Genomic DNA, 127,588 nt, shown 5'->3' with positions numbered 1-127,588 from the left:
ACCCAATAAATTGAAGAATGTAAACTCGCTAATCCCATTCATTCCTATCCCATTTTTACATACCCTTGCAGTACAGATTCATTATAATGCTGATTAGCTTTGAGATGGTCTCCAAAAAGAGTTATATAAATTCTATTAATACCTTCCTCATACTGCAGCCAATGAGATCTGGTCAGATCTTGTGAGCAGGAACTACCAGGTCCTCTCCATTCTTCCTACACTCTCTTGAGGTAGGCCTGGGCTCAGATGTGCAGCTGCTTTGTGGCCTCAGAGCCCCACCACAGCCACCTCCACCAGCTTTGCACCAGAGACCACTGAACCCAGAGCCATGAGCCACTGCAGCTGGTGTCACCTGTGAGGGAAGTTTCTGGGTTCCCCTCCCAGCTGGGCTCAGCTCAGCTCAGCAAAGCAGCCTCAGCTCTGGACTTCATGATGCAGGGTCTGAAAGGGTCCTTAGCAGGAGACTATCAAATGCTGGATGACAACTGGGAAGCTGGAAATTCATGCCAGTGCCACACCCCCCACCCCAGCCTCTGAAATTAAAAATAGAAAGAAAGGAACCCCTTTGGCTCACTTGACCAATCAATTCCTTCCCACAGTTCTACTGTATATGACAAGACATGTGAGGGTGTGGCTAAGCATCTGCTGAAAGCAATTCTCAAATATCCCATTGTGTTTTCAACATTCCTGCCACTATTCTGCAGTGGTTGTTGCTCAACCCAGACACCAATGAGAGTCTCAAGTGCGGGGGAATTGTTGATTCTAAATGAATAGAACTCAGCCCAATGGCAGCTTAGATGCCCTGCTATGATTTTGTCTCAGTAAAAAATAAATAAGTAAACTCTGTAACTTCTGCAAAGTTCTTCATCCTCACCCAACAATTTCTCCGAGAAGCGTTTTCAAAAAGCTATGTTTGCCAACATGCTGTTTTCTCCAGAACCTGGAGAAACCATATTGATGGTGCTGGTACCCAAGTGCCAGGACAAAATGAAAACACACATACAAGTCAAAGGGGCACTGCTGTCACCATGGGACAGAACCAGCTCATAAGCTCAGGCCACTGACCTGAGGTTCAGGTGTTCCTAGCAAATTTGGAGCAAATAAGTAGAGACTAAGCTCGCATTGTTTCCCATCTAAACCCACCTGTTGCAACGACTGAGTGGCCACATATACCACATCTGGCCCTACCGCATGATTCTAAAAGGAAGATCCAAACAGAAAGGGGAAGCATAGTTTCACTTATAATATCCTGAGGCAAACTGCAGACCATACTGCCCCTACTCCAACTCAAGAAGTAGAAGACCTAAATGATTCTGATGGAGAGTTGTAGGAAAGTTAGATTTTTTTCTTCTGAGAAACACGAGAAAATCTTATTCTACACTTGAAATTGGTGACTTCTACTGCATATATTTTATATCTCAATAAAAAATCACTGAGGAAAAATGAGCCCTGCTCTCCCCTGCCTCAGTGACCTTTCCATGCCATTCCCTCCGCCGGCTCTTCACAGTTCAATTAGCCTCTGGAGTCCTCTGCTTTGTTTCAGGAGCATTTGCTCTTTGTAATGGAGGATGGGTGCATCTGTTTCTTTAATGTGTGGCTCTTTCTTTAGACACACGCTCCATGAGGGGCTGTCAGCGCATCACTGGGTGAGGCCTCGTGCTACCACGTACCCCATCTCCAGAGGGTGAGAAGCAGGGGACTGAACAAATCCTTGGCTGGCATCTTGATGGGTCCCCACTGTGGTCTGGATGGTCTTTGAGCCTTGGGGCCTCGAAGCCTGTCTCAGGGACACACAAGTTCTGTTTGCCCTGAAGGACAGGTACATTCACACATTTATCCAAATGTACACAGTGAGGCGGCCACCATCACAATCAAGATAGAGAACATTTCCATCACTTCAGAAAGAGTGTCTTTTTCAACCAGTCCCCTTCCCTTTGGATTCCTTTGGATTCAAGCAACACTGATCTGCTTTTTGACACTATAATTGTGTCTTTTCTAGATATTTATGTAGATGAAGTCATTTGGTCTATAGTCCTTTGTATCTGACTCCTTTCACTGAGCACAGTGCCTCAGAGAGCTCTTCATACTCCTGGGTGTGATTGCAGCTCCCTTGTTGTTTCTGGGTAGCATCGCACCATGTGGAGGCACCGCAACGTGATCATCCATTCACCAATGGATAGACATTTTGGTTGTTTCCAGATCTGGGCTATTACAAGTACAGACACTAGGAATACACATGTCTTTGTGTGGGCTTGTTTGCTCAGGGCTGGGACTAGGGTGAGGCAAGGAGAGCACCAGCTACAAAATTTAAGGAGGCTGCAAGAGCAGTCCAGGGAGTGAATTTCCCTCCCTGGGCACCTGTCTCATCTCACATAGTCTCACCCTTGGTCTTCACTTCTTTGGGAATGGGACTGTGATGTCAACAACCAAAAGTGGGATGCTGGGTCATACAGTCAATGTACATGACAATGTACATTTAAAATTATAAGAAACTTCCAGACCAGTCCCCAGAGTGGACGTGCCACTTCCAGGACCTTCCACAATGGAAGTTGCGTTGCTGCCAAGCTCTCCCACACCTGGGGCTTCCTATCTTCCCCATTCTGGACCTTATAGGTTTGTGCAGTGGTATCTCACTGTGACTTTAATTCACATTTCCTTAACGATTAATGATGTTAAACACTCTTCCATATTTCATGTAATTTGTCTACCTCCTCTGATGAAGTGTTTATTCACATCATTTGCTCATTTTTGAGAGGCTATTCATCCTATGACATCTTATTCTAAAAGTTCTATGTAGGTTCTCAGTAGAAATCATGCATCAGATATATGTTTTGCAAATATTTTATCTGGCTCTGTGTCTTCCCTTATTATAATGTCCTTTATCGGTTTGAGTAAGTTATGTTTTATTCATAGCTTCCTGGGAGTTTATATCATAGTGTCGAATTTTGTCAAATGCTTTTTCTGGGTTTACTGAGATGGTCAAGGGTAACATGGTGAGCTACACTGTACAGTTCAGAGTGTTCAGCCAACTCTGAATTCCTGGCATGAACCCCACTTGGTCAGGTTGCAGTATCCTTTTTATATCTTGAAGGACCCAATTTGCTAATATTTTAATAAGGAAGTTTGTGTCTTTGTTCACGGGGAATACTAGTCAGTTACTTTATTTTCTTGTATTGTCGTTGTTTGGTATCTGATTAATGCAAGCCTTATAAAATTAGTTAGAAAATGTTTCCTCTTCTATTTTCTGAAGGCACTTTTGCAGAATTGGTGGTTACTTCTGCTGTTCATGTTGGGTGGACTTCCCCCAAGGACCATAAGAGCCTAGAATTTTCTTTGTTGAAGATTTTTAACCATATATTTAGTTTCTTTAACAGATATAGGGCTACTCAAATTATCGATTTTTTTCCTCAGTGAGCTTTACTAATTCGTGTCTTTCAAGGAACTTGTCTATATCACCAACATCATCAAATTTATTGATAAAATTGGTTGTGATATTTTCTTATTGTTACTTTGATGTGTGTTGTATCTGTAGTATGCTCTCTCTTTCGATGTAAGTATTTGTGTCCTCTCTCCATTTTTGCTTTATTATTTAGCTGGATGTTGAACAGTTTTTAGTACATTTTTAAAGAATCAGTGTTTGATTTCATGGATTTTTACTCCGCATTCTATTTCATTGACTTCTGGTCTTTTATGTATGGATTTCTGTATTTTGCTTACTTTGGATGGATCCAGTTTGGTCTTGTTTTTCTAACTTATTAAGATGATAGCTTAGATCATTGAGCACTTTCTTACTTTCTTAAATCAGCATGTAATGTCCTATTGTTTTAGCTACATTCCAAAATTTTTAATTTTAAAATTTAATATATTGTGTTTTTATTGTTACTTACTTCAAAAATATTTTCTAACTCTCTTGGTGATTTCTTCTTTTACCCATATGTCATTTTAAAGTGTGTTGTTTAATTTCCAGATATTTAAAAGATGTTTTGTATTCTTTCACTTCTAACTTAATTTTGTTGTAGTCAAAAAACATTTCTGTAATATTTCAATACTTCAAAAACTATTGCAGTTTGTTTTATGGCTGAGAATATAGTCTATCTTGGTGAGCATTTTATATGTGCCCTTGGAAAGCTATGTGCTCTGTTGCAGTTGGATGTCATGTTCCATAAATGTCAGTTAGGTTAAAGAAGTTGGCTTTAAAAAAAAAAAAAAAAAAAGAAAGAAATTGGCTTTGCCAATTAGATCACCTATATTCTTACTGATTTTTTAGTGTCTAATTGTTCTATTTATTTCTGGGAACGATGTATCAGAGTCTCCAAGATAGTGTTATGATTTTTGCTTTAAATAATCATGTCTTTTTTAAAAAATCTAAGAGAAGAAAACCAAAATTATCTATAGTCTTTTGTATTTATTTATATTTTTATCATTTCCAATGTCTTTGGTTCTTCCTGCTGATCTGAGTCATCCTCTTGAGTCATTTCCCCTCAGACTGAAGGAGTCTCTGTAATTACTTGTGAAGATATGCTAGCATAAAATTTCTCTGTTCTTGCTTATCTGAAAATGTCTTTAGCTCTTTGTTTTTGAAGGAGTTCTTTATTAGATAGCAAATTTATCAGATTTCAATTGACTTTTTTTTCCCTACAGTACCTCAAATAATCATTCCAATGTCTTAATGTGTGTATAATTTCTGATGAAAAGTTAGCCATCATCATTGATTCCCTTGGAGGTAAATGCTATTTTCTCATGGCTGCTAGCCACATCTTCTCTTTACCCTAGTTTTCAGCAGTTCAACTCTAATATAACTAGGGGCTATCTTCTTGGAGCTTCCTGGGTTTGAAAATTAATGTTTTCCATCAAATTTCAGACAAGCTTGAGTCTTTCTTTTTATTTTTTCAAATATATTTACTGCCTTTTTGTCCTTCTTTTTCTGGTATTCCAATTACACATATGTTAAATTTATTCATTTGTGCCATAGGTCTTTGAGGCTCTATTCAGCTATTCAATGTTCATTCTCACTTTCATTCAACATGAGCAATCTTTATTGATATATCTTAATGAATTCTCTCTCTTGTGGTACCTAATATAGTTATGAACAAATCAAACAAATAATTTTAATTTCAGTTATTGTACTTCTGAATTCCAGAATGCCACCTTAATTCTTTTATTTTTACAATTTCTCAATTTATCTATTGAGATACTATGTGTGTTCATTCATTAATAGCATATTTGCCTTCTATTCTTCAAATATATTTATATTACCTCATTTAAATTTTTTCTCTGCCTAATCCAACATCTGAGCCCCTTTGAGAGCAGTTTTTATAGATTGCCTTTTTTCCCTGAATATGTATCACACTTTACTGTTTCTTTACATATGTTGTATTTTGGGGGGGAAAAAACCTAATCATTGTAAATAATATGTCATAGCATTTCTGGATGTTGTCATATTCTTCTGAAGATGATTGCTCTTCTAGTAGGCAATAGATATGCTTAAATTGAAACTGGAAATATGATCTCTGCAGTATGTAGCAGTATGTAGCTGCAGAATGTAGCTGCCCAATATCTGCTCTTATGACTTATCATTGCTACTTTTCTAGCCTATAGGACTTACCTGAGTCTGCAAAATTGGCAGCTAGTCAGGATTTGAACAGAGGTGGCCTCATCCTCTCAACTGTTTCCTTGTTTCTAGGTATTCCCCTATCTTTGCCAGTGGCTCTGCCAGATTTGGACTCTTCTTTAACATTTCAAGCCTGTCTGGCTTCAGCATTTTACCATCAAGCTGCACACCATTAGGGAATTAAATTCAGAAAGGAATAAAAGACACCCAGCTCTGGTTCTGCATGGCCCTATCTGTCCATAATAGGTCTCTCTCTATCATGTACCTGTCTTTTCATCAGGTTGCTAGGGTCTCCCTCTCATGTATATACTTTAGCTGCCAGCCAGAGAGGTTAGAGACTTTACTTTCTGAATTCAGATCTCAATCTCTCCAGATTCTTATGGTTCCAGATTTTCCCTTTAAACTTGGAAGCCCTGAACGCTGGTCTCTGGTATCATTAGGGGGCAAGACCATGGTTTCTCCCAATGCTGTGCTCCACAGCCACAGCTAGGGAAGAGGTGGCAAGGGGGAGAGCCTGGTAGTGCCATTGGTGACAGTCTTCCCTTCCAATCATTCACAACTTCTCCACCCACCAACCCAAACCAAGATCCTGGTCTGGGGCTCTGAAGAGGCAGAAACACGGAGAATCCAAGGTAAATCTGCCAACACACAAGAGGAAACTCCAGTGTTCTTCCTGCTGCTGTGCCTGATGCCCCTATCCTCTGGTGAGTGACCTTGTGAAGTGGTGACTTCCTCTTCTTACCCCAGTTTGGAGCCCTTTGTGTGCCCTGTTCTCAAAGCTGAGCTGAGATGGGGACAGGAAAGGAGCTTCTGGTACCTGTGAAATCTGTCTTTTCTCCCAAACTTGAGCCTTCTATAAACTTAAGCAATGGGCTAGGTGGGATCCTTTTTGGATAGACTCAGGTTTAAGTTTAGATCTGTAGAAAACTAGCTGTAGGATCTTGGCATTACTTAACCTTCTGGCTTCCAATTTTCTCATAATATCTTAGAATAGAATCTTCCTACCTAGAACAGTGTTAAAGATTAAATGGAAGAAAAGCAATCAGCATAGAGTCTGGCACACAGAAATGCTCAAAAAATATCATCTATTACTACAATTATTTTGAAGATAAAGTTGAATGGATTAGATTATGAAGCACTGTCTTACATCAAAGCCAGGATCCATCCTGGTTGGCGAGACTAGCTTGGGCAATCTTCATAACTGCCACAACCTCAGTTTTTCCATTTGAAAATAAGAATGTCATGTACCTCATAGAAGGTGCAAGGATAAAATTACATAATACATATAAAACACTTAAAATGGAGCTTGGTACTTAAAGAGACCTAATAAATGTTACCTATTGTTACCTATTGTTATGGTTGGCCCTCCCAAAACTCTGCAAGACTCTTGTCATTCCCACACTGTCATGGATGGAAGGAAGTCTCAGAGGTTGAGTGACCAGTCCCTGGCCCCCCGGGCAGTCACCACCTTGAGTCAGAGCTTCATCTCTTCCATGAAGAGAAAATACAATCAGTCCAGTCTGCCTTCCTGGGGCCCCAGGTGGACACGCAGCAGTCTGATTGCACAGCTCTGTGCTTCCAGGATCTTACCTGGTGCGGTGGGACCTGCCCTGCGGTGACTCCCTCCAGGGCAACTGCCTGTGTCTTACTTACCCGTGGGGGAAGCAGTGCCCGACTTCAACCAGCTTCCAGAAGGTGCTGTCACCTGAAATGAAGGTGCCTGGGGTTGCAGCCCCGGAGCAGGACAGGGCTTCGTGTGAACCTGTATCCCAGTGTCAGAGGAGAGTCAGAGACGACTCCACTCCTGGGACCTGGGTCTGGGCGGGGAGGAGGAGGGCAGGGCTGTTGGCACAGAACAGTAAGGTGGGAGAAGCTGACCGGTTGGGTGGAGAGGAAAGTGGGGGGCGGGGAGACACAAAGGTCAGGTTGAGGCAGGTGGTGATGGAGAGACAAGGGCCATTCACTTAGGATTCTGGGCTGTGAAAACCCGCTGATGGCTCCCTACCCTGAGCCTGAGGACTGGCTGGTGACTTGGCCTCAAGGACCCTGCCCTGGAACTGCCCCTACAGGAGAGGCCTGAGACACACCCAGGAAACCACAGTGCTTAGAACACGTGTACAGTCACCTGTCAACGCCCAGAAAAGGAAAGGGAGTCTGGTCACTGTGAGGATGAGGAGCTCTGGCCGGGAGGTGGGGAGGGTCAGTCTGGGAGTCCTTCCTGGAGAAAGAGGCGCAGGAGGAGGAGGAGGAAGGGGAGGAGGATGCTCAGCTTTGGCCAGGAGGGGACAGTGGGCTGCAAAGGAGGAGGAGGGAATCAGGGGGTGATCATCTTTGAGGAAAGATGAGGCTTCCTGCCTGTGGCTGGGGTGCTGGGCATGATCCCCTAGCCCTACTGCAGGAGTTGGGGGGAAGGGACCATCACAGCTGTCCTGAGGGGGCCCAGAACAAGATCTCCAGGGAAACAGGACGAGAATAACCATTGTAATGCACCCTTCCAGCTCAGCTGCCTTCTCTCCCTGCGGGGGCTTTGCTTTCTGCCTGGAGGACACCCCGCGCTCCCACTGCCTCCATCCTCCCTTCCCCGACTCTCCACCTGGCAGACTGTTGGGGAGGAGGGTTGGTCACCTCCCAGTGGGGGGGGGGGGGCGGGGGGGACGCCAGCTTGCCAGCTGTCTGCGCCTTCCCCTTAGCCCATCACGATCCCTTCCTCCCATCTCTTCCTCTGGGGCAAGCAGCACCATCTCTGGGCTCCCACCCGCCCCAGCTCTGACCCTCTCCCCTGAGCCGACCGAGAGCCATGTCCACCTGGTGTCCGTGAAGTGAAGGCCTGGAGGAGGCCACCTCTCTCCCTCCTGGGCTGCTGGCCCTCGCCTGTCCCCGGGTGTCTCCCAGGGTCCTCTCCAGCCTTGCACCTCCACCTCCCTGGTGCACCTCAGCCCCATCCTCTGCCCCAACCCTTCTGCTCTGCCCTCAGGGGCAGACAGCAGCTCCCTGCCCTGACCAGGTGGCCTGTGAGTCCTGGGGGGCCGGGGCAGTTCTGCTTCTGGGATTTCCCCAGCCCACACCAGCAGGAAGTCTGCATGGACAGGGAAACCTGATTCTTGGCCTCAGGCCGGGGACTCAGCCAGACCAAAGTTCAGGCCAGGACCTGTTTCCCTGGTCAGCAGGGGACTCCCACGGACCTCTACTCTCAGGTCTGGGGGTGAGGCCTCAGAGGCCAGGGAGCAAGGTCGGGTGTAGGGCAGCAGCTAACATGAGGTGCAGGGGCTCTGGTGGGAGAGACCTCATGCTGACCCCGCCCCCCTGACCCTGCCCTCGGCTGAGCAGTAGGGGGTGGGGGCTCTGTGGGCTGCCTCTGCCCTCCCATCAGGCTCCGGGTGCCAGGCGGGTGTGGCCAGGGCCCAGGGAGCTGATAAGGGGTGTGTGGCAGCCCCACCCTCCACCCTCCTGAGAACCCCCATGTGTCCCTAGAGCAGAGCGGGTAGGTGGGCATTCTGCATCGGGTCCCATCCTGAGACACCCCGGGATGAGGGGCAGAAAAGGAGGGTGACTGGTAGCCGGCCTGAGCTCTGCTGCCTCAGTTTCCCCTCCCTGGGCCGTTGCTGTTGGAGAGGGACAAACCCTGGGGGGGGGGGGGGGCATGGTCTCCTTTCCCAGTGGCTCTGGTGGGGGGAGGGCGGCCAGTCACCCCCTCTCCTCCCTGCTTGTGCTCTGCCCTCACCCCACCTCCCTGCCCAGTTCGCGCTTCCAAATGAGCCCCCGGGGACCCGGAGCAGCAAACACAGAGGGACAGGCAGGGGCCAGCCCCAGGGAGGGAGGCAGACACGGTGACTGCACACTGCACCTGCCCAGGCCGCCCTCGGGGCCTTCCTCCCGCCTCCCTGCAGACCCTGCAACCCAGGCTGGCCGCCCTCGGGGCTCTTCCCGGGGCCCAGGCCACAGAGACACCCCGGGACCCGGCAGCGAGGCTGGGAGGGGCCGCGCCCACGGGCGGGGCTGCAGGCAGGGCGCGGGGTCCGGGGCTCCCCGGAGCCACAGCCCCGGGCAGGGGCCAGGCCTGCGGGGGAGGCTGTGCCGGCAGCGCCCCCTGGTGGACGGAGCAGCAGCGGCAGCCGCCCGCAGCCAGGGGTCCCAGCCCCGCCTTCCTGCACCTCAGGGAGCAGGTGTTTCCTGGACACTTGGAGGGAGGACAGCACGGCCCGGCCCCGGGCCCGCCCGGGACAGCTCTATTGCGGCCACAGTCAGGCCTGAGAGAGGCTGTTCAGGATCCTGCTTACGTTCCGAGGTCTCAGGGCATATCACACACACCTGTCCCCTGGTTTTTCTCACCTGTCCAGCAAGTTATGGGACAGAGGCTGAGGTCCTTCTGGCTCTGGCAACCTGGGATCTAGGTCAGGATGGACCTGAACTGGCTCCCTGTTACCTCTCTGACCTCAGTCTCCTACCTGTCTTTCCTGGGCTCACATTTGCACCAGCCACAGGACCCCTTGCTCCTGGAACAAGCCAGGCAGGGTACCACCTGAAGGCCATGACAGGGGTTGTCACCTGTGCCTGGAAAGTGAATACTCCAGATGCCCAGGGCTACTCCTTACCTCTTTCCAGTCCATTCTAGAAGTCTACTTCCTGATGAAGCCTGTCCTGACCTCCAGGTGTAACCTGGAAACACACTCCCAGGTCCTGACCCCCCACCCTCTCATCCAGAGCCCTGCTCACCTCACTTACTGTGGTTACCGTGCACCACCTTTCCCCTCCTAATACAGGGAGAGTTTGCTGGGTGCATTGGTGCATGTATGTAAGCGCCGGGAGCAGGGGCTGGTACAAAGTAGGAGCTCATAGTAGGCCTGCACACAGTAGGGCTGGCACATAGGAGGAGCTCGTGGCCTGTTTGTGGGAGGAATGCATCTACCATCAGGGAGGATCTGGGTTAGAGGCTGAAGGGTCCACCTAAACAGCTCACACTTACTGCATGGATATAGTTGTGCAGCTGTGACCACATAGGGATTCAGGAAAGGAGCCTGTGGCCCATGAACTGCCCTGTGGGGAGAGGGAGAAGGGATCAAGGGCTCCTGGGGAGAACCCAGCCCAGGTCGGCTGCTGTCACTCACCGAGTCCACACTGGCACCTGATTTCCCTGCATCAGTGATTCTCAGTGGGATCCATGGAGCATCTGCTGTGAGAGAAGCTCCTCAATATAGGGGGTGGGGGCAAAGATCAGATAAACATGGAAATGCTACAGAAAAGATCCCTTCTGAGATATTCACAGTCTATACTCTAGGGGGACCATCACTTTAATGCTATACTCTGCTTTTCACAGCTTGTATGACCAGGGGATTCATTTTCCTTCTTTTGTTTTTCAGCGAAAGGCCCTATGGAGCTCCTGCTAACTTAGCATCTGAATCACCCCCCAATCTGGGAAATGCCTACTTAGAAGATGAAGCTGAACTCTGAGCCCGGTTCCCAGGACCGAAGGTCCCTTCCAGCCTGCAGTGGGTCCCAGAACTGGGCATGTTGGGCAGGAGGGAAGCTGGTACTCACTGGGTTAGGGCAGGGGTGGCAGGAGCAGGAGGCCTTCTCTGGCAGGACATCTGGGAGCTGGACACGGGGAGGCCGAGGAGCAGAGCCCAGCAGGCAGGACCCCTGAGCCAGGCCTGGAGTCTAGAACGCCTGACAGAGAAACGACTGGGCAAAGGCCCTTCATCTCTGGTGATGCCTGTGGAGGAATCCCAGGGTGTTCCGGGTGCGGTGAGGTTCCCACATCTAGCTGAGTGTCCAGAGGAGGATTGTCTCAATCCCACCCCAAAGCTTGTGGAAGCAGAATGGGCCTCACGTCCAGCACACGTGTATCTGCACCCCCTGCCTGGAGGCCCATGTGGAGCCTGAAGACACAGGATGGAAAGTCTGTCCTTGGGCTCAGGGGCCTGGATTTCCTGGGGAGGCCCCTGATGTCACCCCCAGGCAGTCAGAGACCCACAGTCTGGGAGGAGGGAGGTCGTGGTCCTGCTGCTGGTGTGTGTGTTCATGATGCCCACGTCCCTCCATTGCCCCCTATTTCTTCTAATGCTCTTGGGCAGCAGGTGCATTCTGATTTCTCCCCCACCCCCACCCATCCTATGGCCTCACAGGGATCATTCACTCCAGGGTTTCATGTCCTTTCTCTCTGGTGGGTGAAGACCCAGGCCCCTGTGGGGAATGATGTTCTGATTCACCCTGACGTCTCCTCCCTGGACGAGGGCTTCAGGCTCCTGTGAGGAAAGGCAGAGGGGAGCTGGCTGAGGGAGGGAGTTTCTACCCTCGGGGCTGCCTGTCCCCAGGTCAGGCCTGTTTCTGAGGGGACAGTAGGAAATGGAGAGGCAGGAGGGGGCTCCTGGGAACCTGGTCTAGTAGCGAAGCCAGCAGGTTCCTGAGGCGGGAGGGCTCTCCTCCAAGGGCACTGTGGGTCAAATAGGAGTCTCCTGGGCCCTGGGATGCGCTGGCCCTGCACATCCGTGACTCCCCCAGCGAGTCCTGAAGCAGCTCCACGTCCCCACTGTGTGGAGAGCTCGGGGGCTCAGGGCCGTGCAGCCATGTGTCCAGGGGACGAGTAGGGAAGGGGTGGGAGGGTGAGACGCAGCCTCACTGTGTCTGGTCCTAGAGCCCGGGCTCCCCTGGGGGCAGACTGTGGCACCTGCTCCTCCAGAGAATTTCTGGTCGTAAACCAGGGTCAGCACAAAAGCCATGCTGCCCAGTGTATGTCTTCTGGATCATGTCCCTCAGCTCTCTGCCACCAGGGAGCTGTATCCAGGCAGGTTAGGAAGCCTCTGGAAGAGCCTAAGTGTGGGAGGAGCAATCCCCACCCTGAGTTGGGGGAAAGTGTGACCCATGTGTGATTCAGCCAGTGCAGGGGACCCCTATGGTCAGCAAAGTGACGCCCTGGACCTCAGAGACTGCAAGATTCACCACAGGCTTGTTTCCTCTGCCTGTGGGTGTGAGAATGAGAGGCTGTCCTGGGTCTGGCCTGGCCTCCTTCCCCTCAGTGTGGCTTCTCAAGGTCTGCAGGGACGTTGGTCAGGAAAGACTAGTTGCCTAAGAGGCCTGACCTGGACCTGGCTCAGGTGTGCCAGCATCCAGAACGTGGGCTCGTCAGATCACCTCAATGGTCCTGACATCCCTCATCTGTGAAAGGAGCCCCGCTGCCCCTCACAGGAAACATGCTTGTGAACCAGAGAGATCTAGACACATGGAGGCCTGGTGACATTAGCCCTCATGCTGCAGGATGGAGGAAGAGACAGGATTAATCCTGTGCTAAGCCAGCATGGAAGGTAGCTGGCTGATTCTCGGGGTCCCTGGCCAGCAGGTCCTCGGGGCTCCCTCAGGGCCCCCCTCCCCACCCCAAGCTGTGGTTTCCACAAGCAAACAGTCCTCACCCAAGAGGGCTTGACCAGGGCTGTGGGGATGGGGACGGGGACGGGGACGGGGACGGGGGCAGAGCCACTTGCTGCCCCTCCCCCTGAAGTGACCAGGGACTGAACTGCCCAAGTCTGGACTCCATCCCAGGGGTTTGTACCCACAAGGCTCAAGAACGCCCTGGGAAGGGATCTCCCAACAGTGGGTGGGAGTGGGGACAGGGCTGAGGGCTCTCTGGTCTGACGGGGCTCAGAGCGGGTCGGGGGAGCCCAGACTGGATGTGGGGACTTCAGGAAGCCACTTGGTGGGACAGGACAGGGGCTGTAAGGCTGAAGTTTTCAGACTTCCTTGTTAGGAGTCCAGACCCTGACTCTGGATCTACTGTGTGACCTCTGGCAGGTGGGACAAACCCTCAGGGCTCAGGGCTCACATCCGTAAAATGGGTGTTAGTCAACACGCTGACACCAAAAGTGCATGGTCCCCCAAAGAGTCCTGGGATCCTCCCTTAGGATGTGAGGGTCTGAGCAGCTAAGGGGAGCCTCGGGGTGGGTTAGTGATGGAGCTGCTCCCCTGAGGTCCACAGAAGACCAGGGTCCTCAGAGGTTGCAGGGAACCCATCTGGGAAGAAGAGGCTGTGCCTGATCCTCAGTAGGCAGCTGGGGTCTGAGGCTGCTGAGCCTGTGACCAGAGGAGCCCATCCCTCTGCACCCCTGCCTGTGGCGGAGTGCGGGCCCATGGCCGGCAGAGCCTCCCAGGGAAGTGCTGGCTGGGGTGCTGCTCCTGGGGGGGCTGTGCCCTGTGCGTGGGGACAGGGCGGGCCCTAGGGTGCAGACAGAAGGAACACGGCCATAGGGGCTGCAGGTGGAGGGTGGTGGACACTTCTCAGGAGAGCTTGGTTCTCGTGCTCACAGCTTCTTCCTTAGACACCCGGCAGTGATGCTCATAGAAACTCAGAAAGGGGGATCCCTGGGTGGCGCAGCGGTTTGGCGCCTGCCTTTGGCCCAGGGCGCGATCCTGGAGACCCGGGATCGAATCCCACGTCGGGCTCCTGGTGCATGGAGCCTGCTTCTCCCTCTGCCTCTGTCTCTGCCTCTTTCTCTCTCTCTCTGTATGACTATCATAAATAAATAAAAAAATTAAAAAATTAAAAAAAAAAAAAAAAGAAACTCAGAAAGGAAATCTGACTGGTTAAATGGTGTAAAGACAGGACAGGCCCAAAGCAGGAGAGGCCCCCTGTCCTTGGCTCTAGGATGTGCCTCTGTGCCTGGCCATCGGCTGGTGCTGGCAAGCAGGGCCCGGGGCTGTTCGGGAGCCCAGGGACACAGGTCAGGGGCCCTAGGGGTGCAGACTGGGGAGGTGAGACCACCAGGCTGCTTGTGAGCACAGAGTTGGGGCCTCCCCTGCACTGGGGCTCCTAGACGGGGCTGTTCCTACATTTGCTCTGCAATGATCTCCTGAGCCCACTGCAGGAGCTGAGATAACAGGAGAGACCTGAATGGGCTAATCTACTGGACAGTGAGGTCCCAGGGCTAACAGTTGGCCCCGCCCTAGGGGTGCGGAAGAGCTTAAGTTTCTTTGAGTGAAGAAGTTTTCATCCTCTCTTCCTCTGTGTTCTAGATGCTTCTCCAGCCTCACTGTAGAACCAGATGGATCCAGCAGGGAGGCAGCCTGCCATGGGCCCCTGCTCAGGGGACCCCCACCTGGGCGGGGCCTCCTGGCTCCTGGGACTCACCAGCCTCATCCTCCGTGAGTGGCCCCGGGCTCCCGGGGAGGGAGGACCGCCGGGGGGCAGGGAGGCAGGAGCTGCGGGGCTGTCTGGTGTCTCTGGGGAGGAGCAGAGGAAGCAGCCCTGTGATATGGAGCACACGCGGTGCGTCTGGTTTCCAGCCCCGGGGGCAGCGGAATGAACACAGGAGCTTCTGGCAGAGGCCAGGCTGGGAGCCCTGACCCTGGCTGCCTGGCTGCAGGACGGAACCCCCAGCAGGGGTGAGGCCAGGAGAGCCCATAGCCCCCTGGGGAGAGGGATGGAGGAGACCAAGCGGGGGCTGCGGGGACCCAGGGTGGGGATGGGCACTGCGATGCTCAGGGGACCGGGCAGCCCCTGCAGCTGCTGTGCCCGGGCAGGGCCGACCCAGAGCCCAGGGCTGAGCTGGAGAAGAAAGCAGGTGTCCTCTGGCTCCTGGGGCGACATGAGGCCTGACTATGTGACATTCTGTTGGAAAAGGAGGGAAAGGCGGCCTCCAGAATTCAAGGGGTCTGTGCCCCTGCTGCATGTGAGACTGTGCCTGGAACAGGAGACTGAGGACAGCTCCGGGTGGGGGTGCCCCGGGGGGTCAGGAGGGAAGCAGAGGGGGCCCCCGAAAGGAGGCTGAAAGAAGGTCTGTGCTAACCAGAGTGGGATTTTCCAGTTCTTACTTCATCTGATCATCTGCTTCTATGTTACAAAGTACGTAAGAGCAAAGGAGAAAACACTAAGTTATGGAGGATTTCTGAAATCACTGGGCCTCTGTCACAGGGCAATGACTCTTTAGAAAATGAGTTTTGCAGCACATTTAGACCCTTTTAATGAGTCAACTTCATGTCAACAATATGTGGATTTTATCCTCTTTTCCATTTTATTGAACTGGAGACATAAGGGAATTACACAGTTACCGCCATAAAGGTCTGGTTTGGAGGATAAAGAAAGTTTAAAAGAAAGAAAGAGAAAGAGAAGAAGGAAGGAAAATGGAAGAAAGGAAGGCGGAAAGGAAGAAGGAGAGAAGGAGAAATGGACTAAATTTTAAGCTGATTGTTCAAAGTTAAATTCCATCTTACTGAAATGAACTCTGCCCCTCGAGCGCACAGCCACCCGCCCCCGGCCTCTGTCCTCTCTGGGATCAGCACCTGTTGCAGGTCTGAGAGCTCTGGAGCCTCCTCCCGTCCTGAGTGGGCTTCCAGCGTCCTCAGGCTGAGGCTCCCCGTCCAGGTTCTGGGCAGCCCCTCCCCTGAGCCTGAGGGCTGACCTCCTCTCTCCCAGGAGACCCCAGAATTGCTCAGATCCTGCTGACCAGACAGCAGAGGTGGGAGAGAGAAGCCCCTGGGCAGGGCAGGGGAGGGTGCAGGGGTGGAGACCGGTGCAAGGCAGCTCCCTGTGGGGAAGAACAGGGCTGGGGATGGGGAATCCAGCTCCAGGTCTGCTCTGCCCTGTGTGACCTGCACAGGTTCACCCCGACGGAGCCCCTCCTCGGGGAAAGGCCCCCTGGAAGCCCCTCCAGCTCTGATGTCCCGGGACTGGGTGTCTCCTCCTGGTTGGGACTGTCCTGGAGCTTCTCCGAGGCCTCTGCTCTGTGTCGTCCTCCTGTCCTGTCCTAGTCCTGGTCCTGACGGGCTGATACCCGGGGATGCTGTTTGGGCCCTTCAGAACCAAGACCCAGGACTTTCTGGGGTCACATCCTCAGTCCTCCAAGGAGGGAGGGGTGATGTCTCCCAGGCCCCCTGACGATCCCCTGGCCCTCTGCTGTCCCTGCCTCTGCTCCTCAGTGGGCTGTGCCGACACCTGCTGAAGGAGTCTGACTGCTCCCCAGTATGGGGACCCAGAGGTACAGGGCATGCTCAAGACGGAGTCACAGGGGAGCCACGATAGGCCCCCAATGAAGATCCTGGCCAGAGCAGGTCAGGCCTTGCCCAGATTCCCTAGTAAACACCAGCTTCTTTCTCCATGCGCCCCTGGACTGACCCCTCTGACCAACACTGGGGGCTCAGAGAGGAACATTCTGTGCTCAGGAGTCCCTGGGAACTGCCCTGGGGCAGGTGCCAACCTGGAGACTGACCTGCTGCCCCTCAGGAGCCCACTGCTCAGGGCTCTGCAGGAGTGTGACCGAGGAAGGACATTCTAGGCCTCCTGGGGTCCGGCTGGGGACACCCTGTGCTGGTGGCAGGCACAGCAGAGCTCACGCAAAGATCACCGGCATCCCCACATTCTCTGGTCCCTGGCAGTTAGCTGGGTCAGGGGACGAGTGCTGGCCAACAAGCAGGAGCAGAGACCCCGCTACTCCTGGACAGATGCAGACACCCCAGGGTGACTCCACTGTCTGCCTTTCCTGCTGGAGCCCCAAGGGTGCAGCTCCCAGGGGTGGAGCCTCCCCCAGGGGGACAGATTCCTCCCTCTGTGGGGTGAAACCCCTGCTCCTTAGACCCTGAGCTCCTGGAGAGTGTGTGACAGCAAGGCAGCCCAGCTCAGCCTGACTGTGGGCGTGCCCGGTGGTGGGGGGTGGGACTGGGACCAGCTTCGTCAGAGTCTCTGCTCCATTTCTTTTCCTGTCCCCTCTTCTGGTGGCTGTCACCTGCTAGGGTGGGACCAGCCCTCCCTTGGCCCCTTGACACAGGGCAGATGCAGGTTCCATCTGGTGCAGGTCATAATCTAGGGGGGCTCGGCTGGTCATCAGGTTCAGGGATAGAAGTTCAGGTCCAGGCTGGAGCTTCAGGGGTCAGGGTCACCGGGAGGGGTGTTTCCAGGCTCCCATGAGCATGAGCTGACTGGGTGCACTTCCTATGGTCTCTGGAGAGAGGCCTCACTCCTGCCTCCTGTTACCAGAGGCGGCCCTCACCCCTCCCCATGTGGGCCTCTCTCCAGGGCAGCCCCTAACATGGCAGAGGCCTTCGTCCCAGCGAGCAGGACACAGGGTGACAGCGAGATGGAATCCACCTCTGTGTGATCCAATATGCCTAAGGGTTGTCCACCCCCTTAGCAGCTCCCAGCTCCCCAGAGGGGGCTCACTGGCTATGGCTCCCACCCCAGGGGAGGGCTCCAGGGCCTGTGGGCAGGAGGGGTCTCTGCAGCCCCGTGAGCAGCTGCCTCCTGCAGAAATGCTCTCAGTAGGGACTGAAAATGTGTCAGAGCTGTTGGTCCGAGTCCCAAGCATTTCACCCTCTCCCTGTGAAGGGTCAGGACCCTGCAGGTGAGCAAGTTCATGTGACCTGGTCAAGGGGACGCTGCCCTGGGACAGGCGTGATTCCGGCATAGCTTCAGACTCATGCACTCTCCTGCCTTCCAGGAGTCACGGAGCACATGGGAGGGATTTAATGGCAAGATGGGTTCTGGGCTTTTCTCCTTTATTCCTCCCGGAAAACCACCCTCACTTCCTGTGCCCTCTGCCCTAGGCGTCTGCAGCACTGGCACCCAGGGTTCTGAAGCCCATGGTTCTGGAGTTGAGGATTCTGGAAACCCCGTTTCCCTGAAGGGGATGCAAGGAGCTTCTGTGTTGTTTCAAGTGCTCAGAAACCCAGACTTGCCTGCAGGAGTCGAGCTGGAGAACATGACCTGGGGGATCTCCTCCGGGGCAAACTACACAATCCTGCTGCACGTCTCCCCTGGGGCACGCGATCCAGAATGGGTCAACTTCCAGGACAAGTTCCAGAAGAGGGTCCATGTGCTCAACATTACGACCCTGAGGATGAACAACCTGACCCTGGAGGACACTGGGCTGTACCGGGCTCGGGGCTTCTACTCCAGAGGAAGACAATACGACCAGGATTTCCACCTGACTGTGTATGGTGTGTAGGCCCCTCCCCCAGCCCCAGAGCTCACCTCCTTCCTCTGTCCCTGGAGGGTCCCCGCGCCCGGCTCACAGGGCTCCCCCCAGACCCCAGCCTTCAGACTCTCTCTTCTCCCCTGGAATCAGATGCAGGGTGTTCGCCACAAATGCAGGCAGAGCTGAGAGTCACCCCAGGGATGGAATCACTTTGGTGCTTCGGGAGGGGAACCCCTGTGGCAGGAAGTGGGGATTTTGCCTTAACACTACAGTCCCCACAGGACTCAGGGTCCTCAGGCTGTCCCTTAGCTGTCTGTGCCGCTGGGACAGGTGAGGACACATCAGGGGCTCACCACACCCCACCTGAGGGTCCTACTGTGCTGTTGGGCAGGAGTCAGACCCCAGAGCCTGTGCCTTGAGGTCCGGGTGTGGGCAGGGCTGTGCTCCTCTCTGGAGGCTCCAGGGAGAATCCATTTCTTTTCCTGTCCCCCCTCCTGGTGGCACCTGCATTCCCTGGGTCGTGGCCCTTTCCTCCACCTGCACAGCCAGCACTGCTGGGATGAGTGCCTCTGGCACTGGGTCCCTCGGACCTCCTCTCCTGCCTCCTTCTACTTGGGAGGACCCTGTGATCACATGGGGCCCATCAAGACATCCAGACCATCTCTGGTTTAGGCTCAGCTGGTTAGCAGCCTCAGACCACCATTGACTTGGAATCTAAGACACCTTCAGGTTCTGAGGGTCAGCACGTCAGCATAGCTGGGGTCACTCGTCATGAAGTAGGATCCAGACTCCCACGTGTGGTTCTCCACCCTTTCCCCCGATCCCCTTTTAGCCTCAGCCCGAGCAGCTCACTCACAGACTCCACTGGTCCAGCTCTAAACCTCCACAGATAAGGAGTGCACATGGCAGTCCTTTCTCAGGATCTCAGGGAGCATCCTGCTCTCTCCCTGCACCCCCCTCTGCCCAGGGAGCTGTCTGCTCCAGAGAGAGTGGGAGCCTCAGGTCCCACAGATTCTAAGGATCTGTGTCAGCCTGTTAGCCTGTCCCTTGGCTTCACGGGTGGAACCAAAGTTCAGTGCATATTCCAACCACACAGAGGGTGGTCTTTCCTAGGGGGCACCAAGGTGCCCCCCATAACAGTCTTTCATGGTGGGAACATGGGACCTTTTTCAGGGCTTGGGCATCATTTATTCTGATAAATCAGGCCCTAGACTTCTCTTTCTTCTAGGGGACACCTCACTTTCTTTAACTAATTAGTTGTGGGTCAGTGGGCTCCAGCATTTATTTTTTCACGTGATAGTTTTAGTCTTTCTCAATCTACAGAAGTCCCATAGAGCTGAACTCACTGGCTCCATCCTTATGCACCTGCTGTATATTTGGTCACTTCTGTGTCATCTATAAAATGCTTTCACCATCCTGAGGGGGAGGAGGCCAGAGCTTCAGGGAGAGTCCACAGGACAAAGCCTGAGGTGTGATATTTTCCACTCTCATGACCCTCTGTCCTCTTGTCCTTCCTGCCGCAGAGCCCCTGCCCCTTCCCCAGATCAGGACCACGAATCTGTCCATCACCCCAGGCTGGTGCAACGTCACTGTGCAGTGTGACGCCCCGGGAACCAGGGAGGACCTGACCATGTCCTGGGAGAGCAGGGGACTCCCCAGGGAGCTGGAACAACGAGAGGCCACAGGACCAGCCCCCAACCCCTGGACCCTGGCTCTGAGCCTGCCCCTGAGCCAGCCCAACGCCAGCCTCACCTGTGTGCTCAGGAACCAGGTGGACCAGAAAACTGCCACCTTGGACCTTGGGGACATCTGTGGCCACGGTGAGTTCATCCTAAAGAGGGGAGGGGCTCATGATGCTCAGGCAGCCCTGGGTGAGGGTTTTCGGGTCTGTCCCCTTGTTTATGGCACCACCTGCCACCTGGTCACCCCATATAGAATCTGGCAGGTACTTCCACCTGCTCTGTCCTTGGGTGTCCCTCTCGGGCTACTCTCCCCCCACCCTCACCCCTGCTGGTCCAGGCAGCACGACCCAGCACGGACCTCTGCCCACCCTCATCCATCATTCCCTGTGTCCAGGGTAGTTTTCAGGAGGGGAGTTGGGGGGTGTCAGGGGTCTGTGCCACCAGACGGGGTATGAGCCAGCGACTCCTTCAGGATTGAGGGCTGGGGGCTCCTCTGCCCGATTGTGGGCTCACGGACACAGGTCACCCTACATGCTGGCCTGGGTCCCGGATGGGCCCTGCTGTCCTCAGCCCCCAGCCTCTGGTCAGGCTCCTCCCTCTGCCCTCAGCCCTTCCAGGTCAGGATCCTCACTCCCCCTACTCTGGTCAAGGGACCCCTTGGCTCCAGCTGGCTCTGGGCCCTGATACCCGAGCAGTCCCCGGGGCCACCACTGGGGGCAGGTCCAGCATGAAGAGTGTTTGACCCGGCGTCTGGGCCTCAGGGGCTCAGGCCTAGGGGTACCTGCTGCCGTCCTGCCCTCACACCTGCCTCCTATCAGGAGCCGCCAGGGGCCCCCACACTGAGAGTGAGGCTCTGGGCCAGGATGAGCATCCTCTGCAGCCCAAAGCCGTGGACGGCAGCAGCCACGTCTGCTTTTCCTGTGAATTCCTGTCCCAGCTCGGCCCCAGGCTGTTTGCTCACAGTCTGTGTTTCACTGAGTGAATGAGAGACCCGGTGCCCCGTGTGCCCCCTCGGCCCTCCCACCTCCTCCGCCAGCAGCTGGAGCCCTGCTGCCTCAGATCCCCGATCCCAGGGGAGCTCATCACTCAGGGACCCAGTGGACCCTCTGGAAAGAGGCCCCTGCCTCCCTCTCACCCTCCTACCTGGCTCCTCCCTGCTTGGTCCCCCTCCCACCTGCCCCAGTGGGTGCTGGAGCTCCAGGGCTGGCAGGTGCCCCCCTCCCTGTTCATGGCCCTCCTTCCTGGAAGGCCACACCCACCCTGCCTGTCTGCTCCCTGCACTCCTCCCTCAGGTCAAGGTTTTCCATCACATCCTCCAGGAGGCCCTCCCTGACCACGTGTGTACAGGCTGGGAGCTCCTGTGCCCTGGGATGGCTCTGGCTGGCTCCTTCTGGCACGTTCTCACCCTCCTCCCACTGAGGTGTCCTCAGAGGTGGGCACCATGTCCTGTTCCTCTCAGCACCCGGGCTTCATCAGGAGCTCGGGAAGTGTTGAGTGAAAGCACCTGCCATGCTATTCCCTCCTCAGCTTCTGAGAAGGTGCCTTCAGACATGTCCACGTGCTGGGCAATGGGTATCTGTCCTCTCGGTGCTTAACCTGCTCCATCTCTCTGTGCAAGGGAAGCAGATCCACAGGGACAGGCTGATGCCTCCCAACTACTCAGCATCCTGGGGACTGTTGTAGTCCTGCTGCTGATCCTGGGAGCTGGACTGTTCCTCCGGAGGACACGAGTGAAGAAGAGCCTGGAGCCTGGGAGAGGCAGGTTGCACTTCTCCTCCCCGGGCCCACACACCTCCCTCCCCTGGACCCTGGGCTCCCTTCCTCCTGCCTTTACTGCTCAGGGGATGTCCCTGCAGGAGGCTGGTGGGGGCGGCCATGGCCTTGGGGTCATAGAGGGGAGGGTACAGGGTCCAGGGCTCAGACTCCAGCTCCATCTGTGTATGACACAGGTGTAGGGTCACTGGAGGAGCACAGGGACCCTGATGGTGGCATCCACTATGCAGAGCTCAGACAGCAGGAGTCTGGATACAGCAGGGACCAGGTGAGGCTGGGAGAGGGGGCAACTGAGTCTTCCCCTTTCCCTCCGTGCCCGGGTGTGTGCTTGTCAATCCCCATCATCCACAGGGTCTGACCACTGTACCCCTGGAACTCTTTCCGGACAACACAGTATTAGCTACGAAATTCAATTCGGGGCCCATGCAGTGCTGAGTGATTAGGGGAGGTCATCTCAGCAGCACTGGGTCTGGGGGGGGTCCCTCTGAGCCTCTCTGTCCCTCTGCTGTTGCAGGAAACACTGTCTGCATTCCAGGGTAGGGTTGCAGCTCGTCTAGAAGGGAAGAAGCCTCTCACTACTGTCTACAGTGAGGTCCGCAGGCCAGGAGTGGCCCTGATGAGGATTTAATTGGAAGAAGCAGGAGAATCCAGCCCCCTGGGGACACTGTCTTGGGACCATGATGCCTGCAGCTCTGGTCTCACCTCTTCCTCCTCTGACTCCTCTGACGAGGGACTGGCTGGTCCAAGCATCAGCTAGTGTCTATGCTAAGTGGTTCTGCACACGTTCACCATGAGACACACACAGTGGTAGAGCAAGAGGGAAACTGAGTCCATGAATTGGTACCAACATGTTCCAGGTCGGCTCAGCCTCAGCCCAGACACCCCTGGATGGACTCTGCTCTCTTCCTCATCTATAGGACATCAACTACCTTCAGACCCTCGCCCCCTGGACGCACCACTGTGACTCACAGCCTCCCACCGGGACAGTCTGAAGAGCAGCCCGCGGTCAGGCTGGGCCGAGAGCTATTCAGGGACGCGATGCCTCCGTGGCGGTCAGCGCCGGCTGCGTGCTGCTCTGTGGCCCGCACTGCTCTGACCTCGTGCAGGCTGGGACCTCCCGGGCCTCGTGCACACGCCGTGACGTGGGGGTCTTGTGCGCAGGGTCGGGTCAGTAGAAGGAGGCCTTGGGGGCTGACTCTGGAGGCCGCGCAGCTGGGAGCGCTGGGCCGGGACCCAGCCCGGGGATCGGGGCTCCAGGGCGCGGCTCCCCAGCCCTCGGCTGTCTGTCCCGAGTCCTGGCAAAGCTCCCTTCTGTCCTGTCCTGCCGCAAATGGCAGAGCCTCCTACTGTTCAGGAAAAAGTGGAAGTTTCTGGGTCCTACCAGTTAGCTTTTAACAGGCTGTGTTGATTGACACCTGCCTCCCTCCTTCTCCTGCCTCCGGGAAGGATGTCCTGGGGTCTCAGTAGGACTTTCCCCTGCACTCTAGAGACCTTCCCTGGGGACGAGCCACCCGTGCACTCTTCCTCAGAGCAGAGTAACTTTTTGGTTTTTTTTAATGCCGTTTGCAATAGTAAAACAGCCAGAGGCGAAAGAGGAAAACGGATGAGAGACAGGGACACACGTGTGCCCTGGAGCCGGGGCCCAGCCACAGCCTGGCTCTTCACTTGCCCCACACCCAGAGGCAGGGGACGGAGGCTTGAGGACACGAGAGGAGCCGAGTCCCCGGGAAGGCCAGAGCCGTGGTCCCCGAGAGCTGCGGCCCTGACCGTCCACCTTAGAGGCTGCAGGAAGGGAACCTCAATGCTCCACGATGCAGACAAACCCAGGGGATGAGACCTGAGGCTCCATAAATCTCTCAGTGGATCAGTCCTTCCACTGCGCCCCCATCCAGGTGCAGTGGGGGGACCCAGGAGCCTCGGGCACCTCCACTCCCTCTGCCACGTGGCTCCCTTCTGAACCTCCACGTTCGAGGGCATCAGTGGGACGGACCGACGCTGGGTCCTGGTCGACTCTCCTCCCGCAGAGACTCTCTGAGCCTGTAAAGTTCCTGCTTCCTGACTTGGTTTGCGAAAGCGAACGGATGGAGCGTGTGTGAGGATGCATCTGTCCTCTGCTGGCTCCCCCTTCTCAGCTGCCGCCCCCCGGTGCTGCTCACCAATGCTGCTCGCTCAGGGCAGCCCTAGTCCCAGGGCTGTTTCTCCCTCAGAGCCTGCGGCAGCCTGAGGGCGGAGGGCGGCCCGGAGCCCCGAGCTGGGGGCGGCACAGGCGTGCCTGGGCCCGCTGGCCCTGGGCTCGATGGCCTTTCTGTCCTTCAACACTGACCACGAGACTCTTTCCGGAACACGACTTGGTGTCAAGCAGAATATGGCAGTGCTGGCTTCATCATGGACTCGTTTTGTAAAGATTTTATTTATTTGAGGGAGAGAGAGAACAAGCATGTGGGGGTGAGGAAGAGGGAGAAGCCGACTTCCCCTGAGGGGAGAGCCCAACACAGGGGGCTGCATCCCAGGACCCTGGGATCACGACCTGAGCTGTAAGCAGATGCTTAACCGACTGAGCCACCCAAGCGCCCCCACGATGACTCACTTTTATAAAAATCAAAGTTGACTGAATTGAGGTACTGTGGTTTATTTCAAAGGATAAATTCTAGGACTTTCAGTTGGCTCAGTTTGTAGAGCACCTCACCCTTGATCTCAGGGTTGGGGTTCAAGTCCATGTTTGGTCTGGAGGCTATCATAATTAATTAAGCAATTAAAGGATTAGGCGCCCAGTGGTTCATTAGGTTAAGCAACTGACATCGTCTCCTGTCATCATCTCAGGAATCTGGAATTGAGCCCCGCACTGGGCTCCCCACTCAGGGAGAGTCTGCTTGTCCCTTCCCTCCCCCCTCCCCCTATTGTGCTCTCTCTCCCACTCTCTATAATAAATAAATAAATATTTTTAAAAATATGAAAAGATGCTTTTTAAAACAATCGAACTTTATGACATTACATCATTGTATTAAAGTGTAGGTCTTGAGGTCTGTGAGGAAGTAGCCCTGGACATATGTGTGCTCCTGTCCTCCAGGCAGGACCCAGGATTGCTGGCAGAAGCCTCCAGAATGCAAGCTCTCCCCCAGCCTTTCATGGGATTGGACTGGGTCCTCCTCCTGTATGTTTCGTGTGTCCAGACGTGCTTGTGGAGCATGAACACCAGGAGCCTGGATCCCACAAGGTCTGTGGCCCCACCTTCCCTCTAGTGGCTGTTCTCAGTTTTCCTGAGAGCTGGAACTCATCCCTGTTCAGAGCAAAGAGTCTCTTCTGTAGTCTGTGTGTCCTCGCCTCATAAATTACTTCATATGAGAGAGACAGACAGACACAGACAGACCCGCAGGTGCACCTGTCACCTGCCTGCTGGGGGAGCTCCTGCCTGCGCCTTCACTACCTTGTTGGTCTCTGGGAATTCCCTCAGTCCCACCTTGTCCTGCCCCCCGGCCACCTGCCTCTTCTTTGATCATGCAGTTCCCTGCTCAGCACCCAACATCGCTGTGGGGATCCTACTGTCTCCTACGTCAGGGGGTTTTGTCTGGAGGATGAAACCCTGCCTCGGTGGCACCTGGGCAAGTGCAGGTTCTGTCTCTGCAATCTTTCATCCCTCAGCCCCGAAATCGTAAGTGCCCGAAAAATGAAATTAAAACTGAGGAAATAACCACAAATACAAAAGAGCAGTAACAACAATGATTTTGCTATACTTTTTACAATATGTGTCCTGCAACCTTGCTATCATCACTCATCAGATCTAGGACTCCTTCTCACACTCTTCTTCCTCCTTTTTCTTTTCCTCCTGGTCCTTCTCCTCCTTCTTCTTCCTCCCTCTTTTTGTCAGTTTCTCATGGATTTTCTAAGTAGAAAACCATGTCACCTGAGCATAAAGATAGATTTAATTAATCCTCCAAATCTGTATGCTTCTAACTGAATTGCCTAGTCTTCCATATTAGCTGAGATTTCCAGTCCAACCCTGAAAAGGATGGTGATAGGGGTCATCGGGCTTCATTTCTCTTCTTTGAAGGAGAGGTTTCCATATCTCACCACTAAGTATGCTGTCCGCAGTGGTATTTCTGGGGATGATCTTTATCAAGGAGCTAAAGTTGATAAACAATTCCTAGTTTAACTTGAGTTTATTATCACGAGTTGGTGTTTGGGCTCAGTCACTTTTGGAGTCAAGGAAACCAATGAAGAGATGAATTTTGTAGAGAACACCAATTAGGCAACTAATACTCATCTACACAGGTGGGCTGGTCTTCCTGGCGTCCTAGAGCACAGAGTAGAGACCACACTCTATCCTACCCACACAAATACCATGTATACCATCCAAGCAACCAAGAACAATTTAAACCAACTAGTTTACAGCCAATGGATTCGTATCTCTTTTCTACACATATGGGAGGCAGAGCAGACCCAGTGTAGTCCACGTCTCATAGTCCAGGCAAAGGAATGGCTCCCAAAAGGACAAGCCACAGAGTTTCAGGAGGAAACCACTAGGCTTTGAATATGGTGCTGCCACCTCCTGGTTCCATGGCTCTGGAGTGTTTAGCAACAAATGCTCCAGCTTCTTCATGGGTAGAATGGAGACACGTGGAAGTGATAGGAAGGGGGACTCCACAAATACTTTGGAGTCAACAGGACACACAGACGGGCAGATGTGGGGTACTCAAGGAGGAAAGGTCTGATGTGGCCCCTCAGGATCGGAGCCTAAACATAGTTTATGCTATGAGGGCATTCTGGGGATCAATAGGAGTCTCCCGAAGCCCTGGGGGTCACTGGCCCCATATTGGCCCCGTGACTCCCCAGCAAGTTCTGAGCAGTTCCACATCCCCACTGTGCTGACAGCTCGAGCTCAGGGCCATCCAGCCCTGTGTCCAGGGGACACACAGGGATGGGTGGGGACAATGACCTTCAGCCTCTGGTCCTCGAGCATCTGGTCCTAGAGCCCACGCTCCCTGGCAGCAGACTGTGGCACCTGCTCCTCCAGGGGGGTTTCCAGCCCGAAGCCAGTCACCACAGAAGTCATGCTGCCCAGTGTGTGTCTTCGGAATCAGGGCCCTGAGTTCTCGGCACACCAGAGACCACACTCCGGGCCAGTCGCGTGGTTCCGGAAGCGTCTGAGTGTGGGAGAAGCAAGCTCCACTGTGAGCTGGCCTGGAGATGCAGGCCTATGTGCGACATAGCCAGTGCAGGGGAGGCTGTGGTCGGCAGACAGCTGCTGTGGACCTCACAGGCTGCACACATGCAACCACAGGCCTTGTATCCTCAGCCTGGGGGTGTGAGAGAGACTGAGCTGGGTCAGGCCTGGCCTCCCTCCCACTCTATGTGGCTTCTCAAGGTCTGGGAGGAACTTGGGTCTAGAAAGAGCAGTGGTCTAGGAGGCCTGAGATGTGAGCCTGGCTGTGCCCCATGCTTGGGCAGTTTAAACTGTGGGCTCTTCAGATAACGTCAATGGTCTTGACTTCCTCATCTGTAAAACAGGTAGTATTTCAGAGCACCGCCGCCCCTCACAGTAAACAGGCTTGTTAACCAGAGGGACCAAGACACATGGAGGCCGGGTGACATTAGCCCTCATACTGCACAGGACATAGGAAGAGACAGGATTAGTATCTGGAGTCATCAGAGTCCCTGTGCTGGGCCAGCATGGAAGGTCGCTGGCTGGCCCTTGGGGTCCAAAGCCAGCGGGTCCTCGGAGCTCCCTCCTGGGCCCCCCACCCGAGCCCAAGCTGTGGTTTCCACAAGCAAATAGTCCTTATCCAGGAAGGCTTGCCCAGGGTTGTGGGGACGGGGAAGTGGGCAGAGCCACTTGCTCCCATCCCCCTGAAGTGACCAGGGGCTGAGATGCCCAGATCTGGACTCCACCCCAGGAGTTCCTTCCCACAAGGCTCAGGCATGTCCTGGGAAGGGATCTCCCATCAGTGGGTGGGAGCAGGCAGGACAGTGCTGAGGGCTCTCTGGTCGAGGGGCACGGAGAGGGTGAGGAGAACCGGGAGTGGATGTGGGGACTTGCAGGAGGCCACACTGTGGGACAGGACAGGGGCTATGAGGCTGGATTTTTCAGATTCCTCGTTAGGAGTCCAGACCCTGGTTCAGGATCTGTTGTGTTTGCACACAAACCCTCAGGGCTCAGGGCTCACACCCATACAATGGATTGAAGAGCCAATAAGCTGACACCAAATGTGCATGGCTCCCAGCCAGGCCTGGGGATCCTGTCTTAGGATGTGAGGGTCTGAGCAGCCAAGGGGAGCCTCCATGGGTGGGTTAGTGATGGAGCTGCTCCCCTGGGGTCCACGTGAGGGCAAGGTCCTCACAGGTTGTGGAGAACACTTCTTCGAAGAATAGGCTGGGCCCGATACTCAGTAGGCGGCTGGGGCCTGAGGCTGCTGAACTGTGGCCAGAGGAGCCCATCCCTCTGACCCCTGCCTGGGTCGGAGCGGGGGCCAATGGCGGGAAGAGCCTCCCAGGGAGGTGCTGGCTGGGGTGCTGCTCCTGGGGAGCTATGCCCTGTGTATGGGGGCAGGGCGGGCCCTAGGGGCAGACAGAGCCCTTGGGTGCCAGCAGGAGGGAGAGGTCCAGAGCCTGAAGGGGAACACGGAGACACAGGTCGGGGCCCTAGGGGTGCAGACTGGGGTGGTGAGACCACCAGGCTGCTTGTGAGCACAGAGTTGGGGCCTCCCCTACACTGGGGCTCCTAGACGGGGCTGTTCCTACATTTGCTCTGCAATGATCTCCTGAGCCCACTGCAGGAGCTGAGGTAACAGGAGAGACCTGAATGGGCTAATCTACTGGACAGTGAGGTCCCAGGGCTAACAGTTGGCCCCGCCCTAGGGGTGCGGAAGAGCTTAAGTTTCTTTGAGTGAAGAAGTTTTCATCCTCTCTTCCTCTGTGTTCTAGATGCTTCTCCAGCCTCACTGTAGAACCAGATGGATCCAGCAGGGAGGCAGCCTGCCATGGGCCCCTGCTCAGGGGACCCCCACCTGGGCGGGACCTCCTGGCTCCTGGGACTCACCCTCCTCCTCCTCAGTGAGTGGCCCGGGCTCCCGGGGAGGGAGGACCGCCGGGGGGCAGGGAGGCAGGAGCTGCGGGGCTGTCTGGTGTCTCTGGGGAGGAGCAGAGGAAGCAGCCCTGTGATATGGAGCACACGCGGTGCGTCTGGTTTCCAGCCCCGGGGGCAGCGGAATGAACACAGGAGCTTCTGGCAGAGGCCAGGCTGGGAGCCCTGACCCTGGCTGCCTGGCTGCAGGACGGAACCCCCAGCAGGGGTGAGGCCAGGAGAGCCCATAGCCCCCTGGGGAGAGGGATGGAGGAGACCAAGCGGGGGCTGCGGGGACCCAGGGTGGGGATGGGCACTGCGATGCTCAGGGGACCGGGCAGCCCCTGCAGCTGCTGTGCCCGGGCAGGGCCGACCCAGAGCCCAGGGCTGAGCTGGAGAAGAAAGCAGGTGTCCTCTGGCTCCTGGGGCGACATGAGGCCTGACTATGTGACATTCTGTTGGAAAAGGAGGGAAAGGCGGCCTCCAGAATTCAAGGGGTCTGTGCCCCTGCTGCATGTGAGACTGTGCCTGGAACAGGAGACTGAGGACAGCTCCAAGTGGGGGAGCCCTGGGGAGTCAGGAGGGAAGCAGAGGGGGCCCCCGAAAGGAGACTGAAAGAAGGTCTGTGCTAACCAGAGTGGGATTTTCCAGTTCTTACTTCATCTGATCATCTGCTTCTATGTTACAAAGTACGTAAGAGCAAAGGAGAAAACACTAAGTTATGGAGGATTTCTGAAATCACTGGGCCTCTGTCACAGGGCAATGATTCTTTAGAAAATGAGTTTTGCAGCACATTTAGACCCTTTTAATGAGTCAACTTCATGTCAACAATATGTGGATTTTATCCTCTTTTCCATTTTATTGAACTGGAGACATAAGGGAATTACATAGTTTCCTCCATAAAGGTCTGGTTTGGAGGATAAAGAAAGTTTAAAAGAAAGAAAGAGAAAGAGAAGAAGGAAGGAAAATGGAAGAAAGGAAGGCGGAAAGGAAGAAGGAGAGAAGGAGAAATGGACTAAATTTTAAGCTGATTGTTCAAAGTTAAATTCCATCTTACTGAAATGAACTCTGCCCCTCGAGGGCACAGCCACCCGCCCCCGGCCTCTGTCCTCTCTGGGATCAGCACCTGTTGCAGGTCTGAGAGCTCTGGAGCCTCCTCCCGTCCTGAGTGGGCTTCCAGCGTCCTCAGGCTGAGGCTCCCCGTCCAGGTTCTGGGCAGCCCCTCCCCTGAGCCTGAGGGCTGACCTCCTCTCTCCCGGGAGACCCCAGAATTGCTCAGATCCTGCTGACCAGACAGCAGAGGTGGGAGAGAGAAGCCCCTGGGCAGGGCAGGGGAGGGTGCAGGGGAGGAGACCGGTGCAAGGCAGCTCCCTGTGGGGAAGAACAGGGCTGGGGATGGGGAATTTGCTCCAGGTCTGCTCTGCCCTGTGTGACCTGCACAGGTTCACCCCGACGGAGCCCCTCCTCGGGGAAAGGCCCCCTGGAAGCCCCTCCAGCTCTGATGTCCCGGGACTGGGTGTCTCCTCCTGGTTGGGACTGTCCTGGAGCTTCTCCGAGGCCTCTGCTCTGTGTCGTCCTCCTGTCCTGTCCTAGTCCTGGTCCTGACAGGGGCTGATACCCGGGGATGCTGTTTGGGCCCTTCAGAACCAAGACCCAGGACTTTCTGGGGTCACATCCTCAGTCCTCCAAGGAGGGAGGGGTGATGTCTCCCAGGCCCCCTGACGATCCCCTGGCCCTCTGCTGTCCCTGCCTCTGCTCCTCAGTGGGCTGTGCCGACACCTGCTGAAGGAGTCTGACTGCTCCCCAGTATGGGGACCCAGAGGTACAGGGCATGCTCAAGACGGAGTCACAGGGGAGCCACGATAGGCCCCCAATGAAGATCCTGGCCAGAGCAGGTCAGGCCTTGCCCAGATTCCCTAGTAAACACCAACTTCTTTCTCCATGCGCCCCTGGACTGACCCCTCTGACCAACACTGGGGGCTCAGAGAGGAACATTCTGTGCTCAGGAGTCCCTGGGAACTGCCCTGGGGCAGGTGCCAACCTGGAGACTGACCTGCTGCCCCTCAGGAGCCCACTGCTCAGGGCTCTGCAGGAGTGTGACCGAGGAAGGACATTCTAGGCCTCCTGGGGTCCGGCTGGGGACACCCTGTGCTGGTGGCAGGCACAGCAGAGCTCACGCAAAGATCACCGGCATCCCCACATTCTCTGGTCCCTGGCAGTTAGCTGGGTCAGGGGACGAGTGCTGGCCAACAAGCAGGAGCAGAGACCCCGCTACTCCTGGACAGATGCAGACACCCCAGGGTGACTCCACTGTCTGCCTTTCCTGCTGGAGCCCCAAGGGTGCAGCTCCCAGGGGTGGAGCCTCCCCCAGGGGGACAGATTCCTCCCTCTGTGGGGTGAAACCCCTGCTCCTTAGACCCTGAGCTCCTGGAGTGTGTGTGACAGCAAGGCAGCCCAGCTCAGCCTGACTGTGGGCGTGCCCGGTGGTGGGGGGTGGGACTGGGACCAGCTTCGTCAGAGTCTCTGCTCCATTTCTTTTCCTGTCCCCTCTTCTGGTGGCTGTCACCTGCTAGGGTGGGACCAGCCCTCCCTTGGCCCCTTGACACAGGGCAGATGCAGGTTCCATCTGGTGCAGGTCATAATCTAGGGGGGCTCGGCTGGTCATCAGGTTCAGGGATAGAAGTTCAGGTCCAGGCTGGAGCTTCAGGGGTCAGGGTCACCGGGAGGGGTGTTTCCAGGCTCCCATGAGCATGAGCTGACTGGGTGCACTTCCTATGGTCTCTGGAGAGAGGCCTCACTCCTGCCTCCTGTTACCAGAGGCGGCCCTCACCCCTCCCCATGTGGGCCTCTCTCCAGGGCAGCCCCTAACATGGCAGAGGCCTTCGTCCCAGCGAGCAGGACACAGGGTGACAGCGAGATGGAGTCCACCTCTGTGTGATCCAATATGCCTAAGGGTTGTCCACCCCCTTAGCAGCTCCCAGCTCCCCAGAGGGGGCTCACTGGCTATGGCTCCCACCCCAGGGGAGGGCTCCAGGGCCTGTGGGCAGGAGGGGTCTCTGCAGCCCGGTGAGCAGCTGCCTCCTGCAGAAATGCTCTCAGTAGGGACTGAAAATGTGTCAGAGCTGTTGGTCCGAGTCCCAAGCATTTCACCCTCTCCCTGTGAGGGGTCAGGACCCTGCAGGTGAGCAAGTTCATGTGACCTGGTCAAGGGGACGCTGCCCTGGGACAGGAATGATTCCAGCATCGCTTCACACTCATGCACTCTCCTGCCTTCCAGGAGTCACGGAGCACATGGGAGGGATTTAATGGCAAGATGGGTTCTGGGCTTTTCTCCTTTATTCCTCCCGGAAAACCACCCTCATTTCCTGTGCCCTCTGCCCTAGGCGTCTGCAGCACTGGCACCCAGCGTTCTGCAGCCCATGGTTCTGGAGTTGAGGATTCTGGAAACCCCGTTTCTCTGAAGGGGATGCAAGGAGCTTCTGTGTTGTTTCAAGTGCTCAGAAACCCAGACTTGCCTGCAGGAGTCGAGCTGGAGAACATGACCTGGGGGATCTCCTCCGGGGCAAACTACACAATCCTGCTGCAGGTCTCCCCTGGGGCTCGCGATCCAGAATGGGTCAACTTCCAGGACAAGTTCCAGAAGAGGGTCCGTGTGCTCAACATTACGACCCTGAGGATGAACAACCTGACCCCGGAGGACACTGGGCTGTACCGGGCTCAGGGCTTCTACTCCAGAGGAAGACAATACAACCAGGATTTCCACCTGACTGTGTATGGTGTGTAGGCCCCTCCCCCAGCCCCAGAGCTCACCTCCTTCCTCTGTCCCTGGAGGGTCCCCGCGCCGGCTCACAGGGCTCCCCCCAGACCCCAGCCTTCAGACTCTCTCTTCTCCCCTGGAATCAGATGCAGGGTGTTCGCCACAAATGCAGGCAGAGCTGAGAGTCACCCCAGGGATGGAATCACTTTGGTGCTTCAGGAGGGGAACCCCTGTGGGGGGAAGTGGGGATTTTGCCTTAACACTACTGTCCCCACAGGACTCAGGGTTCTCAGGCTGTCCCTTAGCTGTCTGTGCCGCTGGGACAGGTGAGGACACCTCAGGGGCTCACCACACCCCACCTGAGGGTCCTACTGTGCTGTTGGGCAGGAGTCAGACCCCAGAGCCTGTGCCTTGAGGTCCGGGTGTGGGCAGGGCTGTGCTCCTCTCTGGAGGCTCCAGGGAGAATCCATTTCTTTTCCTGTCCCCCCTCCTGGTGGCACCTGCATTCCCTGGGTCGTGGCCCTTTCCTCCACCTGCACAGCCAGCACTGCTGGGATGAGTGCCTCTGGCACTGGGTCCCTCGGACCTCCTCTCCTGCCTCCTTCTACTTGGGAGGACCCTGTGATCACATGGGGCCCATCAAGACATCCAGACCATCTCTGGTTTAGGCTCAGCTGGTTAGCAGCCTCAGACCACCATTGACTTGGAATCTAAGACACCTTCAGGTTCTGAGGGTCAGCACGTCAGCATAGCTGGGGTCACTCGTCATGAAGTAGGATCCAGACTCCCACGTGTGGTTCTCCACCCTTTCCCCCGATCCCCTTTTAGCCTCAGCCCGAGCAGCTCACTCACAGACTCCACTGGTCCAGCTCTAAACCTCCACAGATAAGGAGTGCACATGGCAGTCCTTTCTCAGGATCTCAGGGAGCATCCTGCTCTCTCCCTGCACCCCCCTCTGCCCAGGGAGCTGTCTGCTCCAGAGAGAGTGGGAGCCTCAGGTCCCACAGATTCTAAGGATCTGTGTCAGCCTGTTAGCCTGTCCCTTGGCTTCACGGGTGGAACCAAAGTTCAGTGCATATTCCAACCACACAGAGGGTGGTCTTTCCTAGGGGGCACCAAGGTGCCCCCCATAACAGTCTTTCATGGTGGGAACATGGGACCTTTTTCAGGGCTTGGGCATCATTTATTCTGATAAATCAGGCCCTAGACTTCTCTTTCTTCTAGGGGACACCTCACTTTCTTTAACTAATTAGTTGTGGGTCAGTGGGCTCCAGCATTTATTTTTTCACGTGATAGTTTTAGTCTTTCTCAATCTACAGAAGTCCCATAGAGCTGAACTCACTGGCTCCATCCTTATGCACCTGCTGTATATTTGGTCACTTCTGTGCCATCTATAAAATGCTTTCACCATCCTGAGGGGGAGGAGGCCAGAGCTTCAGGGAGAGTCCACAGGACAAAGCCTGAGGTGTGATATTTTCCACTCTCATGACCCTCTGTCCTCTTGTCCTTCCTGCCGCAGAGCCCCTGCCCCTTCCCCAGATCAGGACCACGAATCTGTCCATCACCCCAGGCTGGTGCAACGTCACTGTGCAGTGTGACGCCCCGGGAACCAGGGAGGACCTGACCATGTCCTGGGAGAGCAGGGGACTCCCCAGGGAGCTGGAACAACGAGAGGCCACAGGACCAGCCCCCAACCCCTGGACCCTGGCTCTGAGCCTGCCCCTGAGCCAGCCCAACGCCAGCCTCACCTGTGTGCTCAGGAACCAGGTGGACCAGAAAACTGCCACCTTGGACCTTGGGGACATCTGTGGCCACGGTGAGTTCATCCTAAAGAGGGGAGGGGCTCATGATGCTCAGGCAGCCCTGGGTGAGGGTTTTCGGGTCTGTCCCCTTGTTTATGGACCCCATGCCACCTGGTCACCCCATATAGAATCTGGCAGGTACTTCCACCTGCTCTGTCCTTGGGTGTCCCTCTCGGGCTACTCTCCCCCCACCCTCACCCCTGCTGGTCCAGGCAGCACGACCCAGCACGGACCTCTGCCCACCCTCATCCATCATTCCCTGTGTCCAGGGTAGTTTTCAGGAGGGGAGTTGGGGGGTGTCAGGGGTCTGTGCCACCAGACGGGGTATGAGCCAGCGACTCCTTCAGGATTGAGGGCTGGGGGCTCCTCTGCCCGATTGTGGGCTCACGGACACAGGTCACCCTACATGCTGGCCTGGGTCCCGGATGGGCCCTGCTGTCCTCAGCCCCCAGCCTCTGGTCAGGCTCCTCCCTCTGCCCTCAGCCCTTCCAGGTCAGGATCCTCACTCCCCCTACTCTGGTCAAGGGACCCCTTGGCTCCAGCTGGCTCTGGGCCCTGACCCCCGAGCAATCCCCAGGGGCCACCGCTGGGGGCAGGTCCAGCATGAAGAGTGCTTGACCCGGGGTTTGGGCCTCAGGTGCTCAGGCCCCACAAGAGCTGCTGCCGTCCTGCCCTCACACCTGCCTCCTCTCAGGAGCCACCAGGGGCCCCCACAGTGTTTGGTCCCCCTCCCACCAGCACCAGTGGGTGCTGGAGCTCTGGGGCTGGGGGGTCCCTATTCATGGTCCTCCTTACTGGAAGGTGGCACCCACCCTGCCTGTCTGCTCCCTGCACTCCTCCCTCAGGATGAGGTTTCCCATCACCTCCTCCAGGAGGCCCTCCCTGACCACGTGTGTACAGGCTGGGAGCTCCTGTGCCCTGGGATGGCTCTGGCTGGCTCCTTCTGGCACATTCTCACCCTCCTCCCACTGAGGTGTCCTCAGAGGTGGGCACCGTGTCCTGTTCCTCTCAGCACCCGGGCCTCAAGCAGGAGCTCGGGAAGTGTTGAGTGAAAGCACCTGCCATGCTGCTCCCTCCTCAGCCTCTGAGCAGGTGCCTTCAGACGTGTGCACGTACGTGCTGGGCAATGGGCGTCTGTCCTTCTCTTGGTCCTTAACCTTCTCCATCTCTCTGTGGAGGGAAGCAGATCCACAGGGACAGAGTTATGCCCCCCAACTACCCACCATCCTACGGGTTGTTGTGGTCCTGCTGCTGATCCTGGGAGCTGGACTGTTCCTCTGGAGGACACGAGTGAAGAAGAGCCTGGAGCCTGGGAGAGGCAGGTTGCACTTCTCCTCCCCGGGCCCACACACCTCCCTCCCCTGGACCCTGGGCTCCCTTCCTCCTGCCTTTACTGCTCAGGGGATGTCCCTGCAAGAGGCTGGTGGGGGCGGCCATGGCCTTGGGGTCATGGAGGGGAAGGTACAGGTCCAGGGCTCAGACTCCAGCTGCTTCTGTGTATGACCTGGTGCAGGGTCGCAGGAGCGTCACAGGGAACTGATAGTGGCATCCACTCTGGAGAGCTAGCCACCAGGGGTCTGGAGACCGCAGGAACCAGGTGAGGCTGGGAGAGGACGCAGCCTGAGTCCTTCCACATCCCTCCTTGCCGGGTGTATGCTTGTCAATCCCCGTCATCCACAGGGACTCACCTCGATGCCCCTGGAACCCTTTGCAGGCAACATAGTATTAGCTATGAAATTCACCTCGGAGCCCATGCAGTGCTGAGTGATTAGGGGAGGTCATGTCAGCAGCACTGGGTCTGGGGAGGGTCCCTCTGATCCTCTCTGTCCCTCTGCTGTTGCAGGAAACACTGTCTGCATTCCAGGGTAGGGGTGCAGCTCGTCTAGAAGGGAAGAAGCCTCTCACTACTGTCTACAGTGAGGTCCGCAGGCCAGGAGTGGCCCTGATGAGGATTTAATATCGAAGAAGCAGGAGAATCCGGCCCCCCGGGGACACCTGTCTTGGGACCATGATGCCTGCAGCCTTGGTCTCACCTCTTCCTCCTCTGACTCCTCTGACGAGGGACTGGCTGGTCCAAGCATCAGCTAGTGTCTATGCTAAGTGGTTCTGCACACGTTCACCATGAGACACACACAGTGGTAGAGCAAGAGGGAAACTGAGTCCATGAATTGGTACCAACATGTTCCAGGTCGGCTCAGCCTCAGCCCAGACACCCCTGGATGGACTCTGCTCTCTTCCTCATCTATAGGACATCAACTACCTTCAGACCCTCGCCCCCTGGACGCACCACTGTGACTCACAGCCTCCCACCGGGACAGTCTGAAGAGCAGCCCGCGGTCAGGCTGGGCCGAGAGCTATTCAGGGACGCGATGCCTCCGTGGCGGTCAGCGCCGGCTGCGTGCTGCTCTGTGGCCCGCACTGCTCTGACCTCGTGCAGGCTGGGACCTCCCGGGCCTCGTGCACACGCCGTGACGTGGGGGTCTTGTGCGCAGGGTCGGGTCAGTAGAAGGAGGCCTTGGGGGCTGACTCTGGAGGCCGCGCAGCTGGGAGCGCTGGGCCGGGACCCAGCCCGGGGATCGGGGCTCCAGGGCGCGGCTCCCCAGCCCTCGGCTGTCTGTCCCGAGTCCTGGCAAAGCTCCCTTCTGTCCTGTCCTGCCGCAAATGGCAGAGCCTCCTACTGTTCAGGAAGAAATGGAAGTTTCTGGGTCCTACCAGTTAGCTTTTAACAGGCTGTGTTGATTGACACCTGCCTCCCTCCTTCTCCTGCCTCCGGGAAGGATGTCCTGGGGTCTCAGTAGGACTTTCCCCTGCACTCTAGAGACCTTCCCTGGGGACGAGCCACCCGTGCACTCTTCCTCAGAGCAGAGTAACTTTTTGGTTTTTTTTAATGCCGTTTGCAATAGTAAAACAGCCAGAGGCGAAAGAGGAAAACGGATGAGAGACAGGGACACACGTGTGCCCTGGAGCCGGGGCCCAGCCACAGCCTGGCTCTTCACTTGCCCCACACCCAGAGGCAGGGGACGGAGGCTTGAGGACACGAGAGGAGCCGAGTCCCCGGGAAGGCCAGAGCCGTGGTCCCCGAGAGCTGCGGCCCTGACCGTCCACCTTAGAGGCTGCAGGAAGGGAACCTCAATGCTCCACGATGCAGACAAACCCAGGGGATGAGACCTGAGGCTCCATAAATCTCTCAGTGGATCAGTCCTTCCACTGCGCCCCCATCCAGGTGCAGTGGGGGGACCCAGGAGCCTCGGGCACCTCCACTCCCTCTGCCACGTGGCTCCCTTCTGAACCTCCACGTTCGAGGGCATCAGTGGGACGGACCGACGCTGGGTCCTGGTCGACTCTCCTCCCGCAGAGACTCTCTGAGCCTGTAAAGTTCCTGCTTCCTGACTTGGTTTGCGAAAGCGAACGGATGGAGCGTGTGTGAGGATGCATCTGTCCTCTGCTGGCTCCCCCTTCTCAGCTGCCGCCCCCCGGTGCTGCTCACCAATGCTGCTCGCTCAGGGCGGCCCTAGTCCCAGGGCTGTTTCTCCCTCAGAGCCTGCGGCAGCCTGAGGGCGGAGGGCGGCCCGGAGCCCCGAGCTGGGGGCGGCACAGGCGTGCCTGGGCCCGCTGGCCCTGGGCTCGATGGCCTTTCTGTCCTTCAACACTGACCACGAGACTCTTTCCGGAACACGACTTGGTGTCAAGCAGAATATGGCAGTGCTGGCTTCATCATGGACTCGTTTTGTAAAGATTTTATTTATTTGAGGGAGAGAGAGAACAAGCATGTGGGGGTGAGGAAGAGGGAGAAGCCGACTTCCCCTGAGGGGAGAGCCCAACACAGGGGGCTGCATCCCAGGACCCTGGGATCACGACCTGAGCTGTAAGCAGATGCTTAACCGACTGAGCCACCCAAGCGCCCCCACGATGACTCACTTTTATAAAAATCAAAGTTGACTGAATTGAGGTACTGTGGTTTATTTCAAAGGATAAATTCTAGGACTTTCAGTTGGCTCAGTTTGTAGAGCACCTCACCCTTGATCTCAGGGTTGGGGTTCAAGTCCATGTTTGGTCTGGAGGCTATCATAATTAATTAAGCAATTAAAGGATTAGGCGCCCAGTGGTTCATTAGGTTAAGCAACTGACATCGTCTCCTGTCATCATCTCAGGAATCTGGAATTGAGCCCCGCACTGGGCTCCCCACTCAGGGAGAGTCTGCTTGTCCCTTCCCTCCCCCCTCCCCCTATTGTGCTCTCTCTCCCACTCCCTATAATAATTAAATAAATATTTTTAAAAATATGAAAAGATGCTTTTTAAAACAATTGAACTTTATTACATCACATCATTGTATTAAAGTGTAGGTCCTTGAGGTCTGTGAGGAAGTAGCCCTGGACATATGTGTGCTCCTGTCCGCCAGGCAGGACCCAGGATTGCTGGCAGAAGCCTCCAGAATGCAAGCTCTCCCCCAGCCTTTCATGGGATTGGACTGGGTCCTCCTCCTGTGTGTTTCGTGTGTCCAGACGTGCTTGTGGAGCATGAACACTAGGAGCCTGGATCCCACAAGGACTGTGACCCCACCTTCCCTCTAGTGGCTGTTCTCAGTTTTCCTGAGAGCTGGAACTCATCCCTGTTCAGAGTAAAGAGTCTCTTCTGTAGTCTGTGTGTCCTCGCCTCATAAATTACTTCATATGAGAGAGACAGACAGACACAGACAGACCCACAGGTGCACCTGTCACCTGCCTGCTGGGGGAGCTCCTGCCTGCGCCTTCACTACCTTGTTGGTATCTGGGAATTCCCTCAGTCCCACCTTTTCCTGCCCCCCGGCCCCCTGCCTCTTCTTTGATCATGCAGGTGCCTGCTCAGCACCCAACATCGCTGTGGGGGACCCTACTGTCTCCTGCGTCAGGGGGTTTTGCCTCGAGGATGAAACCCTGCCTCGGTGGCACCTGGGCAAGTACAGGTTCTGTCTCTGCATCTTTCATCCCTCAGCCCCGAAATCGTAAGTGCCCGAAAAATGAAATTAAATCTGAGGAAATAACCACAAATCAAAAGAGCAGAAACACAAATGATTTTGCTATACTTTTTACAACCTATTGAAAATTCAGATAAAATGGGTAAATATCAAGGAAGTGTGATTTAGCGATAGGACTGCAGAGGAGGAAGAGCGTCAGGGCAGGTAAGGTGCCTACTGGGTGAACAAGCACTGTCGCATTTCCCCGTCGCCCGCAGACCCCCCACCACACCTCAGCTGACCCTAGATGGGGTTGTTCCCCCACACTGAGCCCCTTGGTGATTTTTGGGTCCCCAGCTGGGCGTCCTAGGATCTGAGGCAGTCCTGACACTCTCTACCTGCAGGTCAGGTCAGACCCCACAGGGGAGGGTTCAGGCTACCGCACCTGTGCCTCCACTCGGACCCAGGCAGCTCTGGTCTGTGCCTCTGAGCACCCGGCTGTGCCTCGCAGGTTCCCATGAGCGGCCTGTCAGGCTGCTGATTTCCTGGGGCAGCTCACCCGGCAATGGGACCCCGAGTCCTTCCTAGCTTACGGGTCGGTTATACAGGGTATAAGTCACGAGCAGCCGGGGGCAGAGGGGCCGGGGACAAGGCATGTGGGGAGGGGTGTGGAGCTGCCATCCCTCTAGGTGAGCCCTCCCCAACACCTGTGGGTGCTCCCACCCCGAAGCCCTCCTAACCCTGTCCTTTTGGGGTTTAGAGTTCTCATTACATGAACACCCTGATAAACCCATAACCACTGGGGTCGGGGGATCTCACGCTCCAAGCCTTCTCCCTCCTTGTCTGATGTGCGTGTTAAAGCTGAAATATACACTCATGACCTGAGAGACCTTCTGCCTTTTTCTACACTGGAACACTGTCTGTAACACAGGAATGTTATTTTCCTTGGCCAGTTGGCAGTGCTCACCCCACAACTGTGTGCCCCTCACGCCCTTAATGACGACAGATCTTTGGCCACCTCCCTGATTTCTTCCAAGTATATCCATGTTTCCTACCTCTTTTATGAGAAGCTTGATCATTTTCCAGAAGGGCATTGTTTCGCCGACATTTTGTAAATGTATTAATGTGTATTCATATGTACTATTTTCTTATAATTTGTCCTCACATTAATTTTTTAAATTTAAATTTGATTTAAAAACACCTTATATACTATTGGTTTCAGAGGTAGAGGTCAGTGATCCGTCTTATAGAACACCCAGTGCTCATCACTCACGTGCTCTCTTTAAGGTCCATCACCCAGTGACCCCATCCCCCCACTACCCTCCCCTCTGGAAACCTACAGTTTGTTCCTTTAATTAAAGGTCTCTTATGCTATGTCTCCTTCTTTGATTTAACTTCTTTTCTTTTTTTCTCTCTTCCTCTGTGATTTTCTGTTTTGTTTCTTAACTTCCACATAAGAGTGAGATCACATGACAATTGTCGTTCTCTGATGGACTTATTTCACTGAGTAATACCCTCTAGTTCCATCCTCGTAATTGCAAATGACAAGTATTAATTTTTATGCCAGAGTCATATTCATATATATGTGTATATCTATATCTATATCTATATCTATATATCCACCTCTTCTTTATCCATTCACCCTCCCATGGACATCTGGGCTCTTTCCATCATTTGACTACTGTGGACATTGCTGCTATAAACACTGGGGTGTAGATGCCCTTTCAGGTCAATATCTTTGTTTCCTTGGAGTAAATAAATACCTAGTAGTGCAATTTCTGGGTCATAGGGAGAGGTTGATGTGTCTGTTGCCAATTTGTATGTCTTCTTTGGAGAAATGGCTGTTCACATGTTCTGCCCTTTTCTTGATTAGATTTTTTAGCTTTGTGTGTTGAGCTTGATAACTTCTTTATAGATGTTTGATACTAGCCTTATATCATATATCATTTGCATATATCTTCTACTTTCTGTCAGTTGTCTTTTGGTTCTGCAGACTCTTTCCTCTGCTGTTCAAAAGCAGTTTATCTTGATGAAGTCGCAATAGTTCATTTTTGCCTTTGTTTCCTTCTCATTCAAGACGCGTCTAGCAAGAAGTTGCTGCGGCCAGTTTGCAGAGGTGCTGCCTGTGTTCTTCTCTAGGATTCTGACGGATTCCGTTCTGACATTTAGGTCTTTCATCCATCTGATCTATTTTTGTGTATGGTGTGAAGAAATGGTCCAGTGTCATTCTTCTGCATGTGGCTGTCCAATTTTCAGCACTGTTGTTGAAGAGACTGTCTTTTATCCATTGTGTGGTCCTTCTTGCTTTGTTGAGGATTTAGTTGATCATAGAGTTGGGAGTCCATTTCTGGGTTCTCTATTCTGTTCCATTGATGTGCACGTCTGTTTTTGTGCCAGCGCCATACTCTCTTGGTGATTACAACTTTGTCATAGAGCTTGAAGTCTGGAATTGAGATGCCACCAGATTTGGCTTACTTTTTCAACACTCCTTTGGCTATTCTGGACCTTTTTTGGTTCCACACAAATTTTAGGATTATTTGTTCCAAGTCTGTGAAATAAGTTAATGGTATTTTGATCGAGATTGCATTAAATGTGTAGATTGCTTTGGGTAGCATGGACATTTCAACAATGTTTGTTCTTCCGATCCATGAGCATGGAATGCTTTTCCATTTCTTTGTGGCTTCCTCAATTCTTCTCATGAGTGTTCTGTAGTTTTCTTGAGTACAGAAAAGTTTGCCTCTTTGGTTCATTTATTCCTAGGTATCTTATGGTTTGGGGTACAACTGTAAATGGGAAAGACTCTTTCATTTCTTTTTCTCCTGTCTCATTGTTAATGTATAGAAATGCAATGCATTTCTTGCGTTGATTATATATCCTGCAAATTTGCTGAATTCTTGTATGAGTTCTAGCAATGTGAGGTGGAGTCTTTTGGCTTTTCCATATAAAGTATCATGTCATCTACAAAGCTGGAGAATATGACTTCTTTGCCAATTCAAATGCCTTTTATTTCTTTGTGTTGTTTGATTGCTGAGGTTAGGACTTCTAGTACTGGTCAAACAGCAGTGATGACAGTGGACATACCACAGTGCTCAGGGCCACAGGAGGAAAGATTTCTGTTTCTTTCAGTGGAGAATGATGTTCACTATGTCCTTTTCATATACGGCTTTTATGAAATTGAGGTATGTTCCCTCTCCCCCTGCACTGTGAAAAGGTTTAATCAAAAAAGGATGCTGTACTTTGTCAAATGCTTTTTCCGCATCTATGGAGAGCATCATATGGTTCTTGTCCTTTCTTCTATTAATGTAGTGTATCCTATTGATTGCTTCACAGCTGATGAACCACCCTTGCAGCCCAGGAATAAATCCCACTTAGCTGTGGTGAATAAATCTTTTAATGTATTGTGGGATCCTATTGAGTAATATTTTGGGGAGAATTTTGGCATCCGTTTTCATCATGAATATTGGTCTGTATTTCTCGTTTTTGGTGGGGTCATTGTCTGATTTGGGGATCAAGGTGAAGCTGGCCTCATGAAAGGTTTTGGAAATTTTCCTTCCATTTCTGTTCTTTGAAACAGCTTCAGAAGAATAAATATTAATTCTTCTTCCAACATTTGGTAGAATTCTCCTGGGAAGCCATCCATCCCTGGACTCTTGTTTGTTGGGAGATTTTTGATGACTGCTTCAATTTCCTTGCTGGCGATAGGTCTGTTCAGGTTCTCTCTTTCTTCCTGTTACAGTTTTGGTATTTTATACATCTCTAGGAGTGCATCCATTTCTTCCAGGTTGCCTAATGTGTTGGCACATAGTTGCTCATAATATATTCTTAAACTTGTTTCTATTGCTTTGGTGTTGGTGGTGATCTCTCCTCTTTCATTCATGATTGTATTTATGTGAGTCTTTCCCTATTCTTTTAGAGAAGCCTGCCAAGGGGTTTACCAATCTTACTAATACTTTCAAAGAACCAGCTCCTAGTACATTGATCTATTTTGCTGTTTGTTTGTTTGTTTGTCTCTATTTCATTGATTTCTGCTCTAATATATACCATTTCTCTTCTCCTGCTGGTTTAGGCTTCATTTAGGGTTCTTTCTGCAGCATCTTTAGATGCAAGGTTAGGTTGTGTATTTGAGACTTTCTTGTTTTTGAGAAGGGTTTGTAGTACTACCCACTGCCCTCTTAGGACTGCCTTTGCTGCATCTCACAGGTTTTTTAACAGTTGTGTTTTCATCTTCATTTGTAGATACGAATTTTGTAATTCTTTCCTAATTCTGTGGTGACCCATTCATTCTTTAGAAGGTTGCTCTTTAGTCTCCATATATTTGAATTCTTCCAAATGTCCTCTTGTGGTTGAGTTCCAGTTTCAAAGCATTGTGGTCTGAAAATTTGCTGGGAAAGATCCCAAACTTTTGGTTCTGATTGAGACCTAATTTGTCATCTATTCTGGAGAATGTTCCATGTGCATCAGAGAAGAATGTGTACTCTGTTGCTTTAGGGTGAAATGTTCTGAATATGTCTTTGAAGTCCATGTGGCCCAGTGTGTCATCAGAGCCCTTATCTCCTTGTTGATCTTCTGCTTAGATACTCTATCCATTGCAGTGAGTGGGGCTCACTTATTGTATTATTATGGATTTATTTCTTTAATTTTGGTTTTAATTGGTTGCTCCCATGTGAGAGGTAAAAACATTTACAAAGTTTAGATCCTCTTGTAGGGTATCCTTTAATTATGATATAGTCCTTCCTCATCTCTTATTACAGTCTTCAGTTTAAAATATAATTTATCTGGTATGAGGATCTCCACCCCTGCTTTCTTCTGACATCCATTAGCATGATAAATGGTTTTCCACCCCTCACTATCAATCTGGAGGTGTCCTTGGGTCTAAAATGAGTCTCTTGCAGACAGCATATGGATGGGTCTTGCTTTTTGTTAATGCAGTCTGATACCCAGTGTCTTTTGGGGGGGCATTTAAAACATTTATATTCAGAAGAACTATGGAAAGACAGGAATTTAGTGCCATTGTATCACCTGTAAAGTCACTGTTTCTGTATATCATCTCTATTCCTTTCTGGTCTATGTTACTTCTGGACTCTCTTTTTGCTTAAAGGATTCATTTGCATATTCCTTGTAGGGCTGGTTTGGTGATCATAAATTCTTATAATTTGTTTGTCCTGGAAACTCTTTGTCTCTCCTTCAATTTTGAATCACATGCTAGCTTCATAAAGGATTCTTGGCTGCATGCTTTTCTGGTTTAGCACCCAGAATATATCAGGTGGCTTTTGTTCTCTGAAAGTTTTCCAGGTCCCTTTGAGGATGAGAGTGAAAATGGTGGCCTCCCTGTCCTCAGGCCCAGAGCCTAAAGCTCAGATACCCGCTCCTCAGTGCGTCCTCAGGGAAAAGCAGTCCATCACTCCTGTCTGCCTGGTCCCTCTCTGCACCACATGCTCCTCCAGCATTTCTATGTCATGAATGTGACCCCATTTGGAGCCCCAAACCCTGCAGAACCCTGAGGTGGGTGCCTGTGCTGTTCTTCCAGAGGGGGGAAGGAGGCTCTCGCAGGTTTGCTGCATGCTGGGCCCCTGCTCAGAGCAAGGTCATGCTGACTGTGCCCCAGTTCAGGGTTCATGACCACCCCAAGCTGAGAGCCCAGTCCTGGGCTCAGTGATTGCAGCCGGCTTCCTGGCTCCAATGCCTGGGAACTCTGCTGTACTCAGGCACCTCTGTCTTCCTGTGACCCTGGGGATCCTGAGACCACATGTCCCACCCAGGATTCACCCACCCGCATCCCACTTTGCCACCTGAGCACCTTTCAGGCAGGGACGTCCCTCACCTGAGCGGAATTCTAAATGTTCCGATGTTCCCTCTGCTGCTCCATCACTCCTGGGGCCCCTGCAGGAGGCTCCCTCCCCTCACATCTAGCTTCCCATGTAGCACCTCGGATTCCCTTCCCTGAGCCTCCTACCTTGCAGAACGCGGTCACTTTTCTATTTGTAGAGTTGCAGCTATTCTCTTCTTGGATCTCCATTTGAGTTTGCAAGTGTACAGAATGATTTCATGGCGATCTCGCTGGATTCCTGGGACCAGAGGAAACTAAGGTCTCCTACTTCTCCAATGTCTCAGACTTCCCCATAATTTTTCATGTTCTTTCTTATCTGTATTATGCCTGGCTCCACATTCCTTTTCTTTTTTTTAAGATATTATTTATTTAGTCATGAGCAACACAGAGAAAGAGATCAAAGCCAGGCAGAGAGAGAAGCAGGCTCCATTCAGGAAGCCTGATGTGGGACTCCATCCCAGGACCCCGGGATCACGTCCTGGGCCAAAGGCAGATGCTCGATCGCTGAGCCACCTAAGCACCCCTTGCTCCTCATTCCTAATGACAATTATGGAAAAGGTCAACTTTGGTCAGATATCAGAATTTTGCGTTGGATCGGTGTCTTCTTTAAACCAGCGTTTGATTTTATGAATAAATCTTCTTTCTTGTTGTCTGAGTATAGAAGTTAGGAGGAGGTCTGAGGGCAGCAAGGCTACAGCTTGGCTCTGGAGGCCGAAGCAGGTGGGTTTCTCCTCTAAAAGGAAGTCAGGCAATGGCGGTGGCTGGGCTGCACAGAGGGCTCAGCATGGTCCCGGGGCTCCCAGGCTCTCCACGTTTCTGCTCCACCATCCTGGGCACAGGGGCTTGTCCTGTTGCTTGTTCCTCATGGTCCAAGTCGGCAGCGGCTGCAGACACCGGGTGGCTAAAACCATCACCAAAGAGAATGCTGAACAGCAAACTCTTGTCTCGACACTCTGTCGTTCCAGGCCTGAGGACACTTCCTCTCGTCCAGCACAGGTCGCCAAGCTCAGGGGTTAGCACCAGGGCAGCTGGAAGGAAGACTGGACCTATCCCTGAGCTCTGTAAGTGGCCTTGTGCAAAACTGTGTGGACAGCGCCTCCTGGTGGACGGAGCAGCAGCGGCAGCCGCCCGCAGCCAGGGGTCCCAGCCCCGCCTTCCTGCACCTCAGGGAGCAGGTGTTTCCTGGACACTTGGAGGGAGGACAGCACGGCCCGGCCCCGGGCCCGCCCGGGACAGCTCTGCTGCGGCCACAGTCAGGCCTGAGAGAGGCTGTTCAGGATCCTGCTTACGTTCCGAGGTCTCAGGGCATATCACACACACCTGTCCCCTGATTTTTCTCACCTGTCCAGCAAGTTATGGGGCAGAGGCTGAGGCCCTTCTGGCTCTGGCAACCTGGGATCTAGGTCAGGATGGACCTGAACTGACTTCCTGTTACCTCTCTGACCTCAGTCTCCTACCTGTATCTCCTGGGCTCACATGTGCATCAGCCACAGGACCTCTTGCTCCTGGACAGGCCAGGCAGGGTCCCACCTGAGGGCCATGACAGGAGCTGTCACCTGTGCCAGTTAAGCCATTACCCCAAATGCCCGGAGCTACTCCTCATCTCCTTCGGGTAATTTTTCAGGAGTCAGCTTCCTGATGAAGCCTGTCCTGACTTCCCGTTGTAACCTGGGAACCACACTCCCAGGTCCTGAGCCCCCCAACCTGCTCTCTCATCCAGAGCCCTACTCACCTCACTTCCTGTGGTTACCGAGCACTGCCCTTCCCCTCCTAATACCGTGGGGAAGGCAGAGAGTTTGCTGGGTGCATGGGGGCATGTATGTAAGCACCAGGAACAGGGGCTAGTACACAGTAGGAGCTCAAAGTAGGGCTGACACACAATAGGAGCCTAAGAATTGTTTGTGGGTTGGTTGACTCTACCATAGGGAAGGGTCTAGGTTGGGGGTTGATGGGTTCACAGCTCACACTCAGTGACTGGGTGTGGTTGTGCTATTGTGACCAGGTAGGGTTTTAGGAAAGGAGCCCATGGCCCATGAGCTGCCCTGTGGGGAGAGGGAGAAGGGGTCAAGAGCTTATTGGGAGAACCCAGCACAGCTCAACTGCTGTCCCTCACCGAAACCACACACTGGCCCCTCCATCAGTGACCCTCAATGGGATCTATGGAGCATTATCTGTGAGAGATCCTCCTCAATATAGGGGGTGGATGCAAAGTTCAGATAAATATGGAAATGCTACAGACCAGATCCCTTCTGAGATAGTCTCAGTCCCTGCTCCATGGGGATTAGCAGTTCATGCGACAATCTGTGTTCACCACATGTATGACAATAGGATTCACATTCCTTCTTTTGCTTTTCAGCCAAAGGCCCTATGGAGCTCCTGATAACTTAGCATCTGAATCACCCCCCAATCTGGGAAATGCCCACTTAGAAGATGAAGCTGAACTCTGAGCCCCACACCCAGGATTGGAGGTCCCTTCCAGCCTGCAGTGGGTCCTGGGTCTGGGCCAATTGGGCAGGAGGGAAACTGGTGCTCACTGGGTCAAGCAGGGGTAGCAAGAGCAGGAGGCCTTCTCTGGCAGGACATCTGGGAGCTGGGCAGGGGAAGGCCGAGGAGCAGAGCCCAGCTGGCAGGGCCCCTGAGCCAGGCCTGGAGTCTAGAACACCTGACAGGGTAAGTCTGGGCAGAGCCTGAGGCCCTTCATCTCTGGTGATGCCTGTGGAGGAATCCCAGGGTGTTCCGGGTGCAGTGAGGTTCCCACATCTAGCTGAGTGTCCAGAGGAGGATTGTCCCAATTCCACCCCAAAGCTTTTGGAAGCAGAATCGGCCTCACATCAGCACATGTGCATCAGCACCCACTGCCTGGAGGCCCATGTGGAGCCTGAGGACACAGGATGGAAAGTCTGTCCTTGGGCTCAGGGGCCTGGATTTCCTGGGGAGGCCCCTGACGTCACCCCCAGGAGGTTAGAGACCCACAGTCTGGGAGGAGGGAGGTCGTGGTCCTGCTGCTGGTGTGCGTGTTCATGATGCTCACGGGGCCTCTGACCTGGATCTGCCCACATTCCTGGCACTCGGGGGCCAGACTCTCCTGGCCTGAACCTGGGTCAGCATGGCCTGGCTCTGTCTCCCTCCTGTGGGCTTTCCTGGGGCTCTCCTCTACCCTCTGGGCTTGTTCTCAGGATGACAGACCAGGACTTGGCAGCTGATGAGTCATGCTGTCACCCAGGTGTTCAGACACCTGTCCTCAGAGTCCATCCTCTTGGGGCTGGGCCCTGTGACCCACCATCCCCACGCTCAGGGGGGGCCACACTCTGGCCCTGGATCAGGGAGCTGGATGGGGACCTCGAAGGACTGGGCTGTCTCTCCTCTGTCCTGCTGGCTCCCCTCCCCCATGTGAGGTTCCCCCCTCCCTGACCCCCTGGAGGCCTGTGAGGAGAGGCCTGGACCCAGCAAGGAGTCCTCGGGCTCCCTCCTTCCCCCTTGCCTCCTACCAGGCTGTCACTCCTGGGGAACATTCATGCATAAGGAGCCTGTTTTCTCATTTGCAGTGAACTCAGGGCCCTTGCAGGGCAGCTGCTGACACCCCTGGAGGTGCTCATGCAGACTCCGGAGCAGGAATCCCCCCACCCCTGGAGCAGCCTCCTCTGGTCACAGCTGCCTGGGCCTCAGTCAGGAGCAGAGACAGGGCCACAGGCCTACTTGGCAGGACCTCTCCACGGCAGTTGGGTCGGCGGCTGCCAGGTGGCGCTGGTGCCCGGTGCTCAAGGCAGCCGTGGGGTGGGGTGGGGTGGGGTGGCAGGGAGGTGCTCAGGGAGGCCTGGGGTGCAGGTGCTGCCCGGGGAGCGGAGCCACGGAGACTCTCCCTTTCCTCCCACACCACCAGGGGGGCCGGTCGGGTGGGGAGCACCAGGGTAACTGGGAGGGGTGCAAGGTGGCCAGGGGGCGGCAGGACAGACATAAAGGTGCAGCCAGGAGCCCGGGATGAGGAGCCCACTTGGAAAGCAACACTCTGGACTAGAAGGAGACAACCAGGTAGAGACACTCTTAGAGGAGGCACCAAGATCTAGGGACCCTGAGGGCACCGCCCACCTGGTCCCCACCTGAGCGCTCAGAGCTGTGACCCCTCCTGACCTCCCCTGAGGGCTCTGTGACCCTGTGCAAGTCACCCAGCCTCTCCGTGCCTCCTTCTGCTGAGTCCAGTGTGGTCACTGACAAGACTGACCTCATCAAGCTGCTCACAGGGTTAAATGCAAATCCAGAGGAATCGGTGCCTGCTTTATGTCCTCACAAGTCATACCTAATTTATAGAGGGAGTCCAGGGGCCTGGCTGGCTCCGTCAGTGTTTCATGCGATTCTTGCTCTGGGGTGGTGTGCATGAGCCCCACACTGGATGTAGGGTCTACCTCAAAAAAAGGAGTCTGAGGTTGGCTAACCTAAATTTTAAAAATTATTGTCACTGAGAAAATAACGTGCTCTGTGTTCCCTCTCGCAGGAGCTCCCAACAATGAAGCTCGTGTTACACATGATTGAAAGTGGGGGCAAGTGTTTCAGGTTGCACGGCCTGAGCAACAAGTGACCTCGGTGGCTCCTGCTGCCTGCTTAGGGTCTTGACACCTTACATGGGGGCTTGGACCCTCCAGAGGATCTAAGGAGAGCTCAAGAACACCTTCCTAGAGAAACGCTCTCATTTGCCAAACAATGCAGGAAAGAGACCCATGAGAACGAGACCTTTCCCTTAGAAATGGGGGTAAGGACTCAAAGCAGTAATGACACACTGATGGGCAACAGGCAGCGCCGGGGGCAGATGGTCAAGGGTAAGGTCCATGGTGACAGGTGGTTCTTCCCCAGGTAAGAGTTGGGTTCCTTTGAAGAGGCTCCTGACATTGGCTGCCATACGCTGCTTCATGTCAGAGTTCCTTGACCTTTTTCTGGAATCTGGGTTGGGGTGCAGTGCAGGGGTACCGTTCAGCATCTTCTCCAGAACCTGGGGAAGTTATCCTTGAAACAGCCCTCCCGGGATGCTCCCGCACTCTCCTGATGTCGATGGGGCCTCCAAGACCGTGGAGATGGAATTCCCAAAGTTTTCCAGATTTACCCAGTCTCCGCAGGCTGCTGACATGTTCCAAGTCATGAGAGTCAAGCCCCTTCCTTAGGCCTGAGGCCAGCAGAGAGCTGCTGGGGGAGATGCCAGGACTGCAGAGCGTCCCTGGAAGCCCCAGGGCACAACTCTTCCAACTCCCTAAGGGTCACCTGGAGGGACCGCCTTCTAGAAACTAAGCAGACCAGAGCCACAGCTGGAGCTGGAATCCCAGGGTCCCCAGAGTGCCAAGGCAGGAGCTGAACTGCAGCTGGGGGTGCTTCTTGGGGAGCACAGCTCATAGGCCGAGGCATCTTTATTTGAGGGGAAGAAGCCACACAGGCCGAGCCACCTCTCTGCCTGGGAGAGGTTCCCATCCTCCAATCCGGTGTCCGGGGTTCAGAAGGACTCGCCACAGTTTCTTTAGACTGTGGGGTCACTGGGGCCCGGCCTCCTCCTGCCTGCCGTGTCCCCGTGTTCCCCCAGTCCGGTGTTCGGGACAACTCCCAGTTCTCCATAAAGTTCCGGCTTCCTCCCAAGAGCGCGTCCTCCCGTCCAGGCCATCGCACCCTTCGGGCGGCAGGCTGGGATGTCTGGGCCTGGCCTGGGTGGCGACTGCACTCAGGGGCGCCAGCGTGCGGGGCAGGCCCGACTCTAGCGTCCGCTGCGCAGCCTCTGAGGCCCCCAGGAGCTGTGTGGTCAGAGCCTCATATTCCAGGCTACAGAGCACCTCTTCTGGAAGCTGCCACGCACCCCTCTCCCTGTGGACCTGCAAACCCCCTGCCTCACCTGCACACACGCCCTCACCACCTTCCCTCAGAGCGGGGCGTTGCGCACAATCACGGCTTCCCTCCCGCTCTTCCTCCTGCACAGCTGAGCACCACCGGTGACCTGGGCCAGGGAGGCTTCAGCCTGAGACGCCCTCCTCCCGGACGGACGTCCTTCCCGCAATCCTTACCCCGGATCCTGCCCTGAACTCCCAGGCTTGTGAGCCCTGCGAGGCCGGGATGGGGGACTGGCGAGGGGACACAGGAAAGGGACATGTTGCAGCACCGGATTCGTGCACATAGAGGAGGCCGAGAGCTCACGGCCACCCAGCAGCGGGAGCTCCGACAAACGTGAGCAAAAGACCAACAACCCAATGGATACGTCTGGGGAGACCAGGAAGCGGCAGAGAAGAGACACCTGTGGCCACATCACCCGTCAGAGAATTTTTCAATTTGCTAATAAGGAAGGCAGGGAAATGAGGACCACTAATGAGTGTCACATAGACTGGTCAAGGTTAAATAGTCAGTCATAGGGAGGGTTGTGAAGGGTCAGGGGCGGGCGCTCTCTCACACTGCTGGGGAGCTTCAGGTCATTCGAGTTGGGGAAAACGGGACAGTACCCCTGAAAATTCGTCATGGACATACCCTGTGCCCCTGCAATTCATCCTTCTGGAAAACTCCAAAGCAAACAGTCATACACACACACCTAAGTTCGGTGCAGCATGTTTTGAGGTGAGAAACAGTCCAAGTGACCATTGGCAGAAACTGGTTAAAGAAGGAAGGGAGATCAGTGTTAAGAGCGAGGAGGAAACCTGGATCTGTCCCCAGATGAGCACGTGCGACATCCGCTGATCCCGGGGAGAACCTGCAAACCTATGTGCTCTCTGAGCTCAGTTTTGCAAAATCATTAGATGGACAGGCGTGTTCACAGGAACAATCTAGACTCTACTACGGAGGAACCAGGGTTTGCTGTGTGCAGAGTCGATCAGGGTGTGCTTTCGTCACTGTCCACAATGTCCCCTTCTCTGCTGCATAGATCTGTCCCAGTGCTCAGTGCCTCCCTTTAAGTAGCAGACTTTACTTTCTAGGAGCAGTTGTGGCTTCTCAGCAGCACCAGCAGAAGGCACAGGATCTCCCACATGCCTTGTGCCCGCACACATGCGCAGCCTTCCCCCTTCTGAACATCCGCCAGCAGAGGGGGGCATTTGTCCCAGCTAATGACCCTCCATCCACGTCACCACACTCAGAGCCCATAGTTTACTGTGGCATCACTCGTGGGGTGTTTTATCTATGAGCTTGGACAAACATACAAGGACATGCATCTACCCTGCTAGAACCATACAGAATATTTTCTCGGCCCTCACATCCTGCGGTCCACCTGTTCGTGATCCCTCCCCCAAGCCCTGGCAAACACAGAGGATTTCACTATCTCCATAATGTTACCTTTTCCAGAAGGTCGTGTTAGTTCGCATCATACTGTATGTATTCTTTTCAGATCGGCTCCTTCATGTAGTAATATGCATTTCGGTTTCCTGCCTGTCTTTTCGTGGCTTGATAGCTCGTTTCCTTCTAGTGCTGAGTGATAGTCCACCGTCTGGATGGACCCATTTATTGATTTATTCATCTCGTGCAGGACTTCTTGGTTACGTCTAGACTTTGGCCATTTTGGATGAACTTGCTAAAAACATCTGCATGTAGGTTTTAGTACGAACGAGGTGTCAGTCCTTTGCTTTATTACCAAGGAGTGAGGTTGCTGGATCGAATGGCAGCAATATGTTTAATTTTGCAAGAAATCATGAAACTCTTCGTAAGTGAGCACTCCATTTTGCATTCCCAGCAGCTGGGACAGAGAACTTCTGTTGTAGCATTTCCTTGCCAGTGTCGGGTGTTGTCAGTGGTCCAGATGTTGGTCAGTCTAACAGTTGTGCGATGGTTTCTCATTGCTTTAATTCGCTTTTCCCTGAAGACATGTTTGAGAGCATCTTTGCACATACTTAGGTCCCATCTGAGTTTCCTCTTTGGTGAGGTGTCCGTGAATGCCTTTGGCCTATTTTTTAATTGGGTTTTTCTTTTCTTCTTCTTGAGTCTTCAGAATTCTTTATGTATGATAAATAACAGTTCTTCAGCAGATATTTCTTTTGCAGATATTTTCTCTCAGAATGTGGCATGTCTTTTCTTCTTGTGATGTTGTCCTTTGTACAGCATGTGTTTCATTTTACTGAAGTCCAGATCATCTCATCTTTCTCTCATGAATTGTGCCTTTGGCGCCTTTTCTGAAATATCATCACCGAACCCAAGGAAATCTGGATTTCTCCTCTGTTGTCTTGTGGAGCTTCATAATTCTTCATTTTATATGGATGGTATTCATTCACTGACTTAATTTTTGTGAAGGGTGTAAGGTCTCTGTCTAGGTTCTTTTTATTTTTTTTCCACATAGATGTCAAGCTGTTCCATCACCATTTGTTGGAGAGACAGTCTTTCTTCCATGGTGTTGCCTTGGCTCCTTTGTCAAAGATCAGTTGACTGTCTCCATGTGGGTCTATGTCTGGACTCCCATTCTGTGCATCCCTCTATTGGCTCTTCTTTCACTGAGTCCATACTGTCTGGATTACTGTAGGTTTTTCATAGGTCTTGCCCTCAGTGGTGTCAGTGGTCCACCTTCTTTCTTCTGCAGTATGGTGTGGGCCATGCTGGGCCTTTTTCTCATCATACAAATTTTAGAATCACTTTCTCCATTATCTGCCAAATAATTTGCTGGGATTCAGATGGCAATTGCCCTGAATCTGTGGATCAAGTTGAGAAGAACTTATAGCTGGACAATATTGAGTCTCATTTCCATTAACAAGGATTATCTCTGCATATATTTAGTTCTCCTCTGGTTATATAGTTTCCTCATAAAGTCCTGTGCATATTTTGATAGATTTCTACTGATTTAGGTCATTTTGGGGATGTCAGTACAAATAGTACTGTGTGTTAAGATTTGAATTCCTTTTCTTCATTGCTGGTGTGTGAACAGATGAGTTCGTGCGGTGACCTCATGTGTCCTACAACCTTGCTATCATCACTCATCAGATCTAGGACTCCTTCTCACACTCTTCTTCCTCCTCTTTCTTTTCCTCCTGATCCTTCTCCTCCTGTTCTTCTTCCTCCCTCTTTTTGTCAGTTTCTCATGGATTTTCTAAGTAGAAAACCATGTCACCTGAGAATAAAGATAGATTTAATTAATCCTCCAAATCTGAATGCTTCTAACTGAATTGCCTAGTCTTCCATATTAGCTGAGATTTCCAGTCCAACCCTGAAAAGGATGGTGATAGGGGTCATCGGGCTTCATTTCTCTTCTTTGAAGGAGAGGTTTCCATTATCTCACCACTAAGTATGCTGTCCGCAGTGGTATTTCTGGGGATGATCTTTATCAAGGAGCTAAAGTTTATAAACAATTCCTAGTTTAACTTGAGTTTATTATCACGAGTTGGTGTTTGGGCTCAGTCACTTTTGGAGTCAAGGAAACCAATGAAGAGATGAATTTTGTAGAGAACACTAATTAGGCAACTAATACTCATCTACACAGGTGGGCTGGTCTTCCTGGCGTCCTAGAGCACAGAGTAGAGACCACACTCTATCCTACCCACACAAATACCATGTATACCATCCAAGCAACCAAGAACAATTTAAACCAACTAGTTTACAGCCAATGGATTCGTATCTCTTTTCTACACATATGGGAGGCAGAGCAGACCCAGTGTAGTCCACGTCTCATAGTCCAGGCAAAGGAATGGCTCCCAAAAGGACAAGCCACAGAGTTTCAGGAGGAAACCACTAGGCTTCGAATATGGTGCTGCCACCTCCTGGTTCCATGGCTCTGGAGTGTTTAGCAACAAATGCTCCAGCTTCTTCATGGGTAGAATGGAGACACGTGGAAGTGATAGGAAGGGGGACTCCACAAATACTTTGGAGTCAACAGGACACACAGACGGGCAGATGTGGGGTACTCAAGGAGGAAAGGTCTGATGTGGCCCCTCAGGATCGGAGCCTAAACATAGTTTATGCTATGAGGGCATTCTGGGGATCAATAGGAGTCTCCCGAAGCCCTGGGGGTCACTGGCCCCATATTGGCCCCGTGACTCCCCAGCAAGTTCTGAGCAGTTCCCACTGTGCTGACAGCTCGAGCGCAGGGCCATCCAGCCCTGTGTCCAGGGGACACACAGGGATGGGTGGGGACAATGACCTTCAGTCTCTGGTCCTCGAGCATCTGGTCCTAGAGCCCACGCTCCCTGGCAGCAGACTGTGGCACCTGCTCCTCCAGGGGGGTTTCCAGCCCGAAGCCAGTCAGCACAGAAGTCATGCTGCCCAGTGTGTGTCTTCGGAATCAGGGCCCTGAGTTCTCGGCACACCAGAGACCACACTCCGGGCCAGTCTCGTGGTTCCGGAAGCGTCTGAGTGTGGGAGAAGCAAGCTCCACTGTGAGCTGGCCTGGAGATGCAGGCCTATGTGCGACATAGCCAGTGCAGGGGAGGCTGTGGTCGGCAGACAGCTGCTGTGGACCTCACAGGCTGCACACATGCAACCACAGGCCTTGTATCCTCAGCCTGGGGGTGTGAGAGAGACTGAGCTGGGTCAGGCCTGGCCTCCCTCCCACTCTATGTGGCTTCTCAAGGTCTGGGAGGAACTTGGGTCTAGAAAGAGCAGTGGTCTAGGAGGCCTGAGATGTGAGCCTGGCTGTGCCCCATGCTGGGGCAGTTCAAACTGTGGGCTCTTCAGATAACGTCAATGGTCTTGACTTCTTCATCTGTAAAACAGGTAGTATTTCAGAGCACCGCCGCCCCTCACAGTAAACAGGCTTGTTAACCAGAGGGACCAAGACACATGGAGGCCGGGTGACATTAGCCCTCATACTGCACAGGACATAGGAAGAGACAGGATTAGTATCTGGAGTCATCAGAGTCCCTGTGCTGGGCCAGCATGGAAGGTCACTGGCTGGCCCTTGGGGTCCAAAGCCAGCGGGTCCTCGGAGCTCCCTCCTGGGCCCCCCACCCGAGCCCAAGCTGTGGTTTCCACAAGCAAATAGTCCTTATCCAGGAGGGCTTGCCCAGGGTTGTGGGGACGGGGAAGTGGGCAGAGCCACTTGCTCCCATCCCCCTGAAGTGACCAGGGGCTGAGATGCCCAGATCTGGACTCCACCCCAGGAGTTCCTTCCCACAAGGCTCAGGCATGTCCTGGGAAGGGATCTCCCATCAGTGGGTGGGAGCAGGCAGGACAGTGCTGAGGGCTCTCTGGTCGAGGGGCACGGAGAGGATGAGGAGAACCGAGAATGGATGTGGGGACTTGCAGGAGGCCACACTGTGGGACAGGACAGGGGCTATGAGGCTGGATTTTTCAGATTCCTCGTTAGGAGTCCAGACCCTGGTTCAGGATCTGTTGTGTTTGCACACAAACCCTCAGGGCTCAGGGGCTCAGGGCTCACACCCATACAATGGATTGAAGAGCCAATAAGCTGACACCAAATGTGCATGGCTCCCAGCCAGGCCTGGGGATCCTGTCTTAGGATGTGAGGGTCTGAGCAGCCAAGGGGAGCCTCCATGGGTGGGTTAGTGATGGAGCTGCTCCCCTGGGGTCCACGTGAGGGCAAGGTCCTCACAAATTGTGGAGAACCCTTCTTCGAAGAATAGGCTGGGCCCGATACTCAGTAGGCGGCTGGGGCCTGAGGCTGCTGAACAGTGGCCAGAGGAGCCCATCCCTCTGCACCCCTGCCTGGGTCGGAGCGGGGGCCCATGTCGGGAAGAGAGGGAGGTGCTGGCTGGGGTGCTGCTCCTGGGGAGCTATGCCCTGTGTATGGGGGCAGGGAGGGCCCTAGGTGCAGACAGAGCCCTTGGGTGCCAGCAGGAGGGACAGCAGGTCCAGAGCCTGAGTGGGAACACGAAGACACAGGTCAGGGGCCCTAGGGGTGCAGACTGGGGAGGTGAGACCACCAGGCTGCTTGTGAGCACAGAGTTGGGGCCTCCCCTGCAGTGGGGCTCCTAGACGGGGCTGTTCCTACATTTGCTCTGCAATGATCTCCTGAGCCCACTGCAGGAGCTGAGATAACAGGAGAGACCTGAATGGGCTAATCTACTGGACAGTGAGGTCCCAGGGCTAACAGTTAGCCCCGCCCTAGGGGTACAGAGTAGCTGAAGGACTCTTCTGAGACCAGCTTTTCAACTACTCTTGCATTTGAGTGCTGATGATTCCTCTGCAACCTCATAGACCCTGGTGGAGTCAGCGGGAGGCAGACTGCCATGGGCTCCTGCTCAGGGGACCCCCACCTGGGCGGGGCCTCCTGGCTCCTGGGACTCACCCTCCTCCTCCTCAGTGAGTGGCCCGGGCTCCCGGGGAGGGAGGACCCCCGGGAGGGCAGGGAGGCAGGAGCTGCGGGGCTGTCTGGTGTCTCTGGGGAGGAGCAGAGGAAGCAGCCCTGTGATATGGAGCACACGCGGTGCGTCTGGTTTCCAGCCCCGGGGGCAGCGGAATGAACACAGGAGCTTCTGGCGGAGGCCAGGCTGGGAGCCCTGACCCTGGCTGCCTGGCTGCAGGATGGAACCCCCAGCAGGGGTGAGGCCAGGAGAGCCAATAGCCCCCTGGGGAGTGGGATGGAGGAGATCAAGCAGGGGCTGCGGGGACCCAGAGTAGGGACAGGCACCCCCTGGCCTGCGATGCTCAGGGGACCGGGCAGCCCCTGCAGCTGCTGTGCCCGGGCAGGGCCAACCCAGAGCCCAGGGCTGAGCTGGAGAAGAAAGCAGGTGTCCTCTGGCTCCTGGGGCGACATGAGGCCTGACTATGGTGACATTCTCTTGGAAAAGGAAGGAAAGGCGGCCTCCAGAATTCAAGGGGTCTGTGCCCCTGCTGCATGTGAGACTGTGCCTGGAACAGGAGACTGAGGACAGGGGCTCCCGGTGGGGGTGCCCTGGGGGGTCAGGAGGGAAGCAGAGGGGGCCCTGAACTGGTCTGACGGAACACTAGTGCTAACCAGAGTGGGATTTTCCAGTTCTTACGTCATCAGACCACCTGCTTCTACGCAACAAAGGAAATAAGAACAAACGACAAAAAACTAAGATCTGGAGAATTGTGAATTCTCAGACAGTTTGGATGATTTTATTGCCTGTAATGTTTGTTTGAGTGTACGAGCCCCTCTGTGAGCTGCTCAGGTTCTTGGGAAATTCTGGAATCCCGGGGCATCTGTAAACAGGGTGTTTACTCATTACAAACTTAGCTTTGCAGGACATTGAGATTCTTTACGGAAATAACTTTCTGTCAGTAACATGTGGGCTTTCTCTCTTTTCTGTTTTATTTAACTGGAGACATATGAGAAATGATATTAAATTCTGTTTTAATTCCTCTGGGTTGTAAATTTGGTAAAGAGACAAAGAAAGAAAGAAAGAAAGAAAGAAAGAAAGAAAGAAAGAAAGAAAGAAAGAAAGAGAAAGAAAGAAAAAAAGAAAGAAAGAAAGAAAGAAAGAAAGAAAGAAAGAAAGAGAAAGAAAGAGAGAGAGAGAGAAAGAAAGAAAGAAAGAAAGAAAGAAAGAAAGAAAGAAAGAAAGAAAGAAAGAGAGAGAGAGAAAGAGAAGGGAAGAAAGAAGGAAGGAGGATGGAAGCAAGGAAGAAGGGAAGAAAATGGACACATTTTTATTTTGAGGCTGAAAATTAAATTCCGTCTTACTGAAATGAACTCTGCCCCGCGAGCGCACAGCCACCCGCCCCCGGCCTCTGTCCTCTCTGGGATCAGCACCTGTTGCAGGTCTGAGAGCTCTGGAGCCTCCTCCCGTCCTGAGTGGGCTTCCAGCATCCTCAAGCTGAGGCTCCCCGGCCAGGTTCTGGGCAGCCCCTCCCCTGAGCCTGAGGGCTGACCTCCTCTCTCCCGGGTTCCCCCCTTTCTAGCAGGTGCCAGATAACCCGAAACTCCCCAACGCGCTTACCCTGAGAAAGTCCCCCAGGTATTGGAGGCTCTTCTCCCAGGACAATAGCTGGGGCATGAAACCCAGAACTGCTCAGACCTGCTGACCAGACAGCAGTGCTGGGAGGGAGGAGCTCCAGGGCAGGGCAGGGGAGGGGGAGGGTGCAGGGCAAGACAGGAGGAAACATGGGTGTGGGGATAGGGAATCCAGCTCCAGGTCTGGCTCTGCCCTGTGTGACCTGCACAGGTTCACCCCGAGGGAGCCTCTCCTCTGAGAAAGGTCCCCTGGAAGCCCCTCCAGCTGTGATGTCCTGGGACTAGGGGTCTCCCCCTGGTCGGGACTGTCCTGGGGGTTCCCCGAGCCTCTGCTCCCTGTTGTCCTCCTGTCCTGTCCTAGTCCCAGGCCTGACAGGGGCTGACACCCAGGGAACCTTTTTGGGACCCTTAGAACCCAGAGCCCAGGCCTCTTTGGGTCACATCCTCAGCCCTCCAAGGAGAGAGGGGTGATGTCTCCAAGGCTCCCTGACGATCCCCTGGCCCTCTGCTGTCCCTGCCTCTGCTCCTGAGTGGGCTGTGCCGACACCTTGAAGGAGCCAGACTGCTCCCAGTGTGGGGACCTAGGGGTGCTCTCACACCTGGTGACAGGGACGTGACAGCGGCCATCGAAGCCAGCAGCTGTGTATACAGGTACAACTTTACTCTCAGTCAGGAAGGCCCTGGCCTGACTGTGACTCCCCGACGCCTCCTGTGGGATTGTTCCATGGATGTCTAGACCCGAGGGCCCATCCCTGATCTCAGGAGGACCCCACACAGGGGCCACTAGGGGGACACCTCGACTCCAGTCTGGGACCTGGGAAGTCCAGGCAGATCCATGGTTGCTTGGTCGAGAGTCACCATCATGGTCATGAAAACAGCCCACAGGGGTGGGAAAGCTTCCTCCCCTGAAATCCTAGCACTCCTCCTGTGAGGGCAGCACTGCGATGATGTCCTCGTCCCAGAGGGAAGGCTAAGGGTAGGGAGGTCACAGGACCGTGCACGTCCACAGGCTCAAGGGAACAGAGGACATGGTCTCCCTCCTCCTGGATCCTCCCGTCCAGGCTGCTGACCGCCCTGCTGCACTAGACCTCCCGGTCAGAGACCCAGACACACTCCCCGTGAGTCAGGTTCACACACCAACAGTGATATGGAGAAGGTTCTAGAAGGAAACAAGAGGGAATTAGGAACACCCATGTGATGGGGGGTGATCTTTTTATACAAGATTAAACCAGGAAACTTAAAATGGTTCATACGTTTAGCTTCAAGGGACACTTGCAGGCCCAATAGTTCAGAGAGAAAGTTGAAAAGCAAACTGGAAAATTTTTCTATACCTTGTGATGGGAAACAGGCTAATCTTCTTAAAATAAGTCTTAGTCATAGAAACTATTAGGAAAAATCCAAGCAGAGGCCAAGGATATGAGCGGAAAGCTGACAGGGGCCAGAAAAGATCAGCAGTCGGAGGGCATGGTGACCAGGCTCAGGTTCAGGAGAAATGCTCGGTACAATATCAGGTGCTAGACTTTTCTCTCATCCATTTGGCAAAGGGTGAGAAGTTAGATCCCGGGTGTTGGGGTGGGGGGAGCTAAGGATTATGGGGAGGAGTGCAGCTGGGGCCACTCTCAGGTGCCTGGAGCAGGAGCCCTCAGGGGCTGAGATGCTGGGACCGGGGATCCCGGGCTCGGGGAACCTCTGGTCTCAGGCCCAGCCCGCGGCAGGTGGACCAGCTGCCTGTACAATCCGCAGCAGCCGGGCCCTGGGACAGTGACGACGACCACCAGGAAACACTCACTGCGGGTGCTTTGGACCTGTGGTCACAGGGAACCCAAGCAGGAGCCTCATGGACCCACAGCTCTGTCCCCGAGGTTCCCTGGTGGGTCCTCAAGACTGAGACAGTTGAGGACGTCGCCCAAGGTGCTCAGCCAGTAAGGGGCGGGCCTGCACTGGAGCCCAGGCCTGTCTCACCCCTGAGCTTGCGCCTGCAGGTCCTGCTGCCCAAGAGCCCAGGCTGGATCCCCAGACATTGCGCCGGGTCCACGTGGGGTGGGGGCCGCGCTGCCCAGGCTCTTGCCTCAGTTTCCTGGGGCTGCCGAAACAAGAACCTGTGGATTAGGAGGCTTAAAGGCCAGACTCCTCCTGTCTCCCGGTTCTGGAGGCTGAGAGTCCAGATCAAGGTTTGGCCAACTCAGGTTCAGGTGAGACGGATGGAGCGCCGTGCTCTGGGGACCCATGGCTTGGGGTCCTGACCTGCTAAGAAGGACCTGGTAGCAGTATCACCTTCCTGTTCCAGTGGCCGTGTGTGGCCGTGTCGGAGTTCCTCCTGCACCCCAGGGCATGGCCTCTACAGGACTGCATGTCAGCACCAGACCTCTTCCTGCACAGGGTGTCAGAGGGCAGTGAGTGTGGATGGAGAGAACACATGGGGAGCCCCAGGAGGCTGAGGCGGAATCACCTGTCAGCGTCAGGGCTGGCCTGAGCCAGGAACAGAGCAGACACCTGTCCTGGGACCTAAGGCCTGGTGCATAAGGGGTGCTGGGCCCCAAGTGGGATCCCCAGGCCTGGAGGGAAGCCACAGGGACTGGGTCAAGGCCAGGAAGGGAATCCTCAGCCCCGTGAGCGACTCCTTACTACAGAAATGCTCTTGGTAGGGACTGAAAATATGCCAGACCTATTGTCAGAGTCCCCTGCACTTCTTCCTTCTGCCTTTGGGGATCAGGACCCTGCAGGTGAGCGAGGTCACATGACCTGGTCAAGGGGACGCTGCCCTGGGACAGGCGTGATTCCAGCATCGCTTCACACTCACGCACTCTCCTGCCTTCCAGGAGTCACGGAGCACATGGGAGGGATTTAATGGCAAGATGGGTTCTGGGCTTTTCTCCTTCATTCCTCCTGGAAACCACCCTCACTTCCTGTGCCCTCTGCCCTAGGCGTCTGCAGCACTGGCACACAGGGTTCTGCAGCCCATGGTTCTGGAGTTGAGGATTCTGGAAACCCCGTTTCCCTGAAGGGGATGCAAGGAGCTTCTGTGTTGTTTCAAGTGCTCAGAAACCCAGACTTGCCTGCAGGAGTCGAGCTGGAGAAGATGACCTGGGGGATCTCCTCCGGGGCAAACTACACAATCCTGCTGCAGGTCTCCCCTGGGGCACGCGATCCAGAATGGGTCAACTTCCAGGACAAGTTCCAGAAGAGGGTCCGTGTGCTCAACATTACGACCCTGAGGATGAACAACCTGACCCTGGAGGACACTGGGCTGTACCGGGCTCGGGGCTTCTACTCCAGAGGAAGACAATACGACCAGGATTTCCACCTGACTGTGTATGGTGTGTAGGCCCCTCCCCCAGCCCCAGAGCTCACCTCCTTCCTCTGTCCCTGGAGGGTCCCTGCGCCCCGCCCATAGGGCTCCCCCCAGGCCCCAGCCTTCAGACTCTCTCTTCTCCCCTGGAATCAGATGCAGGGTGTTCGCCACAAATGCAGGCAGAGCTGAGAGTCACCCCAGGGATGGAATCACTTTGGTGCTTCAGGAGGGGAACCCCTGTGGGGGGAAGTGGGGATTTTGCCTTAACACTACAGTCCCCACAGGACTCAGGGTTCTCAGGCTGTCCCTTAGCTGTCTGTGCCGCTGGGACAGGTGAGGACACCTCAGGGGCTCACCACACCCCACCTGAGGGTCCTACTGTGAGGTCGGGCAGGAGTCAGACCCCAGAGGCTATGCCCTGAGGTCCGGGTATGGGCAGGGCTGTGCTCCTCTCTAGAGGCTCCGGAAGAATCCATTTCTCTTACTGACCCCCTTCTGGTGACACCTGCACCCCCTGAGTCGTGGCCCCTTTCTCCACCTGCACAGCCAGCACTGCTGGGATGAGTCCTGCTGCAGAGGGAGCATTGCAGCCTCAGGCAGAGATTTGCAAGCCCTATTAAGAGTCCGTCCCTTATCCTCTGCTGAACCAAAAGTTCAGTGTATGTTACCACCATACTCGGGGAGGCCATTCCTAGGGACCACACTGTGTCCCCACCATGGTCTCTCCCTCTGGGAGCCTAGGCTGATCTCTGGGCTCCCAGATATGGCCAATGGCCTTCTGCACCATGGGCTGTGGGGTCCCGGGAAACACCCAAGTGGGAGAAGCAGGGGAGCGTCTAGACCAGGACAAACCCTTCTATTCAAAATCTCCTTCTAGGGAATCCCTGGGTGGTTCAGCGGTTTGGCGCCTGCCTTTGGCCCAGGGCACGATCCTGGAGTCCCGGGATCGAGTCCCGCATCAGGCTCCCGGCATGGAGCCTGCTTCTCCCTCTGCCTGTGTCTCTGCGCCTCTCTCTCTGTCTACCATAAATAAATAAATAAATCTTTTAAAAAAAACATCTCCTTCTAGAGGACACACCACTTTCTTAGAATTAATGGGGATGGGTAGGTGGGCCCACCAATTATTTACTTGTGGGAGATTTTTAAGACTTGATCAATCAGTAAAATAACAAAAGGTAGAACTCACTAGCTCCAACCTTATGGCATCTGTTGTATATTTGGGTCACTTCTGGGTCATCTGTAAAATACATTCACCATCCTGAGGGGGAGGAAGCCAGAGCTTCAGGGAGATTCCGCAGGACAAAGCCTGAGCTGCGATGTACTCTAACCACCTGCCACTCTGTCCTCTTGTCCCTCCTGCCCCAGAGCCCCTGCCCCTTCCCCAGATCCGGACCACGAATCTGTCCATCACCCCAGGCTGGTGCAACATCACCGTGCAGTGTGACACCCCGGGAACCAGGGAGGACCTGACCATGTCCTGGAGGAGCAGGGGACTCCCCAGGGAGCTGGAACAGGGAGGGGCCCCAGGACCAGCCCCCAACCCCTGGACCCTGGCTCTGAGCCTGCCCCTGACCCAGCCCAGCGCCAGCCTCACCTGTGTGCTCAGCAACCAGGGGGACCAGAAAACTGCCACCTTGGACCTTGGGGACATCTGTGGCCACGGTGAGTGCATCCTGCAGAAGGGAGGGGCTCCCGGGGCTCAGGCAGCCCTGGGTGAGGGTTTTCGGGTCTGTCCCCTTGTTTATGGCACCACCTGCCACCTGGTCACCCCATCCAGAGTCTGGCAGGCACATCCACTTGCTTCTGCCCTTGCGTGTTGCTCCCGGGCTCCTCTACCCCCACCCTCACCCTTGCTGGTCCAGGCAGCACCCAGCAGGGACCTCTGCCCACCCTCATCCATCATTCCCTGTGTCCAGGGTGGTTTTCATGAGGGGAGTCGAGGGGTGTCAGGGGTCTGTGCCACCAGCAGGGGTGTGAATCAGCGACTCCCTCAGGATTCAGGGCCGGGGGCTCCTCTGCTCGATCCTGGGCTCACGGACAACATCACCCTACCTGCTGGCCTGCGTCCCAGATGTCACCTGCTGTCCTCAGCCCCCAGCCTCTGGTCAGCTCCTCCCTCTGCCCTCAGCCCTTCCAGGTCAGGATCCTCACTCCCCCTACTCCCATCCAGGGACCCCTTGGCTCCAGCTGGCTCTGGGCCCTGACACCCGAGCATTCCCCGAGGCCTCCGCTGGGGGCAGGTCCAGCATGAAGAGAGTTTGACCCCGGGGTCTGGGCCTCAGGGGCTCAGGCCCCGCAGGAGCTGCTGCCGTCCTGCCCTCACACCTGCGTCCTCTCAGGAGCCGCCAGGGGCCCCCACACTGAGAGTGAGGCTCTGCACCAGGATGAGCCTCCTCTGCAGCCCCAAGCCCTGGACGGCAGCGGCCACGTCTGCTTCTCCTTGAATTCCTGTCCCTGCTCGGCCCCGGGCTGTTTGCTCACAGTCTGTGTTTCCCTGAGTGAATGAGAGACCCGGTGTCCCATGTGCCCCCTCGGCCCTCCCACCTCCTCCACCAGCTGCTGGGGCCCTGCTGCCTCAGTATCCCTGATCCCAGGGGAACTAATCGCTCAGGGACACACTGGACCCTCTGGAAAGAGGCCTCTGCCTCCCTCTCACCCTCCTACCTGGCTCCTCCCTGCTTGGTCCCCCTCCCACCTGCCCCAGTGGGTGTTGGAGCTCCAGGGCTGGCAGGTGCCCCCCTCCCTGTTCATGGCCCTCCTTCCTGGACGGTGGCACCCACCCTGCCTGTCTGCTCCCTGCACTCCTCCCTCAGGATGAGGTTTCTCATCACCTCCTCCAGGAGGCCCTCCCTGACCACGTGTGTACAGGCTGGGAGCTCCTGTGCCCTGGGATGGCTCTGGCTGGCTCCCTCTGGCACCTTCTCACCCTCCTCCCACTGAGGTGTCCTCAGAGGTAGGCACCGTGTCCTGTTCCTCTCAGCCCCCGGGCCTCAAGCAGGAGCTCGGGAAGTGTTGAGTGAAAGCACCTGCTTTGCTGCTCCCTCCTCAGCTTCTGAGCAGGTGCCTTCAGACGTGTCCACGTACGTGCTGGGCAATGGGCGTCTGTCCTTCTCTCTGTCCTTAACCTTCTCCATCTCTCTGTGCGGGGGAAGCAGATCCACAGGGACAGGCTGATGCCTCCCAACTACCCACCATCCTGCGGGTTGTTGTGGTCCTGCTGCTGATCCTGGGAGCTGGACTGTTCCTCTGGAGGACACGAGTGAAGAAGAGCCTGGAGCCTGGGAGAGGCAGGTTGCACTTCTCCTCCCCGGGCCCACACACCTCCCTCCCCTGGACCCTGGGCTCCCTTCCTCCTGCCTTTACTGCTCAGGGGATGTCCCTGCAGGAGGCTGGTGGGGGAGGCCATAACCTTGGGGTCATGGAGGGGAGGGGATAGGGTTCCAGGGCTCAGAGTTCAGTTCCCTGTGTTTATGACCCAGGTGCAGGGTCCCAGGAGGAGCACAGGGACCCAATGGGTGGCATCCACTATGCAGAGCTGAGCCAGCAGGGTACTGGAGACAGCAGGGACCAGGTGAGGCTGGGAGAGGGGGCAGCCTGAGTCCTCCCACATCCCTGTGTGCCTGGGTATATGCTTGTCAATCCCCATCATCCACAGGGTCTGACCTCGACGCCCCTGGAACTCTTTCCAGACAACACAGTATTAGTTACAAAATACACCTCAGGGCCCATGCAGTGCTGAGTGATTAGGGGAGGTCATGTCAGCAGCACTGGGTCTGGGGGGGGGGTCCCTCTGAGCCTCTCTGTCCCTCTGCTGTTACAGGACCCTTTGTCTGCATTCCAGGGTAGGGGTGCAGCTCGTCTAGAAGGGGAGACGCCCCTCACTACTGTCTACAGTGAGGTCCGCAGGCCAGGCGTGGCCCTGATGAGGATTTAATTGGAAGAAGCAGGAGAATCCGGCCCCCTGGGGACACCTGTCTTGGGACCATGATGCCTGCAGCCTTGGTCTCACCTCTTCCTCCTCTGACTCCTCTGGTGAGGGACTGGCTGGTCCAAGCATCAGCTAGTGTCTATGCTAAGTGGTTCTGCACACGTTCACCATGAGACACACACAGTGGTAGAGCAAGAGGGAAACTGAGTCAATGTATTGGTACCAACATGTTCCAGGTCGGCTCAGCCTCAGCCCGGACACCCCTGGATGGACTCTGCTCTCCTCCTCATCTATAGGACAGCAAACTACCTTCGGACCCTCCCCCCCTGGACGCACCACTGTGACTCACAGCCTCCCACCGGGACAGTCTAAAGAGCAGCCTGCGGTCAGGCTGAGCCGAGAGCTATTCAGGGACGCGATGCGTCCGTGGCGGTCAGCGCCGGCTGCGTGCTGCTCTGTGGCCCGCACTGCTCTGACCTCGTGCAGGCTGGGACCTCCCGGGCCTCGTGCACACGCCATGACGTGGGGGTCTTGTGCGCAGGGTCGGGTCAGTAGAAGGAGGCCTTGGGGGCTGACTCTGGAGGCCGCACAGCTGGGAGCGCTGGGCCGGGACCCAGCCCGGGGATCGGGGCGCCAGGGCGCGGCTCCCCAGCCCTCGGCTGTCTGTCCCGAGTCCTGGCAAAGCTCCCTTCTGTCCTGTCCTGCCGCAAATGGCAGAGCCTCCTACTGTTCAGGAAGAAATGGAAGTTTCTGGGTCCTACCAGTTAGCTTTTAACAGGCTGTGTTGATTGACACCTGCCTCCCTCCTTCTCCTGCCTCCGGGAAGGATGTCCTGGGGTCTCAGTAGGACTTTCCCCTGCACTCTAGAGACCTTCCCTGGGGACGAGCCACCCGTGCACTCTTCCTCAGAGCAGAGTAACTTTTTGTTTTTTTTTAATGCCGTTTGCAATAGTAAAACAGCCAGAGGCGAAAGAGGAAAACGGATGAGAGACAGGGACACACGTGTGCCCTGGAGCCGGGGCCCAGCCACAGCCTGGCTCTTCACTTGCCCCACACCCAGAGGCAGGGGACGGAGGCTTGAGGACACGAGAGGAGCCGAGTCCCCGGGAAGGCCAGAGCCGTGGTCCCCGAGAGCTGCGGCCCTGACCGTCCACCTTAGAGGCTGCAGGAAGGGAACCTCAATGCTCCACGATGCAGACAAACCCAGGGGATGAGACCTGAGGCTCCATAAATCTCTCAGTGGATCAGTCCTTCCACTGCGCCCCCATCCAGGTGCAGTGGGGGGACCCAGGAGCCTCGGGCACCTCCACTCCCTCTGCCACGTGGCTCCCTTCTGAACCTCCACGTTCGAGGGCATCAGTGGGACGGACCGACGCTGGGTCCTGGTCGACTCTCCTCCCGCAGAGACTCTCTGAGCCTGTAAAGTTCCTGCTTCCTGACTTGGTTTGCGAAAGCGAACGGATGGAGCGTGTGTGAGGATGCATCTGTCCTCTGCTGGCTCCCCCTTCTCAGCTGCCGCCCCCCGGTGCTGCTCACCAATGCTGCTCGCTCAGGGCGGCCCTAGTCCCAGGGCTGTTTCTCCCTCAGAGCCTGCGGCAGCCTGAGGGCGGAGGGCGGCCCGGAGCCCCGAGCTGGGGGCGGCACAGGCGTGCCTGGGCCCGCTGGCCCTGGGCTCGATGGCCTTTCTGTCCTTCAACACTGACCACGAGACTCTTTCCGGAACACGACTTGGTGTCAAGCAGAATATGGCAGTGCTGGCTTCATCATGGACTCGTTTTGTAAAGATTTTATTTATTTGAGGGAGAGAGAGAACAAGCATGTGGGGGTGAGGAAGAGGGAGAAGCCGACTTCCCCTGAGGGGAGAGCCCAACACAGGGGGCTGCATCCCAGGACCCTGGGATCACGACCTGAGCTGTAAGCAGATGCTTAACCGACTGAGCCACCCAAGCGCCCCCACGATGACTCACTTTTATAAAAATCAAAGTTGACTGAATTGAGGTACTGTGGTTTATTTCAAAGGATAAATTCTAGGACTTTCAGTTGGCTCAGTTTGTAGAGCACCTCACCCTTGATCTCAGGGTTGGGGTTCAAGTCCATGTTTGGTCTGGAGGCTATCATAATTAATTAAGCAATTAAAGGATTAGGCGCCCAGTGGTTCATTAGGTTAAGCAACTGACATCGTCTCCTGTCATCATCTCAGGAATCTGGAATTGAGCCCCGCACTGGGCTCCCCACTCAGGGAGAGTCTGCTTGTCCCTTCCCTCCCCCCTCCCCCTATTGTGCTCTCTCTCCCACTCCCTGAAATAAATAAATAAATATTTTTAAAAATATGAAAAGATGCTTTTTAAAACAATCGAACTTTATGACATCACATCATTGTATTAAAGTGTAGGTCCTTGAGGTCTGTGAGGAAGTAGCCCTGGACATATGTGTGCTCCTGTCCGCCAGGCAGGACCCAGGATTGTGGCAAAAGCCTCCAGAATGCAAGCTCTCCCCCAGCCTTTCATGGGATTGGACTGGGTCCTCCTCCTGTATGTTTCGTGTGTCCAGACGTTCACGTGGAGCATGAACACCAGGAGCCTGGATCCCACAAGGACTGTGGCCCCACCTTCCCTCTAGTGGCTGTTCTCAGTTTTCCTGAGAGCTGGAACTCATCCCTGTTCAGAGCAAAGAATCTCTTCTGTAGTCTGTGTGTCCTCGCCTCATAAATTACTTCATATGAGAGAGACAGACAGACACAGACAGACCCGTAGGTGCACCTGTCACCTGCCTGCTGGGGGAGCTCCTGCCTGCGCCTTCACTACCTTGTTGGTCTCTAGATATTCCGTCAGTCCCACCTTGTCCTGCCCCCGGGCCACCTGCCTCTTCTTTGATCATGCAGGTGCCTGCTCAGCACCCAACATTGCTGTGGGAGACCCTACTGTCTCCTACGTCAGGGGGTTTTGTCTGGAGGATGAAATCCTGCCTCAGTGGCACCTCATCCTCTGCTGGTTAGCACCAAGTCCACAGTTCCCCCCTCCCCACAGTCCCTTCCTGGGTGACCTGCACGAATCCCAGGGCTCAGGGAACCCGGCTGTGCTGAGACCACATCTCCAGCCCTGACTTGATCCCCACACACATCTGCCTCATGAACTTCTGCTCCTCAAAACCAAAGTGACCACGTGGCACACCCCCTTCCTGACCTCCATCTCCTCAACCCAAACCTGTTCCTCCCCAGGCTTTACTGGTATTTACTGCTCAGTCCACCCACAGTATCCTCCCAGATGCCTCAGCGAAACACCTGGACGTCACCCTGGATTCATCTTTTCCTCCACCCTGGGTCTGAACGTCCAGCAAACCCTGGTTCCCTTGTCCACACTGCTGTCTGGTCACTGAGCCTCTATCACTGCACCTGTCCCAGGACATAATCCCTGAGCTCCCCCCTCCCACTCCGGTCTGTTTTACTTCTCGTGTTGGGCAGGAGGGAAGCTGGTGCTCACTGGGTTAGGACACGGGTGGCAGGAGCATGAGGCCTTCTCTGGCAGGACATCTGGGAGCTGGGCCGAGGGAATGTGAGGAGCAGAGTTCAGCAGGCAGGGCCCCGAGCCAGGCCTGGAGTCTAGAACATCTGACAGGGTAAGTCTGGGCAGAACCTGAGGCCCTTCATCTCTGGTGATGCCTGTGGAGGAATCCCAGGGTGTTCCGGGTGCGGTGAGTTTCTTACATCTAGCTGAGTGTCCAGAGGAGGATTGTCCCAATTCCACCCCAAAGCTTTTGGAAGCAGAATCGGCCTCACATCAGCACATGGGCATCAGCACCCACTGCCTGGAGGCCCGTGTGGAGCCTGAGGACACAGGATGGAAAGTCTGTCCTTGGGCTCAGGAGCCTGGATTTCCTGGGGAGGCCCCTGACGTCACCTCCAGGCAGTCAGAGACCCACAGTCTGGGAGGAGGGAGGTCGTGGTCCTGCTGCTGGTGTGCGTGTTCATGATGCTCATGGGGCCTCTGACCCGGATCTGCCCACATTCCTGGCACCCGGGGGCCAGTTTTCCTGGCCTGAACCTGGGTCAGCATGGCCTGGCTCTGTCTCCCTCCTGTGGGCTTTCCTGGGGCTCCCCTCTACCCTCTGGACTTGTTCTCAGGATGAGAGACCAGGACCTGGCAGCTGATGAGTCATGCTGTCACCCGGGTGTTCAGACACCTGTCCTCAGAGCCCTGTGACCCACCATCCCCACACTCAGGGAGGCCACACTCTGGCTCTGGATTAGGGAGCTGGATGGACCTCGAGGGACTGGGCTGTCTCTCCTCTGTCCTGCTGGCTCCCCTCCCCCATGTGAGGGTCCCACCTCCCTGACCCCCTGGAGGCCTGTGAGGAGAGGCCTGGACCCAGCAAGGAGTCCTCGGGCTCCCTCCCTCCCCCATGCCTCCTACCAGGCTGTCACTCCTGGGGATCAATCATGCATAAGGAGCCTGTTTTCTCATTTGCAGTGAACTCAGGGCCCTTGCAGGGCATCTGCTGACACCCTTGGAGGTGCTCATGCAGACTCCGGAGCAGGAATCCCCCCGCCCCTGGAGCAGCCTCCTCTGGTCACAGCTGCCTGGGCCTCAGTCAGGAGCAGAGACCCAGCCACAGGGCCTGAGCCACATGTCCTCCCATGCCTGCAGCTCCGTCCCTCCTGGTGTCCCTGTGCATCCAGCCCCTCACCCCTGGAGCCACCTTCCTGCTGAGATCTAGTCCACCTGTGCTGCTCTTCCCTGGATGAAAGCAAATGCCCAGGAGCCTCTGGATGGAGGCTCTACGCCCTCCCCTGAAGGGATGTGCGAGCCTGTGGGTCCCTCCAGGACAAAGACTTTGCTTCCTGCCTGTGCTCCCCCCGCCCCGCGTGCACACAGTAGGCGCTCCTGCCCTGTGCCTGCAGGTGAGCTGACTGAGCTGGGAGGTTTCTTGGCAGGACGTCTCCATGGCAGTTGGGTCGGCGGCCGCCAGGTGGCGGTGGTGCCCGGTGCTCAGGGCGGGAGTGGGGTGGGGTCCGGTGGCTGGGAGGTGCTCAGGGAGGCCTGGGGGGCTCAGGTGCTGCCCGGAGGGCGGAGCCACGGAGCCTCTCCCTTGGCTCCTACACCACCAGGGGGGTCCCGGGTGGGGAGCGCCAGGGTGACTGGGAGGGGTCACAGGTGGACAAGGGGGCAGCGGTACAGACATAAAGGTGCAGTCAGGAGCTCAGGATGAGGAGCCCACCTGGAGGGTAGGAGCCCAGGGGAGCCATCCAGGTGGAGGTTCTGATGTAGGAGGGGTGCTGGCTCACAGTTAGGGCGGGGTCTGGCAGCCTCACCTGAAATGGGCTGGGTCCCGGATGTTTGGGGCTGGGAGTGGGCTGGGGTACCATTGGGAATGGGGGAACCTTTGAGATTCCTAAGTCTGCGACCAAGCTCTGGATGCAGGTGTCTGGGTTGAAACATCCTCAGGAGGACAGAGGAGCCCCCTCAGTCCTTGACACCGACCTAGAGACCAGTGGACAGAGCACCTGGGGAGTGGGGTGGGACAGGCTTTCCTGGGGTGGCAGGCATTCGGGGACACATGTGGCCCTGAGCGAATTCTGGACCCTGGGCCTTGAGCAGTCCTTGAGGTACCGAGAACACTGCCCAAGTCAGCAGCACAGCGCAGTCCCCAGTGAGCTGCCTGTCACCCTGTCCCTCCCTGCAGATTCAGCTCTCTGGGCTGCTTTCTGTTCTGAGGAGTGGGCGGTCACCAGGTCAGGCAGGTGGAGACACTCTGGGAGGAGGGACCACGACCTGGGGACCCTGAAGAATCCCCCCCTGCCTGGTCCCCACATGAGCGCTCACAGCTGTGACCCCTCCTGACCTCCCCTCAGGGCTCTGTGACCCCGGGCAAGTCACCCAGCCTCTCTGTGCCTCCTTCTGCTGAGTCCAGTGTGGTCGCTGACGGGACTGACCTCATCAAGCTGCTCACAGAGTTAAATGCAAATCCAGAGGAATCGGTGCCTGCTTTATGTCCTCACAAGCCATACCTAATTTATAGAGGGGGTCCAGGGGCCTGGCTGGCTCCGTCAGAAGAGGGGGTGATTCTAGATCTGGGTGGTGGGTTCGAGCCCACACTGGACGTAGGGCCTACTTCAAAAAAAGGAGTCTGAAGCTGGCAAACTTAATTTTAAAAAATCATTGTCACTGAGAAAATAACGTGCCCTGTTCCCTCTGGCAGGAGCTCCTGACGATGAAGCTCATGTTACATGATTGAAAGTGGGGGCAAGTGTTTCCAGCACAGAGCCTCCTTCCCCCCGTGTCCGCAGCCCCCTGCTCCAGGGGAGCCCGTCCCATGTGCTCCCAGTTCCCAGGGGCCGCTGTGTTTTATCACAGCTACACCGCGCGGATGACCTGCTGCCTCAGGACTGTCTGTACCACTAGGTAACATCAATGCAAACGAGGGTCCTGATCTCAGAGATGTGGGCAGGGGGGGGACCTGTGCCCGAGGGTTCCCGTGGAGCGGGAGCCTGCACGCCTCCCTGAGGACAATCACTTGCAATATTAACTATTTCTTAGGGCATTTACCTCTATGTTTCTAAAAAAATTGATTTCAAAAAATAATGTTCTCACATTAGTATTTTCAGATTAGTATTTTCAAATACTGAATTTCACATTCAGTATTTTCACCATGTACTTTCCATCAGAGAGATGAGGATTTTCCTCTCTTCCATGCCTCTCTCTCACCCTCTTCCCGCCAACTAACAGATATACAGCCTATTTGTTGATCAAGGATAGCATCTTAATCTATAATTTTAGAAGAGTTAAACTCTATAGCATTTATTACAGGCTCGACACTCTTCTGAGATCTGCAAGATCCCGAAGCCTGTAAGGGCAGAGCTGGGACTTGAGGCCAGATAGGTGGTCTCCCTCTGGAATCCCGGCTTTCCCCTCTGGCGATCCCACCTCCACAGCCTGTTTGTGGAGTGCTCACTATGGTACTCAGTGCTGGGCCCACAGGTGAACAAAATTAATTCCCAGCCCCGGGTACTTGTATTTAGGGGGAGACACTGGAAATAAACTAGGGACCAAGTAGATGTATAAGGTCAGGTGGTGCCAGTGGGTGACCCAAGAGAAGCAGCGTCAGGCAGGGGAGCTGCTGTTCTAGGTGGGTCTCCCTGGGCAGGGGGCCAGTGGCAGAGGCTGAGCAGGTGTGAGCGGGAACCGTGTAGGTCCAGGAAGGACGCTGCAGGCAGAGGTGCCGGGAGCCACGGTGCGGAGCTGGGAGCCTGGCTGCTGGATGAGCGGCCGCAGGCTGGGCTGGAGCGGGTGATGGGGGAGCGGGGAGAGGGGTGGGGGAGGGCCCGAGCCCCGAGGGTGCTGGGTCCTATCTAGGTGGGATGGGGGTGAGCAGAGCATCTGAGGGGCGCAGGGGCGGGGCGTGAGGCCGGCGGGGAGGCCACGGGGCTGTGTGCGGAGGACACCCTGCAGGGCCGCGCAGCCAGGGTGGGCCTGGGAGAGGACCCGGCACAGGGCTGCGGGGGGCTTGGCCTAGACTTAGAAGCGGTGGTTCTGGAGCCGAACCACTGGGCTGGAGGCGGCTCTGGCAGACACCCAGGCATCTTGACTTGCCGCAGGGAGCAGCTTGTTCTTTTTTTCAGGACAATTTGATCTGTGCACATCCCCATCTTGTCCTACCCGTGTCCCCTGAAGGACAGAGACTGTGAGATCCCTGGGTCTGTGAGGGATGGGGCAGATGGGGCTCTGGAGGGGGGCCTGAGGGGTTTGTGTCCCCTGCTCAGTGCTCTGCAGCAGTGTGATCGAGGAAGGACATTCCAGGCCTCCTGGGGTCCGGCTGGGGACACCCTGTCCTGGAGGCAGGCACAGCAGAGCTCACCCAACGATCACTGGCAACCCCACATTCTCTGGTCCCTGGAAGTTAGCCGGTCAGGGGAACGAGTGCTGGCCAACAAGCAGGAGCAGAGACTCCTGGACAGATGCAGACATCCCAGGGCTGACTCCACTGTCTGCCTTCCCTGCTGGAGCCCCAAGGGTGCAGCTCCCAGGGGGTAGAGCCTCCTTTAGGGGGACAGGTCCCTCCCTCTATGGGGTGAAACCCCTGGTCCTTAGACCCTGATCTCCTGGACTGTGTGTGTGTGACAACAAGGCAGCCTAGCACAGCCTGACTGTGGGCGTGCCCGGGGAGGGGTGGGGACAGGGACCAGCTTCATCAGCTACTCAGCTCTCACCTTCTAGGGTGGGACCAGCCCTCCCTTGGCCCCTTGACACAGGGCAGATGCAGGTTCCCAGCTGGCACAGGTCATAATCTAGGGGGGGACTCAGCTGGTCATCAGGTTCAGGGCCTCTGGGACAGAAGTTCAGTTCCCAGGGGCTGGAGCTTCAGGGGACAGGGTCACCAGGAGGGTGTATCCAGTGTCCCTCGGGCACGGACTGATAGTGTGCACTTCCTATGACTGCTGAACAGAAGCCTCACCCCTGCCTACTGTTACCAGAGGCGAACCTCACACCTCCCCATGTGGGCCTCTCCCCAGGGCAGCCCCCAACACGGCAGAGGGTTTAAGCCCAGCAAGGACACAGGGTGACAGCAAGACAGAAGTCCCCTCTGTGTGACCCGCTGTTCCTGAGGGCCGTCCACCACCTGAGCTGCTCCCTGCTTCCCAGACGGACTCCGTGATGCAGCCCCCACCCCACGGGAGGGCTCCAGGGCCTGTGGGCAGGAGGGGTCTCTGCAGCACCTTGAGCAGCTGCCTCCTACAGAAATGCTCTCAGTACGGACCGAAAATGTACCATATCTGTTGGTCTGATCCCATGTACTTCATCCTCTCCCTGTTGGGGGTCAGGACCCTGCAGGTGATCGAGGTCACACGACCTGGTCAAGGGGACGCTGCCCTGGGACAGGAATGATTCCAGCATCGCTTCACACTCACGCACTCTCCTGCCTTCCAGGAGTCACGGAGCACATGGGAGGGATTTAATGGCAAGATGGGTTCTGGGCTTTTCTCCTTCATTCCTCCTGGAAACCACCCTCACTTCCTGTGCCCTCTGCCCTAGGCGTCTGCAGCACTGGCACCCAGGGTTCTGAAGCCCACGGTTCTGGAGTTGAGGATTCTGGAAACCCTGTTTCTCTGAAGGGGATGCAAGGAGCTTCTGTGTTGTTTCAAGTGCTCAGAAACCCAGACTTGCCTGCAGGAGTCGAGCTGGAGAAGGTGACTTGGGGGATCCTCTCCGGGGCAAAGTACACAACCCTGCTGCAGGTCTCCCCTGGAGCACGCGATCCAGAATGGGTCAACTTCCAGGACAAGTTCCAGAAGAGGGTCCGTGTGCTCAACATTACGACCCTGAGGATGAACAACCTGACCCCGGAGGACACTGGGCTGTACCGGGCTCGGGGCTTCTACTCCAGAGGAAGACAATACGACCAGGATTTCCACCTGACTGTGTATGGTGTGTAGGCCCCTCCCCCAGCCCCAGAGCTCACCTCCTTCCTCTGTCCCTGGAGGGTCCCCACGCCCGGCTCACAGGGCTCCCCCCAGACCCCAGCCTTCAGACTCTCTCTTCTCCCCTGGAATCAGATGCAGGGTGTTCGCCACAAATGCAGGCAGAGCTGAGAGTCACCCCAGGGATGGAATCACTTTGGTGCTTTGGGAGGGGAACTCCCGTGGGGGGAAGTGGGGATTTTGCCTTAACACTACAGTCCCCACAGGACTCAGGGTCCTCAGTCTGTCCCTTAGCTGTCTGTGCCGCTGGGACGGGTGAGGACACCTCAGGGGCTCACCACACACCTGAGGGTCCTACTGTGCTGTTGGGCAGGAGTCAGACCCCAGAGCCTGTGCCTTGAGGTCCGGGTGTGGGCAGGGCTGTGCTCCTCTCTGGAGGCTCCGGGGAAAATCCATTTCTTTTTTTTTTTTAATTTGTATTTATTTATGATAGTCACACAGAGAGAGAGAGAGAGGCAGAGACACAGGCAGAGGGAGAAGCAGGCTCCATGCACCAGGAGCCTGACGTGGGATTCGATCCCGGGTCTCCAGGATCGCGCCCTGGGCCAAAGGCAGGCACTAAACCGCTGCGCCACCCAGGATTCCTGAGAATACATTTCTTTTCCTGTCCTCCCTCCTGGTGGCACCTGCATCACTTGGGTCGAGGCCCCTTCCTCCACCTTCACAGACAGCACTGCTGGGATGAATAGCTCTGGCACTGGGTACCTCGGACCTCCTCTTCTGCCTCCTTTCACTTGGGAGGACCCTATGATCACATGGGGCCCGTTGAAGCATCCAAACCATCTCCGGTTTAGTTTTTAGCTGGTTAGCAGCCTCAGACCTCATTCACGAAATCTAAGACACCTGCAGGTTCTGAGGGTTAGCACAGGGCCATGGTTGGGAACATTCATCACCTACCAGGATCCGGAAACCCACAGGAGAACCACACATATGGTTCTCCCGCCCCTTCCCCCAGTCCTTCTCAGCACCAGCCAGAGGCAGCACACTCGAACTCCAGTGGTCCAGCTCTAAACCTCCACAGATGTAGAAGTTCACACAACATTTCCTGCAAGGAGGGGCCCTAGGAGCAGCCCCCAACCCCTGGACCCTGGCTCTGAGCCTGCCCCTGAGCCTGCCCAGCACCAGCCTCACCTATGTGCTCAGCAACCAGGGGGACCAGGAAACTGCCACCTTGGACCTTGGGGACATCTGTGGCCACGGTGAGTGCATCCTGCAGAGGGGAGGGGCTCCCGGGGCTCAGGCAGCCCTGGGTGAGGATTCTCCTGTCTCTCCCCATGTTTATGGCACCACCCGCCACCTGGTCACCCCATCCAGTGTCTGGCAGGCACATCCACCTGCTTCTGCCCTTGGGTGCCATTCCCAGGCTCCTCTCCCCCCACCCTCACCCCTGCTGGTCCAGGCAGCACCCAGCAGGGACCTCTGCCCACCCTCACCCATCATTCCCTGTGTGTCCACGGTGGTTTTCAGGAGGGGAGTTGGGGGGTGTCAGGGGTCTGTGCCAGCTGAGGGGATGTGAGCCAGTGACTCTCTCAGGATTCAGGGCCGGGGGCTCCTCTGCTTGATTCTGGGCTCACAGGCACAGGTCACCCCACCTGCTGGCCTGGGTCCCGGATGTGTCCTGCTGTCCTCAGCCCCCAGCCTCTGGTCAGGCTCCTCCCTCTGCCCTCAGCCCTTCCAGGTCAGGATCCTCACTCCCCCTACTCCCATCCAGGGACCCCTTGGCTCCAGCTGGCTTTGGGCCCTGACACCCGAGCATTCCCCGAGGCCGCCGCTGGGGGCAGGTCAAGCATGAAGAGAGTTTGACCCCGGGGTCTGGGCCTCAGGGGCTCAGGCCCCGCAGGAGCTGCTGCCGTCCTGCCCTCACACCTGCGTCCTCTCAGGAGCCGCCAGGGGCCCCCACACTGAGAGTGAGGCTCTGCGCCAGGATGAGCCTCCTCTGCATCCCCAAGCCCTGGACGGCAGCGGCCACGTCTGCTTCTCCTTGAATTCCTGTCCCAGCTCGGCCCCGGGCTGTTTGCTCACAGTCTGTGTTTCCCCGAGTGAATGAGAGACCCGGTGCCCCGTGTGCCCCCTCGGCCCTCCCACCTCCTCCACCAGCTGCTGGGGGCCCATTGCCTCAGTATCCCCGATCCCAGGGAAACTAATCGCTCAGGGACACAGTGGACCCTCTGGAAAGAGGCCCCTGCCTCCCTCGCATCCTCCTACCTGGCTCCTCCCTCTTGGTCCCCCTCCCACCTGCCCCAGTGGGTTCTGGAGCTCCAGGGCTGGCAGGTGCCCCCCTCCCTGTTCATGGCCCTCCTTCCTGGAAGGCGGCACCCACCCTGCCTGTCTGCTCCCTGCACTCCTCCCTCAGGATGAGGTTTCTCATCACCTCCTCCAGGAGGCCCTCCCTGACCACGTGTGTACAGGCTGGGAGCTCCTGTGCCCTGGGATGGCTCTGGCTGGCTCCTTCTGGCACCTTCTCACCCTCCTCCCACTGAGGTGTCCTCAGGGGTGGGCACCGTGTCCTGTTCCTCTCAGCACCCGGGCTTCAAGCAGGAGCTCGGGAAGTGTTGAGTGAAAGCACCTGCCATGCTGCTCCCTCCTCAGCTTCTGAGCAGGTGCCTTCAGACGTGTCCACGTGCTGGGCAATGGGTATCTGTCCTCTCTGTCCTTAACCTTCTCCATCTCTCTGTGCAAGGGAAGCAGATCCACAGGGACAGGCTGATGCCTCCCAACTACCCACCATCCTGCGGGTTGTTGTGGTCCTGCTGCTGATCCTGGGAGCTGGACTGTTCCTCTGGAGGACACGAGTGAAGAAGAGCCTGGAGCCTGGGAGAGGCAGGTTGCACTTCTCCTCCCCGGGCCCACACACCTCCCTCCCCTGGACCCTGGGCTCCCTTCCTCCTGCCTTTACTGCTCAGGGGATGTCCCTGCAGGAGGCTGGTGGGGGCGGCCACGGCCTTGGGGTCATGGAGGGGAGGGTACAGGTTTCCAGGGCTCAGACTCCAGCACCCTGTGTATGACCCAGGTGCAGGGTCCCAGGAGGAGCATAGGGACCCAATGGGTGTCATCCACTCTGCAGAGCTGAGCCAGCAGGGGTCTGGAGACAGCAGGGACCAGGTGAGGCTACAAGCGGGGGCAGCCTGGGTCATCCCTCGTCCCTCTGTGCCCGGGTGTGTGCTTGTCAATCCCTGTCTTCGGCAGGGTGTGACTGCAGTGCCCGGGGAAACCTTTCCTGGATATGCATTATTAGGTATGATCTTATTCTTCCGTATACTTTTCTATGCTTTCTAAATTTTATCTAATTTACATGGATTAATCTCATCAGAAACCCCCTTAGTTTTCAAATTGTGTGCCTGTTGCTGACAAGACCAGAGCGGGCTGAGAATAAAAGGGGATATAAAGCCTGAGCTTTGGGGCGGAGAGAGGGAGGGACCAAGCTCTTATGGGCAGGGGCGGAAGGAGGGCTAGGAGGCAGGGCGGGGCAAAAGGGAGAAGAGGGTGTTCTCTGCTTTCTACAGTTATGGAGTCCCTGTGGGGCCGCTGTTTCCCTTCCCAGGCTCTAATGCTCATGATCCCCCTGCTCCTGGGTAAGTGACAGTTCAGAGAGGCAGCTCTGGGGAGGGTGTGGGCTGCGGGGCCAAGAGGCAGGGGTGGGGGAGGAGGGTGAGCAGGGGAGGCTTGCTGCTGCCAACATCCTGATTTCTCCAGGGCCTGGAAGTGTTGAGGGAGAAGAGGGGGACTAGAGCCTTTTGGAGATGCCCTCAGATTCCCCAGGCTGGGGAATCCACTGTCAACCCTCTGTTAGGACAGCAGTTATTTGGCCTCCTCTGGAGGGGCGGGGAGCATCTTAGATCATCAGTCTCACTGTCCAGAATCCTGTTCTATCCTCGGGGCTGTGTCTACACACTCAGGCCCTGTGTGCACTCCCCCCCCCCCCACGTCCCCAGCCTGCTTGTGTCCCAGCTCCCAGGCTGAGGGCACGCGTGTGAGTGACGGACCAGGACAGCCTCCTGTTGCCCTGGCATCAGGGACAGCTGAGCTGTCATCTTCTGCAAATGTGGGGTGGGGCAGGGAAAGGGAAGTTCCTTTCTTAACTGCCTGTGAACTTTTCCTGGGTTACAAGCCATTTCCAGGCTCTTGTGGGGGTAGGGGGTGCCCTGCAGGCAGCCTCATGTGAACCAGGCTCCAACTATGTGGCCTGGACCCACCCTTGTCCCCACGGCACCCCAATGGCCCACAGGGGGCTGAGTCTGTGGTCGGACCCACTGGGTCACTCGGTCTGGTTCTGCCCCATATTGGCCAGAAGATTTTTGTTGTGGTAGCAAAGTTCCCAGGCTCTCCGTGCTCCCTACCCCTCTGCCCTCCACACAGAGGTAACACTGTGGGTACTTTTAAAAAAGCTCAGGTCCCCTTGCACATCAGTGAGAGAAGAGGCACCTCCATCGTCACTACAGGAGTAGAGGGCACAAGCACAGGGGGCAGAGAAAAGAGACAGATCAGGGGCAGGAGCACGACAGACAGTCGTCCTCACAGGAAAACACACAGATGCAAATTAAAATTTCTGGTCACCCTTCTTGCCTGTGAGATGAACATGCTTGTGTCTCTCATGTTGAGATCCCGAGTGCAGTGACAGGGGTAGGACAGGCACTCTCATGTCTCCCCATCACCTGTGTCATGCCGAAGAGCTACTGGCGGTCCCTGTGATGTGCCAGAGACTGGGGACCATTTCCCACGTTGACTCCGTGTCCTTGGTCATTCCCCGTCTGGGCTGGAAGCCCAGGGAAGACCCCATCATGCAGAAGTTCCTGCGCAGACATTCCTTTTGTTCCACTTGCAGCCGTGAGACCATGGAAGCGTCCAGAGGGCAGGTTCCCACAGACGTGGGTCAGCATGAAAGTGGGGACGATGCCGCGCTGGTGGGGAGGTGGGCTGGTGACAGGGAACAAGGACGTGCTCAGAAGGCCGGGAAGGAAGCAGGTGGGAATCACCCTCCAGAGCTCAGGTGCAGCAGGGCTGGAGGAGCCGAGGTCTGGTCCCCCCGCCCCACTGGTGTCTGCTGTTGGCAAGAGTGAACTGTGCTCTGTCACTGTCCCTCCGCTCCACCCCAGCCTCTGGGAACGTGATGACATTTGTGTTTCTCTGCCGGGAACAGCTGCCCTCACCCCAGTTTCCTTGCCCATCTGAGTCTACTTCCTCCTCTGCCCACAGATGCTGGGGTTTCCTGATCCGGGTCAGGGAGCCTGTGGTGAGCCGTCAGGGAGCCCTGCTGGGGCTCTCTGGGAGATGCAGGTACATCCAGGCTCTCCCCCCGTGTCCCCAGAGCGCTGCCCGTGTTGTGCCGGCACAGCATCTGTCCCCAGTGTCAGAGAGCCGGGAGCGGGCCAGCGAGAGGAGGGCCCCGGGAGCCCCCTGTCCTCCAGCAGCCCCACATGTGTGCTCTGGGCTGCCCTCCATCCCGGGGGCTGGCCGTGACGGACCAGGAGGGCCCAGTGTCCCTGCCTCAGCCACGGGGACGGCACCTCTCCTGCCGCCACAGCCAGGCTGCCGGGAGTCCCCTGAGCTGGGAGAGGACAGAGGCGCAGCTGGGGCCAGGTGGGTGTCCCAGGGATGTCCTTGCTGTCCTTCAACACTGACAGATACAAGACTCTTTGCTGGGAACAAATCTTGTTGTCAAGCAGATTTGCGCAGTGCTGCTTTCATGATGAACTCATTTTTATCAAGAATTGAAGTTGATTGAACAAATTTACCCTTGTTCTTTCTCTCAAAGAATAATTTTTAGGGCTTCTGGGTGCTGTAGTGGGTAGAGCATCTGACTCTTGATCTCAGGTTTGTGAGTTACAGCCCCACGTTGTGTAGCGAGCCTATTTAAAACATAGGCTCTGCTCATTCTGCTCCAGCCTTGGCTCTTCATCTGTCCCCATGACGACCATGATCATTGCTGCATTGGGACCTTAGCACACGTTCTTCCTATGCCTGGAGTAATTAATTCTGTCCTGTCAGCATCCGGGACTCACCTTAATTGTCACCACTCTTAAAGGCCTTTCTTTATGACACCCACACCCCACACCTCTAACCAAACCACCTGCATGGTGTCACATTATCCCAAGTGTCACTTTGGTTCCTGGTTACCAGCACAGAGATGAACTGATTGAATGTAATATTAGTAGAGTGCAGGTGGCCCTAGATGGCTCCAGGTGACCACCACCTGCCCCTCCACCATCCACACCGGAAGTGGCACCACCAGAGCTGGTCCAGTCACTGGAGGTCTGTGACTCCTGACAGAGACATCACAGCTCTCATCCCAGCATCACTGAGTCTGGACACCTGCCTGGCTGCAGGACTGCTGCCACCACTGCCTCAGGTGACAGTCATTGTCAGCGGCACTGACCCTGTGATCCTGGCTCCCATGGCACTAGCTCCAGGTAGAAAGTCTGGAGTGGGGGCATCTGACCCCAGAGCCCAGGTCCTGTGTCATCTCAGCTGCAAAGGATGCCGGGCAGTAGGTACCCGGCATTTCCAGCTTCTCTGGGGGGATGTCGGCTCTGGCTCATGAGGAGACAATTCCCCAAATGTGAGAAGTAAGTTCACTGGCCAAGCAACAGGTAAGGAATCTGTGCCAGTCCCTTTCTGTGTTTTTATGGATCTGAAATCATGTGGTGTTGGTGCTTCCCTGCCCTGGCTCCCTGACTAGGATGGGAGCTCCGTGAGAGCAGGCACTGGTCCCCACTGTGTCCTCGGTCACCACTGTATCCCCAGCACCCTCAGCCATGCCAAGCTGGCCCAGCATGGATTACCCAAGGCAGGCTAAGGGTCCAACGGAGTACAGATCTGTACCAGACAAGGAGCATGCAGGAAAAAGACGATGGTCACATGTCACCTGACTGGTACGTGAGACCAGCACTGACAGTAACCACTGGGTTGCCTAATGGTAGAGGGTCATGAGTGACCTAAGGAGGAACAGTGTCACAGGACTGGTGGGCCTGAGACCCTGCTGCCATGTGCTGAGGAACACAGGGCAATAGCAGACATGCTGAAATGGTTTTCTTGTGTCATAGACAACCAAAGGGAAAGTTGGGTCATAATTTATCAGCTTCCATATTGCCCAGTGTTTCCCCAGGTTAAAGCAAAGAGCACGTTGGGTGTCAGGTGCAGGAAAGAGTGTGCCCGAGCTGGGAGGGTGACACACATGTGCCTGACCCAACGCTGTGTGCCCTAGGCAAGGCCCGTGCTGAGCAAGCACCTCTGTAGCTTTGCTTCCTCGGCTCTGAAACAGGAGAGGCTCCTCCTCTTTAAGCATGCCAGTGATGTGATGGGACAGCAGGTGCTACAGCAGCGTCACTCCTGTCCACTTCTTTCTTCCCCATCCTAGCTATTCCCTCACCAAGCTTCCAGACTGCGGCTGACCCCAGCTCCTCCCACACCCTGGAAAGGACCGTTGGGGACTCTGTCCAGCTGCACCTGATCTCCTCCTTGCCCTCTAATGTCCGAGAGGTTGAGTGGAGTTGGCAATCTGAGCCCGAGAAACAACAGTTCCTGGTGTCCTGGAAGCCTGATGACTCTGGTCCTGACTGGTATGAGCTTGAAGGAAAATTCAGGAGCAGTCTCTCCCTGACAGAGATGGCAGTTTTGAGCATCAGGAATCTCAGTACGGAAATGAGTGGATGGTATACAGCAAATGTCAAATTCCACACAGGAAAATCCCAGAAGGAAGTCTTTAGACTCTGTGTATATGGTAAGGTGAAGCCCACTCAGGAATTCCAATAATCACTTGATTTAAAGTATGTTGGCCTAAACAGGTTTAATAAAATCAAAACTTCCTTAGGAATATTTGCATCTCTTTTGATGCCTTAACCATAAAGGCTAAATTTTAAAGATTTCCTCTTAGGGAAAAGTAGCTAAAATGTCTTGAAAAGTATAGGCAGCACATGAAATGGAGCAGGGGAAAGAAGCCATCCAAAAGGATTAAAAAAAAAAAACACTATTTTCCATTGCAAAGTACTGCAAAATAGTTTATTAGCAATACAAAATTGTGTCAGAATCTTCTTAACAGGTTGGTCAAAAACTAATTAAAAATTCTGAAGTGACCCAAAAGCTGGGCAGAAAGAAAAAAGGAAACCTGGACATCAGAACAGTGAGGAACAACCCTAGGAGGGAGATTGAGTGTTAGAGCTCGACACTAGGGGCAGCCCAGGTGGCTCAGTGGTTTAGCACCGCCTTCAGCCCAGGGTGTGATCCTGGAGTCCTGGGATCGAGTCCCACATCGGGCTCCCTGCATGGAGCCTGCTTCTCCCTCTGCCTGCGTCTCTGCCTCTCTCTCTCTCTCTCATGAATAAATAAATAAAACCTTAAAAAAAAAAAAAACTCGACATTGGTAAAACACTTTCCACCACTTGCCCTGCACCCACTTCCCCAGGAGGACTGTGGGACAGAGCCTGTCCTAGAGCAAGTGGAGGACACAAGGGGACCCAGGCCTGGCCCCTGGAGCCCCAGGACCAGTGAGTACCCCACCCCCAGGAGGGGAGACCCATCACTGCCCTCCCCGTGCCCCCCTCCACCTGTGCTTCCCTTCACCACACCTGGCTGGCCCTCTCTTCCTCCTTCATGGATACTGGGGGCTCTTGGGGGGCTGCCCATCCCTCACCCCTCCCTGCATGTGGATAGATGTTCTTGTCTCCGGTCCTTTCCTGGACCATCTTTCTCCCCCTCTCACTGGAATTACTTGGATGTGGTGGCCTCTCCACCTGGCAGCCCCGTGGCCTGCCCTGCCCTCTGTGGCACCTGCCTGAGGCTTTCCACAGCTCCCAGCAGGCACTCAGCAGGTGTCTCTTCTCTAGGGAGATGTCAGCAATGTGTAAAGGAGACCTACAGAAATGCTCCTCAAGTTTCTCAGAGTTTTGATTCTTCAAGCCTGATTCACATTCCCTCATCTGTTGAAAAGAGCGTGTAACATTCATATAATCCAACTGCTGAGAAAATTCATACCTAAAAGCATAAGCTTCTATATGTCTGTGTGTGCCCCCAGCACTTGGTAACAGACATTCTGTTTGTTTGTTTGTTTGTTTGTTTGTTTTTAGATTTTATTTTTTTCATGAGAGACACAGAGAGAGAGGCAGAGACATAGGCAGAGGGAGAAGCAGGCTCCCTTCAAAGAGCGCAACATGGGACACGATCCTGGACCCAGGATCACACCCTGAGCTGAAGGCAGACGCCCAACCACTGAGTCATCCAGGAGTCCCCATTTGATTTTATATTTAAATTATTACCTGTTAATTCAGCTATTTTTAGAAACTACTTTAAAGGATTAAGTAGCTTTTTGTTGTTGTTTGTTTGTTTGTTTGTTTGTTTGTTTGTTTTTGCATTTGGTCCTTTACCCCGGGGTTTCCAGCAGAGTCTGGTTGGATTTTCTGGTTCACTTTCTAACATCTCTCCATCTCCAGGCGCTGTTGTTAGGTCCACAGGAAGAAACTCTCTCCGTGTGGCCTGCTTCGTGTCAGCTACCTGAATCTGTATTCTGTCCACGGTGACCACTGTCACACCTGCCAGCATGTTGTTGACCTGCCCTTGTGGACGGATTTCCATCTCTGTCTCTTCAATCTCTCTGTGTCATTAGGTGATGCGCCGAGCACATGGCTGCAGGATCGAGGCGGGGTCTGTGTGTAATCGGGGGGCGTCCTGCCCTCAGACACAGTTCAGGCTTACACGGTGGACCTGCTCCTGACCTTTCATGGCCTCTGTTCACCATTGGTCAGCATCCTTGGCTTGCCCTTACTCGGGTGGATAGCGTTCTCGTCAATCTAATCGTCTCTGGTGTGCTGGAAGTTATACCACCTTGCACTTTAATCCTAGTGGACACGAATCTTAAATTTATACTGCAACATTTAAAGATAATCAGTATTTCTTCTTTCTCTAAATAAAACAAGAACTTCAGCGTGTTTTTCCCCTGTATCCCCAACTCCTCTCATGTGGTGCTTATTGCACATATGAGAATAGACACAATTCTTATCACCTGTATAATCACCATGTATATATATTATCATAGAATTTGGGGGGCACCTGGGTGGCTCAGTGGGTTAAGCCTCCGACTCTTGATTTCTGCTCAGGTCATGATCTCAGGTGATGAGATCGAGCCCCACGTCGGTCTCTGCTCTCAGCGCATAGTCTGCTTGAGATCCTCTCCTTCGGCCTTCTCCCTGCTTGCCTAGCTCTCTCTCCCCTTCTCCCTCCAATACATAAATACAAGAAACCTGTTTAAAAAAGAACTATCACACTCATCATGATCACTGAATTCTGTTGACACAACTGAGCATGGAAGGGCCTCAGCCCTCTGCCCTGGGCTGGGAGTCAGAGCCCCTGGGCAGTAGGTCCCTTCCCCAGGGCCATAGTCAGGAACCTCCCACCGCTGAGTCACTTGGTGGACCTGCGGGTCTCCTGCCATGTCCTCCAATGCTGAACCTCGCTTTCTCTTTTGTCTCCTTCTGCCCCAGAGCCCATCCCCCACCCCCAGATTGTGATTCATTCACCAATCAACCCAGCGGGCTGGTGCCAGGTCAGCCTGGAGTGTGAGACCCCAGGATCTACAGAGAACTGGACAGTGACCTGGCTGACTGAGGGCCTCCCCAGGGAGCTGGAGCAGAGCAGGGCTCTGAGGCCAGCCCCCAGCTCCAGGAATGTAAACCTGAGCCTGCCCCTGAGCCAGGTGAATGGCTACCTCACCTGTTTGGTCAGCAACCCGGTGGAGGAGAAGAATGCCACCTTGCCCCTGCAGAGCATCTGTCTGGTCAGGGGTGAGTGGGACCTGCTGGGAAGGGCTGGCAGGGGCGGGGCGTGACCAGGGGGGCTCAGGGAATCAGTGGGACAGAACAGCCGTGGGAGGGGCTCTCTGTGGAGAACCCCAGAGACATGTGCATGGCCACAGGGTCTTCGTGGAACCTGGACCAGTGCCTGGAGATGCTGTGTCCCCAGGACCTGCCTGTGGGACTGGCCCATGGGCACTCCCTTTTCAGCTTCAGGAAGGGTGACCCTGTCAGAAGATGCAGTCAGGGGATGGGAAGACTTGGAGGGCTTCTGCCCCCAGCCCTGGGATCTCAAGTCCCCAGATCCAGATGGTCTGGATGCTAAGGTCCTTTCAGGCTAATAAATGCTGGTTTTTTACTCATTTTAGACATGACCTTTCTGAGGGTGCTTACCACCTCTGAGTGCATAAACCACAGTTCAACGCTCCTCGGAGCAGTGTGAGCACCTGCAGTCACCGCAGCCAGCTACCACACTTCCACGTCTGCTTCAGGGGTCCCCTTGGCCATATAGGAAGGGAGTATACACAGTAGTACATGATAGATAAGGGAGGAGCCCTGACTGATTTCTTAAAATGCCAAGAACCACAGAACAGGAACAGTGTACTTAAAGAAGGAGGTTAATAATCAATGTGGCTGCCCTGTCCCACCAGGGTCCTCCTGAGCTCTGACACCCCACCTCTGTGCAAGCTCCTCCTTGCCCTGTCCTTACTCAGCCCCCTAGCATGGATCCTCACACCAGGCCAAGAGGCACTATGTACTAGGTGGAGGGAAGCCTCAGTCCGCATGAGCCTGCACTAAAGGAACTTGCAGGGCAGTGGAGGCATCACCACATCCTGGCTGTGTAACTTGGACAAGTTACTGAATTTCTGGAGCCTTTGTTTGAGATGGGTGTTAATTATATCTACTTCTTCGGGTTGTTTAAGTTATCAGTACAGTATGTGACACACAGCATGTCAATAAACATCAGGTAATAGTTCGTGGACAAGGAGGAGTACGTGTATAAACATGAAGCTGCATGACAGCTGCTGAATTTGAGGCAAATACAAACTATATGGTTCAAATACAAAAGGCAGAAAACTGAGTACTTGCTGCAGGACTTGGGAAAGCATCGCAGAGAAGGGAACACCTGAGCTGGGCTCTCCAGTATGAGCAGTTTTCTTGTGGCAGTGTGGGAAAGACATCCCAAACCGTGAGCAGAACATGCGCTGGCAGCCCCAGAGCCTTGCATCCTCTCCCCTTCCTAGACTGGTTCTCTCCCGGGAGTCTGCCAGGGGAGAACAGGGGCAGGCTGTGGGGATGAGGGGCACATATGGCTGCTGGGAACCTCTGAGGTCTCTGGGAAGAAGCGGCACAGAAAGCCTGGCAGAAGGACCAGTGGAGTGACCTGGTAGCGTGCAGGAACTTGCCAGGGCTGCAGCAAGGATATGCATGTGGGACACAGGCTCAGAGCCAGGGGGTCCCCCCTTCTCCCTCACATGCCCAACAGGCCTGATAGGGGCACATTTGACACCAGCCTTTTTATTTTTATTTTTTAAGATTTTATTTATTTATTCATGAGAGACACAGAGAGAGAGGCAGAGACATAGGCAGAGGGAGAAGCAGACTCCCTGCGGGGAGCCCGATGTGAACTCGATCCCAGGCCCCTGGGATCATGACCTGAGCCAAAGGCAGATGCTCAACCACTAAACCACCCAGGTGCCCCTTGACACCAGCCTTTGATGGCAGGTTCTCCTGACCACAAATGGCTTTGGAGAGGTGTCCTGCCCACGCTTCTAATGATGAGCCTGGCTGGTGGAGTGTACGTCTGCATGAGGAAGAAGATGCAGTCCAGGAGGGGTAGGTGATAGGGAGAGCCTGAGGGGGAGGGCAGTGGGGGAGGGCAGTGGTTGGAGGGCCTCCCCGCTCCCTGGGAGGGGGCCAGGCTGGTAGATGGGGCTTATTGACCTCTCCTGTGAACTATCCGGGTGCTGAACCAAGGCTGGGACCCAGCAGTACCGAGGGTAAGGACTGTGTGCATGCCCAGAAAGATGGTGGAGGCGGGGGGGGCAGAGGCCTGGGACCTGACCTTTCAGCCCATGGAGCAATGGCTGCCCTACTCTGGGGCTGATGAGCGGTCATCTCAATCCCATGTGCTCTCGCTGTGCATGTGCTGTGTGCAGGCCGGCCCACTCTGCTGCCCACAGAGCCAGGCTCAGCCGGTGTTCCCCAGGCCCTTCCCACAGAGGAACCTGCTGGCCTGCAGACTGGTGGGGCCAACAGCCACTGCCATCCCGACGTGGAGATGAGCCTCCTGAGACACCACAAGGTGGGTCCAAAGGAATCAAAGCACATCAGCCAACTTGTGCTCCATGGGTGTGAGTGCCAGCCAGTCCAGGGCACTCTGCTTCTCATCGGGCTCTGGTCCAACCCTTGCTTTGGACAATATGGGTGTTGTGTCTGGAACTGAGAGTAAAGGGTGGAAGCCAGTGACAAGGATGATTCCTCACTCATACGTGCACAATCTCATCAAGTCCTCACCACCACCCAGGGAGGAAGGATGGTGGAGCAGGAGAAGGAAGGAGACAGGCTCAGTGAGGTGAGTGACTGACCCCAGGGCATATGACTTGGCAGGGGAAGGAGCAGGAGAGAGCCCAGGCTGCCCTGGAGGGATTCACCACCACCCACAAACTCAAACTCAAGCCCTAGGGGGAGGCAGGAATGTAAGGGACTGGCTGTCAGGTGCAACTGTCATCCATGGAAGACCCAAGGCAAGTAGGAATGGGGGACTCTGGCAGGGCCTGGGGACCAGGCAGACCCAAGGTCCCAGAGAGCATCAGTGAAGCCCGTCCCCCACCTCCCCACAGCACCCACCCCTGACCTGCCTCAGATTCTGTATTAAGGCTTCCTTTTTAGGTCCTTGAAGGACATCTCAGTGCTACTGGCCCTCAGTTGGAAATGGTCACAGATAGCATGATTCATCGAGGGGAAGGCCTGGAGGCAGTAGTAGCTGGAGGAGCAGGGGCCACGCACCAGTTCTCAGACAGAGCTCACATCAGAAATACCTGGGGGGATTGCTTCCTGCCCCCCACCCCACCCCCTTGAGCTTGTTTCAGCAGCTCTAGGGCAGACCTGGGACCTTGAGTTTCTAACACATTCCCAAGTGATGGCTCCAGCTTTTGGGAACCACTGGACTAAAATCGAGCAGAGGGAAAGCCAATAGAGCCACTGTCTGGACTCCCAGGACAGCCGTGGCTGGGTCATCTCCTCTCCCATCCTTTGACTTTGCCAAAGGGAGACAGGTCTGCATCATTGACCCACAGACCACCAGGACCTTAGAAATCCCCTGGACAGATCCCAGCAGTTTATGGTAGGGGAAAGTGGGATCCAGAAGGAATGCTAAGGAGGGCAGGAGGGAAATCATGGTGGCACCAGGTAGAGCCGGCTCTCCTTGCTCCCAGGTGAGTGCGCTGTGCACGGTCCCCCAACTGTCTCAGCACCTGTCACTCTGTGACTTTCCATCTCAGCCCCTCTGGGTTATGTTCCCATCTGACCCATGCCACAGGGAGCTCAGGAAGTAGACCCTAATCCCAATACCCACACGGGAGGAGCACGGGAGGGAACAATATGGGGCTTCAGGTGACCTCTCACCCAGACCTTCAGCCCTGCCCCCTCCATCTCTCTGCCCCTGGGGAGCTTCCCAGCCTGATGAAGACAATTATTTCCCTCCCAGGACACAGGGAGACAAGCACAGAAGAGAGATGGGGGTGGCGTGAGGAGCGGAGTTGGGAGAAGTGGGTGTGAGGCTCTCATGCCGACTTCGCCTTTGACCTGACAAAACTAGTGTCTGGGGTTCAGTTTCTTCTTTTACAAAATGCAGATTACAGGAATAATACCTTGATCTGCCACTTTGTGGTCTTTCAAAGCACTCTCGCAATGAGAGTGGCCAAGGTGGGTTACGGATTTGTCCAACTAACATTTAATGAGTGTCTACTCTATCCCAGCACTGTTCTGATCTGGGACACAGAGGCCAACAAAACAACAAAAAATCCTTGGCCTCTGAGAATATACATTCTAGGTAGGGTGAGGGGAGAATAGCAAATAAAATAAAAGAGCAAAATGTGAAGCGTAAGGTGGTGATACGTGCTCAGGGGAAAATATGGCAGGAAGGGGTGGGGGTGTGACGTCAGCTAGGGGAAGGGAGACACCAAGGGAGTAAGGTGGGGGCCTGGGGGGAGGGGGAGGAGAGGGGTAGCACCCAGGGGAAAGGACAGAGACTGCCATGTTCAAGAGGAAGGTCTGCGCTGAGCTATGTTTTGGGGTTACCACAGTTGAGACAGGAAGTACCTGAAGAGTAATAGCTTGAGTGACCTCTGTGCTTGATTCTTTGAAGCTGACCACAAGCACCTCTGCTTGAGTCACAGAATGACATGGAGAGGAGTGGCGGCCATCCCCTCAGCTCTGAGTGCACCCCAACAGTCTATACTATCTACGAGAAGGTCCGGCTGAGCCGAGAGCCCCAGGAAGACACCTAGGTCAACGGAGATGTCAGAGCATGAGGGGCCTTGGCAAGATCTGCCCCACCCTACACTCCACCTAAGGCCCCCCAAATCCCTCCTTAGGTGGAGCAAGGACAAGCCCCCAGGTCTTCCTGCTGTACCCCCCAAGACAGTAGAGCAGCACCACATGTCCCTGGGCTCCTCACAAAGTTCTCACTTCACAGGTCGTGAACATTGACCATGCTGCCTGAGCGTCCAGCACGAGAGACTGGTCCTCGGGCGGGCAGTTGGATTTCCGACCTTGACCCACTTATTCCGGTGAGGGAACACCCATAGTCAGGCAAGACCTGTGGAGGCATTTCTGGGAACAGAGATGTTTTCCTGGAATTGGGCGGGCCTTGGATGGAGGACCGCCAGATGTCACTGCCCAGCCCACCCCCATGAACAGAGGAGGGATGGCCCTGGGAAGGTCAAGTCCAGGGTCAGCTTCAGCTCTGCCAGAGGAAGGAAACAGCTTCTGAGCTCCATCACCTGCAGGCTTACTGTAAACACCAGAAACGCACTATCCCAAGGTCTCTTCAAAGTTCAAGCAATTTCTCAACCCTTTTTTTATTACTTAATATATGTAAATTGCAAGAAAGTCAAAGGCATGTCTCCTTGAAATTATATTTCATCAGTTTTGTTGCAAATAGGATCCTGTTCCTGTTGTATCTTCTAATTAGTTGTTAAAATAACACATATTAAACACATATTGTCACATCGCTGTTTCTCTACTGCTTGAAACAGTTTTTCATTTGATCCCTTTGAATTTCTGGGCAAAGAACCATATTATCGACAAATAATTATAATTTTTTCTTCCTTCTTTCCAATTTTTATGCTTCATTACTCTCCTCTTGTCTCAGGACAACAGGCAAATACCTCCCAGACCATGTTTAAGAGGAGTGATTCTGAAGCACATCCTTGTTTTGTTCCTAATTTATTGTAAGTGCTCCGAGGGCATCCTTGTTATTAGTAGATTTCCTCCTATTGAATTATTCTTGTGGTATTGGAATAAATCCCAGTTGATGTATTATTCTCTTAATGTGCTACTGTTTGATAATATTTTTATTTGGGATTTTGCATCATTCATAAAAAAAATTCTCCTGTACTTTTTAATGCTTTACTTTGTTTGGTATTTGAATTATGCTTACTAAAGATTCCTTTTATCTCCACTTCTTGTAATAATTCAATAAAAATTTGCTTTCTAATCTAAAAAAAAAAAATTCCTTATTTTAAAAAAAAAAAGAAAAGAAAAGAAAAAAGGAATTCCCAGAGCAGCTGGCTAGCTCAGTTGGCTGGCTGAGTGTCTGCTTTCTGTTCAGGTCACAATTTCAGGGTCTTGGGATGGAGCCCTGCATCAGGCTCCCTGCTCAGTGGAGAGTCTGCTTCTCCTTCTCCCTCTGCCCCTCCCCCTGCTCATGCTCTCTCTCTCTCTCAAATAAATAAATAAAATCTGTTTAAAAATAAAAAAAAAGAATTCCCATCACCCAGTGTTCATTTAAATTATTTTATTGTAAATTCTTAAAGATATAGAAACCTGCAACCATGTAAAAATGTCTTGTGCTTATTGCTTTTGTACTATAAATTAAATATATATAAAGTAGATAAAAAGAAAGCAACAAAACAACAAGCAATAGTTATTCAAACTAGTATTCAAACCGCAACTTTAACATAAGGCAATGGGGGGCAGCCCTGGGTGGCTCAGCGGTTTAGCGTTGCCTTCACCCCGGGGTAGGATCCTGGAGGCCCCAGCATCGAGTCCCCGCATGGAGCCTGCTTCTCCCTCTGCCTCTGCCTCTGTCTCTGTCTCTCTCTTTCTCTCTCTATGTCTCTTATGAATGAATAAATAAAATCTTGAAAAAAAAAAAAACATAAGGCAATGTGTGTTTTTGTTTCGCTAAAATGAAATCATTAATGTCGGGATGATAGGAAAACACTGTAGCTTCACCGCTCTTTCTATATTTAATTTTTTTTAAAGATTTTATTTATTTATTCATGATAGACATAGAGAGAGTGAGAGGCAGAGACACAGGCAGAGGGAGAAACAGGCTCCATGCTGGGAGCCCGACGCGGGACTCGATCCTGGGACTCCAGGATGGCGCCCTGGGCCAAAGGCAGGCGCTAAACCTCTGAGCCACCCAGGGACCCCCTATATTTAATTTTTAAAGCCTTAATGCAAACAATGCTAGTTCATATACATTTGCTATATATCAGCTATACCACTTGATTAAAGTCTTTGTTTACCATCCTTAACCATAACTCTGCCAGGTGACAATCGGTAGATCTGTAAAATTGTTTCACTTATCTTAAAAAAAATTAGCACCACAGCATTGTTAAAATCCCCACTCCATACACACCTATCTACTTACTGCTGGAATCATAGAATAAAAATTTCTTCACTGGGTATTTGTTGCCATGGTGGGTATTTATTATATTCCTGCTAATGAATGTTTGTAAGATGGTGCCACAAAGATAGATTCCCATCGGTCCACTGGCACATCAGATGAGCAAACCCCATCCGATGGGCTGCCCCTGATGGCCACAGAGCAGGAACTTTTGAACTTGACACACCTTTTTGAGAGGTGTGGGGGGCAGAAGTGGGTCAATTCTTCAGGTGCCTATTCAGTAAATGATCAAGTTGCCAAAATGATCAAATCTATCTTTTGACCAGAAACCATATCTTTTAGCTATGTATGAAGCTTAACGCAATTTGTAGTGGATAGAACAGTTTGAACAGCTTTCGAAGATTTCTGTAGTTCTAATTGACATGTTTGCATTATTTCTCCCTAACAACAGCCTAGGCAAAGGTGGATATTTCCTTACCTGGCTTCCTGTGGGGTGCTCAAGACGGCCTGGATTGATGTTCCTTGAACTGGGGGATTCCGGGGATAACAGGAGGACACTGAGGGCCAGAGCCCTGGAGTCTGGCCCTCGAAGTTCTCACTGCCTCTGTTAATCCATTGGTTCAAATTGTCATAGACTTTATCAGTAATTGATGGAAATAGATTTTTTTTTATTTTTATTTATTTATGATAGTCACACAGAGAGAGAGAGAGAGAGGCAGAGACATAGGCAGAGGGAGAAGCAGGCTCCATGCACCAGGAGCCCGACGTGGGATTCGATCCCGGGTCTCCAGGATCACGCCCGGGGCCAAAGGCAGGAGCCAAACCACTGCGCCACCCAGGGATCCTGGAAATAGATATTTTGTAAGTTTAGCAAATTCAGCGACTAGCTTGTCGAGTGATTTGCTCAATTTAAGAGATGGGTTCTTCTGTCAATTGTCTTTTAGCAAACTGGTTTGAACCAGTAAGTTAAAGATGAAGTAAGCTTTGGGCAGTTGATGTAAACCTTATAACTTAATGGGGAAGACGTGGTTTGGGGCCGAGCTGCCTGTGTGAAGCCCTCATGCACTTCCTGGCTGTCTACTCTTAAGTAGGCACTTGGCTTCGGTGTGCCTCAGTCTTCTCATGCATAAAAGTGGAGTCATCATAGGCCTTTCCGCATAGACTTGGGGCAAGAGTCACTTGTTAACACCCTCAAGGTGCTCAGAGAGCACTGGCATCACAATCATTGCCCCCCCGCCCTGCCCCCACTCACCTGTCTAAGTGAACCAGCCAGTTCCCTTCAGGACCACACTCTACATCCTCATCTGGTCCTCCAGTGGGACCTTCACATTAAAGCAAACTGGGCCCTGAGAGCACACCTTTGTTGTAAGGTAGCTGCCTGCAGGATCCAGAATATGCACATATTCATGTGCAGATTATTATCTGAGTGAAAGCATGAAATACAAATGTTCTAACAGCACTTTTGAGCCCCTGACACTACAAAACAAACCAGTTTGAGATATATCCTCCTAAGAACAACAGACCCAGACAGGTAAGGCAGCAGGACAACAGACCAAGGGGTAGGGGAAGGGAAAGCCCATCATGCCACGTGAGTGGCCCAGGCTGATAGGGAGGAGGGAGAAGGATCAGAAGCCCAAGGAGCCCTCCTCCTGGGACCTCAGGGGCGGGAATGCCCTGCTCAGTGGAGACTGCTTCTCTGTGGCTTTCTGGAGAGCTGAAGCACCAGGTTCTCTAACTGCTGCTGGCCAGCACAGGCTCCCCTCCTACCCTACCGGGCAGCAGTGAGCTAAACACAAACCACAGACCATCCTATCTGGTTCTCCACACTAAGAGCTCCGTGTCTAGAAGGCAACATCACAAGGAATCCCAAACACACATGTGTGCTAAGCAAAGCAAACAGAAAGTTCCCCAAAGACAGGAAAGCAAAAAAAAAAAGGAAATAATCTAACAGGAGACCAACACACATACAGGGGTCTTCCCAAATACAGACACAACCGTGTGCAAAAGATTAAATGAGTAGAGATAAAGGATGAACTAGGTCATCAGAATGTGATGGGGAGGGGGGTGCTAAAAAAATAACTGGGGAGAAAAGTGATTCTCTGGCAGACTTTAAGAATGCGAAGACCAGGGATCCCTGGGTGGCGCAGCGGTTTGGCGCCTGCCTTTGGCCCAGGGCGCGATCCTGGAGACCCGGGATCGAATCCCACGTCGGGCTCCCGGTGTATGGAGCCTGCTTCTCCCTCTGTCTGTGTCTCTGCCTCTCTCTCTCTCTCACTGTGTGCTTATCATAAATAAAATTAAATTTAAAAAAAAAAAAAAAAAGAATGCGAAGACCAGAATCCGCGAGACAGGGAAGCATATGGTGACGTTGAAGTCGGTTGAGAGAAAAGCACTTAAGAGAAAGAGCAATAGGGGTTTGAAGTGGAGATGAAACAGAAACTTGGTCCCAGAAAAGAGAGAAGGCATGACCTTGACACCGCCGTCTCCTCCTCCAGAGCCACCGTTGTCACTAACAGAGCCTTCCTGGTGCAGCGGCTCAGTGGTCACGGTCAAGGAGAGACAGGCAGCTTGACTCCAAGGTGGGCGTGTGACACCCCTCCTGGCCAGAAATACTAAGAGAAGCTCACTGGGGGTTTCGGAGAATGACTTCCACCCCAACAGGAGGAAGGAGAGAGGGGAGAGAGGGAGAAGCCCCTGCTCCTGCTGCCCACCGGCTCTCACCTCCAAAGGGCTGTATGGCCATGTGAGGCTGGAAACCCACAGAGGCCTGTCCCAGCGAAGGGGAGGCCAGGAGGGGCCCAACACTGAGGCCGGGCACCGCTGAGTGCCGATCCAAATCCAGGGCGGTTGATCTCCCGGCTTAGAAATTACCAGGGAGCAGCAAGGGCGGTGTTAGAGCCCTGGGAAGGAGCAGTGTGTCCGCAGGCGAAGCCATAGGGAGCGGTTGCAGAGTTGGTTCCCTGGCTTGTTTCTTTTTGCTGAATGACAGTGTGTGAAGCGTAGTTGGAAAGTAAGTCGCACGTGTGCAATGAGATTAGGGTTGAGACTTTTTGTTCAAGATGTTCATAAACCATGTAAATGCAGGCATCTCCTCCCCTTGCCCAGAACCTTAAAACTACAGTAAGTTTAAGCATCTAAATCATGACATCAAAGAGACAGAGTGGCAAGTGCCCAGCAGACCAGAGGTGCCTGGAATCTCAGAGAGAGGGGAGATGGCTACCTAGGTGGGCAGAGCCCGAGCCCAGACCAGTTACACCAAAATCTCTGGGGTCATGCCCAGGGAACAGTTAATGGCCCATCCTGGGGAGTCCATCATGCAACCGAGTCCGAGAATAGCCACCAGGAATACACACGTGGGCGCAGCAGAGGTCGGAGCTGTCTACCCACAGGAACAACAGGGACCCCGAGCTCAGAGGGGCCATAGAGGAGTAGGAGGGGCTCTTGGGGCTAACACAGAGGCAATGCTAGGAGATCTGTGCATGAAACAGCTCCCAACCCACAGCTCAGCTCTAGGCATGGAGCATCCTGGAGCTGGGCATTGGCTTCTCAGACATCAACAAAGGAGCACTCTTCTAAAAAAAAAAACAAAAAAAACAAAAAATAGCACTACAGAGAACTCAGGGCAGCTCGTGTGCACACTGGAACCTTGGGCAAGCCTCTTCATTCTGACACGAAGGGGTTCATGGCATAGTAGCCAGCTCCCACCCCACCCTAAGAAGGAGGCTGGTTGCCCACAGGGCGGCTGGGTTCTTTTTAAAATATAAGCGGAAAATCAAGGATCACCACACACGCAAGAAAAGCCAGCAGCATGAAGATCCATTGCAACCATGGGTGGTGGCCAAGGGGGAAGCATCAAGGCGTTAAAACCCCTTAGCCTAGCAGGGAGTCATTCGGTTATGTCTCAGCTCGAATATGCCAGAAATCACCTTAGAAGCATTACCTAGATACAAAGAAGTAACCATAAGACAACTGAGACGGGAACCAGTAAATGTGGTTGCCTCTGGGAAGAGGAATTGGGGCCTGCAGGAGACTGAGGGCTCTTAGCACCTGTGTACTGGCATGTGCACCTGTGATTTGACGCGCCGTGTATCTGTGCTATCATATAACATGCATATTTGGTTGTGCACATACTAAAAAGAAAAAAAATCGAGCATAAAGCATTACTGATGCACCTTGACTGTGCACGCAACTCACTCGGTAATCCGATTCAGAAGCAGATTCTGGTTCGGGAGTTCTGGGCGTCCCGGATCAGCAGACATGGGATAGAGAGACGTGGCTACAGCAGGATTCCGGGCAGAGGACGGGATGTAAGGCCTGACGGCCAGGACTCAGGCTGTGCATTGGAGAGAGGCTGGCTTTTGGAGATCTGGGCAGGACGGGGAACCCTAGCCTGGGCCTGAGTGTGACAGCCTGTGGCTGGTAATTGCAAGAACATATTTGTATCAGTCTCTGCCTCAGCCTCTCAAGACAGAGCTCCTAAGTCTCTTGGAATTTCCTGGGTGACAGGAGCGTCTTTTGTTCTAATGAGGTGACTCCGAGTGGCCTCTTGGGTGGGGGCTGGTCACCAGAAAGGCAGAGCCCTGATGAGAAGCTCAGAATTTTCAGCCCTCCCCTCCTTATTTCTCCAGAGAGGGGAGGGGTCTGGAAATGGAGTTAATGAGCCATCACGCTTATCCAAGGAGGCCTCCATAAAATCCCAAAAGTACGGGGTTCCAGAGCTGCCAGGCTGGTGGACAGGTGGAGGCAGAGGAGAGAAGGGCACCCGCCCAGGGCACGGAAGCTCAGCGCCCCTTCCCACACACCTCCCCCTACTCATCTCTTCCAGCTGGATGCTCCTCCGTACACTTTACCATTTCTTTTAATGAGCTGGTGAATAGTAACTGGTTTCTCGGTCTTGTGAGCTGTTCTAGCAAATTAACTGAACCCAAGGAAGGGGTCCTGGGAACCTCTGATTTGCAGGTGATCGGACTTCTGCACAGGAAAAGCCCTAGACTCTGGGTGGCCTGTGGAATGTGGAAGCAGTCTGGTGGGATCAAGCCCCTACCCTGCAGGATCTGCCACCGTGTCCAGGTAGATAGCATCAAAACTGGCATGAATGGGGGGACACCCAGCTGGCATCACAGAGAGTGCTTGGTTCGGGAGAGAACACCCCATACCTGGTGTCGGAGCACCGAGGGGGGCAGCAGGGAGGTGAAGATAAGGTAGGACAGCAGGCCAGCGGGTCTGAGATGCAGAAGAAACAAGGAAGTGACTCAAAGCCGTGAACCATCCTCCCCTGATGAGCAGCACAGGATGTCCTGTGCAGGGGCGCGGCCCAGGCCTGCATCTGATCCAGTCCCCCTGCTGGAATCACAATGAAGCTACCGGGGCCGCCTCTGTCCTCTGTCCCTCTGCATCCTCTGCCTCCATTCTGCGGTCCCAGCTGCACACATGAGAGCCCAGAGACTGAGGCCGAGCATGACTCTGGCCTCTCCAGAAAGGCCCCGGGACCCCTGGACACTCCTCATTCTCAGGAGATGTGCGCTCCATTGGAGCTCAGAGCTGCCTTCCTGAGGGGCCGGACTCAGGTGAGGTAGCCCAGCAGGGGGATGAGCACAGACCCTGGCACCTTCCATCCCCTGCTCCCCATACCTGGTTACTGAGCACACAGAAAATGCTGAATTCGAGCACAGTCCCAGGATAGTCACTGAGGAGCCGTTCATACATGCATTTTTGTGTGACTTTTTACATCTCTTCTTTATAGGGAACTTTTGAAAAAATCTGTAATATAATTTGCTGTGGGTTCACAAGGAAAATAAAACAGCTGCACATCTCTGTGTGAGACTATTGAGAACTGTGTCCACTCCGAGATGCTGAGCAGCCTGGGAAAAAAATATTCTGGTAGCTAAGGGCTCTGGGCAAGGGGAGGCCCCCACCCAAGGCAGGACACTGACTTCTAGAAATTACTGGAAGAAGGTGAAGAGTAACGGTGAACATCTGGGGAAATCACTTTCCTGGCACAGGTGACAGCCCCTGTCATGGCCCTCAGGTGAGACCCTGCCTGGCCTGTTCCAGGAGTCACAGGTCATGTAGCCAGAGCATCGGTGAGCCCAGGAAAGGCAGGTAGGAGACTGAGGTCAGAGAATTAACAGAGCCAGGTCAGGTCCATCCTGACCTAGATCCCAGGATGCCAGAGCCAGAAGGGCCTCAGCCTCTGTCCCATAACTTGCTGGACAGGTGAGAAAAACCAGGGGACAGGTGTGTGTGATATGCCCTGAGACCTCGGAACGTAAGCAGGATCCTGAACAGCCTCTCTCAGGCCTGACTGTGGCCGCAGCAGAGCTGTCCCGGGCGGGCCCGGGGCCGGGCCGTGCTGTCCTCCCTCCAAGTGTCCAGGAAACACCTGCTCCCTGAGGTGCAGGAAGGCGGGGCTGGGACCCCTGGCTGCGGGCGGCTGCCGCTGCTGCTCCGTCCACCAGGAGGCGCTGCCGGCACAGCCTCCCCCGCAGGCCCGGCCCCTGCCCGGGGCTGTGGCTCCGGGGAGCCCCGGACCCCGCGCCCTGCCTGCAGCCCCGCCCGTGGGCGCGGCCTCTCCCAGCCTCGCTGCCGGGTCCCGGGGTGTCTCTGTGGCCTGGGCCCCGGGAAGAGCCCCGAGGGCGGCCAGCCTGGGTTGCAGGGTCTGCAGGGAGGCGGGAGGAAGGCCCCGAGGGCGGCCTGGGCAGGTGCAGTGCGCAGTCACCGTGTCTGCCTCCCTCCCTGGGGCTGGCCCCTGCCTGTCCCTCTGTGTTTGCTGCTCCGGGTCCCCGGGGGCTCATTTGGAAGCGCGAACTGGGCAGGGAGGTGGGGTGAGGGCAGAGCACAAGCAGGGAGGAGAGGGGGTGACTGGGTGCCCTCCCCCCACCAGAGCCACTGGGAAAGGAGACCATGCCCCACCCCCCCCCCAGGGTTTGTCCCTCTCCAACAGCAACGGCCCAGGGAGGGGAAACTGAGGCAGCAGAGCTCAGGCCGGCTACCAGTCACCCTCCTTTTCTGCCCCTCATCCCGGGGTGTCTCAGGATGGGACCCGATGCAGAATGCCCACCTACCCGCTCTGCTCTAGGGACACATGGGGGTTCTCAGGAGGGTGGAGGGTGGGGCTGCCACACACCCCTTATCAGCTCCCTGGGCCCTGGCCACACCCGCCTGATGGGAGGGCAGAGGCAGCCCACAGAGCCCCCACCCCCTACTGCTCAGCCGAGGGCAGGGTCAGGGGGGCGGGGTCAGCATGAGGTCTCTCCCGCCAGAGCCCCTGCACCTCATGTTAGCTGCTGCCCTACACCCGACCTTGCTCCCTGGCCTCTGAGGCCTCACCCCCAGACCTGAGAGTAGAGGTCCATGGGAGTCCCCTGCTGACCAGGGAAACAGGTCCTGGCCTGAACTTTGGTCTGAGTCCCTGGCCTGAGGCCAAGAATAAGGCATTTATCAGCCTCCATGTGTTCTGTATGCAGACCATTCAGGTCTGGGGACTTGAGATCCCAGGGCTGGGGGCAGGTGCCCTCCAGGTCCTCCCATCCCCTGCCTGCATCCTCTGTCAGAGTCAGCCTCCCAGCCTCCCTGAAGCTGAAAAGGGAGTGCCCATGTGCCAGCCCCACAAGCGGGTCCTGGGGACACAGCATCTCCAGGCACTGGTCCAGGTTCCACGAAGACCCTGTGGCCATGCACATGTCTCTGGGGTTCTCCACAGAGAGCCCCTCCCACGGCTGTTCTGTCCCACTGATTCCCTGAGCCCCCCTGGTCACGCCCCGCCCCTGCCAGCCCTTCCCAGCAGGTCCCACTCACCCCTGACCAGACAGATGCTCTGCAGGGGCAAGGTGGCATTCTTCTCCTCCACCGGGTTGCTGACCAAACAGGTGAGGTAGCCATTCACCTGGCTCAGGGGCAGGCTCAGGTTTACATTCCTGGAGCTGGGGGCTGGCCTCAGAGCCCTGCTCTGCTCCAGCTCCCTGGGGAGGCCCTCAGTCAGCCAGGTCACTGTCCAGTTCTCTGTAGATCCTGGGGTCTCACACTCCAGGCTGACCTGGCACCAGCCCGCTGGGTTGATTGGTGAATGAATCACAATCTGGGGGTGGGGGATGGGCTCTGGGGCAGAAGGAGACAAAAGAGAAAGCGAGGTTCAGCATTGGAGGACATGGCAGGAGACCCGCAGGTCCACCAAGTGACTCAGCGGTGGGAGGTTCCTGACTATGGCCCTGGGGAAGGGACCTACTGCCCAGGGGCTCTGACTCCCAGCCCAGGGCAGAGGGCTGAGGCCCTTCCATGCTCAGTTGTGTCAACAGAATTCAGTGATCATGATGAGTGTGATAGTTCTTTTTTAAACAGGTTTCTTGTATTTATGTATTGGAGGGAGAAGGGGAGAGAGAGCTAGGCAAGCAGGGAGAAGGCCGAAGGAGAGGATCTCAAGCAGACTATGCGCTGAGAGCAGAGACCGACGTGGGGCTCGATCTCATCACCTGAGATCATGACCTGAGCAGAAATCAAGAGTCGGAGGCTTAACCCACTGAGCCACCCAGGTGCCCCCCAAATTCTATGATAATATATATACATGGTGATTATACAGGTGATAAGAATTGTGTCTATTCTCATATGTGCAATAAGCACCACATGAGAGGAGTTGGGGATACAGGGGAAAAACACGCTGAAGTTCTTGTTTTATTTAGAGAAAGAAGAAATACTGATTATCTTTAAATGTTGCAGTATAAATTTAAGATTCGTGTCCACTAGGATTAAAGTGCAAGGTGGTATAACTTCCAGCACACCAGAGACGATTAGATTGACGAGAACGCTATCCACCCGAGTAAGGGCAAGCCAAGGATGCTGACCAATGGTGAACAGAGGCCATGAAAGGTCAGGAGCAGGTCCACCGTGTAAGCCTGAACTGTGTCTGAGGGCAGGACGCCCCCCGATTACACACAGACCCCGCCTCGATCCTGCAGCCATGTGCTCGGCGCATCACCTAATGACACAGAGAGATTGAAGAGACAGAGACGGAAATCCGTCCACAAGGGCAGGTCAACAACATGCTGGCAGGTGTGACAGTGGTCACCGTGGACAGAATACAGATTCAGGTAGCTGACACGAAGCAGGCCACACGGAGAGAGTTTCTTCCTGTGGACCTAACAACAGCGCCTGGAGATGGAGAGATGTTAGAAAGTGAACCAGAAAATCCAACCAGACTCTGCTGGAAACCCCGGGGTAAAGGACCTAATACACGCTTCCAGCACAGGAATCGTTCTCTCTGGGGGACAAGGCCACACAGAGGAGAGGGGAGGAAGGAGCACGGGGACAGCCACTGACCAGCCTGGCAGGCGGCTCCCTGCACCCTCAGCCCCATGGCCCTCTGTCCTGGCCTTACCTGCTCAGAGAGCTGGGGGGGAGGGGGGGCAGTCTTCCTTCCAGCTGCCTGGGGCTGACCCCTGAGCTGGGGGACATTGGCCCATTAGACATGAGAGTGCCTGTCCCACCCCTGTCATGCACTCAGGACTCTCAATACAAGAGATACAAGTGTGTTAATTTGACAGGCAAATAGGGTGACCAGAATTTTCCATTTGCATCTGTGTGTTTTCCTGTGAGGACAACCATCTGTCGTGCTCATGCACCTTATCTGTCTCTTCTCTGCCACCTGTGCCTACGCCCTCTGTTCATGTAGCAAGGATGGAGGCAGAGGGGTGGGGGGCAGAGGAGAGGGTGCCATCTGTCTCCCACTAGGACCCCCTCTGGCCCCAAAGGAAATCCTGTTCTAATTTTAAACCATTGGATCGTGGGCAAACTGTCAATGATGAAACAAGGAAACCATCCCAGTTTCCTTCTTTTCCTGTGACTACGGGCAGGTTTTTCCTCAGTGAGACGTGTCACATCACACCCATGAGTGATCTGTGTCCCCGTGTCAGGCTCTGGCTAGAGGGGCACTCTTTCCTTCAATCTGCAAATAACACCTTGAGTTTCAGATTATTCTACCCATTTCACAAGTGATGGAAACAAAGCCGAGAAAGGTAAAGCCAGTTTTCCAGGACATGTACAATTTGCCCAAAATCTTCTGGCCAATATGGGACAGAACCAGAACTAGTGACCCAGTGGGTCCGACCGCAGACTCAGCTCCCTCACCCTCCCCTCCCCCCACCATGTGCCAGTAAGCTGCTGTGGGGACAAGGGCGGGTCCAGGCCACCAAGTTGGAGCCTGGTTCACATGAGGCTGCCTGCAGGACACGCCCTCCACCCACAAGAGCCTAGAAACAGCTTGTAACCCAAGGAAAAGTCGATAAGAAGGGAACTTCCCTTTCCCTGCCCCACCCCACATTTGCAGAGGGTGACACAGCTCAACTGTCCCTGATGCCAGGGCAACGGAAGGCTGTCCTGGTCTGTCACTCACACGCGTGCCCTCAGCCTGGGAGCCGGGATACAAGCAGGCTGGGGACGTGTAGGGGGTGCACACAGGGCCTGAGTGTGTAGACACAGCTCTGAGGACAGAACAGGACTCTGGGCAGTGAGACTGTGAGCGACTGATGACTCAGCCTGGGCCCCCAGAACACATAAATAACTGCCTTTCCTGAGGGGGTTGACGGTGGTTTCCCCAGCCTGGGGAATTTGAAGGCATCCCAGAAAGGCTCTGGCCCCCCTTCCTTTCCTCAACCCTTGAAGGATCTGGAGAAATCAGGATGTTGACACCAGCAAGCCCCCGGCTACCCACCCTCCTCCTTCATACCTGCCTCCTGAGCACCCCCGCTCTGGTCACATCTACCCCAGAGCCACCCCTCTGATCTGCCCCCAACGAAGGGGGAGGCTGTCCTGGAGCATCTGGGTCTGGAAAGGAAACACTTTGCTCCACAAGGAGTCCACAGTGTGGGACCTTGAGTTTCTCTTCCCCGTTTCATCCGTGTCGTGGGCTGGGACAGGTCTCCACCTCTGCCTCGCCTCACCCTGCACCCCCCACAAGCCCTCCCTCCACCCTGCACATCCCCCTCCCTCAACAAGTGGAGGTTTTGATTTACATTTCCGTGATCATCAGTGAAATTGAGCATCTTTCATGCACCTATCGGCCATCTGCGTGTCTTTAGAAAAATGTCTATTCAGGTCCCCCGCCCATGCTTTAGGCACTCACAAGCGTTCACATATGGTTCCTCTGTGTATGTTTTTCTGTACATTTTAAAATAAAATGAAAACGTTATCTTTATCTTTATCTTTGTGGATAAAGTACTGGTCTCCAAAGTGTGTCAATGTGAGATGATCCACTGCGGTATACAAAGAAAATATGAATATACATCTATTTATACTTTTATTTTGATCAGGAAAAAAGCCCTCTTTGAACATGTAATAGAATTTGCCTGGCACCCTAGTTTGATCTGTTGGTCAGAGTCATGTGTGAGTGAACTACCCCTTGAGTGGCCCTGCTTTCACTGAGTCAATTCCAGATTCCTGCCGTCTAGGGAGTGTGGATGTTTCTTAACTGACCAGGTTGATTTGTTTCTCAACAAATAGTCCCAAACATTCATAGATTGAAGATAACACACATGAGACAAGAACCAAAAAAAAGATGGAGCAGGCCCTTCTTTGGCGCCTGACGGAGTTCTTTGTCTGCTAATTATGAGGCAGAACAGATGACCTAATTAAATTAGACAAGAAGCTCACCACAGATTCCCATCTGTTGAAGTCACCAGGATGAGATCTCTCTGACTAGCCCCCACATGTATTTCTAACAGACATGGATGTTTGTGTAACATGGCTTTATATAGAGGAATGATGTAAACATTCTAAATTCCCCTAGCTTTTAGATGTCCCTGCCCTGGATTTTTTTTAAGATTTTATTTATTTATTCATGAGAGACGCAGAGAGAGAGGCAGAGAGATACAGGCAGAGGAAGAAGCAGGCTCCATGCAGGGAGTCTGATGTGGGACTCGATCCCAGGTCTCCAGGATCAGGCCCTGGGCTGAAGGCAGGCACTAAAACGCTAAGCCACCCAGGGATCCCCCTGCCCTGGATTTTTTTATTCAAAAATTCAAACTTGTCAACTAGTCAAAAAGACTATATGAAATACAGCTTTGCCTCTACTGCTGTGATAGAGCTCTTACTCAAAACACATTCTGAGCCTTGGAGGATGAGCTAATGTTGTATGAAGCCATCACAAACTGCCAGATATTAAAATATTGTTTGTTTCTTGGATATGGATATCTCCTATTTTTACCAGGTTTAATTTGTGGCATCTGCTTTAAAATGTGCAATTCACAAATTAATAAATATGTTATTATGTGTGAGATTGCCCACTTAAAAGTATTTTAACTTATCTTTTGCCATTTTGCCATACAATTGATGGACCACTTACACAGACTTTCTTTGCCTCTCTGCCTCCCAATGATTCTGAAGGTAAACATCCTTTTTCAATTTTACTAGCAGTTTCCTGTAAACAATGAGTTTAAGCCTACTTTGTCCCTACTCAATGCTAGGACCAGATGGCTATTTCTGCTCCTAGTTCAGTGAGAATGGAGCATGTTTGCTCTCTCTGACTTCTCAATTTTTGTTTATATAATTTTGGGTTTTATACACAGCCTATAATTCTTGATTCTGGTTGACTCTATGTCTTCTTTACCAAGAATTTAGAAATATTTGAATTACACATCTGATTTTCTGGCACTGTGGGAGGAATGTGTGCAAGCAGAGCCAAGCTCAAGTTTCGTTATGAGAAAGAGGTTGAGTGTCAGGGTGTTGCCTACTGAGACCAGAGCTGGGAAACCTCAAGAAAGGGGAAGCCAGGGATATTTAGACTGCTTATATTATTCTTCTATTTTAAAGCAATGTTCCAACCAGCATTGTTAAGAATTCAGTAAGGGTCCCTTCCCTGGGAGATACATTCTTAGACCCCCGATGATGCCTGAAAGCACAGAGTACTGAACCCTATATATACTGTTTTTTCCTATACACACATATATCTGTGATAAATTTTAATCTACAAATTAAGCACAGTTAGGGATTAACAGTGGTAACTAATAAAAACAGAACAATCATAACAATATGCTGTAATAAAAGCAATGTGAATGTGGTCTCTCAAAATTTTGTACTGTCCTACACTCACCCTTCTTCATATGATGTTGTGAGATGATAAAATGCCCATGTGATGAGAGGAAGAGAGGGGAATGACATAGGCACTGTGACACAGCATGGGGCCACCTCCTACTGAGCTTCTGAGCATGCATCAGGAGGGTCATCTACTTCCTGACTGTGGTTGGCTGCCGACTGTGAAACCTTGAAGAAGAGGGGGCTCCTGCACACTTGGCTGCCCTTGAAAGAGATCTAATCATGCTGACCTAAACAAACCATGGGCTTGTTTTTCTCTGGTGTTCAGGAAAAAATCTCTAGGCAAGCAGTTCAGGGCAGGAATGAGGTATCGAGGTCCTACACTTCTTGTATTTTTCTGTTCCTTAGTGTGTGGCTTCCTGCCTCAAGGTCACAAAATGGCTGCTATGGCTCTAGCCATCATGCACAAGGTCAGGACACCACAAAAAGAAAAGAGGGGAAGGGTGAGAGGGCTTTTCCTCAAGTTCCACACAATGAATTCTTCCTTGCATTTTGTTAGCCCTCTGTCTTGCAAAGGTCTGGGAAATGTCTGTTTCATAACTGACCTAATTACCACCAAATATACAGTTAGAAATGGAAAGAATAGACACTGGGTAGGCAACTAGTGGTTCCACCAATAGCATCCTTAAACATGTTTCTTTGAGCATTGATAAGGCTTTGCTCCTGTTGCAATGTGTTCCTGTAAGTAGAATTTCAAGGTCAAAATGGTGGCACCTGGGTGGCTCAGTTGGTGAAGCATTTGTCTTCAGCTCAGGTCATGATTTCAGGGTCCTGGGATTGAGTCCCACATCGGGCTCCCAGCTCAGTGGGGAGCCTGCTTCTCCCTCTGCTCCTTACCTTGCTCATGCTCTTTCACTTCCTCTCTCTCAAATAAATAAATAAATAAAATCTTTTTTTAAAAAATGTCAAGGTCAAAGTGCATCCTACATTTACAACATACTGTCAGCTCACTCCCCAGAAAGGCTGTGAGTGTTTATATTCCCACCACCATGTACGCAAGTTCCCATTCTCCCAGAGCCTCGCCAATGCTGGACATTATTCTCCTGATTGTCAGTTTGATATATGAAGATGGCATCCTGTTTCATTTACTGCCCTGATGACTAGTGCATTCGAGTCCACTTGTTGGCTTTGACGAAAAGGAATTTGTCCAGGGGAAAGACTTTCCCTCTCTCCCGTCCCAATCATCCACCCTAGACTTGGCTTGTAGAGAATATTCAGAAGCAGAGATGTGTGAAACATGGCGCAAGCGGTTGCAGACAGCTTCTGTGACACAGCATCGAGGGAGAGACTGAGTTTTCTTCTGGACAGAGTACAAGTCAAACTAAAAAGAAAAGTCCAAGGGAAATGCTCGCTAGTCACGTGGCCTGGGCGAGGTGAGAGAGAGAGAAGTGGTTGTTCAGAATATTCTGGGAAGTTGTTGATTCATTTCCTTTGTAGGGTTCACAGTGAAGGGCTCTGTCTGGGGTCACGGCCGTGGCAGGGGATGGGGGGGTGGCCCTGGCTCAGAGGAGAAGGAACACCAGCTCAGTTCCTGCAAGAGGCATGACCCATTCGTGTTGCTGCAGGCCCCCTGAGAACCCAATGGCCAGGAGTTCATCTGCTCCTGCAGCTCTTGGAATGTCATCTTTATGTAACTCAGATGGGAACTTCATTAAACTTAGCCTGAACCTCACTTTTGCAGCCCATGATGAACAACCTGACCTCAGGCTTCGGTAATGTTTGAGATCTGCAGCCTCGTGGCCCCCTTTCTGCTTTCTCCATTAGGAACCCAGACGGGCTTCAGATCTGCCCCTTTTGCATCCCGCCTAAATGCTCCACTTGAGCGAATTGCCTGGCCAGCTTTGGTGACTCCATCTGGCATACGAGGTGGCCCTAAGGGGGCTGATGCATGGCCTGACTGCCTTGCCGGCACCCCTCACCATGCACCTCCTCACCAAAGGGGAGTACAGTCTCTCTGCTCTGAATACTCGTCCTGTGTCCTCCTTGGACTGGTCTGCCTCTCGAACCTCTGGAATCTTGGTGAATAAAGCTTTCTGTGTCTTATCACATCTTCTTGGAGGAGTAATTGTAGCTCCCTGCACATTCTGTCCCCCAGGGTGGGAAATGAGGACACAAACCACAATAGTTAGCTGTGACACAGGGCTGTCCTGTCCTGTGGGATCTCACACATTGTCCTTTTCCTAACAGGGTGGGGGAAATAGGTAGAACTTGGGCACTGGCTCACCAAACATGGTTTCACCTGTCCAACCCAGTCAAGCAGGGTCCCCCCTGTACCAAGAGGAGGTGCTGGGATTTCCAGCGGGACATGTGCCACCGTTATTGGATCAAAACCAGCCACATTTGGGCTTTAGAGCAGGTCTGCTCATCCAGCCTGCTCGCTGCAGGTCAGGGCCGACGCTGGAAGACTGCATCCTTTGCTAGATGCCCTTCTGCCAAGGGGAGCAGAAAAGTTTATCTACTCAGGTCTTTTACCTCTCCGTCTCAAACTTCCTATCACCCTGACACCTCTTCATTACCTCGCTTTAATTCCTGGACTCCCAGGGTGGGATTTGCTTCTGGTGCTCGTGCTGATACTATACTTTCTTGCCTCAACTTGAAACAAGCCACTAGGACTTTCTGCCTTCCAGGATCCAGGCAGCACTTTGATTTGCCTGAATCTACACGACATGCATGAGGACTGCTAGGTACTAAGGGCAGGTGCTCATACCTGTGGCAACTCCTTGCTCCATCCCACGTGCACAAAGATTAATTCGCGGCCTTTGCATCTGACAGTGCTCCCTACATATCTGGGCTGAGGCTGCTTCTGAGGCTAGAGGTGGACACTCCTTGTCTCCTCACCAGAAGGCTGATTTGCACAAATCTAACTTTAGGGGCTTAGCATACCTGCATTCGCCTCCCAATCCCTGATCCTGACTGATGTGTCCCACCCAACAAGTTGCTGGTGAACTGCCAGCATCTCTACTTCATCCTCAAATCTACTGTACTGTAATTTGCAGGCTGGACTACTGAAGCCCAGGCCTCACCTGTAAGACTTGCTTAAAGATTCTCCCACAATGCTCTGCAGCTTTTTGTCACTCTCTACTAAATACATCTCTCCAATCCCCATAGATCTGCAGAGGCCTCTCCTTCCCTGTGGTTGATATGTACTCACAAGCCTCACGTGCTTGAGACGTGGAAAAGTCTCACTTTTCCAAACGCTCGTGGGAATCCCACCAGGCATTGACTTCACAGAGAAAGAGCACTTGTAGCTTTAAACTCATACATGGTCTCTGATAGCAGACCTTGCAGACTTTCTCTACCTGTCACTTCCCCACCTGCTAACCACACTGTGGCCTGTCTTTCATTGTTGGCACTGTGCTTCTGCAAATGTCTGCTGCTCCTGGGACCAGGTGTCCTCCAGGAGCAGAGCCAGAGCAGCCTGGCGGAAGTTCCTCTGTCAGCACCAGGCAGGCTTCAGGAGACTCTGGGCAGCAAGTGGAGCAGGGAGGAGGCCCCCATCAGCCCAGGGTTGGCCACAGGCCTCCTTCCCCACCCAGCAAAGTTTCTGAATTCTTAAGGACAAGTGGCTCCATTGGCTGAACACCAATGTCTAGCTCATAGCTTCATGAGTGACTTTTTGGAATGTACTCACTCAGTATGCTACCAGGACAAGATTTCAAGTTAGGACAATTGAATATGTTTTACTTAGGATTTAACCACGTGCAGATATAGGCTCTGTGGATCTCCATATGTCCTCTCACCCTGTCTCCACCAGCATTAGAGATGGTCTTGGCAGCAAGAGCAGATGCTTCGGGATTGTAAGGGGCCCATTTGTGCAACTTCGTAGTGTCACCAGGTCCTGCTGGGGCCTAGGCTTGTATGTAACTTCCATGTGATAATGGAAGGGAACAAGACATGATTGATTGTATGATTTCGTGGATCAGGAAATGTGCAGCTGAGGACAATTGTCAAGGGAACACAGTCATTTGGTGTGTCCCAAGGTGCACGGCTGAGTGTCTCCTAGAGCCCAACATCAAGCCTAAAACTATATGAGATAAAAATTACTTTCCAAAGAAGATGTGGTTCTGCTTAATATCAGAGGCTTCTATCAGGCCCCAAGGAGCAATTAAATAGCTAAATATCACTTCAAACACCTGTGGGGCTCCAGGACCATAAGAGTCAAAAGCAGAGCTACTTACCTTGTAGCCCGCACCAGGTAGCAATCTTCTCTTGCTCTTCCAAGTTGGCTGTTGTGTTGATTACTGGTAAATACAGTGACATAGCACACCCAGTTGTGATAAATGTGACTCCAGATACACAAACATGCTTAGAAAACACCATATCTCTTTCCTCATGACAGAGCATATGTGGAAGACAAATTTGCTTTTCAATTTGGAGGGATATCCTGCTATTCCCTCAAATGCTTGGACCCCTAAAAACTTCACTATGATGTCAAGACCCTTGATTTTCATGGGATTTATAATCCATTTCTGGTACCTTTCTTGGTGCCAGGACAACTAGTGTGCTGCCTATTTCTTTCTCACTTGGTCAGATTGATATGATGGAGTCCCTTTGGAATAGCAGCATGAGGGCAGATGGAGTGAAACATGATCCTAGCAGCATATAGTGAGTCACACACTGCTGGGTTCCCCTGGCTGGATGCACACTGCGCAGATCCGTTCATGGGAGACCCTGGAACTTCTCCGGGCAGAAACAGGTGGGCACCTCTGAGTAGGGGGTCAGCAGGGACAGTGACACTCAACTTTGTGGATCTGATATGCAGGCTTGGTTGGTCTCCCCTAGCAGTCCAGAGAGGGACAATTTATGTCTGAGCAAATGTTTCACATCTTCCAAACCACAATTGTTAACAGCTACCAGGATGCAACTCTGTAGAAGTCATAGGTAATATGACAGAGAACAAGATGAGGCTTCTAACCTCAGGCTGCCCGCAGGCTCCTGAGAGAGAAACACCACTGAGACTAAGGACGCCCCTGAGCACGAGCAGCATTGGTGAGCAGCACCGGCAGCAGCTGAGAAAGGGAAGCAAGCAGAGGACAGATGCATCCTCACACACGCTCCATCTGTTCACTTTTGCAAACCAAGTCAGGAAGCAGGAACTTTACAGGCTGGAAGACAGTCGATCAACGAGGACCCAGCGTCTGGTCCATCCCACTGATGCCCACGAACGTGGAGGTTCAGAAGGGAGCGACAAGGCAGAGGGACTAGAGGTGCCCAAGGCTCCTGGGTCCCCCCACTGCACCTGGATGGGGGCGCAGTGGAAGGACTGATCCACTGAGAGATTTATGAAGCCTCAGGTCTCATCCCCTGGGTTTGTCTGCATCGTGAAGCCATTGAGGTTCCCTTCCTGCAGCCCTCTAAGGTGGATGGTCAGGGCCGCAGCCCTCGGGGACCAAGGGTCCTGGACTATCCGGGGACTCGGCTCCTCTCGTGTCCTCAAGCCTCTTTCCCCTCCCCTCGGGTGTGGGGCAAGTGAAGAGCCAGGCTGTGGCTGGACTCTGGCTACAGGGCACAATTTTGTCCATGTTTGTCATCCTTTCTCTCCTTCTAGCTGGTCCTTTACTGTTGTAAACAGAATTTACTCAAACTCTTAAAGAAAGAAACTCTGCCTTTAACTGGGTGTTATACTATATATTGCCAAATTGAATTTGAATAAAATATAAAAAAAGAAAGAAATTCTGCTCTGATGAACAGCACTGATAACATGTGTTACCTTCTTCTTGTCCCAAGAACCTCAGGAGCTGGAAGGACAAGCATGTCCAGGCATCTCTGCCCAGTTCCTCCTTCTCACCTGTTCTTCCTCTGCATCCAGTTCTGGGGAGTGATGTTCATGCCCTGGCTGTGGTCTCACTGGGCAGAAGGTCTCCTGGGATCCCCATCAGGCTGGCCAGTCCCCTGTGACCACAAGGGAGCAGGACACTCACTGGGACAGTCAGTGAGAGTGGGAGAGAAGGTAGGATGAGAAGAGGGTGAGAGAGAATCTCGGGAAAATCACCCGAGGGAAAACCACTGCCCTGCATGGAGAGCAGGGTGATGCGGTTTTTGTGGGGCCATTCATTGTGGGCACTGGGATGGGGCAGGAGCAGGACCAGGAGAGGATGGCCAGGCAGCAGCACCTCAGGTGGAGGAGCACCCAGACAACAGGATACAGAAGGGCCCATGTCACCCTGTAACCACAGCTCCCAGTGTGGCCTGATAGCACTGGGTTAGCAGAGAAACGATGGGAAAGCCGGGCTGTGGATAGGAGTCAGGATTCTTCAGGGAAACAGAGTCATAGGATCTTGATAAGCATGAAGACATTTACTGTCAGGAGGGTCTCACATGACTAGAGAGGCCGACAGGTCTAGAGCCTGCACCAGGTGAGCCAGGCTGAGACCCAGGGAAGATCTGCTGCTGGGGTTCAAGTCCAAGTTGGTCAGGCTGGAGACAGAAGGACGAGCCTGTGCTGCAGTGCCTGTCCCATGGCCATCTGCTGTCGAATTCTTTCTTGTTCAGGGGGGTCAGTCTTTCCTCCTGCTCAGGCCTTCCACTGATTGGATGAGGCCCACCCACACTGTGGAGGGCAGTCTGCTTTACTCAACGTTCATCCCTGTAAGTGTATTTCATCCAAAATCTCTTCATATAAACATCCAGAATAATGCTTGGCCATGACTCTTAGCACTGCAATCTAGCCAAGTTGATACACATAATAAATTATCACACTACAAAATCACTAATCCAAATAAATCTAGAAGGGCCAATTAACATTAGAGAGAGAAGACTTCAGAGCAAGGAACATTTCTGGGGATGAAGAAGAAAAGTACATAATAAGGAAAGGTCAAGTATGCAACAAGGGAGAAGAACCCGACGTGTGTGAGCGCCTAACAGCAAAGCACCGAACACATGAAGCAAAGCTGACAGATCTGAAGGAGAAGCACATGGATCCACTGTCACAGAGAGCAGAGCATCCTCCCCCGAGAGTGGCCCGAGGGAATGGAAAATCACCAAGAACACACACGATAAATACGACCATGACTCAATTCAAACTCAGTGATATTTAGAGAGTATTCAACTCTAACACCAGACAACACATTCCTTTCAAGTGCACCTGGAGAACTCCCCAAAGTATTGTCTTATCCTGGGTACTAACACAAACCGTGAGTATTTTTAAATATTTGAAATAACATATTTCTCTGACCATAATAGAAATAGAGTAGAAATTTTTGTAAATATTTTATTCATTAGAGAAAGAGAGCATGAGCAAGGGGAAGGGAGAAGCAGACACCTGTCGAGCAGGGATTCTGACGCAAGGCTTAATTCCAGGACCCTAGGATCATGACCTTGGTCAAGGGCAGGCATTGAACCCACTAAGCTATGCAGGTGCCTCTTGAGTAGAATTTAATAACAGGAAAATTTGCAAACATGCAGAAATTAAACAAATCACTTCTTAATAACTCATGACTCAAAGAGGAAGTCTCGAGGGAAATTTTAAATATTTGGAGTGAATGGATATAAAAATACAAGTATTCAAAATGAGTGAAAACAAGCTAACCCAGTGCTTTAGGGAAATATATATGATGACAGGTGGATGTTGCAAAAGAAGAAATGCTTGAAGTTAATAATTTAAGCATTTACCTTATGAATCTACAAAAAAGAGCAAATTAAGCCCAGAGCAAGTGGAAGAAAGGAAATAAGAAAGAAAAGAGCAGAGAGAGTGAAACTGATAAATCTAATAAAGCATATTGACAAAAATCCCTGAAGTTAATATCGCTAATAGTGGTGAAAAACTGAAAGCTTTCCCCTTAAGATTAGGAAGGAGGCAAGGCTGTTTGCTCTCCCCACTGCTTTTCACCATTCACTTGCAAGTCTGAGCAGTGCAATAACAAGAAAAAGAAATAAAATAAAATATAGATTAAAATGGTAAAGAGAAAACTTGTGTTTATCATAGACACTATTTATATGTTTGTCTGCACAGAAAGTCCCGTGGACTCTACAGAAAAATCCCTGGACTAATATGTGAGTTCAGCAAGGCAGCAGGACAGAAGGCCCACAGGGAGGGAAGGGACCCACCCTCACACTAGTCAGGAATGGAACACAGATTTAGAAGTGTGTACTCCCAGTTGAGGGGAGTGCACCGGGGTCTTGAGTGTTCTGCAGAGATGGGGAGTCATCTAGTGGAGCTCAACAGAATGGGTGACAGGGGCAGGGCCCGGGTGCTGGGGGGGCCCCTGCGGCTCTGTGGGAGGTGCTGTGGCTTCGAGCCCTCACCTCCATCCTCACACCCTTACTGTCTGGTCTAAACTGAACACAGGAACCATGCAAACATGAAGTTGGGGCACTTCTGTCACAGACTGTGTGCGGTGTGGCTACTGAGGCAGTGAGCACCCGCTGTGGTTACTACTCCCACGGACCAGAAATGGAGTTTACTGCTCCCCGCCAGCACCAAGGGGGAGCCCTAGGGATCCTGCAGGGAAGGGAGCTGAGCTCAGAAATGTATGCAGATTCAGACACCGACCTGCTCTGCCACCTTCCAGATGTTGACAATGTCCTCAGATACTCAGAGTCCTGCTGACACTGTGATCTAGGTGTCTGTGGGACAGCCCTCGTCCTGAGGTACATGCAGCTGTGTGGCTGGAAGGTGGTGTATGTGTGTGTGTGTGTGTCTGTGTGTGTCTGTGTGTGCATGCCTGCGGGCTCCTGTGCGGAAGAAGAGGTTTGGGGATGACAAGCCTCTCTGCTTTCCTCTGTTCTCAGGGGATCTACCTGCTTCCAGTGCAATCTGAGGCTCAGCTGGGAGACGGAGAGGAAGGGACATTTGAGACTCAGTTTGTCCTGCTTGAATTACTAATTCAGGTGAATAGCAGGGAGCTGTGTCACCTGGGGGAATGGTGGAAGAGCACATAAGGAGAGAAAAGTCGTCCCATACCAAGAGGTGACCTTACCATATTTTTCTTGGGTTCAGGTGAACTGCTCCCACCTCTCCCATGAACAAAACAGGCACATTTACTGTGTGATTGTAATTACTTCTGCATTCCTTCCTGTGGGAGGGGAGCTCCTGCTCTTTCTCACCAGATCCCAGGTGTTACAGAAAGGGCAGCTGGGCTGTGACCCTGGGAGGAGAGGATGGGGGAGGACACAGGGGCAGGGATGAGGACAAGGGGCTGCAGTGCAGGGCCTGGGACTTAGCAGACAGCATCAGGTGGGGAGGCAGGGCTAGGCATCTCTGCTGGGATGGGACACTGAGCCCTGGGAGCAGGGGTCCCAGAAGTAAAGGACACAGGAGATGGGAAGGAGGCTGTCTCAAATCCTGAGGAGCACCACCAGTGAGGGAAGAGGGGCCCTGGAGGGGCAGCTGAGGAGCCTGGGAGGGTGGCAGGTGGGGGGGGGGGGGTCAAGGAGGGTGGCCAGTAGGGACCCGAGGGCACAGGGTGTGGAACATGAAAGAGTATCACCAGGGTCACCTCCTGGTGATCTAGGGGCCCTGTGAGGTGAGGCCTAGGAGCGGGCTCAGGTGTTGAGCAGGGAGATGGGGTGAGGGCTGCAGGGAATGGGCACAGGTCAGAGAGACAACCAGGGCGAGTAATGCACACAGGACACGTCCCCAGAGAAGGTCCTACAGTGGGGGGGAAATCCTCACTGAGAACCCAGGACCTCAGCATCCTCCGCAGGGAGAGGAGAAGGAGGGAGGCAGGTGTCAATCAACACAGCCTGTTAAAAGCTAACTGGTAGGACCCAGAAACTTCCATTTCTTCCTGAACAGTAGGAGGCTCTGCCATTTGCAGCAGGACAGGACAGAAGGGAGCTTTGCCAGGACTCGGGACAGACAGCCGAGGGCTGGGGAGCCGCGCCCTGGAGCCCCGATCCCCGGGCTGGGTCCCGGCCCAGCGCTCCCAGCTGCGCGGCCTCCAGAGTCAGCCCCCAAGGCCTCCTTCTACTGACCCGACCCTGTGCACAAGACCCCCACGTCACGGCATGTGCACGAGGCCCGGGAGGTCCCAGCCTGCACGAGGTCAGAGCAGTGCGGGCCACAGAGCAGCACGCAGCCGGCGCTGACCGCCACGGAGGCATCGCGTCTCTGAATAGCTCTCGGCCCAGCCTGACCGCGGGCTGCTCTTCAGACTGTCCCGGTGGGAGGCTGTGAGTCACAGTGGTGCGTCCAGGGGGCGAGGGTCCGAAGGTAGTTTGCTGTCCTATAGATGAGGAGGAGAGCAGAGTCCATCCAGGGGTGTCTGGGCTGAGGCTGAGCCGACCTGGAACATGTTGGTACCAATTCATGGACTCAGTTTCCCGCTTGCTCTACCACTGTGTGTGTCTCATGGTGAACGTGTGCAGAACCACTTAGCATAGACACTAGCTGATGCTTGGACCAGCCAGTCCCTCACCAGAGGAGTCAGAGGAGGAAGAGGTGAGACCAGAGCTGCAGGCATCATGGTCCCAAGACAGGTGTCCCCAGGGGGCCGGATTCTCCTGCTTCTTCCAATTAAATCCTCATCAGGGCCCTGCCTGGCCTGCGGACCTCACAGTAAACAGTAGTGAGAAGCATCTCCCCTTCTAGACGTGCTGCACCCCTACCCTGGAATACAGACAGAGGGTCCCACAGCAGCAGATGGACAGAGAGGCCCCAGAGGGACCCCCACAGACCCAGTGCTGCTGACATGACCTCCACTAATCACTCAGCACTACATGGGCCCCGAAGTGAATTTTGTAGCTAATACTATGTGTCTGGAAAGGATTCCAGGGGCATCAGGGTCAGATCCTGTGGATGATGGGGATTGACAAGCACATACCCAGGCACACAGGGATGTGGGAGGACCCAGGATGCCCCCTCTCCCAGGCTCACCTGGTCCCTGCTGAGTCCAGACCCCTGCTGGCTCAGCTCTGCAGAGTGGATGCCATCATTGGGTCCCTATGCTCCTCCTGGGACCCTGCACCTGAAACATAAACAGAAGGAGCTGAAGTCTGAGCCCTGGAAACCTGTAACCTCCCCTCTATGACCCCAAGGCCATGGCTGCCCCCACCAGCCTCCTGCAGGGACATCCCCTGAGCAGTAAAGGCAGGAGGAAGGGAGCCCAGGGTCCAGGGCCCGGGGAGGAGAAGTGCAACCTGCCTCTCCCAGGCTCCAGGCTCTTCTTCACCCCTCTCCTCCACAGAAACAGTCCAGCTCCCAGGATCAGCAGCAGGACCACAACAGTCACCAGGATGCCGGGTAGATGGTCAGCATCACTCTGTCCCTGTGGATCTGCTTCCCTCGCACAGAGAGATGGAGAAGGTTAAGGACCGAGAGAAGAACAGATGCCCATTGCCCAGCACGTGGACACATCTGGAGACCCCTGCTCAGAAGCTGAGGAGGGAGCAGCAAGGCAGGTGCTTTCACTCAACACTTCCGGAGCTCCTGCTCGAAGCCCGGGGGCTGAGAGGAACAGGACACGGTGCCCACCCCTGAGGACACCTCTGTGGGAGGAGGGTGAGAACGTGCCAGAAGGAGCCAGCCAGAGCCATCCCAGGGCACAGGAGCTCCCAGCCTGTACACACGTGGTCAGGGAGGGCCTCCTGGAGGAGGTAATGGGAAACCTCGTCCTGAGGGATGAGTGCAGGGAGCAGACAGGCAGGGTGGGTGCCACCTTCCAGGAAGGAGGGCCATGAACAGGGAGGGGGGCACCTCGCCAGTCCTGGAGCTCCAGCACCCATTGGGGCAGGTGGGAGGGGGACCAAGCAGGGAGGAGCCAGGTAGGAGGGTGAGAGGGAGGCAGGGGTCTCTTTCCAGAGGGTCCAGTGGGTCCCTGAGCGATGAGCTCCCCTGGGATGGGGGATACTGAGGCATCAGGGCCCCAGCAGCTGGTGGAGGAGGGGGGAGGGCCGAGGGGGCACATGGGGCACCGGGTCACTCATCGACTCAGGGAAACACAGACTGTGAGCAAACAGCCCGGGGGGCCGAGCTGGGACAAGAATTCAAGGAGAAGCAGACGGCCTGCTGAGCTCCTGAGCTGTCTGAGCCCTGGGAGCCCCTCCCCTCTGCAGGATGCACTCACTGTGGCCACAGATGTCCCCAAGGTCCAAGGTGGCAGTTGTCTGGTCCACCTGGTTCCTGAGCACACAGGTGAGGCTGGCATTGGGCTGGCTCAGGGGCAGGCTCAGAGCCAGGGTCCAGGGGTTGGGGGCTGGTCCTGTGGCCTCTCGGTGTTCCAGCTCCCTGGGGAGTCCCCTGCTCTCCCAGGACATGGTCAGGTCCTCCCTGGTTCCCGGGGCGTCACACTGCACGGTGACGTTGCACCAGCCTGGGGTGATGGACAGATTCGTGGTCCTGATCTGGGGAAGGGGCAGAGGCTCTGCGGCAGGAAGGACAAGAGGACAGAGGGTCATGTGAGTGGAAAATATCACACCTCAGTCTTTGTCCTGTGGAATCTCCCTGAAGCTCTGGCCTCCTCCCCCTCAGGATGGTGAAAGCATTTTATAGATGACACAGAAGTGACCAAATATACAGCAGGTGCATAAGGATGGAGCCAGTGAGTTCAGCTCTATGGGACTTCTGTAGATTGAGAAAGACTAAAACTATCACGTGAAAAAATAAATGCTGGAGCCCACTGACCCACAACTAATTAGTTAAAGAAAGTGAGGTGTCCCCTAGAAGAAAGAGAAGTCTAGGGCCTGATTTATCAGGATCTAGAGCCTGCCTGTGCTTATCCTCAGATGATGCCCAAGCCCTGAAATTGGCCCCATGTTCCCACCATGAAAGACTGTTATGGGGGGCACCTTGGTGCCCCCTAGGAAAGACCACCCTCTGTGTGGTTGGAATATGCACTGAACTTTGGTTCCACCCGTGAAGCCAAGGGACAGGCTAACAGGCTGACACAGATCCTTAGAATCTGTGGGACCTGAGGCTCCCACTCTCTCTGGAGCAGACAGCTCCCTGGGCAGAGGGGGGTGCAGGGAGAGAGCAGGATGCTCCCTGAGATCCTGAGAAAGGACTGCCATGTGCACTCCTATATCTGTGGAGGTTTAGAGCTGGACCAGTGGAGTCTGTGAGTGAGCTGCTCGGGCTGAGGCTAAAAGGGGATCGGGGGAAAGGGTGGAGAACCACACGTGGGAGTCTGGATCCTACTTCGTGACGAGTGACCCCAGCTATGCTGACGTGCTGACCCTCAGAACCTGAAGGTGTCTTAGATTCCAAGTCAATGCTGGTCTGAGGCTGCTAACCAGCTGAGCCTAAACCAGAGATGGTCTGGATGTCTTGATGGGCCCCATGTGATCACAGGGTCCTCCCAAGTAGAAGGAGGCAGGAGAGGAGGTCCGAGGGACCCAGTGCCAGAGGCACTCATCCCAGCAGTGCTGACTGTGCAGGTGGAGGAAAGGGCCACGACCCAGGGAATGCAGGTGCCACCAAGAGGGGGGACAGGAAAAGAAATGGATTCTCCCTGGAGCCTCCAGAGAGGAGCACAGCCCTGCCCACACCCGGACCTCAAGGCACAGGCTCTGGGGTCTGACTCCTGCCCAACAGCACAGTAGGACCCTCAGGTGGGGTGTGGTGAGCCCCTGAGGTGTCCTCACCTGTCCCAGTGGCACAGACAGCTAAGGGACAGCCTGAGGACCCTGAGTCCTGTGGGGACTGTAGTGTTAAGGCAAAATCCCCACTTCCCCCCACAGGGGTTCCCCTCCTGAAGCACCAAAGTGATTCCATCCCTGGGGTGACTCTCAGCTCTGCCTGCATTTGTGGCGAACACCCTGCATCTGATTCCAGGGGAGAAGAGAGAGTCTGAAGGCTGGGATCTGGGGGGAGCCCTGTGAGCCGGGCGCGGGGACCCTCCAGGGACAGAGGAAGGAGGTGAGCTCTGGGGTTGGGGGAGGGGCCTACACACCATACACAGTCAGGTGGAAATCCTGGTCGTATTGTCTTCCTCTCGTGTAGGAGTCTCGAGCCCGGTACAGCCCAGTGTCCTCCAGGGTCAGGTTGTCAATCCTCAGGGTGGTTATGTTGAACACATGGACCCTCTTCTGGAACTTGTCCTGCCAGTTGACCCATTCTGGAACATCTGCCCCAGGAAAGACCTGCAGCATGACTATGTAGTTCGATCTGAATACAATGCCCCATGATATCTTCTCCAGCTCATCTACTGGAGGCAAGTCTGGATTTCTGATCACATGAAAGGACACAGAAGCTCCTTGCATCCCCTTCAGGGAAACAGCGTTTCCAGAACTCTGGGTCCCAGGGCTGCCGACACCTAGGGCATAGGACACAGAAAATGTGAATGGTTTTCCAGTAGGAATAAAGGAGAAAACCATAGAATACATCTTTAAAAAAAAAAAAAAAGATTTTATTTATTTATTCATGAGAGACACAAGGAAGGAGGCAGATACATAGGCAGAGGGAGAAGCAGGATCCCCGCAAGGAGACTGATGTGGGACCCAATCCTAACCCTCAGGATCACAACCTAAGCCAAAGGCAGATGCTCAACTGCTGAGCCTCCCAGGCGTCCCCCCTAGAACCTATCTTGTCATGAAATCCCTCCCATGTGCTCCGTGACTCCTGGAAGGCAGGGAATGCATGAATGTGAAGCGATGCTGGAATCACTCCTGTCCCAGGGCAGCGTCCCCTTGACCAGGTCACACGAACTCGCTCACCTGCAGGGTCTTGACCCCTAAAAGCGAGAGGATGAAGTGCATGGGACTTGGACCAACAACAGCTCTAGCACATTTTCGGTCCCTACCGAGAGCATTCTGCTGGAGGCAGCTGCTCACTGGGCTGCAGAGACCCCTCCTGCACACAGGCCCTGGCGCCCTCCCCTGGGGTGGAGGCTGCAGCCAGGGTGTCCCCTCTGGGGAGCAGGGAGCAGCTAAGGTGGTAGACGGCCCCCAGGGACAGCGGGTCACACAGAGGGGGACTCCGTCTTGCAGTCACCCTGTGTCCTGCTCTCTGGGATAAAGCCCACTGCCATGTTGGGGGCTGACCCGGGGAGAGGCCTACATGGGGAGGGGTGACGGCCACCTCTGTCCAACAGTCTGTGTGGTCAGCACATGTGGAAGCCTCTTACTTAACACATGTACATGGCCCCTTTTGCAGCTCTGCTTCCCTCTCATGTCCCTGAAGTTTCTCCCCCCCGCCCCCTGCAAACACTGTCACACTGAGCTGCTTTGGATGGACTCTCTGCTCAGGGACATAGATCATCCAATGGGGGAGCATCTGACCCCCCATGGGTGCATATAAAGCACATGGGGCACACATGTCACATATGAGTGCATGTTTGATAGACGTGTGGGTAAATACGTCACACACGGTTGTGTACATGTCACACATAGGTGTGTAGGTGCAGGGATAACTGACTGGGGGGTCTAATCGATCAAGGCAGGTCATGTCCCCTCCTGCCGGCCTCCGCTCATTGCCCTCCTAAGAGACCCCAGCAAACTCTTCTTGATAAATCTTAGGTTTGCCATCAACACACAGTGACCACATCTCTTCTTAAAGATTTATTGATATTAGAGAAAGAGAGTCAGAGAGCAAGTGGTGGAGAGGCAGAGGAGAGAGACTCTCAAGCATACGTCCTGCTGACCAAGGAGCCTGACCCGGGGCACAATTAACAACCTTGAGATCCTGAACCGAGGCCAAATCAAGAGTCTGCCGCTTACCCGCTGGCCACTCGGGACCTCCAATACCATATTAATTTTAATGAGAATTTCTCCTGTAAATGAACTTGGTGGCTCCCCCGTGAATTCACTGACAGAACAGTGTCCTGTAGACCTGTGTCCCCACCCCAGTCAGCACCCGGGCCTCATTTAATGGTGAAATGTGCACAATGTGGCACACACAGGACAGTAAGTATAAATCAGAGACACAGCCCTTGTTCCCCAAGGGGGACCGTGTCCTTGGGAGTCCCCAAGGGGCAGCAGGTCAGAATCCGGGACGGCACCTGCCCCAGGGCAGCTCCCCGAGTCTCCTGAGCACAGTGTCTCTCTCTGAGCCCCAGCCGGAGGGGTCAGCCTAGGGGGGCAGGGAGAAAGAAGCTGGGGTACTCTGGCCAGGCTTTTAATTGGGAGCAGTTCCTGTCCTGAGGGTGCCCTGCACCTCCGTGTCCCCACACCAGGGAGCAGCTGGGCTCCTTCAGACAGTATCGGCACCCCCTGCTCAGGAGCAGAGGCAGGGAGGGCAGAGGGCCAGGGGATCGCCAGGGGCCTGGAGAGAGCACCCCTCCCTTCTTGGAAGGATGAGGACATGAGACGAAAGGCCTGGCTCCTGGCTCTGAAGGTCCCCAAACAGGCTCCCTGGCTATCGGCACTTGTCAGGATCAGGACTAGGACAGGACAGGAGGTTCCACATAGAGCAGAGGCTCGGAGAAGCCCCAGGAGAGTCCAGACCAGGGGGACACACCCTGTCCCAGGATGTCACAGCTGGGGGGACTTCCAGGGGACCTTTCCCAGAGAAGGGGCTCCATCGGGTGAACCTGTGCAGGTCACACAGGGCAGAGCAGACCTGGAGCTGGATTCCCTGTCCCCAGTCCCTTGCTTCCCCCACAGAGAATCCTAAACTCTCCCTCTGGCCCCTCCCCTCCCTGCCCTGCACCCCCCTCCCCTGCTGTGTCCAGGGGCTCCTCCCTCCCAGCACTGCTGTCTGGTCAGCAGGGTCTGAGGTGTTCTGTGGTTCGTTCTTTCTTTCTTTCTTTCTTTCTTTCTTTCTTTCTTTCTTTCTTTCCTTTCTTTCTCTTCCTACCCAGATGCTTATGGAGGAAATTATAATATACTCTATGTGTCTGATTAAAAAAATTGAAAAGTGAAAGTCCATATATTGTTGACATGTAGTTACTCCTTAAAAGGGTCTCAATGTTCTGCAAAGCTCAGTTCTTAATGTGTAAACACCCTTTTTACTGAAGCCCAGTGATGCCAGAAATTTTGTAGAATGGGAGTAGCCCTCAGAGAGTATGCTCAAATCAAACACCACAGACAATAAAAAGCTATCTCAAGTTCTTATTTACTTGTTACACAAAAGCAGATGGTCTGATGAGGTAAGACACAGAAAATAGCGCTGTTAGCACAGACCTTCTTTCAGTTCCCTTTCCGGGAACCCCTCTGCTTCCCTCCTGACCCCCCAGGGCACCCCCACCGGGAGCCCCTGTCCTCAGTCTCCTGTTCCAGGCACAGTCTCACATGCAGCAGGGGCACAGACCCCTTGAATTCTGGAGGCCGCCTTTCCTTCCTTTTCCAACAGAATGTCACCATAGTCAGGCCTCATGTCGCCCCAGGAGCCAGAGGACACCTGCTTTCTTCTCCAGCTCAGCCCTGGGCTCTGGGTCGGCCCCGCCCGGGCACAGCAGCTGCAGGGGCTGCCCGGTCCCCTGAGCATCGCAGGCCAGGGGGTGCCCGTCCCCACCCTGGGTCCCCGCCGCCCCCGCTTGGTCTCCTCCATCCCTCTCCCCAGGGGGCTATGGGCTCTCCTGGCCTCACCCCTGCTGGGGGTTCCGTCCTGCAGCCAGGCAGCCAGGGTCAGGGCTCCCAGCCTGGCCTCCGCCAGAAGCTCCTGTGTTCATTCCGCTGCCCCCGGGGCTGGAAACCAGACGCACCGCGTGTGCTCCATATCACAGGGCTGCTTCCTCTGCTCCTCCCCAGAGACACCAGACAGCCCCGCAGCTCCTGCCTCCCTGCCCGCCCGGGGGTCCTCCCTCCCCGGGAGCCCGGGCCACTCACTGAGGATGAGGCTGGTGAGTCCCAGGAGCCAGGAGGCCCCGCCCAGGTGGGGGTCCCTTGAGCAAGGGCCCATGGCAGGCTCCTTCCCTGCTGGGCCTCCGCTGCTGGGGGGGGGGGCGGGGCGGGGAGGGAAGGCCCATGGCAGGCTGCCTCCCTGCTGGGCCTCCGCTGCTTACGGGGGCGGGGCGGGGAGGGAAGGGGAAGCATCTCGAACACAGAGGAAGAGAGGAAGGCAGGAAGGCGTCACAAACACTCAAATAGCTCTTAGCTCTAGTCCTACTGTCCATTGGATATTAGCCCATTCAGGTCTCTCCTGTTACCTCAGCTCCTGCAGTGGGCTCAGGAGATCATTGCAGAGCAAATGTAGGAACAGCCCCGTCTAGGAGCCCCAGTGCAGGGGAGGCCCCAACCCTGTGCTCACAAGCAGCCTGGTGGTCTCTCCTCCCCAGTCTGCACCCCTAGGGCCCCTGACCTGTGTCCCTGGGCTCCCGAACAGCCCCGGGCCCTGCTTGCCAGCACCAGCCGATGGCCAGGCACAGAGGCACATCTTAGAGCCAAGGACAGGGGGCCTCTCCTGCTTTGGGCCTGTCCTGTCTTTACACCATTTAACCAGTCAGATTTCCTTTCTGAGTTTCTATGAGCATCACTGCTGGGTGTGTAAGGAAGAAGCTGTGAGCACGAGAACCAAGCTCTCCTGAGAAGTGTCCACCACCCTCCACCCGCAGCCCCTATGGGCGTGTCCCTCCTGTCTGCACCCTAAGGCCCGCCCTGTCCCCACGCACAGGGCACAGCCCCCCCAGGAGCAGCACCCCAGCCAGCACTTCCCTGGGAGGCTCTGCTCACTATGGACCTGCGCTCCCACACAGGCAGGGGTGCAGAGGGACAGGCTACTCTGGCAACAGGAGGACAGCCTGTCCTGTCCCACCATGTGGCCTCCTGCAAGTCCCCACATCCAGTCTGGGCTCCCCCAACCCACTCTGAGCCCCGTCAGACCAGAGAGCCCTCAGCCCTGTCCTGTCCCGGCTCCCACCCACTGATGGGAGATCCCTTCCCAGGGCGTCCCTGAGCCTTGTGGGTACAAACCCCTGGGATGGAGTCCAGACCTGGGCAGTTCAATCCCTGGTCACTTCAGGCGGAGGGGCAGCAAGTGGGCTCTGCCCCCATCCCCATTCCCTCCTGGGTGAGGACTATTTGCTTGTGGAAACCACAGCTTGGGGTGGGGAGGGGTTCCCTGAGGGAGCCCCGAGGACCTGCTGGGCAAGGACCCTGGAAGGTCAGCCAGCTCGCCCTCCATGCTGGCCCAGCACCAGGGACTTTTTACAGCTCTAGGCCACTGGTCTTTCCTGACCCAAGTCCCTGGCAGACCTTGAGGTGCCACACTGAGGGGGAGGGAGGCCAGGCCTGACCCAGGGCAGCCTCTCTCATTCTCACACCCGCAAGTAGAGGATACAAGCCTGTGGTTGCAATCTCGAAGCTTCTGACGTCCAGCCCTTTGCAGATCACAGCTACCCGCCACACTGGCTGAATCACCCACAGCCCAGTGTCTCCAGCCCCAGGCAGGCAGTCAGACCTGCAAGGGTGCTGACTGGAGCAGCTCATGTGGGCGCTCTCTGCTCCTCCCCAGTCTCCCTTGACGAGACACCTGGTTTCAGGTTCAGGGGGGCCCCCTTCTCCCTCCCACTGGTCCCTGGCGTGTGATGGGCACAGGATAGACCAGTGTGCTGGCGGCAGAGCTCCAGGAAGACAGGTGGGAGATGCCACTCCCACTTCCACCAGGAAGCTGAGCTACTGTGGGCAAAGCCTACCCGCCTCGTGTGTCAACAGATTGGGCCGGCCTGGCAGCTGTGCTGGGAGGATGGGATAAATGTAGTACAACAACCCCCACCACCACCACCCAGTAGCACCAGCAGCCACAGCCCTGCTTCCCCCTCTGCGTCCTCGGGGAGCAGGGCTGAGTCCGAGGCAGAGGAGGTGGCCGTGGGACCCCCAGGCTGCAGGGGTGCTGGGTGTGAGGAGAGGTAGACTCCAGGAGGAGAGCAGGGGCCTGTGTGTGTGAGATCCCGACCCCGGGGACTGTGAGGCCTCCTGTTGTTCTGAATGGACACTGGGCTCAGGCCTCAGGCCCTGGGAGTCACTCATCCTTCAGAAACCAGCGCCCTCATCCATCACCTGGCGACCGTGATGCCTGGGCCCTCAGATTGACCTCAGTACCTGCGGGTTCCCTCCTCCTGTGTCTTCTCCCCTCTACCTTGCCCATTCCCACACCCCAAACCCCCTCCTACCTGCCTTAACCCATGGGTCCTCCGTGGCCTCACCGTCTCCTCTTCAGTTCAGGGACGTCGCCCAGGTCCTTGAAAGGCCCTGCAGCCCTGGGGGAGACTCTCAAAGTCCTGTCTTGGTCCTCAGGACACCATATCCCCATGAAGGAAATTCTACAATAGTCACTAACCTGCAGCCACTTGGGGACCTCCTGCTGACAAAATGATGTCAGAAAAAAAAAATGATGTCAGGATTGACACGCAAAGTAAAATGCGTGTTATTTGACTACAATAAAGAGGCCCCCCTGGGACATCTGGGTGGCTCAGCGGTTTAGCTCCTGCCTTTAGCCCAGAACATGCTCCTGGTGTCCCGGGATCCAGTCCCACATCAGGATCCCTGTATGGAGGCTGCTTCTCCCTCTGCCTATGTCTCTGCCTCTCTCTCTCTCTCTCTCTCTCTCTCTCTCTCTATATATATATATATATATATATATATATATATATATATATATTTCTTTCTCCTGGGAATAAATAAATAAAATCTTTAAAAAAAGAAAAAAAAAGAGGCCCCGTCTGGGGTCTAGTGTCAAATCAAGAGCCAAGGATCCCCCCTTGCCAATTCACAGTCTCCCCACCACCACAGTGAGCTGCTGGGCAGATCCTGAGAGCTCAGGATGGGGGTTTTCTCTTGACATTCGGGCTCTTCCAGAAACTTCTTAACCCACCCAGAAACAGCTCCCTGGTGGGCAGAGAGCTCAGGACCCTGAGCCCGAGGACAAAGGCAGGGCAGCATGACTTCTGTGCTGACAGTGGCTTCAGACTAGAAACCCTCCGGTAGGAGCAGGTGCCACAGTCCGCCCCCAGGGGAGCCCGGGCTCTAGGACCAGACACAGTGAGGCTGCGTCTCACCCTCCCACCCCTTCCCTACTTGTCCCCTGGACACATGGCTGCACGGCCCTGAGCCCCCGAGCTCTCCGCACGGTGGGGACGTGGAGCTGCTTCAGGACTCGCTGGGGGAGTCACGGATGTGCGGGGCCAGCGCATCCCAGGGCCCAGGAGACTCCTATTTGACCCACAGTGTCCTTGGAGGAGAGCCCTCCCGCCTCAGGAACCTGCTGGCTTGGCTACTAGACCAGGTTCCC

General features: G+C 54.4%; 5 protein-coding genes and 2 long non-coding RNA genes across 23 annotated transcripts; 5 read left to right on the top strand and 2 right to left on the bottom strand.

Annotated features, from left to right (window-relative positions):
* Window positions 1-14,604: 14,604 nt before the first annotated feature.
* LOC144316545 (uncharacterized) lies at window positions 14,605-22,394 on the top strand. Its single transcript, XM_077902562.1, has 7 exons — window positions 14,605-14,740; window positions 18,134-18,526; window positions 20,028-20,581; window positions 20,795-20,906; window positions 21,005-21,148; window positions 22,136-22,227; window positions 22,311-22,394. Exons 1-7 carry the CDS (start codon window positions 14,641-14,643, stop codon window positions 22,392-22,394), a joined length of 1,479 nt encoding a protein of 492 aa, XP_077758688.1. The 5' UTR covers window positions 14,605-14,640.
* Window positions 22,395-28,870: 6,476 nt separating this feature from the next.
* Window positions 28,871-35,910, top strand: LOC144315901 (SLAM family member 8-like). The gene is made up of 4 exons (XM_077901220.1): window positions 28,871-29,006; window positions 32,400-32,792; window positions 34,293-34,589; window positions 35,754-35,910. Exons 1-4 carry the CDS (start codon window positions 28,907-28,909, stop codon window positions 35,828-35,830), a joined length of 867 nt encoding a protein of 288 aa, XP_077757346.1. The 5' UTR covers window positions 28,871-28,906; the 3' UTR covers window positions 35,831-35,910.
* A 21,471-nt stretch (window positions 35,911-57,381) lies between these two features.
* LOC144316544 (SLAM family member 8-like) lies at window positions 57,382-65,444 on the top strand. Its single transcript, XM_077902561.1, has 5 exons — window positions 57,382-57,521; window positions 62,061-62,453; window positions 63,794-64,090; window positions 64,768-64,856; window positions 65,409-65,444. Exons 1-5 carry the CDS (start codon window positions 57,449-57,451, stop codon window positions 65,442-65,444), a joined length of 888 nt encoding a protein of 295 aa, XP_077758687.1. The 5' UTR covers window positions 57,382-57,448.
* A 461-nt stretch (window positions 65,445-65,905) lies between these two features.
* LOC144315175 (uncharacterized) lies at window positions 65,906-68,349 on the top strand. Its single transcript, XR_013380935.1, has 2 exons — window positions 65,906-65,999; window positions 66,270-68,349. It is a non-coding gene; the product is annotated as an uncharacterized LOC144315175 (long non-coding RNA).
* A 10,932-nt stretch (window positions 68,350-79,281) lies between these two features.
* Window positions 79,282-92,228, top strand: LOC144315898 (CD48 antigen-like). Of its 10 annotated transcripts, none has more exons than XR_013381637.1 (8): window positions 79,282-79,400; window positions 83,183-83,545; window positions 86,298-86,597; window positions 88,332-88,442; window positions 88,766-88,911; window positions 89,134-89,181; window positions 90,976-91,117; window positions 91,306-92,228. XR_013381637.1 is itself a non-coding variant. In XM_077901203.1 (8 exons), exons 1-7 carry the CDS (start codon window positions 79,334-79,336, stop codon window positions 91,115-91,117), a joined length of 1,146 nt encoding a protein of 381 aa, XP_077757329.1. In that variant the 5' UTR covers window positions 79,282-79,333; the 3' UTR covers window positions 91,306-92,228. The 10 variants fall into 10 exon arrangements, 9 of the variants coding, with proteins under 9 accessions (XP_077757329.1, XP_077757332.1, XP_077757328.1 ...); XM_077901203.1 differs by having other exon boundaries at window positions 91,007-91,117; XM_077901210.1 differs by adding an exon at window positions 81,022-81,102 and having other exon boundaries at window positions 79,288-79,400; window positions 83,183-83,384; window positions 91,007-92,228.
* A 517-nt stretch (window positions 92,229-92,745) lies between these two features.
* On the bottom strand, window positions 92,746-102,958 carry LOC144315900 (uncharacterized). Its single transcript, XR_013381639.1, has 3 exons — window positions 102,836-102,958; window positions 101,263-102,609; window positions 92,746-94,309 (listed from the first exon to the last, which is right to left on the bottom strand). It is a non-coding gene; the product is annotated as an uncharacterized LOC144315900 (long non-coding RNA).
* A 10,772-nt stretch (window positions 102,959-113,730) lies between these two features.
* LOC144315899 (SLAM family member 8-like) lies at window positions 113,731-124,348 on the bottom strand. 8 transcript variants are annotated; one of them, XR_013381638.1, is made up of 7 exons: window positions 124,189-124,348; window positions 121,138-121,154; window positions 120,375-120,737; window positions 118,551-118,847; window positions 117,629-117,768; window positions 117,362-117,452; window positions 113,731-116,711 (listed from the first exon to the last, which is right to left on the bottom strand). XR_013381638.1 is itself a non-coding variant. In XM_077901212.1 (7 exons), the coding sequence occupies exons 1-6, from the start codon at window positions 124,326-124,328 to the stop codon at window positions 117,394-117,396; spliced, it is 1,011 nt and encodes a 336-aa protein (XP_077757338.1). In that variant the 5' UTR covers window positions 124,329-124,348; the 3' UTR covers window positions 113,731-116,771; window positions 117,362-117,393. The 8 variants fall into 8 exon arrangements, 7 of the variants coding, with proteins under 7 accessions (XP_077757338.1, XP_077757339.1, XP_077757342.1 ...); XM_077901212.1 differs by having other exon boundaries at window positions 113,731-116,771; window positions 117,629-117,763; XM_077901213.1 differs by having other exon boundaries at window positions 117,629-117,763.
* Between the last annotated feature and the right edge of the window lie 3,240 nt (window positions 124,349-127,588).

This window comes from Canis aureus, chromosome 6, assembly GCF_053574225.1.
Source record: "Canis aureus isolate CA01 chromosome 6, VMU_Caureus_v.1.0, whole genome shotgun sequence".
NCBI lineage: Eukaryota > Metazoa > Chordata > Mammalia > Carnivora > Canidae > Canis > Canis aureus.
Note: the sequence above shows the minus strand (reverse complement) of the source record. Positions and strands in the feature narration are given on the sequence as shown.

Excerpts from the sequence above, each read along its gene's own strand:
- LOC144316545 (XM_077902562.1), top strand. The coding sequence starts at position 14,641 with ATGGATCCAGCAGGGAGGCAGCCTGCCATGGGCCCCTGCTCAGGGGAC. Across the intron at positions 14,741-18,133 it reads ACTCACCAGCCTCATCCTCC|GCGTCTGCAGCACTGGCACC; the intron begins GTGAGTGGCCCC and ends CCTCTGCCCTAG. Across the intron at positions 20,907-21,004 it reads GGGGCCACCACTGGGGGCAG|GAGCCGCCAGGGGCCCCCAC; the intron begins GTCCAGCATGAA and ends GCCTCCTATCAG.
- LOC144315901 (XM_077901220.1), top strand. The coding sequence starts at position 28,907 with ATGGATCCAGCAGGGAGGCAGCCTGCCATGGGCCCCTGCTCAGGGGAC. Across the intron at positions 29,007-32,399 it reads ACTCACCCTCCTCCTCCTCA|GCGTCTGCAGCACTGGCACC; the intron begins GTGAGTGGCCCG and ends CCTCTGCCCTAG. Across the intron at positions 32,793-34,292 it reads TTTCCACCTGACTGTGTATG|AGCCCCTGCCCCTTCCCCAG; the intron begins GTGTGTAGGCCC and ends TTCCTGCCGCAG.
- LOC144316544 (XM_077902561.1), top strand. The coding sequence starts at position 57,449 with ATGGGCTCCTGCTCAGGGGACCCCCACCTGGGCGGGGCCTCCTGGCTC. Across the intron at positions 62,454-63,793 it reads TTTCCACCTGACTGTGTATG|AGCCCCTGCCCCTTCCCCAG; the intron begins GTGTGTAGGCCC and ends CTCCTGCCCCAG. Across the intron at positions 64,857-65,408 it reads CCCTGGACGGCAGCGGCCAC|CCCCCGGGCCTCAAGCAGGA; the intron begins GTCTGCTTCTCC and ends TGTTCCTCTCAG.
- LOC144315898 (XM_077901203.1), top strand. The coding sequence starts at position 79,334 with ATGGAGTCCCTGTGGGGCCGCTGTTTCCCTTCCCAGGCTCTAATGCTC. Across the intron at positions 79,401-83,182 it reads CATGATCCCCCTGCTCCTGG|CTATTCCCTCACCAAGCTTC; the intron begins GTAAGTGACAGT and ends TCCCCATCCTAG. Across the intron at positions 83,546-86,297 it reads CTTTAGACTCTGTGTATATG|AGCCCATCCCCCACCCCCAG; the intron begins GTAAGGTGAAGC and ends CTTCTGCCCCAG.
- LOC144315899 (XM_077901212.1), bottom strand. The coding sequence starts at position 124,328 with ATGGGCCTTCCCTCCCCGCCCCGCCCCCCCCCCCAGCAGCGGAGGCCC. Across the intron at positions 118,848-120,374 it reads TTTCCACCTGACTGTGTATG|AGCCTCTGCCCCTTCCCCAG; the intron begins GTGTGTAGGCCC and ends TTCCTGCCGCAG. Across the intron at positions 117,764-118,550 it reads TGGGGACATCTGTGGCCACA|CAGATCCACAGGGACAGAGT; the intron begins GTGAGTGCATCC and ends GTGCGAGGGAAG.